At 38.4% G+C, this 123,458-nt stretch overlaps 4 protein-coding genes and 4 long non-coding RNA genes across 15 annotated transcripts; 3 read left to right on the top strand and 5 right to left on the bottom strand.

Annotated features, from left to right (window-relative positions):
* The first annotated feature begins 12,747 nt into the window (after window positions 1-12,747).
* Window positions 12,748-23,771, top strand: LOC135302897 (uncharacterized). 2 transcript variants are annotated; one of them, XR_010364449.1, is made up of 4 exons: window positions 12,748-16,094; window positions 16,263-16,534; window positions 18,809-18,890; window positions 22,881-23,771. It is a non-coding gene; the product is annotated as an uncharacterized LOC135302897 (long non-coding RNA). The 2 variants fall into 2 exon arrangements; XR_010364448.1 differs by having other exon boundaries at window positions 12,748-16,534.
* SEC23A (SEC23 homolog A, COPII coat complex component) lies at window positions 23,458-51,802 on the bottom strand. Its single transcript, XM_064423901.1, has 20 exons — window positions 51,667-51,802; window positions 47,990-48,229; window positions 46,144-46,201; window positions 45,799-45,885; window positions 44,422-44,658; window positions 44,243-44,322; window positions 43,203-43,347; window positions 42,703-42,861; window positions 41,814-41,929; window positions 40,300-40,423; window positions 39,150-39,230; window positions 37,365-37,454; window positions 36,020-36,126; window positions 34,879-35,032; window positions 34,080-34,157; window positions 32,952-33,113; window positions 31,419-31,505; window positions 29,808-29,963; window positions 29,141-29,206; window positions 23,458-24,906 (listed from the first exon to the last, which is right to left on the bottom strand). The coding sequence occupies exons 2-20, from the start codon at window positions 48,208-48,210 to the stop codon at window positions 24,817-24,819; spliced, it is 2,298 nt and encodes a 765-aa protein (XP_064279971.1). The 5' UTR covers window positions 48,211-48,229; window positions 51,667-51,802; the 3' UTR covers window positions 23,458-24,816.
* A 2,987-nt stretch (window positions 51,803-54,789) lies between these two features.
* On the top strand, window positions 54,790-62,858 carry GEMIN2 (gem nuclear organelle associated protein 2). Of its 2 annotated transcripts, XM_064423903.1 has the most exons (10): window positions 54,790-54,964; window positions 55,386-55,470; window positions 56,658-56,747; window positions 58,683-58,742; window positions 58,886-58,996; window positions 59,575-59,619; window positions 60,321-60,389; window positions 61,720-61,830; window positions 62,040-62,098; window positions 62,420-62,858. In XM_064423903.1, the coding sequence occupies exons 1-10, from the start codon at window positions 54,843-54,845 to the stop codon at window positions 62,457-62,459; spliced, it is 792 nt and encodes a 263-aa protein (XP_064279973.1). In that variant the 5' UTR covers window positions 54,790-54,842; the 3' UTR covers window positions 62,460-62,858. The 2 variants fall into 2 exon arrangements, with proteins under 2 accessions (XP_064279973.1, XP_064279974.1); XM_064423904.1 differs by lacking the exon at window positions 60,321-60,389.
* A 724-nt stretch (window positions 62,859-63,582) lies between these two features.
* Window positions 63,583-69,083, bottom strand: TRAPPC6B (trafficking protein particle complex subunit 6B). The gene is made up of 6 exons (XM_064423905.1): window positions 68,449-69,083; window positions 68,299-68,366; window positions 67,134-67,251; window positions 65,543-65,626; window positions 64,398-64,491; window positions 63,583-63,760 (listed from the first exon to the last, which is right to left on the bottom strand). The coding sequence occupies exons 1-6, from the start codon at window positions 68,527-68,529 to the stop codon at window positions 63,729-63,731; spliced, it is 477 nt and encodes a 158-aa protein (XP_064279975.1). The 5' UTR covers window positions 68,530-69,083; the 3' UTR covers window positions 63,583-63,728.
* A 310-nt stretch (window positions 69,084-69,393) lies between these two features.
* On the top strand, window positions 69,394-123,130 carry LOC135302890 (melanoma inhibitory activity protein 2-like). Of its 5 annotated transcripts, XM_064423895.1 has the most exons (38): window positions 69,395-69,574; window positions 69,836-69,907; window positions 70,538-70,606; window positions 72,014-72,086; window positions 72,170-72,264; window positions 74,164-74,245; window positions 75,856-76,011; window positions 76,094-76,232; window positions 77,238-77,384; window positions 86,539-86,601; window positions 88,083-88,216; window positions 89,481-89,567; window positions 89,886-91,050; window positions 94,186-94,401; window positions 94,557-94,657; window positions 97,603-97,734; window positions 100,378-100,399; window positions 100,517-100,605; window positions 101,008-101,079; window positions 101,758-101,868; window positions 102,202-102,273; window positions 102,681-102,785; window positions 106,257-106,379; window positions 106,913-107,036; window positions 107,848-107,894; window positions 108,077-108,167; window positions 109,367-109,505; window positions 111,106-111,207; window positions 112,795-112,855; window positions 113,171-113,206; window positions 114,132-114,199; window positions 114,883-114,965; window positions 115,319-115,450; window positions 116,954-117,106; window positions 118,457-118,588; window positions 121,098-121,174; window positions 121,542-121,776; window positions 122,566-123,130. In XM_064423895.1, the coding sequence occupies exons 1-38, from the start codon at window positions 69,462-69,464 to the stop codon at window positions 122,712-122,714; spliced, it is 5,067 nt and encodes a 1,688-aa protein (XP_064279965.1). In that variant the 5' UTR covers window positions 69,395-69,461; the 3' UTR covers window positions 122,715-123,130. The 5 variants fall into 5 exon arrangements, with proteins under 5 accessions (XP_064279967.1, XP_064279965.1, XP_064279966.1 ...); XM_064423897.1 differs by lacking the exon at window positions 115,319-115,450 and having other exon boundaries at window positions 69,394-69,574; XM_064423896.1 differs by lacking the exon at window positions 86,539-86,601.
* On the bottom strand, window positions 71,510-75,861 carry LOC135302896 (uncharacterized). The gene is made up of 3 exons (XR_010364447.1): window positions 72,127-75,861; window positions 71,880-72,014; window positions 71,510-71,706 (listed from the first exon to the last, which is right to left on the bottom strand). It is a non-coding gene; the product is annotated as an uncharacterized LOC135302896 (long non-coding RNA).
* On the bottom strand, window positions 83,712-95,971 carry LOC135302895 (uncharacterized). 2 transcript variants are annotated; one of them, XR_010364446.1, is made up of 3 exons: window positions 95,553-95,971; window positions 94,527-94,737; window positions 83,712-85,976 (listed from the first exon to the last, which is right to left on the bottom strand). It is a non-coding gene; the product is annotated as an uncharacterized LOC135302895 (long non-coding RNA). The 2 variants fall into 2 exon arrangements; XR_010364445.1 differs by lacking the exon at window positions 83,712-85,976 and having other exon boundaries at window positions 94,516-94,737.
* On the bottom strand, window positions 116,970-121,586 carry LOC135302898 (uncharacterized). The gene is made up of 2 exons (XR_010364450.1): window positions 121,469-121,586; window positions 116,970-120,227 (listed from the first exon to the last, which is right to left on the bottom strand). It is a non-coding gene; the product is annotated as an uncharacterized LOC135302898 (long non-coding RNA).
* Window positions 123,131-123,458: the final 328 nt, after the last annotated feature.

Genomic DNA, 123,458 nt, shown 5'->3' with positions numbered 1-123,458 from the left:
AGGCTCAGCTGCCTCCTCTGCCATTTACTACAGTAAGAAATTCATGACATAGCTATTATTATTACCTCAGCATGGGACAGCTAACCATAAGTCTTACTGCTTGCATTGCAGTAGGAGCACAGACTTTTTGTTGCCACTATGAAGTAGTGGGAACATCAGTGTTGCACTGTATGTTCTGATTCAAGGATGACAAGATTGATATTTAGAAGTACATGTTAGCCTAGAGACGCAACCCAGCTCTTCCATGTTTGGTACAGTGAAGTTTCCTGCAGTTGTAAGCTATTAAAGATTTGTGTAAAAGCTTCTTTTTAGCAAAATACTTTGAAGTCACTTGAAAAATGCCTGTGTTTTCCAGTAATTATTGCAACTATTAGTAAAACAGATATGAATTCCCACTTATCAGCTTTACGGCAGATGTTTTAGTCATTAAACTGCAAGTCAAATATTTCTCAACTGTTAAGCTACAAATCCTTGACATTTACCAGGGCCAACGAGGACTCTCTAGTCTTCTTCTACCAACCCTTAGGTTCTAGGAACACTTAAGTTTTTTCAATATATGGCCTTGGTTATAGGGAAGGCAGTCTAACCCTTAGGCTTTCTGAGTTGAGATCACTGGAAAGCATTCTTTCCACCACAAAATGGGCAGATATAATTCATTTTTAAAACACTTATTTAAGAAAAAATGGTACACATGCAGTCTGAGCAGGTTCTGAAGTTATCAGTTCAAACCAATATCAAGTCAAAACATCCTGTTTTAATGGTAAAATTTTCCATTCATTTCTCATCCCAAACCTTCATTTATTAACCTTTTAGAAGAAAAAGTGAATTTCAGGGAGATCTGAAAAAATAATATTAATTATTATATCCTGTAGTTGTTCAGCCTTGTAAACTAGAAGAAATCAGAATGACACAACCTGCCTTAACACAGCTAAACTCTTTGACAGATGAGTCACCACGTCATAAGAATGAAGAAATTCAAGTCATGCATTTACTAATCTTTCCAGAATTAAAGAATCAAATAGTGTGAAATAAAAAACTAAAGGTAAAATAATAAATCAAAATTCTTCTAGAATATTTGTTCCCAAATACCAAATACTATCACAGATATGGTGCAATTTCAGAAGTTCTGTTGTTTTCAGTTCCCATTACAATTTTGGGAAATTTCAGGGGGTTTTTTTAACTCTTTGGCTTAGCACATGATTTTCACCATAGGTATAACTGCACAACTTTGGAAATATGCAATCTCAGAGTTAGAAACCATCAAGTTTCATTCCCTCTTTAATATCTATACAAGTTTAGTTTTATTTTTAAAAAAATATCTTCCCTGAAGTGAAAGAAAATTGGGTAAGACACAGACACTTAAGGAAAAAAAAGTTGTAAGGAATCTAGACTAGAGAAATAATGATTTCCTAGTTTCATAGTTTCTAACTCATTCAGCAAGATTTTCAAACTTCTCACAGATCCCTGGGCAATGGAATCTTATGTTATGAATTTGAGACATGATCTTACAGACTGCTTACTCTCCTGGTCATCATATTAGACAAATTAATCTGGCCACACACACAAAACCCAACCACAGCTGTGAGTTCTAACCAATACAAAAAAGATAGGAGAGCCAAGCAGGATAGAGATCAGTTGTAAGTGGACATAAATAGCTTTTGGAAACTCGGGTTAGAGAACTGACACCTTCCCACCATGTTTTTAGAACACTTTACCTCAGATAGCAAATGCATCATGTTCACTACCTATTTGGATTTCTACCTAGGAAACATTGGCAGTGAATTCAGAACTCTTTTGATCCCAGGAAGGTCATAGGAGAGCTACCTGCTTATGAAACATTCCTGTAATAATAAATTCATTTAACATCTGTTGTAAGCTGAAACGCTCATGGTGCCTCATTGAGCCTCTTCTGCTTCGCTGCACTTTTGTTTATAATATGAGGCTATATTTTCAAGTTGCAGCTGTGTCTAGAAACTCCACACAAACTAAAAGGAAACCTAGCAATAGAGAACATTGATTTTTTTTCCCTTTTTTGCCTTTTTTTTTTTTTAAAGCTACCCGATTTCATGGGGAAATTATTTAGAAGAAAAACACTCTAATTTCATACCTGTCCTAGAAAAGATGAACAACAAGACTCAAAGTAACACATTTTTGCTATGGAGCATGCTATATATATATTTTGTAGTATTTGTACTGAATTTCTACAGACCAAAAACTAAATCATACCTGTGACGGGATGACCCTCTTATTGGCAGCTTAGATCAGTTTTCCAATTTTCCTTTTCTCAGCCAGTTGATATCTACTGATATTTTACCAGAACAATTTAATGTATGGCAAATGTTTGTTTCTATAAAGAAATACATACAAGCAACACTCCCAAAAACTGATCAAAGCTTGTATTTCTCATCACAGGCTTCGTTTTTCCAACAACCACTGAAAACTTCTGCAGCATTACACAGCTGCTTGAGACATCACAGCTGAGATAAATGCCTCAGGATCTGTGGAACCTTTCCAAAGGACTGAACTGTCCTTGCAGAGACGTTCTCAAGTGTGTTTCAGAAGCAGAGTTATGGAGTCCTGAAGAAGTGCATAGGACAAGTTCTTCTACAGGACTGCAGCTTGCTGTCAGCCAGGCACAATTCCGGCATATTGAAAGTGGTGTATTCTAGCAAAACTCACAAACACATCTCAGAGCTGACACATCAGTGCCAAGACCTACTCCCAGCTGGCAGTGTGGACAGGTTGCACTAGGTTTGGCTTCCTCCCATCCTCTAAGACTACCCCAGATATCTTTACACCCTAAAGCATACTTGCATGTTCTTGTGCCAGGCTCCAGGTTTTCATGCTACAAAGACATGCCATTTCACAGGTTCTAAATTCATCACTTCTACCCTGGATTATGTTTGAGTGGGACTGAGGCTCTGCATGGGGCTTGCAAGAGATTTATTGGAACTACAAGTATGCTGTGGTACTTGGCCTCAGTTCCCTAACACAGTTCCTGGCTCCATTTCACCTGGAACAGACAGAGGCTCAGATTTCTTCAGTCTTGTAAGAGAAAGGTAAGAAAATCAACAAGATGTCCTACTCTTTCACAGATGCTCCACTCACTCCCCACACCAACTTTCACCTACACCCTCAACTTTCATGGAGCACAATAGACTCTATGTTTTGCTGTCCCTCGTATTCCCTCCTTCTTCATCTGTGTTGTGAACTTGTCAGCTCTCAGGTGAACTGTTGTGGTTTTGCACTGACCAGTGCAATTGCCTTTACTGCAGTCATCAGCTCAGCTATTCATTCCCAAAAGGAACAAAGTTATAATTTTTTTTTGTCCTTTTCTCCATCGATTGGGTTTTTAGCTGTTGAAGCACTCCTAAAGCCACGTGTAACAAACTGAATTAATTCACCAAAGCCCTAAGGCTCAACCTCAGCATACAAAAGAAACCTGTCCATAAGAAAACAGATTCACCACCTGCAAAACAAGGAACAACAAAACAAAAGAATCTGTTGTACCAAAGAAAAAAAAACATAGAAAACTCCAGTTACATCCTTCTACTGAGATTAAGTATAGCCACTGGCAAACCAATATTTAAAATGCCAGCTTGAAAAGTGCATAAAATATTAGAATACTACTTTTAGTATGAGGTTTTAAGAGAAATGTTGTCCTTTTCCTTCTACCAGTATCTGATGTCCCAAAACAAAGAGGGGCAAAAGCTAAACACTCATGGTAAACAAAACATGCTGTCCATCTTAAAAAAAAAAAAAGTAATAATAATTAAGCTTGCAATTTAGAGAAAAATATGTTTGAGCAACATGGATTTAGACAAAAACCTCTTCACTGGTTAGCCTAGAATAGAAGTCTGAGAAGCTCTCCTGCACCCAGTACCAGCTAACAATGTAAGATTTCCTGGACTCCAGACAGATATCTCTGATTGGTCACAGGGGAAGTGGGGAAGATGTACTCACTCAACCACTTCCAGCACAGCGGACTGAACCTGACACAGCAGCATTACTGGGGCACTGACTAATTGAAACAAATTAATATTGATTTTATTCCATTTTTCACAGGTCCACTCAAGGTCTTGTTTCCCTAAGTTCTGCAAATACACAGTTCTGCTTTCTAAATGAATCAGTTTTATAACACTATGCCATATAATACAGGTTCTTAACACTGGTCTCTGTAAAAGGCAGAAGGAATAATCACAGAATCATTTAGATTGGAAAAGATGTCTATGATCATTGAGTCCGAACTACTTGATGGCACTAAGTGCCACATCCAGTCATTTCTTGAGCACCTCTGTGGATGGTGATTCCACCACCTGCCTGGCCAGTCCATTCCAATGTTTAACAATTCTTTCTGTGAAGGAATTCTTCCTGATTCCAAACTGTGCCTCCCCTGGAACAGCTTGAGGTTAAGTCCTCTCCTCCTGTCGCTAATGTGCAACTAAATGCAAGGAGAGGATTAGGGATGGCCAGAAAACCAATCCCAAGTCAGAGGGCAGGTGCTAAAGAACACAAATGGTGACCATATTTAATACCCCAGGAACTTGAAGCCCAGAGCTCCCCAGCAACAGCGCAGACACATCACTGCTGAGCAGGCAGAGCAGATAAGCCTACATGCTTGCTCTTACATGGTGCGAGTGAATGTGCAGCTACCTTTCCACTGGTGCTTTGACAGAAGAGACCTACCCTCGTGTGACACAAACTGCAGAGCACACAGCCACTGCCAAATGCTTGCTCAACATTATCAGCCTAGTTACGAACAGAAAGGTCGTTTCTGTTTAACAAAGATAAAACCAAAGCTGTCTTTTAAGCATAAGTGAAGGGAGAAGATGAAACAAACACTCTTCATGAAACCAGAAAAATAAAAGACATTTGTAACAACATGATTTATAGATCACTTTTCCTTGCTTTTCTCAGGAGATCAGAAATAGCCACAAATAGATTTATAGGCAGAAAAACCCATTTAAATGTTAAATGGCAATCTGGATGAGCTAGAACATTAGTGTCTGGCTTTCCTATCTGTTAACACCCCAATTAAAATGAAATTGCTATTCTGCTGGTGATATAGAAGGGAGATTGGGTGGGGGTTTTTTCTTATAACATTGGCCTGGGCATCCCTGAGGAATTAACTTTCCAGTGATCTGCCTCTTCCCTTTTCATGAAGAGTTTTGCTACAATTGCTGCTGAGGCTTGGATGAGCAGGTTTCATCAATTGCCTTGCATTGCTCAGGTGTCACATTCCAGTTCAGAAAGTCTCAAGGTCTTAAGGTAGGTATGCCCAATCAAGATACAATTCCAGGGAATGTCAGACCGCTCAACAGGTCTGTCTCTTGTGTATTGTTCACAACATCTCATAATACTTCTCCTCCAGGTACTTTGTACCCTCAGTTGCTTCTATGGGTCAAACCTTTCAAGCAGGCTCAGTCTCCTGTGATGCACCACAATGCACCGGAGCACACGGTGCTGCACAGGCGACAGCGCTCAAGGCTCATCACTCCAAGGGAGAACACAGATTAGTAAAGAACACAGGGACATATGTTACCGCTCCAGAGAAAAACTTTGGAATTTTGTGTTGTTAACCACTGCATTGCATCTATCCAGAGCTGGCAGTTGAATTCAACATATAATTTCAGATATTCCAGAGAAAAACTTAAATATTTCAGCGTGTCAATAACACAAAATTCCTTTACAGATCATCCCTGTACTAATTTTTGAAATTCCTTGCTAGCTAGTGGAGGTCAGGGAGGATAGATTGGATGTGTTTATCAGGGAGGGTGTAGCTTTCAGCACTGGCTTCCTTAGTAATCTATGCTGAAGCCTCAAATCTAACATTTAATAATGTCTGTAATGTTTAGACCACAAGTCATGAATCCTGGTGATGACATATGGAGATAAAAATTAGAAAATTTAATAAATAATGAGTATAGCATGTGAGCAAAAACCCCGTCACTATGAAGCCAAGAACCTGAGCACATTCCTTAATAGTTTGCTTAAGCAGTTTTGTCAAATGATCTTTTCTGCTTCCAAGGGCTGTACTAACTCAGCAATAAGCGGGGGTGCATTTAGATGTGATGAAAAACCTACTAGTAAGCCCTAAAATTATGCTCCAGTTTCTTCCCAACACCATCTGTATTGAGATGCAATTAGTAGATTTTTAAACATATTCCAGCCCACATTTCTTCATCAGTTCTCTTAGTTTTTCATATTAAACTTTCCTCCTGTGTTTCCTCTCAATGTTTAAGCACTCCCCTGCTGTCCTTCTGCTTGCTATTTTTCCTGGTGTCACCAGTCTATTAGAGGAAATCCTTCACTTGTGGAAATTCTTCTTTTATTAAGTCCCATACTGGTATTTCTCTTCCACCAAAAAACACCATAAAATACGGCTATGTTGCATCGATATTTTGCAGCTATCTTGGAAAATCATCTTTAAAGAGAGGCTATGCTAAAAAGTAAATAAAAATTAATTAAAATTAAAATATAAGTAATGTCATTTCAACATTTTTATATGAATAGACAGAAAAATGAAACACTTCCATTTGTTTTCCTTCAGTTCAAGAGATTTGTCTCTTCTTGTGCCAGCTGCATTAATTTGGAGTTATACTTGCACACAGAGATAATTTCTACTCTCTTTCCATTTCCCCCTTGGTTTTCACTGCTCCCAAAAATATTAATAAAACTTTGTATAGATAAATGCAAACACCTCTGGCAGGAAACAGAATCTGTAACTGTCCAGAAGGTTAATAAGCTAGAAATAAGACAGACACTTTGCATGGTTATGTGAATGAAATAAACATAGCATTCCATTTTCCATCTTAAAATGGCAAACAGACACCTACAGAATTAATGCTACCTGTGGTAAACATTCAGGGGTAGAGATGTGTTTCAAGTGACTTATCCCAAGTCACCATGAAAACAATGACTATTTTATTGCTCTGCAAATATATTTACTGTAACTACATGTGAAAGTTGCTGAGAGGGCTAATTCTAATAGAAGAAGGAAAGGTAAGAATTAAAAGGTCATTTTGCTTCTTAAGAGGAAGTACTGAAACTGGGGGCAGGAGTTAGGGGGGCAAGCAGGGAGAAACCAGTGATGCAGATAAGAAGGGCCAAGTGGCTTCCTTTGATGAGGTGGGTGAGGAAGTACTAATTTAAAAACCCAAGGTGAATGACAAAACATCTACAAATAAGTTCAAGATGCTGGAGGTGCCAAGTGTGACCTCAGCATCTGGAACTCTTCCAACTTCTGAATCAGTCCATGGGGGCCTGTTCAGAACCCTCCTAATGAGCATTCAACCATCAAAACACACAGATACCAGCTATATCATGAATACCATAGCTGCAAGGCTTGTTCTTTAGAAAGGCGTGTAATACTCTGTGTGTGCATACATTGAAAACCAATGGGAAAACAATGTGCCTTTTTGATTATTTAACTTGACACTCTGCTCCATTATATCTGAACCTAATTTATTAAAAGTCAATGAAATATTTATAAGCATCACAGAACACTTCCAAGAATAAAAAGTGTTTCTATTTCATTATTTGTGAATGTCCTTAACTAGCACCAGACAAAACATACCATTGTGTTAGCCAAAATGAAACTAATTGGAGAATTAAAATCCTTCCTGTTACTGGAACGGAATTCATTCTAATATACATCATTTGTAGATTAATCAGAATGGATAAGCCATCACTTACAACACCAATCTACTTGACAAAATTACTTCTGTAGTTCTGGAACTGTCACTGAGCCATCTCCCAACCATTGCAATTAGCTCCCAGTCAAATACACTGGCTTCCATTCAACAGCAAAGTTCAGAAATGTCTGACTGTTTACTTTGTTACTGAAAGCATGTTCCCATTTTTAAGGACACAAAGAAGGGCTGATAGAAAGAGGAAAAAGAGTGAAAAGAACATTATCAAAGCAGGTCAGTCAATATAGTAAACTTAAAAGTAACCTATTAAATCTCAGTCTGATCAGCACACAGGGAAAATTGCTGTCCTTTTTTCTTGTGTGAACTTGTACACGGGCAACTGCTACAGAAGAGCTATCTCCTAGGTCTTTCCTGGTAATGTTGTGTTACTGACAACATCTAGGAAATGAGATTTTCCCATATAACCCATGTGAGAGAATCAGTTCAAGCAACCAAGATGGCCAGAAATCTGTCCTGCGTAAGCCATCTGAAAGGAAAAAAACAAACAGTAACTTTTTCAGGGACTTGGCTGAAAAATGCAAGAATTACAAGGGCAGAAACAATAACTTACTTTTATTTCTTGTAAAAAGTTTATCCTAAATATAGATTAATTTTTATTAATAAAAATTCCATTTTTATAATGGAAGTTGCATAGTACTGCATTTACATGACAATTTTACGTGGTCATTAATATTTCCTATCTTTGTCACAGTTTATCGCACACAGGATGAGCTAATAAACAGGTCTGCTTCACCCACTAAAGCTTCAGACTGAAAATTCCACAAAACAGCTTATACAGCAGAAATGAGGTCACAAAACAGTTACTGTTCCTATTACAAGCAGTTTCAGAACTTACTTGAATGTTTTAGTCATAGCCAGAAGTTTGGTGTAAGATTTGGGAGTCATGCACAGATATCTATCCATATCTCATGTCATTGAAAACCCTTTCTGGATATTGAGCAGTAATAAAAATGTTAAATAGCAAATCAGCTAAGCCTGGGTAGGAAAATAATTGAGTCTCGTGAGTTTAAGAAAAGTGGGCTACATTAAAACCCAGTAATTACAGCCCTTCATTTTATCAGCATTAGTGAAATTCTTGCATACTACACCAAGAATAAGACTTTGGGAACACAGCAGCAAGAGAACGGTCCTTGCAGATTTGTTGGTATGAATGATAACACAGCTCACCTTATCTTATCTTTGACAGCTAGTGAAAGGAAAAGCTCAGGCTGAATCTCGGAATCAGTCAGGTTGGTATGGACCAGAGTGGGTCACCTGGTCCAGCCTCCCGACTCAAGGAATCCCTGCACAAGTTAAATCTCAGCATTATTTGAGCTAGCACCTGTAGATGGCATTCCAACTCAGGAGCCTTCCCCACAGGGCACAGTAACAAACTTGAACTTTCACTCTCATTCAGCAAAGATCATCTGGAAAGCTGAAATTCGTGTGCTGAAGATTGAAAGATGCTTGGATAGAAAATATGTTAATCTTAGAAGTAAGAGGTTAGAGGTAACTTATATCCCTATATTTGAAAGACTATTTTGTATCTTCTGTTGTACAGCTGTATTTGTAATGAATTCTTTTAAATAAACAATTTTGTTGATGCGTTTTGAAAGCTAACTTTTTCTATTTATCTGGTTTCTGTTCAAGGTCTTATGCTTCTCCAAGCATAAAAAAAATTCCAGCATAATGACTGAGTTGTTAAACACTATTTTTTTGCCATAACAGGAATACCTATACAGGTATGACACAGTATTTTCAAGCTCTAAGAGGAGTATGAAGATTTCACACATGACCAGTGCTATATATAGCACATTTCCAGTGCTATTTCAGTTTCTACATGGTTAAGAACCATTAAATCTAAACAATCATTGCATAACTAAATTTGTGACCCAGTTCACTGAAACAAGCCAGAAAACACTGGGTAAGAAACATGCACGTTGAGTAATTTTGCTACTGTAGTTGAGATAGTGGTCACCTCATCATAAACTGAATTGCAAGCGAATCAAAATTTTCTTTAAATTATTTTAGCAGTACAGACAAAAATTAGACAAGAAAAAGAGGAGCCAAAAATAAATTTAAATCTTGAGGCCTGATTTGACTAAATTATTATCATGAAAACTATTACCACAACATTATTTATGGCCTAGACAAAAGCTACAGACCCATTTTGAGAACAGACAAGGTTTAACTCTTTAAACCTTTATTCAGTTTTTAGTCAGTACACTGACACGATCTGAGGTAGACCCCTAAATGTAGTGGATGTGCTCTAGACTACCATTTCAAGAAGAAATAGAATTTAGTCCACTTTCCAAAAAGCATCAGAAGGCAACCTTAGTTACTGTGGGTCTGAGAAGAGTTGCGTAATAATCCTATTTAGCACTGAATTTAGACAGGAAGCTCTACAGAGAATGACAATCAGCTTTTGTTTTGTGTGTTTGAAGATCATTACTGCATTGACGTATGTTTCAGGCCAGAATACTGAGGTGTCACACTTTCCCTTTAAGAAGGTGGGGAGCATTCTCTTGGGATAAGATTACCTTCCTCTTGACATTAAAACTTTAGTGTTGGGGAAAATGAAGTGTACCAGTTCAGTTTGGTTTTCCTTCTACATGATACCCCATTAAGATAGCCAAAGACTGATAAAGATTTTGTTCCTCTTGTCAAGTCAAGCATAAAGATCATGCAATCATGCCAGAAATGCCCCAAGGAAAATTATTTGCCAGCATTAAGCGGCAGCTGCTCCAGTTTTTTTCCTGGCCTGTATCCACACACCATCCTTCTGTTGAATCAGGAAATATCTACAGTGGCACAGACAAAACTCTCCCTGCAGCCCACCATATCATACCATACTCAGAGGAATTTCTTAACAAACAGCTCTGCGCAACCAAGTTGGAGGCAACTTGTACAAAACACCTCTGGTGGATTTCTAACCACAGCTGAGAGTGTGGACTCTTCATTTTACATGAAAGATTATCAGTGTGGTAATTTTCCTTAATGAAAAAAGTTACACTATATTTCATTAGGCTATTTCTGTTTCTGCTGTCATCAGCATCATCTATCACTTGTTATTCCACTTTTTTAGCTTCTATGTAATATTGCTTCCCTTCCACACTATATATTTTTTTTACTTGAAAACTTTTCAAGATAGGTAAGGTTTAAATCTTACTTAAATATTGTGTGAAGAGGATTTCAACTAGAATAAAAATCCCTAAAAACTTTGAAACAGAGAAAGGCTGGGGCAAAGAACAAATGGGAATGGGAGTTGTGCAGGATGGCAAGAATTTCCCTAGCCATGAAAGTTTGGATTTGCAGCTGGACCACCAGAGGCTTATAATGACATTTCAGTCTGTTCTCTTGGAGGTTTGCTGTAAGTGCAACAAGGCTGAAAACACTCAGCACTGTTAACTGCAGGCTGTACACTGACATGAGCAAAGAAAATGTCTGAAGAGTTTCATGTTCACAGGGTCTTCGGTGCCTCTTTCAGCGTCAGAGTGGGGACAATTATTTCACTCACCCCACACATTATGAGTTGAATTTGGGCTATTTTCTGGACTCACGTGCATATCAGAAAACTCAAGAACTGAAGAGCAACTGTAACTCAGGGTACATAAAACATTTAAACAATAGCCCTTTTTGCCATTAAGGAGCCCTAGACTTCAGAGAGCAGCAAAAGATCAGATGTTTCAAAAAGTCAGAAAATTTCTCACACTCAAGAAATTTTAAGCCAGCCTCTGTTCTCTTACTCCATTTTCAAACTCTCTTGCTAATAGAGCAGCATCCATCTTCCATTCTACAAACATAAAGTTATTAAACACAACAGCAGTTAAGACAATTAGTCGCTAATGTTAAAATAAAGAGTTTCCTGATTCTAAACACTGAGGCTGTTCAAACTGACAAGTCTCCCAGCTTCCCTGGGTAGATGAAATTATTTGATACATTTCCCATATGTTCATGCATATTTCACTAGGTCCACAGACACTTTTGTTCTCTAGCTCCCTCAATCTCCTTCCTTGTTCTTGAAGTACTTCAACTGTGAACCTGCAGCTTTTGTTTTACTCTTTGATGGTAGAGGGGGAAAAATCTATTGTATTCAAATTCTGCAGAGTCATATTGGTTTTTTTCACCTCCCTCCATGTCTACAATATATATTAGAATAATAGTCACCAGATTTCTATAACATTCAGGCAGCAGTAAAGTAGGTAATGAGAAAACAGATTTGTTTTCCATCATTGATAGTTAAAGTTAGCATTGGTTTATCTTGCAACTCAAGGCAAAAGGGTTACCAAAAGGCTAGGATTCCTGTCTCCACCCCTGCTGCAAAAAAGCATTATGAAAAACAGATTATGACATAAAGGATAAAAGGAATTTCAAGTGTTATGGCCTACCTAGTAGTAACACCCAGGATGTGACTTGCCACCAAAACTCAGGCATACCTGTGTCTTCAGCTGTGTGTGTGTCCTGACAGTCTGATGTAGAAAAGCAATCCTTTTCCACATTGAAGTACAAACAGTCTTCAACCAGAGATGCATGCACAGTTAGAGCAACCAGGACTTTGCCACATCAGTCTCAGATATGAAACTCATTCTGAGATATTCTTAGTACTCAGCATCAAGACTGGCAGATCTTACAGGGCTGGGTGAATTCTAAATAACTGCGTTCACAGTCTTTATTCCTGCAGGAACTTTATTAGTCCTATGGAAGCCAGCAGAAAGTAGCAGCACAGATTTAGGGGAAAAATTTCTAGGTCATGCTGTATTCCAAAAGCCATGTACTGAATACATAAGGAAGGAGATGGGTTTGATTTTAATCAGTACTGCACTTCAAGCAGGCTGTCATCTAATCCCGTTTGAGGATGTAGTCACACTGAATAAGGGAGCTGCATTGAAGGAAGAACAATGCTGCACAAAAATCTGCTGTACAGATCAGGCCACAGTTGTGAGGTATTTCACAGCAGTACACAAACCACAAAGAAGTTAAGTCACTGGTACTTTAGAAAGCAAGAAACTCTCTCCAAATTATTTCCTTTCTTCCTTCTCAGGTTGCAGGATAATGTTGAAAACTACCCTTATTTCCAGCAAATAGCAAAATGAGCATTCTTTCCTGTAATGAAAAAAATCACTGTAAAGAGTGGAGTCGGGTTCTGTCTGGTGCTCGGGTGAATAACGGTGGCACCAACATAAGGGTGGCACCATATGCAGGCTGTACAGACGTGCTGTCTAACCTACCCCTCACTAGAAGGTCATGGGGCAGCTTTAAATAAATCCTTCTCTCAGGTCTTGCTGGCACATTGATGGGAGTCCCCAAGAATGTACAGCCATCCAGCACTTCCTCACGCAGGTGACATTCACCATGTCACCCTGCATGCAGCACCCAAGGCCTGGCAGACCATCTGGTGACCGCACTCCAGGGAGAAAACAGCTGTGCCAGGCCTTTCCCAGCATGGAACCCTGTGCCTGGAGATGTGCTCCTAGAGGGCACAAGACAGCACGTTTGGCCCTTGTCATGGCACCCCAACAGCTTTCCAGCAGGGAGAGTGTTTTCGTGCTTGAGGTGACCACAGTGACAGGAGCCTCACAGCAAGAGAGAAGCCTGCACTGGGTGTGCTGCAGAAATGGGATTTTCTGCACTTCCTTGGAGAATGAAGGGGCCAAATACCTCAATCTCTGACAGGATGCCCTGACAAATGCTCCTTCCACCGGAAACTGAAGCTAGAGCAGCCAGGCTGTGCTGCCTTCACAGGAGAGAGGGCACAGCCAGGCTGGGTGCAGAGCAGGCTCCTGATCCAGCACAGTAAGCAAAATGAGGTGTTGCACAAACCAAACGTCTTAGAGCCCTTTCCCACAGCTCTGTGGGTTCACAGCTCACTCCAAGAGATATTTCATGCTGTAAGTCAAGCCTGAGCCTCTACATCTGTAGCCACAGTTTGGGAAATCAGCTAATTCAATCACACAGTGAGAACTGCTGCTTCATGGTGCAGTGGCTCCTGTCTGCAGCCTAACCTTTGCATGTAACAGCTTCTTGGGAAGTGAAATCAAATCCTGCCCTTACCAAAGTCATTGTTGGATGATCCTGTAGTAGAAGGTAATTTTACATTGCCTGGTTCTGGGTAGGTTTTTTGTTATATCATTTTCTCTGTTTTGAATGAAAATAATATTTTTTTAAAGCTATATATTCAAGCTATTTCCAAAAACACAGGGTCAATATATTCTTACTACTAGTAATGAATCTGAAAATTCATTCCATGATCACAAGTTACCACTATCACCTTGTTCCTATAGATTTTCTTTTTACAGTCAAAATCACCTTTTTTTCATTGCTGAGCCCACTCTCCCTATTACTCATGGTATGAGGCAAGCCTTGACTTCTCACTACTGGATATGATGACCTTCAATGCCTCTTTTTCCCCATAGAAAAATCTACAATTCTGTCTGACATAGGAAGAATTTAGCAAGGCCTCCATAGTCCTCACATACATAAAAACCTTCTACCAAAATTGAGTTCTTCTGACCTGAGCCTTCCAAGCCAACAATAGAGGCTCTAATATTTGTGGAACAAAGATATTCTTTTCCCAATTTGTGTACCTTGAGTGTTGTGTTCAAAGATAAAAGCCTTGTTTTATCAAAAGCTGGGTCCACCAAAAGCCATGGCCTTATGCAATATGCATGTACAATAAACACATTCCGTGGTGTATGACATTAAAGACTTGGAGATATTGAAGAATGTATTAGCAATCTGAATAAAGATAGGTCACCTGGATCTGAGCTACATCTGCATCTTGCAAAGGTTACAAGTGAATGTCACCTTAACTACATCTGCATTGCATCAAAGTAAAAACTCCCAATTACTGAACAAAGGAACCGAAGGGAATCATTCAGATTTAAAGTGGCTCCTGCAGGGCAGGATTGTCATAAAAACTGGGTCACAAGATCTGTGAGTTGGCCAATGGCAGAATTTAGTCTAAAAATAATAAATGGATAGATGTACCAAAAAATACTCTTGAATTCTAATTACAGGCTAATTTTGTATACTACCAAAAACTTTGGCAAAAGGCCCAACTGACAAGGCAAGGAGCAGATAATGAATTAAAATTTAAAAATTCTCAAAAAGCAGGAACAAGGACAGGCAGCAAAGGAGGACTATAAAGTATTGCTTAGGCAGTCAGGGATGGTGTCAATAAAGACAGAGCCCAGTTTAAGCTCAGGCTGCCTGGGGCATAAAAGGTAAAAGGAAAAGAATCCTGTAAGCAGCCTAGTAGCAAACTGAGGTTCAAAGGAAATGTGAAACTAGTGTTTAACAGGGAAATATGGAAAGATTTTTTTGCCTCAGTCTTCAAAATATTTCCAGACCTCCATACACACCTGCAGTTTGAGGAATGAGGAAACACACAAGTGAGAGAATTAAGGACTATTTGGAGACACTGGGTATATTCATGGCTAGAGAGATAGATGGGACACAAAGAAGGATGATTAAAACCTTATGATATGATTGTCAAGCACATCATTATACGCACATGTGATCATCCAGAGAAGTCCTTGGAAAGGGGCTAAATATTGCAGTCATCTTTAAGAAGACTGCAGAAGATCTGAAGAACTACATGCTGTCCACTTTCAACTCAGTCCCTAGAAAGACCTGCAGCACAACTCTTGAGGATCCATTTCCAAACAACTGAAGGTCAAGTAGGCAGTGAGAAAAATGTGGATTTACAAAGGGCAGATCAGCGCTGATAATCTTTCTCTAATTAAATTACTTGCTATATGGACAAGGAGGCAGTAGTGAATAGGATGTGCACATCACAGTGACTTCATGCTTCAAAGCCACCAGTTTTACCACTGTAAGAACTTCTCCCATAATGTCTACAGGTCACAAGTACCATGCCTCAGCTGCAAAAATGCCTGTGGCTGCTCCAGCCCTCCACAATCATCGGCTTCTCTTTCCTGACCCTTTGAACCTCCTGTCTCAGGTTTGCCTGTTTTCACAGAATGATAAAATGGACAAGATTGGAAGGGAACACAGTAGGTCATCTGGTCCAATCTCCCTGGTCAAGCAGGGTCATCCTAGAGCACATAGCACAGGATTTGTGTCCACGGGGTTCCTGAATATCTCCAGTGAAGGAGACTCCACATCATGTCTGGGCAGTCTGTTACAGTGCTCACTCACCCACACAGTAAAGTTCTTCCTTGTGTTCAAGCGGAGCCTCCTGTACATCACATTCTGCCCGTTGCCTCCTGTCCTATTGCTCAGCACCACGAAGAGCCCGGATCCAACCTCTTGAGACTCTCCCAGGGGAATTGGCTGCTCCTCCCAACTTTGTGTCCTCAGTGCTCTTGCTGAGAAGGCATCTGCCCCTTCATTCAAGTTAAACAGTACAGGGTCCACTATTGAACCTTTTGGGATGCAAAGGTTAGTGACAGGTCTCCAGCTAGACTCTGGTTTTGCCTGTTTCATGCCATAGAACAGCACCCAGATGAGTCTTCTGTAGAGATGCTTCACTGTATAAGATGTAGAACAGTGATTAGGTGTGATGGTCCTCTTGCTCTATGAACTAATAATTCTTTATGTATTCCACAGGGTTTCGTTCCCAAAAATGAACCTGGAGTTATCAGAAGCATTCAATCAATCCTAAAAATCCTAACTTAAGAAGTGTTCTTCAGGTCATTTTACACCTTCTAGGTAATTGTTTTCTTATATTAGCTCCAGTTGTGTAAACATTTTGGGCAAGACTGTGACACAGCATGTAAAAGAGGAACAATCAAAGACACTCGATTACACCAGTAACTAACTGGAACAAGACTCAGACCAGAAGCTTCATGTATCTACTGCCGTCTGGAGGTTTGCTCAAGGTAACGCAGTGATGGAAATACTCCCACTCACTGGGAAGCTGCAAATCCATATTACTATTTTCTCTGCAGTTGGTCTGCTACTGCAATTCGACAAAAACATGAAATAGCAGCCAGAGTGCGGTGGAAAGGGCTTAGCTATTAGCATTAAGTACTGATACTCATCTAGAAGAGAACGTTTTCTTTTAACCAAAGCTCTGATTCTTCAGGAGATTAGCACACACATTTGATCCACAGAGCAAAGCAACCACTTATTCCATTGGGATCAAAGCTGGAAAATCAAATTATTCCATTCCTTTGTGAAACTGGAGGCAGAAGCTGCAAAAGTATTCTCTGCCTCTTGCAAGGACATGGGAACTGTCAATTGCAATAGGCAACACAGTATTTCAAATATTACATCTTTTTGAAATATAGTTCTATCAGCAAATGAAATGGTTGCATCTAAGATTAAGAAGATGCAGAAATCTGACTAAAACAGATGTCCTATTTGTTCTGTTCAACTTAATTCCAATTATTTCAAGCTCTGCTTTGAATGGAATTATATCATACATTGCCAAATATAGCAACTCCAAAAATAAATCCAGACTTATTTATATACATTACTTAACTAGGACAAAGTATAATTTTTCATACTGATGCAACTGGGCTACTCTGCAGACCTGTCATTTCATGTATTTAAGAATCTCACACATAGGGAACAATTTATTTTTTTGTTTAATCTGCTTTCAGTCTACTTATTAATATGGATTTGAAAGCGTCCTGCCCAAGTGTTTTGTTTTCAGTTAAAATAATCTTTAAAAAAATACTCCCTGTGTGTTTATACATGTAGTTTTGCACCATGCCAAAAAGAGCATAGGAAACAGAGAGATTTTGGTCCACCTCCTGCAGTTTGTGGGATATTTCCATTTGGGTTACAATTATGCTGGATAACAGGTGCCTGTGCCAGGACTTCAGTTTGTAAATTTTCAACTCCTTTTCAAGTCAAAAAGAGCTCTCGACACAAGATGCTGGGTAACCAGCTGCAGGTGGTCCTGCTTGGACAGGCTGGACAAGAGGTCCTTTCCACAGATCCTTCCAATCTTCACCTTCCTGTCATTCTGTGAAAAGTAGCACATACAGCAAAAGGATTCTACCCTGTAGGAGTTCACATGTAATTACCAAAATCATCCATTTTCTACAGTTACCGATCAGGGTTGTATTCTCCCTTTCTCAAGGAAAATTCTTTCATATCCCTTAGCCACAAAGAGGATATGAGGTTAGTAAGTCATTTAATCACTTCGATCTGGAAGCTGCAGCCATCATTTTGTTCACCTGTGATCAAAAGTATCCTGTCAACATGTGACTAACACATCTCATAAGTACAAAGTAAATCAATTTCAGGTATTCACAAAGGAAATTAAGTAACAGAAGAACATTTATGCACTAAAATTTCAGCATAGCCATCTATTTTATTGTAGTCAGCCAAATTATAAATATAGCAATCAGTGTACTTGGCTCAATTTGCTTTTGATGGGCCAAAAAACAGAAAACAGAATTAAGTAAAGAACTTTTTGCCATGAATATACTGTATAACCTATTTTGCAAGGGCTGCAGTAGTCTGCTCCAACACCCATTCATGGCACAGCTGTGCTTCTGAGGACTTTTTGCCTTCCTTGGAAACAGCCACTAACAACTGCTTGCTCTAGGATGCCAAACTGGTGCTCATAATCAAATGAAAGCTCCAGGGTGTCTTGCTAGCATTTCACATTAAATTAGCTTCCTGATTGGAACATAGCAAGGATTTTTCTGCTCTGGTTAGATTGGCAGGGACCTCCAAGGTACTTCATTTCACTTGGCTAACTTGTTCCATCACCTGGGCATATCACTTAAAATCCTTTGCTATTGCAGAGAATCCCAGACACTGTTACATGCCTTCAGTCTCAGCTGCTTTTTCTGCCATATCACAGAGCAAATTTTATCTTACATTTTTGTGTGATAAGTCAGGTTTTCAATAGATGGTAAAATATCTTTTGTGGCTGACATCTCATTCACAGAGGAAAGAGCAAAACATTGACCCAACTGAGCAAAGTCTCTGTTATGCAAGTACGGCTGTGAGGACTAAGTGGATGGCAATCTCTCTTTCCAGCCCCATCTCTACTCCAGTGAGAAAATGCTGGATGTTCTGCAGATGGTTTTAACTCCAAGGAGACTGTGATAAAACCCTCAGTTTCTAAATGACACAATATACATTCTTCAGAGTTCTGCAGTAAGTGAGCTTTCTCATTTCTGCTTTTACAGGGCCAAAAACAGAGAAGTTCCATTGTCTGATTCAATGCCATCATTTATGGGGCGTCACTCCATTTACCTCCTCCTCTAGCAGGTGAGCAGGAGCAAGTCTGAAATAAGAAGTTATATCCCCTCATGCTCAAGCACTGCTCACACCACATCTGGGCAATTTTCCCCCACAGTGCAGTGTGTAAACCCAGAGTGGAAGGAAACATCACAGCAACTTGTGCGGGAGGGTCATATTTTGATTTTGGCAGCATTGCCTGAAACCACAAGCCACAACAGCCCCAGCTTGGCCCTGGAGAGGCAGCTTGGCCAGCTGTTAGTACGTCCCCTTGCAGTTTGTCTCTCACATCTGCCCTTGGACAAACGAGTGTCAACAGCTGGGCTTCCATGCAGACAACAACTGAGGTAGCAAAAAGAGATCTGAGGGTGGTTCACTGCTCTTTTGGCTGTTTCACAGCACACCAGAAAAATAGAGCAAGTAGTGTTCTGCCCACCTATAAACTTCCTGTGAGTTTCCTAGAAAAGTTCAAGTCCTTTTAAAAAGGGCTAAGAAAAGTACACCCAAGGATGAATAAAGAGCAGCAGTGCTATAAACTCCTTATAAAAATACTTCATTAGCCAGGCGTGACAGATAGCTCAGTTTAAACTCTTCATGTTTCAATTAGTAATGCAAGCTAGCCTGTTATGCTGACACACCTAGCAGGAAGAAACACAGTAAGAAAAGAAAAAACAATCTGTCTCCTATGGAAGCACTTGCTTCAGGTCACACAGGATAGGGCCTTAAAATATTCACAATTCAGAGCCAAGACTCAACATATCTGCTGCTACAGAAAACAGCAAAATCCACACCAGGTCATGGTATGCAGCTAAAAAGGAGCTCATACTTGAATGCTAAAAACATAAAATCCTCTTCTTTGGTACTTATTAAATGCAAGGGCTACTTCGTACCAACCTAGTACCACCTAAGCTTTTCTGGGTCTCTGCCTCGCTTTAGTTCTTCACACATGGCTATGCTCCCTTGCTAAACTTTTACTAATAACCCTATAAAAGCAATCCAGTTCCACCTGCTATCTGTAGACTATGAACTCTGGTACGAGTCACTGGCATGCCTGCTGAGGTTGAAAGGTTGGTAACCACAAAGAGGTGAGTTCTAACCCACAAGGAAGTTCAGGGAGTTCAGAAGCTGTCCCAATTTTATTTTGACCCCACTTCAACATTTATATTATCAGGATAACTTACAACCATTATGGTTGTAAGTTATCCTGATCACGTAATTTATACACATGCTTTGAAAGTGGTAAGTCCCTTGAGCAGTTGTCTGTTCCCAGTATTCAGGAAGTGAGACTATGACAGGGCTGCCATGCCTGGACTTTGTAAGACACAGGCTCCCTTTCTAGTAAGGTATATTGCTATATTGGTCTTTGGCCATTCTCTAGCCAGACATTCCCTAAATGTGAACAGGTCCAATGCATTAAGCTGACTGTAGATCATGACATAATGTACATATTCCTCCCCAAGAAAGCAAAAGAACAGCCTATTGCTTGTTCCACACCCATAAGCCAGCAAGCAAAGTCTCACCCTGCTTCACGGCAAGTGTACCACACAGCTGGATACCTCCAGTCAGAAAAGGATGGAAGGAGACACAAAATGGATAATCTGTAGGAACTGGGGACAGGCTCCCTTATTAAAGTATGTGGGGATTATTTGGCTTAATTTTTTTCTAAAATCAATTTATGGACATTGATTAAATTGTTTATCTTTTAGCATCGCAATTCTTCCCTCAGACAAAAGCTTACACTATTAGGAACAATCTGCTATTTTAAACAAGATTTTAGATTAAATTCAGAGCAGAGCAACAGCTTCATTAATTTTTCCATCTGTTCTATTCAGGCTTGTTGGCTTTCATGTAACATTTAACTTTTGTATGAACACAAAATGCCAAAAGCTAAACTGAGCTCAATTTTATTCTGCTTCACAATCTGACAGAAGGTAATCTAATAATTTGTCTCAGATTTGGTTGAATAGGATAGGCTTCTCATCACTCACCAACTATTCTATTTAACCAAGGAGAAAAGGGAACATTGAGAAATGCAATTTCCCTAACATTGATGGCAGCCATAGGACCAGTCATTGATGTCACAGTTCCACACACCAAGATGTGAAGTTCTAGGAATTTAACAGGCAAATTACTCTAGGCAAATCCACATGCCTTTAAGCAACTTAACTTCAACTTTTGGCTGACCTTGTTAAATCTGTGTCTCAACCTGGGAGTTATCCCATCCAAGCAAGAGAAGACAGTCTACAGTTAATAATCCAGTACTTTTTCCTCAGGAAGAGGAAAGCAAATTATTAACAGTTGATATTAAAAAAAAAACCCAGAAAATACAAAACAGAGTTGCTAAAAAAAACCAATCCTAGACTCTCAAAAAAAAAATATCCTGAAGCTGTATTGCAATAGATTAAGTTACTGTCAAGTATTTCCAAAGGTTCTTAATCACTGCACCAGCCCTAGTCCTGCGAAGCAGGAGCAGCCAAAAGGCCAAGCCAGGGCATTTACCACAACAGCTCAGAGTCAGCAAGAAACCAAACAGCTGAGTCTTGATATCTTGCTAATGAAAGAACAGAGCACTGTCAAAGATGTTCTGACCTTCTTTCTAGCATACTTAAATATCTATATGGATGGCAACAATTCTCGTTTTGAGGTCCAGTCAGAAATATGTCAGAGTTTAAAGGTTTTTATACATATTAAATTATCACCCACATTTTAGATTATGGCCTCTATTGCTCTAAATGGCTTGTTTCAAAATAATTAACCACCATCCTGAACAAAGGGTAGCTCTCACACTTACAAGGTGTAGAAAACATTTACCTAATCTTTAAGACACTGACAAAAGGAGCTTTGTGTTGTGGGTTGATCTAAACACATGAATGGCATGCACATGCATATATATATATATATATATATATATATATATATATGTCATAGCCCATAATAAATGGATCCGACTTCAGGACTTAAAGGCACGGGAAACAGAAGAAAAATTTAGATGGTTATGTAGCATGTACAGCCTGTAAAGGTGTGCTTATAGACCATGCACTATGCAAGCACTGTCAATCAAATGTGCTTTTCTATATGTCCTAACACCAGACACAAGAACATCAAAGAACAGGAACAGCTGCTATATTGCTGTGAGCTCCATCTGATTTTATGATCCTGGCAAAAGTTTAACTTCCAAATCTCCCATGTTGCTCTTTGAGACAAATGTATTTCCCAGATGGCAATGCTTCAGTTTTATACATGTCAAGTGAGGAACTTCAGATCAAGAACAGATCTTGCACTGTTCTCAAACTCACAGCCTGCCTAACATGGAGAAAGCAGCACCTGGCTCCTTGTTCCCCTACCTCTGACTTGCCATGGCTGATTTTCAGTCTTTAACTTGCCAGTCCTTAACAGATCAGTCAGCACTGTTTTATCTCTTGCTCTGCAGAAGGTTAGCTCTTCCAAGTCTTTTTTCAAAAACATTTGACCAACTCTTCATCTGATTTCTGATCAGCCAAAATCATATGTTCAAAGGAATCATAAACAGATAATAATTTTGAGTGTCATGAATATTGCAGATTAGTAGAAATTCTTCACCAGGAAACCCAGTAATACAGACACTAGCAAGGACTTCAAATTGTAGCAATTTATCTTTTTTAAACCACTTTCTCCCATAGTGCAACCCTACAAACACATTAATTTTAAATGTTGATCAATTCTCAGGGAACAAATGGCTTCCTTCCCCTACTGTAGCTCACTTGACCTATGCCAATGTGCAAGAGGTATTGGATCAAGCAGATGAATGAGATGTTACAAGTTACCAGATTGGAGGGCCTTCACTAAGGAGTTCTAAAAGAAGAGAGACACAGAAGGGCAGACATGCCAGTGAACACTTGTAACTACCACTACAGGCAGTCCCTGTGCCAGACAACTGGCAAACCACTGCCCCTATCATTCTCATCCACAAAAAAGGCTGTTGAGGGAATCCTCTAAGTTACAAACTGATGAGCCTGATCTCATTCCCTGGTAAAATTGTAGAGCCTGCAGTAAGACTTATGAGCCTATGGATAGATATGAACATTTTGGAAAGAATCTACATGCTTCTAAAGAAGGAAGATCCTGTCTCACTAACCACAGAGTCTCTGAAGAGGTGAATAAGCAGGAGGAAAAAGGTGATATATCAGACATACCTGGGTTTCAAAAAAGTTTTCGGCAATGTTAAATACTTGATAAGCTAATGTTGCTAAGAAATTGGATTAAAAAGAACTATTAAAAGGTGAAAGCTAGTTAAAGGGTAGGAACTTTCGTTCCAGCACAAAAAACCCCATTCATTATCATGACTTGGTGATGAATCGATTTATTATGCAAACTACCTAACAAATAAACTGGACATATTTAGTGTTACAAAAAAAGTAGCTGAACTAGTATTTAACTTAGTTTAAATTTGCTAACTAGTTAAAATTAGTTAACTAATTTAACCACTGGAAGTTAAATTAGTTTGATACCAATTATTGCAAGAACAAAAATTGAAGTTATTCTAAATTTTATCACTACTACCTTTATTTCCACAGTTCATTTCAAGAACTGACAGAAACCAGCAGAATAAATAAAAAAGTGAGAGAAGAACATGTATTTTATTTGTTTTGAGACAAAAGGAGCTCATCTCATTTAGATCAAAGAAATGGAGAGCAAATGATTGAAACAAGTTTTTAAGAATTTACAGAAAACAGAAAAAACATCTTCATGTTTATCACACCAATACACAACTGAATTTCCTATGAACTCTCTATTCCTTTAGACTTGGCACATTTTTTTACCGCTCACTACCATACTTCACATCTTTGCTTGTCAAAATGTTATATTACCTATGTAAACATCTGTTTTATGTGTAAACTTCAACAAGTAAATGGGAAAGCCTACTAATTTATCCACCCGCCCAAAAAATCAAGTATGAACTAAATATCAAATTAATTACATCATATTCTATGTAATACTGTTTCAACAAGGACTATAGCCTGTTGAATTCATAACAAAAAGGATGCAGGAACAAAAAGCAGATGTGCAGTGTCATGCATTAGTGTAATAACATTATAAGGCAATAATAAAAAAGGTAAATTTTATTTTTAACTATACTCACCAAGACAAAAATCAAGCCTGTTCTCTTAGTTAAATTTGGTAGTGTAGGATCTCTTCTTAGCTCAAGCTGAGAGTGTTAACTTTTAGCATATTCACCTGTTACTGTGTTTGATAATAGATACTTTGGTCAAAATACATGTGGATTTAAATTTTATGCAATGGTGGAGTTTACATGTTTTTAGTTCAAATTCTTTATGTTGAAATAAAGAAACATTCTGTTCCCAAAGAAACAAATACAGCAAATGGGAAGAAATACTTGAAATTAAATACCCCTAAAATAAACAATTCATGAACAGTAATATCTCTGCTGGAAATAGAAGTTCATCAGCCTAAACCAAAAGACTGAGTTAATACTATTATACTATTATAGGCTTTTTGTTGTTGCTTTGTTCACTTCAGGCTCAGATTGAGTGAACAAAAGTAATCACATGGCAGTCTGGAAAACCAGATATATCAAAGATTTCCTTTATTGTTCAATGGGCCTTTGTACTGCAGAGCATAATCAACCCCAACCATTTTTAAACAAGAAACTGAAATCACATCTCAAAGTTGTTGCAAATGATCTCAAAGTAATTATAGTATCACAGTAATCAAAATGACTGTTCTTTTTCCTCTGCTTATAACTTAATCTACTACCTGTAATTTTTACAAACTGCAGTTTACATTAAAACATTTGCTGATAACAAAGCTTTTCTTTGAAAACAACACTGCTTTACATCTAGTCAGGCAGCTTGTGCATATCAGAGCATTCTGTCAAGAGAGACATGGGAAAGAGTAAAGGAGAAAAAAGCTGAAATATGGCTGCAGTTCATCTGTGTCTCCAATGCACTGCAGAATTTCAGGCAGCACTTGAGACAGCGAGTTTCTTCAGATGATCCATAAATACTTGTAAGCTGACATCATCAGTAAGAATGGGTGCTCCAGACTCCTATGAAATAAGGGAAAAAAAGAGAACTGATTATACACATTGTGAAGAAAAAGCATTTTAAGACACAATATGTTCCACTGAATAAACATTTTATAAATTTAGCAAGATCTTAGAAGCATATCATTGCTGAAATTCTAACAAAAAACCCAGCAGACTGTACATTTACATAAATTTTCATACATTTACATGAATTCAAGCATAAACCACAACTACATTCTCTTCCATTAACACACAGAGCAATGACTTGCTGTATAGCAAGATCTTTACATCAGCCACACAAAACTTTGGAGCTGCCAAATATCAACTTACAAACTTCTACATGTAAATAAAATTTCCATGGCACAGTTCCTGCATCATTCCTACCTCAGCAGAGCAAAAAGGAGAGAAACACTAATATGCAAATGACAAAACCAACAAATCAGCATCTGTAAATTAAGCTCAGACCTTTCAAAATGATGAAGAGGAAACAAATCCCCTAAGAGTCTGATTAGACCCCAAGCAAAGGTCATCCAGCTTCCCTAAAGAGAGGTGGTCCTATCCTCTCCAGTGGCTCTGCACTACCTCAGAGAAAGACTAAAAGCAGCTCAAAGTCATGAGCAATCAGATCACAAAAGAATTGAAAAAACCTTTTGAGTGGATTCTTGCAATTTCACAAATCCAACAAGTTCAAAATGGTCACATGTTAATTCCTATTTTTAAACAAATTTACCAAATTTAACAAAGTCAAAATAAACAAGCAGTTGGCAACTCTGCAAATATTACACAGTAACTCCCTTAAGTCTTTTGAGACCAGTCTACCACTATTTCCATTTACAGATACTGGAAGAATTCTTGAACAGCTCAACAATTAAACCTTTTTAAAGGTACTAAGCATCCATATTTCAAAATAAAACCAGAGCTGTCGGAACTCTTGTAAAGTCTTCCAAAACACAGACACAAAAGTCCTAATGAGGATGCTGAGAACTGGTGCTGGTTTTCTGAGACCTGGACAGAAACAGTTGTCAGTGAATGATCAAGAGACAAATGCAAGTGAGCAAGCTTTCTTGGATCACTACAACACACAGCCACTCTCAGGGAAGGCACACTAAATTAGCTATCAGCTATCTGATGGCAGCAAGATGAGATTACAGATGTTCTACTTCCAAGCCTGTAAAACGCTAAGTCTGAGCTCCCTTATATAAGAATCACAGAATCATTTATGTAGAAAAGACCTCTGAGGCCAGTGAGTCCAACCATTAACCCAGCACTGCTAAACCCACTGCTAAACCATGCCCCTAAATGCCACATCTACACAACTCCTAAATACCTCCAGGGACAGTGACTCTACCACTTCCCTGGGCAGCCCATTCCAATGCTTGACAACACTTCCTATGAAGAAATTTTTCCTAATATCCACACTAAAAAGTCCTCTGGCGTATTGAGACCATTTTTTCTTTTCGCATTGCTTGTCACCTGTGAGAAGAGACCAACTCCTACCTGGCTCCTTTCAGGTAGCTGTGGAGAGTGATACAGTCTCCCCTGAATCTCCTCTTTTCCAGACTAAGCACCCCCAGCTCCCTCAGCCACTCCTCACAGGACTTGTGCTCCAGAGCCCTCACCAGCTCCATTTCCCTTTCCTGGACACACTCCAGCACCTCAGTGTCCTCTTTGCAGTGAGGGGCTCAAAACTGTACACAGGACTCAAGGTGTGGACTCGCCAGTGCTGAGCACAGGAAGACAATCCCTTCCCTGGCCCTGCTGGACATAATATTCTTGATCCAAGCCAGAGTGCCATTGGCCTTCTTTGCCACCTGGGCACACACTGGCTCATGTTCAGCAACTGTTCATCAGCACTCACAGGTCCTTTTTGAAAATTTCAACTGCATCTTCAAACATCAACCACATAATAGAGACACACAAAAAGTTTATCATTATTTTCTGAAAATGCTTTCTATACTATTAAGGCACCTGCCTGATAAAGGTTAAAGAAAATCTTTATTTAGAATATTAAAAACCAAACTAGGCAATTCATCACCTCCTGAAACATATTTCAGTGGTGTGTGGGTGCCCTCTTCAGGTCAGTGTGGACTTTCAGTTGTGCAAAAAATAAAATATGAAACAATCCAGGAATGTCATGAGAAAAAAAGAGCAAGATGCAAATCAGTTTTAAATTTCTTCCAGATATAAAATTTCTCATTTCATAATTAGTACTTCAACTTTTTTTCACAAAAAACCTGCAAATGCTACCATATCAAGTACTAGCATACTACCTTGAGCACACACACTGCAGTGCCCCTGGGGAGGTTAATACACCATTTCTTATGTTACCCTAGAACTGAATTCTTTTCAGCATTAAAATGAACAGCTATCTTTTGCAAGATGTATCAGTCTCATCTGTCCAGCATGAAACATTATCTTACAGATCAGCTGAAGATTTTTTTTTAATTTACATTTGGAATACTGTTTCATTTGCTTATTAATTAAACAAACAGAAAACAATTGTCCTGTACTGCTGGAAAAGTGGAAACTTCAAAAAATTCCAGGTAATGTTTAAATTAAAAATAAGACCTTCCAAACTACAGCATTTGTGTGTATGTTGAGGGGAAACATGATGAAGAGAAGCACTAATGAACTTCTGGTAAGATTACCAACTTTGGAAGCAAAAGAATTGGGGATCTGTGTTCAAATTATGCTGGACCTGACTCAGTACAAAATTTTGAAGTATTTTCACTCTGGACCTCAGTGTTCTTCATTGCCTTCATTAGAATCAATTCATCCCTATGCAAACATAGCCTGATAAAACTTACTTGACAAAGTGACTGCCATGAAATTGCTATAGAACCTTCTCACTCATGACTTCAATACTGTACATCATTTAGCAAAATACTCTAAGAGCACAATTAATATGTACCTTCAAATGTCTGATGCCATTAGATTTGCATGAGAAGATGACACTGCATTAGCACTTACTATAGAAGGTAGATGTGGAAGGAGATCAGGGAACAGAAATGCACCATTCAAGAATACAAGCTGCTATAGAACATTTAACTTCTGAATAAAGCTTTCTGCCTAAAGACAAGATATGAAAACTGATTCCGGGTCAACTAGACCACAGAAATTCTGGAAAACATCAGTACATTGGCACTGGTGTATTTTCCAGTTCTTGCTTATAACTACCTTCAACACTTATCTCCCCTATCACAAAAATGTCCCTTGGACTTCCTGTGTGGAAAGTACTCTCATTGCCAGTATTTTGAAGGTAACGACAGCAATGAGCTCTAAAGCTCTATGATACAGGTGGACAGGAAGATAACACAAGGCTGCAACATGCTTACTTAAAGGGAAGGCCACCAGCCAAAGGTCAAGCCTCTCTAATGGCTCAGCCAGGCAGAAGAAGCAATACTGAAGTGTTACTGTTCTGTTCTGCCCTTGAGCAATTTTCATCCACAAGACAGCTCAGCCTGACTAAAGCTGGCTAAGCCCTCACCATCACTAATTTATGTATGAAAAAACACACCCACCAATATAAAAATTATAAAGTGGCTGCCCTTCTTACATCTTTCACAGCAGCAACAGGGAACATCCTATTTGACTACAGCAGGTATAAAATTATTCTAATTCCACCGTTGTGTAGACAAGAATAGGATTCTATCTTTCAGACAGGCTGATGTGTTTTCTCCTCTCTCCCTCCAAAGCAGAAACAGTGTTTGGTAAGACCTGCATCTCTGCTACTAAGCAGAATGAAACTAAACTTAATTACTGATGAAGTTAAGCTTAATGAATTATAAATGGTATATCTAGCTTAATCAATCATTGTCTAGCCTTAGAATATTTAGCACTAAGGCAGCAAGTGCACTTATCAGTGACTACTCCAAATCTTTTTATCTGTTGCCTCAACAAAATACCTGCTTTTGATTTTGCAAAACTGTTTCAGTGAAAGTCCTTGGAGGGGCTCTGTCAGGCAAATATCAAACCCATAGTCTTAAGACAATACTGTCTAAGAAAGTAGGATAGACAAGAAAGCAGCCTGACAGAAGCTTAAAATAGTAAAGCAGATCATTTGTGTATGAAGAAATAAATGCCATTTTTCTTAACTTTTGTAATTTTGGTCACATCAGATCAAAACTGTGTTTCTTTTTCAGTTTCAAAAACTTTGCATTATTACTTATATGTATATAATGTGCCACTTCACTTGCCATCTAAAATATGGGGGGAAAATCATGTATACAAGCTTCATCAGGAGATTCATACTCACCTGTCCCCACGCATACATATTGTTGTGAGTCTGAGAAGGATTTACTTTTGAAAGCAGGAAACGAGCCTTTAAAAAAATAAAACAAAGACAAGAAATTGATCTTCTCAAACAGTCTTTTCCTGCACTCAGAAAAAAATTGCATATGTATGAAATGTGTCATTTCTATTATCCAGAAATACAGACACTGCAAACAGCACCTCTGTAAATAAAGCCACTCGCTGATTCCACAGCTCTAATGAAGAACTGCTAACAACTTTCCAATGCAGCTGAAAGTAAGCATTTGTCTTTTTCCAGCACTAGCAAAGCAAATGTGAATATCAACAAGACATTATTTAATAAGTTTGGTTTTTTTTTAAATTACACAAATAGTAATTCTGTTATTGGTCCAGAGACCCAGACAAGTACTGTCTTTTCTGCCCTATGCCCCTTACACAAAGAATGTAAGAGTCTAAGTCAGTATGATTAAAATAATAACACATAGCAGGATTCACAAATTAGGAAGAAAGCTACTATTAAATATCTTGTTCTGTAAAACCTTTAAGAGTCAAAACATTGATTTGCCATTCATGTATATTTTAGCAGAGAACTGGATGTTTACTACCAAAGATATCTCACAGCATTACTAACATATCATTTCCAAGATTATATATTATACACTTCACCATACCTGGCTTCCTCCATGCTCTGTATCAATGTATCTAGGCATTGGAAATCTGGAATGGAGAATTTCTTGGGCATCATCTACTGGAGCTTGTAGCAAGTGGTGGAAATTTTCATATTCTGGCATATCTTGGTACCCCGACTTACGCCACTGTGCTATGGTCTGGGGACAGGGGAAAGAAAGAAGTTTAGAACTAATTCACCAAACTTTCTTAGAGAATACACAGGTCTTTTCAGAGGAGAATGTGCCATTGCTGGCCTCTTTTCTATCACTCATCCCTCTCTGCCCTACAGTATGCAAGTTAATTTTTAAAAGCCAAGACGTGCAAGTAACATGCTACTAGATTTTTTTTTCAAACTTTTAACGATTTGTGGTCCATTTATATTTCCTCTTTTTTTGTCATCTTTTACATGTCAAATATTTTGTTTGGAGGAGGTCAAAGATATTATTTACACTTTTCTAATATGCATGTCTATAAGAAATAAGTATTTATACTGATACCTTTCAGAGTCTGTAGCACAACCTCACCATCATCTAGGAGTGAAGCTGCTGCTCAAGGTCAGCTCACTGACACTGGCAGCTATCAGGAAAGCCCTCAGCAGGGGCTCCTCCCACCTCTGCTTGGCAGCTGCTTTTAAACCGAGGGTCTCATTCCTGGCTCCTGCCTGAGCTACATGCCTGGACCAGGCCTTGTACCTACTGATCTGAACCCCCCATTCAGGGACTCGACTTCATGGCCAGAACTTGGAGCTGCCTCATCCCCATCAACTTGTCTGGTCACCTGGACTGAAGGCTGAGTCTGCCTACAGCCCACAGCTGCTCTGCTTGCCTTGCTCAGGTACAGTGGGGACAGGTCCTCAGTGACAAGACCCTGCCTGCCTTGCAGTGATGCTCAGCCGCTGTTCCCCTTCCCTCAGGGAGAAGCCCACCACTTCTGCTCACTGATAGCACCTCACAAAAATGAGATAATATTTTGCTACTTAAAAAGTGTTGAAGCTTAGTAAATATTTTTATCAGTGCAGCTACAGGGACATGATCCAGAATAGTATTTTTCAAATTCTCAGCTATGAACCATTTACAGTTGCAAAGTAGTAAAAACCAGCAGCTCAGTTCCTGCAGGGAGGCAGAGCAGTAACAAGTCACAAGCACTTTAATTTTATTACTAAGGAATGTCTACCTACCAAACTGCCAGGAGCAGTTTCATTCCTCCAGGACAGTACAGACAAAGGGTAACTATAAACTTGGTCTTCTGACTACCCATCCCTGAAGAACCAATTTAAAGGTCTAAAATAAATGAGTGAAAAGTGGGGAGGAGGGGGAGGCAGGGTATAACACTCTCTAAAGTAGGAAAAATATTGATCTAAAAAAAATGCTCTGCATATTAAAGCTAATTCATCTCAAACTCGTCATAAGAAACAGGACAAAGGTCAAAATGCAGGAATCTGCATACGGACATTTTAAACTACCAAACTACAAACACAAACTAGGACTCAGCCATGCAGATAAGATGATGAAGCACTGGAGGTGCATGAGAACTGGAGCCTGACTTCCAGTGATTTCCACAATGTAGCACTCCTACAGAAAAAGAGTATTTGTGTAAGAAATGACAACTCTTACCTCTCCGTGATAAATAAGGATTTGGAAAAAGGTGTCCATAAGGAGAATGCGATCTGGTAAAATGCTGCTGCTATCCAGAAGAACAGGCTAAGATTTAAAAATAAATTTTAAAATTATCAAATGATGCAGAACTGAGCAATCATATGGCATTGCCAGATTTTTTAATCAATAACTTAGGAACTTTTTCAATCACTTCCTAAAGCTCCATATTTGCTCCTTTTCATGTTACACATCTGCAACCCGCACAATTTCATTCTGAAGTTATCCTGCCTGATTCTACAGCTGAAACTTCATGAAAGTAATAAAAATGTTCAAGAGCTGAGACCCCTTTCATTATTATGCACTTTACTAGTCTTTCATGTACGTCTGTATTTACCCATACACTGCTATTAATTTGAACTGTATTTCAATGCATAAGAATTCAGCAGTTCAAGTGTAAGATCTGGGGTTTGTGGGTTGTTTGGGCATTTTTTTAAGTCTTGTTCTTGCAGCATATTAGTACTGTGCATATATATCCCCAATACTATATCTAGTAAATACTCAAGTTTTATGAAATCTAATATAATATTTAAGGTTTTAAGTCACCTTTTTAAGGGTAGTGACACTGTATCAGTGCTATATGATTTAACTGAATCAGAATTACTAGAGATTAAAAAAATGTTAACTATTCCAAGAATCAAGAAAAAAATATTATTCATTCTACACTGAGACATCAGTTCCTGTTTAATCATATTTATCCTTCAATCACCAATGGAACTACTTGTTTTTCATACATGGAAGACTTGCAAGCTGCTCTTCACAAAACACCTTATTACTTTCATTTGAACTCCACTTCTAAAAGTCTTTTTTTAATATCCTCATGAATAATCTAAAAAAAAAATCCTAAAAAAAGTCAGAAATACATCCTGCCAAGATCCTTGACTACTATGTTTGTTTTCACTCCCTCACGCTGTTTTATGTAACAGACTACTTTTGTTATCTGCTGACACAAAGCAGTGTCTGACACTTCTTGCAGAAGCTTCTTGGAAGACCAGCTTTTTATTTTAAGTTTATACAGAATGTGCCATGGCAAGGTCAGCTGGAAGGTTCTGTACTAAATCTACACATAATGGGAATCATATTAAAATTAGAAGCTTTGGGTTAAGGCAATAAAATCAAGGAAATTTTGTACATTTAAAAAAACCTCAACTTTTCTTTCAGGCAACAGTGAAAGTACATTTTTAAATAAAATCGTTTTTGTTTATATTTACATTCTGGCTCCACAAAGCCAAAAAAAGCTCTCAAAAGCTAACAAAAAAATACCATCCTTAAGTTTAAAACATAACCTCTTTGCAAAGTAACTTTTATTCTCAAGACTGCTTCATCAAAATTCTGAGATATGCCTTGTTCATAGCTGCTTTCAATTAAATGAATGTTATTTCTCATACAATAAATTTTAACCAATAGATTTTAGAACATGTAACAGCGAAGACAGCAATCACCTCTTTCTCAACAAAGCACCTTTTAACCCACTATGAGTTACTTTACTGATACCTCTGGAGGTCCATTGAAAGAGTAGGCATAAAGAATTGGCTGAACCATGATAAGCGACTGGGTTAGATCTTGACGCATAAAATGATGACGATAGTAGGAGCTCTCGTCTGGACTGTTGTTAAAAACTTGTAAGAAAGGAGATCTTCTCAAGTGAAACATGAACTGCAAAACAAGAACCACTGTTTTGAACTTTGACAGATCAAAATGACAGTTGTACAAGGAGAGAAATATTTTCCACAAACTGCGTGAGACCAATGCCACAATAAAACTGAATTCCAGCTCCTTTAACATTTTGAATCTCTGTAGGCACCTTTGCCAGTTTTTACACTCCCATGACAGTAAGAGAGGTATCAGAATGGGTAAACCTACAAAGCAGCTTTGAAATGCATCCTTTACTGTAAATTCTACCATTCCTATGAGTGAGGTTGCTGTTCTACAACTAAGTTATAGCACATGAACAGAAAAAGGAACATTAACCACAGCAAAGTCAAACTTTGCTAGTAAAAGCATAGGCTTTCATTGCTGAAACAAATTCTCCACCTGCTGATTCAATCTCTACACAACACTTAACACCTACAGACAGATTAGTACATAACTGAAACAGAAATAGTATGGAAGTGTGTGAAGAGTCCAAAAGTGAAGTATCTGGAGCTATCAGAAGGGAGAAATTTATCTAGCAAATAAACTATTCAAAGTTTAATACAGTCAAGGTCAAGTTGACTTTACATAGAAGTCTCTCTTGTCTGGTCAGTATCATAAATCATATGGGAGAGAAACAATAAAGCAAATCCATTTATTTTCCTCATGTTTTCTGAATTTCTTCATTAGAGCAGCCCTTTTAGAAATGTCATTACATGAATTACAAATTCAGGTGAGACAACGATGTCATTGTAGGAGAAACAAAAAATAGACAGTTACACATTTAACTGCAAGGGTAGAGGAAAAAAGGGAATGCAAAAGCACAGACAACCAAAGTGATCTTGCTAATGTCCCGTGCCAGACAGTAGCTAGGGACAGGGTGCCTGTTCATCCTGATATGCCTTATTGTACTCAGTGCTACAAGGACTCTTTCTTCACTGAGCATTCCCTTCCATCCCTATAGACAAACCTTCCTATAGACAAACTCACCTGTGGATAAAGTGAAAATGTTTCTGAAAATCTGAAAGAGCTTGGATCATCCTTGTGATATTCTCCAAATTTCTGACACTGGAGTAAACAATAAAGAAAATCTATATTAAGAAATAAACTTCCATGGTCATGCCATTACTGTAAGTTTGGTTTTAACAGGCACATGACTTGTGGTGCTTGCAACTTTGAGAACAGACAAAAACCTAGCAAAAACACTGACACAAGTTCTCTTTTTAGCAAGCAGTGATTTTCTTGCATATGAAGCTTTAAGAACTTTGGTTGTTTTTCCCTCTAAAATCACTAAGCAGACTCAGATGATTAAACAGCCCAGAAGAAATTGTTTAAATTATTTATAACTAATTACTTACAAATAAAAATTAGAATACATTAAAAAGACCAGACAGAAAACTGAACTTTTGAAAATAAAAAAAAACCCGTATGGTTTGCCTCTTTTTCCTTTGCTAAAAATATTGATTCTACAATATCATTACAGAACAACAGAAAGTAGAAAGAAACTATAATTTCTGCTAATCACATGCTAAAATTTCTCTTAATTCCTAACAATTACAATATGTTGAGGAAACGAATGAAAATACATGAAAAATAAACTGAAAATACACCTGCTCTTTTTAAAATTTAAAATAGAAAATGTTTGTTAATTCTGTATAACCTCACGTGGAAGTTAAGCATTCAGTTCATTTTCTGCTTTTATTTTAAAAGAAACAATCACTGAACAGTAGTCACTTATGTGTCTGCAAACAAGAAACCCATGTGAGTCATTCAGTACAGCTCGTTTTACCAGTCGTATAAGCTGTCTGTCCAGCCACCTCAGCACATCAGGGCCCTCCTCTGTCTCTGCCCTGTACACTGCCAACCTGGCCATGAGAATTGCAGCAGCTTCCTGGTCAAAAGAGGCAGCAATGTTTTGAATCTGGGTCTGTGCATCTGCCCAGCTGCAAAATAAAAATACAGGGATTTGCATCACAGTGAAAGGAAAAAAATCCAACCTCAAAACATCCCTTCAAAGTTAAGGCAAAGAAACCTTAACAGTTAGCAGTTTAACAAACTCAAGCTGAAGTTTCAAAAAATCTACTAGGCAGATTAAATGAGCAGCCTCCCAGTTAACCATCCATTAATTAGAAATGTTCCTTATTCGTACAGATGCCACACAACCAGTGAAATAAAATATAATGCCACTAATAGAACAGGTACTGTATTTTTTTTAAATTAATTATTAAAGGTTGTTACAGAAAACACCATCCACTAATCTAATCACACACTCCCACATAAGCAATTTTCTTGTGCACTTTGCCAGATCTTTTTAATTTATAGAGTAAACTATTAATTAGACCTTTCATCAGTCACCAGAATTCTACTAATACAACTAATTAAGTTAACAACATAGTCTTTTCAACAAATAGGGCAATGCTTTTTTCAATAAACTGAATCTTCCATTTAATTAACCAGATAATGATCTCCTTCAGCTTAGAGTAAATAAATGTCACTGGACATTGAGAAATGTCTTCAAAATACTAAACATCATTTCCTAAAATTGTGAAGTATATTGAATCAAGGAAACTGCAGATAAAGGTTGTGGATGGAATACCAGATATTTACATCCCTCTGAACTGCAGTTAGCATTCTCCAGTTAAGTTATGAAGTGATTTTCACCATTCTCTAACTCCAAACATATCCTCAGTTTAGACCACAGAATTTCATTCAAAGCTTCCCCTTAGTCTAAAATGACTTGGCTTTCTTCAGAGCACTCCTACAACAACATTATACAGCCACTGTAACCTCTCAGAGAAAAAACAGTCCACAGAACAAGAGAGGAAACTGTCTCAAACGAGAGACTGCTTGTAAAATCTACAAAGTAGAAGGCTTATCTAGAGATATACACTCTGACTTTTCAAAAATTATTCACCACAAGTAAAACATACTTTCTGGCAACTGTGGTCACTCTGATACGTCTCTGTCCGCTGGAATGCTGGTACTGAGTCACAAACTGGATTGCACCACGTCCTCCTTGAGGAATGGGAGCATTGTGCTAAGTACAAAAGGAAAAGAAAATGAAAGAAAATCTCAAGATTTTACAGTATAATTTGAAAATGCATAACTAATTATCAGAAAATTGTAACATTCTTTCCAATAGGCAGCCCAAGTTATATTAATGCATTGTCTGGTGCTTTGTTATGTTGAGTACTTTACTACACACAGATAATCAACTTGGAGATTGTTCAAGGATGTTACAAGCAACTGCTGGCTTCACCAGATATCCTTAAAGCAACCAATGCTCCCTCCTTACACATGCCCCTAAAGATACTACATTTTCCAAGGGGCCTTCCAATTCCTGGTTTCACCACATTCTATTTGAACACCATATGACTCACTGGAATTAAAGGATAAGAAAACTGATACTAGTCTAAAATGTTGATCAGTGGATCTCCAATAGCACTGTCAAACAAAGACTGGAATCCAGGTGTAAACTGAAATTCAAAACACTGCTCAGTGAAAATACAGGTTTATATGCTATATATAAACGATTTGAAAGAGAAGAAGAGTTGAAATAAACTATTATACTAAATAATTAGGCCAGTTTTAGAGCTACTAATAAAATGAGCCAAACATAAATATACAATAAGTAAAATCAAAACCTGGCTAATATAAGTTCAAGTTTTCAAACCTTTGCATAGATAACAAACTATGAAATACAGCATACTAAATATATAGAAACTACAGTCAGCTCAGTTCCTGAGCTGCTTCTTGGAATAAGAAATGGTATGAGAATGAGTACCACACTTGTTCCTCATATTTTCATCCTCTTTTCCCTCAGGGAAAGAGGAAACCAGACTATTTGTCCTTCATGCATTTCAATGAAACCAATCTTTGCTTGCAAATACTGAGCAATAAATTAAAATGTAACACTATGTAGCAATTACAACATCAGAAAACTACTGAAAAGTACTTTTAAATACACAGATTACAGCATTTCCACATAATGTAATTAAAATACATTCAATAAGCAACACACTGAAATAAAAAATTTAAGAGATTATGAACTCAACCCAAAATTTGTAGAGTTCTTTAGTGCTTATTCTCACACACAAGAAGATTAGCCCATCATTAAGCAGTTACTGTCCACCTCTAACTTTGACAACACAAAATGGCAACATCATTTTTATCCCTGTTACTGTGCTTGGGGGAATCACATAAAAATACAAGCTATGACAGTCATATAAAGTAAGATTACTGTGTTTGGTAGACAAGTAGACAAATATTTATTACCTGGTTTACCACCTCAAAGTAAAGTGCAAGTGTTGTAGTAGGATTAAGACCACAAATCTTCCATTGACAAGTGCCTCCTGTTCCAATCTCCTGCAGAAAGATTTTGTAATACTTTTATAAACCACAAGTATTTCCTGGTTTGTGAAATACAGCATCTAGCCATTACAGGTCACTGTTTGCAACTACTCTCACAGGCTTTCTCCCTGCTCACTGTCACCTTCTCAGACAAATACTGCTGCAGAGCAACTGCAGTGCTGGATATAGGAATAATAATAATTTTTTTAAATATTATTGTTTTAAATAATTAATGCATTAGAAAGATCAGAAGCTGGCAGTGGAAAAAGACTGAAAAAGCAAGTCAGAAACAGGGAAATACCAGATTTCACTTAAGCAGAGGCAAAAAGTACATGCAAGTTGAATGATTATTCTAAGGTGCAGCAGTAAAACTTAAGTAATAGCTTACACACTCTATTTTACTTAGTTACACAGTTTCCAGTAACTAACAAGGTAACTGTACACAGATAGCAATGTATTTCAACTGACAATTCCTTTATGGCATCAAAGCAACATAAATATCCAGCAAAACCAATTAAAGTAATCCATCACCCAAAATGAACACAGGGAAACCAAATAAAACGTCTAAGGAAAACTATGCTGCAATACTATCACTGTGCCTACATTCACTTGAAAGCATTATGGCTAGAGGACTTGTCCAGTTATCACTGAAATGAGTCCAGGCACTCTCATTGTTTTCATAGTCAATTTTAATTCAGATAATTTCAGCAAAAAGGGGTTTGTAATAAAAATTAATCATGATATAATTGCAAAGCAACAGACAATCTCACAAATTAATTTCTATTACCTCCTGTGAAATAGACATGTAGCTCAAATAAGGATATGTACCTTTAATTTATTTTCGGGGTTTTTAACTTTTATTGCAATGTTTTCAAGGAAATTAGAAAAATCTGTACCAGATCACCAAGAAAAAAAAAATGGTTATATTGAATTTTTTATATTCACAAAGATGCAGTCATAAATACAAAGAAAATTTAAGGAATAAAAGTGCTTGATTAAAGCAGGCAATTGGCATATTTTCATAGTGGGAAGTGCTCTGCTATGCAGATTGTTAGGAACAGAAGTGAGACTTCTCAAATGTAAGACATTTTGGTCACATGCAGGAATTGGTTTTTTATTTGTAATCAGAAGTTAATAATATTATCTGATATGAAAATAAGTGATCATTTAAGTATAATATAATCTAAAGGTATTACTTTAGGAGCCTGCAATAGCTGGATCTTTCAATCAATTAAATCAGCATTTGGTGAAACAACTACAGAAATGGTAAGACAGAGTTCAGATAAAAGGGATGTTTACAGCCTTGTGTCCTCCTGTTCTGTCAATACTTCCTAAAAATGTATTTTTGTGGTTCACTTTGGATAAAAGGACACAGCTCTGATTTTAACAATAAAGCAGCTAACTCATTTTCTACTTGGCTTCTGCTACATCATCATATAATTTTTGTATAATAATTTTTAAAGCAACTAAATCTAAACATTCTAAACAGACAGACAAATCTAAACAAGCAACAAGGGATCTTCAAGGTCTAACACAATTGAATCTGACCTAGTAATGAATGTAAGCTTGCATGTATTTAATTTGAAATCCGTAAAAAGTGACCACTTTGTTCCATTTATGGAAGTTTCAGCCTCTCTTCAAATCCAGAAATCTTGAATCCTATTTTTTCATAGTAGGACATTACCTTTATTTTAAGCAAAGTTTACTTACATTTTCTGAGACACAAGGTCCCTTAGAGTTGAGAGAGACACAGGGTCCAATCGCTCCAGAAATCTTTACTTCTCTTGAAGTCTTCATATTTCAAATAAAAATATACATTAACATGTCACACTAAAGAATTCAGTCTCATTTTATTGTTAGATAATTAAAATCTCAAGACATACGACATTACTGATACCTTTGGGAAAGGTTATAATAATGCTTGATACATCTCAAGACACTTTTCTCGTGCTCAGTTTCTACACTTAATTATGTTTATTTGCTATACTAATTAGTATATCTTAACAGCATAAACATAAATTAAAATATGGAGAAAAGCTGCTAGATTTATAAACATAGGAGCCTGGAAAGCATAAGAAGTAATGTTTCCTTTCTAATGAAAAGATTAAAATATTCAAAGGTAAGATTAAAACTGTAGACTTGGTACTGTAAGATAAGCCTACACACACCTGATAAAGAATTTCTACTCTACATCCTAAAAATATTTAGCTAAATTAGTTATTTACATTTTTCCAATGTCATCTTCCTCTTTGAAGTGATCTGTATGTCCCTCTAGAACTGGGGATCCCTTTTTACATTTTCTGGGATCTTTCAATAAAATTCACATCAATATGTATATAAAAAAAAGAAGGCTCAACTATTTGTCCTATTAGTAAAAATTTAAAGAGAGTTTTACCAAAAAAAGAAAATAGTCTCATATTGTTCTACAATATGGGATTGGAATATTTTTCAAGAAACATCAGGGAAGGCAGCGCCTGAAGCTACAGCATATTCAGCTCTAAGCTTATCAAAATGATGGAGGCAAAAAACAAGATTGTTAAAATGCCAGAATGGATTCTGATAAGGATGAATAGTGAAAGAAAATTTGTACATAGAGAAACTGACTTACCTAAAACAAAGAAAGCACTGATACCAAAATCTAAACACTCACACTGAATGCAAGGTGAGAAGAACTACCATTATACCTAAGTCACATTTAAGGAACCCCAGAACTACACAAAGATAGCGAGGACTATGCACAGGCCAAACTTATTCTATCTGTTTAGCATGTTCCTAATAATTCCTTAAAAGGGCACAGAATCCAGTTTGTAGCCATCCTATTCCATTGTTTCACTAACAGACACCATTTTTGTATGCTTACCTTTATTTCTAATGTGCCACCAAATCCCATCTTAAATTGTCCTTGCATATCTTTAGTGAATACTCTCTGAAAAGTTTGTTTGAATAATGATGTATTGAAAGAATCTCCCATTACCATATAGCCTCTAGACAACAACAAAACAAACAAAACCCATGAGTTAAATTATTTATAGAGCTAATTTTTATTAAAGAATAAACTAAAGACATTTCACTGTGAGACATATTTTTACCTTATTAAAATAGACTAATGTTAAATTAGTATTTTGCTAGAATGCTAAGGATGAAAGTTTGAAGTGAGCTTCCTGCCCTATGCATCTTAAGGTCATTATAGTATGTAACAAAATCTTTCACTGGGAAAATACTGTGGACTTTGAAAACAAAGGATGTCTCAAGAACCTGCCATACAAAGTCTTTACTTCTGATAGTTATTATTCCATACTATAGTATTTTGTCTAGTTCATTCATTACTTCAGGGTTAAATCTATGCTCAAGAAGCATGATTTATTTTTATGCTTAGTGATGTTCTGTGGATGTAACTGCAACAGTTGCCACTTGTCCTAAAATATCATACCCCGCCTTTAGAAAATATTAATGGGAGATATTATTTTCAGTCATCAAAAAATGTTAATTAAAACACTTTAGTAAAATATGTCAATAGGTCAAACATTACACCCAAAAGAAGTTTCCATGTGGATACTAAAAAATAGAAGAAAATAAAAATGGATAGAATCAGAAATTCCTCCCTGTATGCAGGATGTAGCCAAAACCAAAACAGAAGAGCTGTAGGAGAAATAAACAAACTATACATTCAGGCTACAGAAATAAGGTGAGTCAGAGGAGCAGACAGAAAGAACAAAACAGTATAAACAAAAACACAACTCAAGTTTGATGCAGAAAAGGAACAGGTGTCAAATATGCAGGTAAAATCAAATTCAAACATAAATATCCTGATCAGTGAAAGCTCCTAAGCTAAGGCTATACACACAGCTCCGAAGAGATGCAGTGATTAGCACGGCCAAGCTGGCCTGAAACTCAGGAGCTGTACCTGATAGTCATCTAAACCACTAGCTGAACCTACAAACAGTATACAAAAGAATGGCACAAACAAGACAGAAAGAATAAAAGAACAACAGAGGGTTTTATACCACTCTGAAAAACAAGAAAAATACAAACAGGTCCTTATCTTTACTGAAACCTGCCACTTACACAGATACACACGGAAAAACAGAAACAGTGTATCTGATAAACTGCTTGTTTGAAAGATAACCATGTCATTCAAGCCTCAAAAATATCACATTAAAAGAAAGAAGCAAACCCGCTTCCGATTAAACCCAAAATTGTGGTGACAAATCTGCCAGAGGCCAAGATATTCTAAAATTCCAGTACAAATGCAGCCATCAGTTTGTCTGTTTATGCTTTTGGTTTTTTTAATAGCAGAATTGTTTGCAAGTGCTTCCTGTTTAACAATTTTAAACTGCATCTTTATATCCTACAAAAAACCAAACAGACACATACCCAGTGTAGTTGGGACAACACTTCATCTCCAGTAGACCAGTCTGATCCAATGCACATGCATAGATGTCAATAACATGACCATTTGTTGCAGCTCGATTAGCCAGGGCTTCAAAATGCTAAATACAAGATGAAAATACAGTTCATAGCAATTCACAAAGTGAACTCTCCTTGTCTTCATATTAAATCCTAAAGTCACAACATTTTTCTAAAACAACATTATCAGATTCTATTCACATAAAAATATATTTTTCCTAAAGTTAATAAGACTGGAATTTTCATCCTGGGGGGGTTTTCCTGATCAGCTGAGAGCTTGACTCCCACTAAAGAGAACAGTGGCTGCTATTTAAACTAGAAAATTAGTTTGATCATCTTCCTTTTAAACACTACATTTAGTGCTAGATCCAGAACAGAACTGATTTTACTGTTCTAATCTCAAGTGCCTGCAACTGAGCTAATTGTTTAAGCTCCCATTAAAATCAGTCAAGATGACTTCAACAGGTTTTGGATGCAGTTCACCAACCCAAATGTACATTTTAAATTATACTAGATATGACAAAATTCTACAGCCTAATCCTTCCCCAACTACACAGACAGTTTTGAGCACCTGTCTCAGAAGCATCAGCCCTACAACACAAGATATACCATTTGGTCACATAAATTTCTGAATTAAACCAAACAACTTTAATGTGAGCTATACAAGTCCTAGCTCAATATACTGTAATTTCTAAAGAAATTCTTGAGATATACCACAATTCAGAGCCTGGTGAACAAAATCACACAATTCCCACCTCTTTATACATTTGCTATTACTAAGAGCATTTTACAGTGCCCGCCAATTTAAATGTTTACTTACTAGGAATATATATGAGATCCCATGACCATCTCTTACCTTAGTACCCTTTTTAACATATTTTGCATTGTCTTTTTCGATGTCATGCCATGATCTTATGGGTAACTTCAGTTCATCCCCTACAACCATGCCAGGTCCCTGCGTCGCTGGTCCTCCAATGAACATCATTATGCGTGCACCAGTATTAGGGAAAGTGCACTGCAGGAAACAGAAGGCAAATAAAACCTTTGGGTTTTGCTACAAACTGAACAAAAGAATTAGATATGTGGGTATTTATCACACTGATAGGATTGTAACAATAACAGCATTTTTTCATTCCCAGAAGTTAAATCTGCCAGTAATTAAAAAGTCTCAATTTAGCCTTACTAATACGTAAATATCTATGAAATTCTAAGCATGTATGGGATGGTATCCACCATAATCATCCTACAAATCTAATACACATCAATTAATAAGGTTTTTACACATTGATTGTGGAAGCTTTTCTGCAAGAAAATTATCTAGCTGTAGCTTAGCATAGCTCTAGCTAAAGCTTTTACCTCAAGGAGCCCAACAGCTATAGACAGGGCCACTCCAGAAGAACGTAAGGGCCGTTTTCCTTGTGGAACTGGCCAAGGATCCCGTTGCAGTTCACCCAAAAGATCAGTAAGATTCATATCAATCTTCTGCACTGGTTGCAAAAATCTAGAAACAAATACATGGAAGTAGTTTAGATTTAAATTATTAAATAAAAATTTTATCAATTGCTCACTAGCAATATATTAGACATATATTTGCAAATGTCTAATTCTAGATTCTGGTCTGAATCCAGACCAGTGCCTCTGCTTCATCAAAATAAAGCAGTTTGCAATTACTACATACACACTCAGCTTAAGAAGTTGAGCAAAGAGCACACAAAACTGAAACTATCAGACTTACAGATACCACCACCATCCAGAAAGAGCCCTACCTAGTCAAAAGAACAGAGCAGGTGATGAGCTATGAATTTCAAAAAGAAACACGTTTCCCTACTTCAGTGACAATCAAAGACCAGGAGAAAAATTAACATAGTAAGATATCTTTCATGCTGCTGCAAGCAGTCTACATATGCAGCTAATTTTTAGAGGGCGGAGACAGCAAAACTGTCTTTCAATAATTTCATAAATTTCTTCTATATCACAGTGAAATACACAGGAAAATCAAACACCAGCCTGTGGTTTCCAAATGAAAGACCAAAGGGGAGGAACAGAAGAGGGGGGAAAAAAAGGAAGGTACAACTGGATATCTGCATAAGGGGCACTAAAGCATCTATTAACACCTTCCAGCACACCAATCAACAGAAAAATCATTATCATTATTATAAATGTATCTATAATGTGCCTCTCAGAGCACATCCAAAAATCATCCAGATAATATTACTATTACCCACTGAGTCAATTCTTCCCAGTACAAACTGTAGGAAAGAACAGTCTACTAGTAAATTTGTACCTGACCAAGAAGTCTGGCTGTCCGTTTATGGTTTTAATGGTCATAAAACCTAGATTTTCCAATACAAAAGTGGAGTCAAGGTACATGTTTTAAGATGTTTAAAGTAGATTACCTGTTAGAAGGTGGTGGCTGCTGCACCTGAGGACCCCGACCGACTTGTGCAACAGCTACTTTTGTAAGCCCCAGCATTTCCTGTAATCAAATAAATAAGATTTTATGACAAAATTTGTTTACAGACTATTTCACCATTAGCACCTTAATGATTTCTTTTTTTTTTCTTCTGTTCATTACCTGAAGCTGTTTTGCAGAGAGGTCCTTTGTTCCTCTGAAGACATAACTTTTGGAAATTCCTTCACAGCCAAGCTCATGAACTTGCACCATTCGGCCAAAGGTAATGAGACCTACTAATGCTGTTGGTGGCAGGAGACTGAGGGACATTTGCATGGATTCCTTCAGAGCTTGCAAGTCTTCATCTTCCATGCATGTATCCACAACATAAAGAAATATCAACGGCATCTGAGGACCACGCTTTGAGAAACAAAATTAGAATCATGTGAAAAACAAGTCATGCAATATTTAAAGGATCAAAAATGAACAAGTAAGGCACATCTTGTAAAAGTTTTAATTTTAGTCATACCAGTAATGTCAATGTTCCATCTAACTTAACTGCCTCTCAACTAGTAATCAGGATCCAGAAAAAAAACCCACCATAGTGAACTGTGTACAAAAATCAAATGCTTACAACAGAAGAAAAGAAAAAATCCTTTCAGGATATCAGGTAATTTTGAAGTATGAGCCAATTATATATGTCTTTTAAAATACAATGACCTTTTATTGCTCCAAGTGTTAACAGTCATAAAACTATTCACAATAATAAAGTATTCTAGCCTGATGACAGACCATGGCATTTCACCTCCTAATTTTACTCTAGAGATCATCTGTACTTTTTATTCTATCTAAACTAATTTTGCTGTACTGTCAGCAAACAATTCCATTTACTCTGCATTACAGGAGTTGGTAAAAAGTAGATTCTGTTCAGTATTCACTCTTTCTTAACTCAGATTATGATTTGCCTCACTGAGGTCTTACAAATTTTAATCCTCAAAAATTAATTTGGAAGTTGAAAATTTGAAATTGCAAATATTTGCAATTTAGAGGTTTAAGTCCATTTTTTATTTCTATTCAAGTAACCTCTATCCTGAAAAAGGTTGAATATTAAAATTCAAGCACCTGAAATATGTATTATCTGTTGTCTCTAAACCAGACAGCACTAGAACTAACTACTCATCATTCAAATGCAAAATTAAATTCAAATGATTAATGAGAGGTGAATGAACAGTCAAATCTGAACTGGAATTACTTCAGCAAGCAACAGAGGCAAGCAGCCTCCTGACACAAACACAAATTAAACTCATTGTAAAGAAACAGACCTAAGGGAAGTATCACCTTTAGAGGAGAACTCTTTTTCTTTTGAAATCAGTCTTATAAGCCATCCTAACACTCTTATAACATGCTTTACTTTTTCAAGTGATGGCATCAATGTTCAATCTACTAACAAGCACATAAATACTCACAGTCACTAAATAGAGTGGAGAAGCAAAATCAAAATTTATTCTTTTTGTATATTGCAAGGTGTTAGATGTTCAATATTCTATTTAATGATTTTACCTGTACTACATATTCAATGCTGGAGAACTGAGGTAAAAGTTCAGCTGGCTGATTCATTTCAGATATGCCAGCGTAAGTAGGAGGAAACTGCAAATAAAAACAAAGAAATTAAATGTAAATAAAAGATTGCAAATTCTACAAAGGAAAAAAAAACAGATGTTTTTTAAACAGATATTCACTATTGCTGTTATGGAAAAAAAAATCTCAATGCAATGTCTGAAGACACTATTGCACACTCCTGCTCTTGTTGTCAATTTCAGTTTGCAACTGTAATTTGGAAAATCAAGGTTTCTATTTCACCTTGTAAAAAATATTTTCTACATACTGAACATGTCATTTTCTTACCTGGTTTCTCTGGTAACAAAAGTTGCAAGCCCAGAGCTTCGCTCGATAATCCACTTGGCTAGAAAAATACAACAGGAAAAGTTTACATAGCATGAACAACTCATTTTCCTCCACTGTCCCTAGAATACATGTCCTTAAAACTTTAAAAAACACACTGACTTCAAAAAGGTTCTTTCAAATATACTTTCTCCTAAATACTCACATTACAAACAGAAAATAAGTGGAGCCTTATAGAGATGTATCAGGCAACTTATTGTGTTTAGGGAGAAAGAATGGTCTTCAGGAAAAAGATGCAACTAAGAAAATTAAAAATACAGACTCAGCACCTATATTAGAGCCTATCTTTTAAACTCTCCCTTCCTTTGAATTTTTCATCTTTTCCTGCCTCTATCTATTGGCTGTCAGAGTGTGGGACTAGCCTGAATATACTTTAGGCCCTAAAAAAACAGGTTCCAACATGACAGTAACAAAAACAACATTGCTTTCAAATTATGGGTCTACCTCCTTTTGTCTACATGTTATTAGTATTCAGATAGGTAAAATAAAAAATTCAAATTCTATCTTCACCCCACAGAGATGTCTTAAAGTCCTAATCACTTCTTAAGGGAAAGTCACCTTAATAGTTCTCAATGTACACTTCTTGCTATTACATCTTCTCTGCCTACAAGAGCAAAAACATTTTTAAATATCATTGAATCTTCAGGTAAGTCCCAGCATGCTGTAAACAAAACACAGATCTATTGCTCTCTAATTATCTTCACCAGTTACAGAGGCTGCAAATTACCTAGCCCAAAGTGCCACAAAGGCTTCTAAAGTCTCCTCAGATTGAGCCTCTAACCACCCTCCCAGGAGAAAAAAAATCCAGTCATTACTAGCACATACAACACAGGAAAAATGTACACAGTTCACTGTAATGTCAGTATCTGTCTGACCTTTTACAACTTTATCTTGTCATTGTTTTTCTTCCAACCCTCAATAAAAGATAATACTTCTGAAAAAGTTTACTTCAACTAAGTATGACTCCCAGTATAACCAGCCACTGCGGCTGCTTAATACTGAAACACAATTTTACATCTGCTTTGAAGCTGTCTTTTCTCCCAAGCAGGGACAAGTCATTCATAACATTAAATTTGTTCTACATGTTCTCTGACATCATGTCTAATCTCTATCAATCAGGACCCTTCCCCTGCCCATCAAACTCCAACCTAGAAATCATTCTGCTTCTTTTCCATACTTCTATGACAAGAATGACATAAGAAACACTTCTCTGCTTGCAACCCAAACTTACCCATGACTAGTCCACAATCATTTGAGCTTGTGCCAACATTACCCTTAAGCTTAAACAGCTTTCTAGCCTCTTTCATACCTACTTCTGATGTTCTATATCCATCATCTGCTTTGGTTAACTAAAACAGATAACCTGCTTGGGTCCACAGATGAACTAATGCCAGTAATAAATGTAGTTTATTTCACATGGAAATTAAATTATATCAGGGTCCAACAGTTCAAAAGATACAGTATTGTAACTTTTTACCCAAGTCACTTTCTAGAGGCAAAATACTAAATCCCAAGATGTACAGCTGCAGAAAAGCAACATACCTAATCAATACTAAGTACATTGAAATGACTCATTAAATGAAAGCTATGTTTTCAGTAAATAAGTTACATATGCAAATCTATGTGCAGAACCTTCTAAGTCTCATAAGTCTAAATGATGTGAGGAGTAAATATAATGATGTGAGGAGTACTTGCACTTCCACACACCAGATCTTGCACACAGTTCAGCTAGCACTGCTCTCAAGATTCTCAGGCAAAGAACTGGAACAATAACATGCTTTAAGTTTACCATAAGGGATTCAGAACAGCTCGGCACGTGGTCCTGCTGCACAACACTGGCTCATACTGAATGGGAGGCAAGTCCGGCCGCTCTTTCAGGGGCGTGAAGAGGGCAGCCACCGGCACTACCATTCTTGTAGCTTCAAGACGACTCGAAGGCCAAACATTCCAGCTGAATCTAACTCCATCTCTGTCCTCATTCTGCTGGATAAATTCCAGGAAGGTTGTCATGGTCAACTTCTCTCTGACACTAAAATAAAAAGATACCTGTCAGCAGAATGTTGACATGCAAAGACTTTTAGCTACTAAATGCTGTATGCACGTAATAACAGTCACACATTCAAATACTGTAACTTACAGTCAATAAAACACTGAGTAGAGCTTCTTAAATCCTAAAAGCAATGCAGAGAATTCTAAGGGGAAAGAAAACACTGCTGTATAAAATTTTTTAAGAGTTTTAACCATATTTCTGGTATCTCATGATGCAGCCTACATGCAAAAAGGAATAACAACATGACATTCCACAAGAGTACATTCCCACAACAATGCTAGAAAGTAACTTTGTAAGAAATACAAGTGCCATATTCCAATATATTATGTACCAAGAAGCACTTTTCAACAATTCTTTGAATTCAAATTTACCATTTTGGCCATTGACTTAAGGCTTTCAAAATGTTCTGCTATGATTACTCAGAAGCTGGAGAACTGGGGAGCACAGACAATCTGAAAAGCTCAACAGGTACCTATGGATATCTGGTAAAGTCACCAAAGAGCACTCCCACCTCCAATCCCAAACTCTCTCAGCTACATACACACTGTTCCAGAGTATCTGCTGCATGCTACACAGCACCTTTTAGAGAACATATAGCACAGGCTTTTCCAGGAACTACGATATCTAAACTCACACTCCCTAATAATTAAGGATTTCCTGTAAAAGCCCACATGAACCACCTAAAGGGAAGCAGGTCCTAGGTCTCAATTTATACTGTAACAAGTTAATGAACAGCTATTATAAATGCTGGAACCCTCCTGAATTGGAATTTAAATCAGGAGTTCTCCCAAGCACACTGACATTCTTAGTTCTGACCTTACATACATTACAGCAGACTCACAGAAACTCTCAGTTTATCAAAACCTACTTCTATCTATCAAAATTATAAGGCCATCGCACCCTTAGTTTCTATGACAGCTAAAAACTTTTCAAGTTATTTTAAATAACAGCCTAAATTAACACTTTTATTCTAATTGTAACTTTTAAGAAAACAGATTAATACAATACATAAAGCAAAGGGAAGTGCTGCATTTCACAGTTAATATCCTTAAGAAATAATCAAGTGCCAATATTTTAATGGGCACGTCTTAGTGATATTGGGAGCAATTCTGCTCCTATCTAAACACATCATGGCAATTACAACACAGGGAGCATGAGGGACTTTGTGCATAAGAGCATTTCCACCACTGCTTTTCCTCAAATTTCTGCAAAGCAGGGGAACAAAACTGAGCAAAAGACAGAGTATCTGGAAGTTGTAATTACTACAGAAAAATCAGAGACAGAAATTAACTCAGCTAAGAGAGGAAAGAACAGCCTGGCATTTGAAGAGGACATATAATTTAAGAAATTTCTCTCCTAATAAATCAAAATCCATCCACGTTCTGTAAAAAAGTTGAAAAATGGGGTATTACTACAAGAATCTGCACAATGCAACTATCTCCACTATAACCACAAATTGAATAATCTCTCCATTTAAAAATTATTTCCTGAGAAGACAGAGAAAATTGCAACTGAAGGCTATTTCAGCCATTCACTGGCTGCAACTAGAGACTCACAAAATCCAGCTCCAAATACTGCAACGTGTCACACTTTCTGTCCTGGACTTCAAAGAGTTTTCTCCTCATTTTGCTCTAGCTGTGTTTGAAATGGCTGTACATGGATATTACTTTTACCACCCAGTTATTGCTCCTTAAAGGGCAATGTACAAACACCAGTGTGCAATGACTAATCACATGCACATAGATACAAAAAAAACTTGTTGGATTTACTGAGTTACATACTCTTATTTCTATGAAGTATGGAATTCCTATTCAGAAGGCAAAAGCAGCTAATAAGTTCTCCTCCACCTTTTCTTCTATCCTTTTCTTCCTGTTCAAGAGCCAAAAATGCTTATCTATTTCATCATTCATCAAATATGGAACTCTTGGTCTGACAAGTTACATTCAGTGCCATTGTTACAGATATGCAGACACATTTTCTGCGATAGGTGCACAGATGTATTGCATTATACAAGAACAGCAAACCCTCCTGGCCTACAGGCTACACACCAAATTTCGGACACCTAAATGCCAAAAAATACACACTGCCCTCCCCAGAAAACTTCAGAGAAGGGATTTTCAGAACAACTGAACAGCAACAGCTCCCACTTTGTAGCGTCACTGCTTTACCTTTGCTGCAGATTAGGATATCCAGAAAAAAACAGAAGCCCTTTCTGGTTTGCCTCCTCCCTCGCACTGCTATGACTGAATGTACCTCGCAACTCTACACCATGACAATCTCAACTGTGTGTCACAAAAGAAGCCACATTTGAACTGCATTGAGAGTCACAGGTTGAATATCAGCGTCTTTAAATGTTTACACACCACAGATAAATATGTTCCAATATAAAATATCCCCAAAATAATATCCACTAATCCCTGCACACACATACAAAATCAAAACATTTTTCTCTACAGCACTGTAAGAGTTCCAGCATAGATAGATCAAAGTCCCTCATAGCACTCTGTATTTAACTACCACTAAATGAGTACAGTTCACTGCACACTTTTCTTACAACACACCTATTCTCTCAGTTTATTAGGCACTAACAACCTGGTAAAAGAGATTAATAATAAACCCTTAATTAATTTTTTATGCTCAAATTACATACCAGACACAAATACATTTCAGTTCCAAGAAGGAACAAAAATCAATGAGCAGAATGGTTTAAATAGTTATCTAAAGCAAATTGCTGACATTTTCATCACTCAAACGCAGTCATCCTCCAAATCTGCTCCCCCAGACCTCTCACTGAAAACTTTTTTTTTAAACAACCACGGTATGTGATAGCCCACCTAAATTATAAAAAAACAATATATAATCAAATGCAGCAGGGCCTGTATTTCTTGTAGTTTTAGCTACGCTGGAAGGCACCCTCGTCAGCGGCACGGCTACGTCCTCGTAGCTACAGCGGAGCTCCGGGACAGGGCACACAGGCGCTGCCGGAGAGTGCCGCCCTTTAGCCCCGGCCGTGGAAGGCCGTGCCCCGCCGGCCCCACCGAGCGCCGGCAGCCGCGGCCGAGCTGGGGGCTGCTGGGGCCGCTCGCCCAGCCCGGCCCGGCGGGCGCTCCCCGCCGCACGGGAGGCCGCGGGCAGTGCCGATCAGCGGCCGGCGGTAGCCCCGGACCCTCAGGCCGCCGGGCGCCCCGAGAGCAGTTTCGGGCAGCCGGAGATCCCCCGCTGCCACGGAGGGGACGCGGGGAGCTCCCGCCACGCTCGCTCCAGGTCCGGCAGCCGTGCGGGGCCCCGCGGCCCGCGGTGCCCCCCGTGCCTCCCAGGGCAGGGAGAGGGACTGCCGCCTCTGCTCCCCGCCAGCTCCGCCGGCTCGGGCTCCCCGCGCCCTGCGCTGCCCCCTCAGCGCTGCCGTGCCCGCTCACCCGCGTCCCGGCCGCCGCCGCCGCCGCTCCGGCTGTGCTCGCTCTCCGCGCCCGCCCGCTCGCAGCCGCCCCGGCGCTGCCGACGCATCAACATGGCTGATGGGAGAGTCCGCGCCACGTCAAGGGGCAGAGAGCGGGGGCGGGCTGAGCTCCGCCGCTCCCCCGCCCCCGGGCAGCCCGCCGGCCTGCCCGGCCTGCCCGGCCGCCGCAGCGGGGCTGCCCTCAGCCGTCCCGGCCTCAGCCGTACCACAGCTGCGGCTGTCGCTTCGCCGCCGTGACAGCCCTGCTCGCGGCCGTGTGTGCTCGCTGCTCTGTTCGGCGTTCTTCTGAAGGTCGGTCGTCTGCATCTCGAACCCAAATCCATTCAGGAAAAAAGGCATCCCGAGCACCGGGGGCAGTTTTGCCGTCTCGGCTCCGCCGTGCTGCGCCTGTGCCCGCGGTAGCGGGGCTGCCTGCGGCCCGGCGGTGGCTGCGCTGCTCTGCTGCTCTGGCCGGCACGGAATTCCCCGGAGCGGAACAGCCGCGCTTCCCGCAGTCCTTGAGCTCACCCTGCTTGTTCCCATCTTCCACCGTGTGTACTTACGGCACCTTGTGTACTTATGGTTGTTAGTGCCAGTCTGGAAGATTGCTTACATGTTTCTTCTGAGTGCCTAGGGGGAAAAAAAAAATTGAAATTATATTCCTGGGGGTTTTAGCCTGAAACAATCCTTTATCTTGTTAGTGTGGTCAGCTTTTTATCCCCACACTCAAGTTACAGGGACTGTTCAGTTTCAGGAATTGTTTTTAACAGGCCTGTCATGAAAGGCCAGAACAGTAACCTCTGTCTTTCCTGAGATGTCTTAGTGCAATTAATCCACACATGGAAGAGGACTGAGAAACATTCTGCTGACTGACTGCCATATCCTCCCTCCTTCATTGCAACTCGGAAAACATTCTGGGACCACCAAGCAAATACAAATTACTAGAACAACCTTATCCTCTTTTCTTATATGTCAAATGTAATTATGATAGAATTTCTTAGCCATTACTATCTCCAGTAAGGCTACGGATACCAATCCTCTTCAGACTAAAAACATGAACAGTTAAGCAACAGCAGAATTTACACAGGAGGGATTTTAAATTTTCTTGTTCACAAATCTCATTGCCATTTGTGGGAGTATTAACCAAGAGCTTGCCAATGACATGAACCATCCTCATCTGAACTCAAAAGAAAAAAAGGAAAAAAAGACCAACCCCCAAACGGCACAATACATCGAACTTCAAACAGATGCACAGAAAGTGACTCAGTGTAGTAATTTCAAAAGCATTCAAATACCTTGTGAAACATTTTCAGAAAATTACCTAAAAAACAGGCAAGTCCTGAAGTCTAAACTGCAGGATGAACTCTGAAAATAGGAGAAAAAGAGGCAGCTGACGTTTAAAGATACTCAAAGGGCAAGAAGGGAAAACAGCAAAGTATACTACTCTGAAAGTTCAGTACAACTAAAATATATTCAGTATTTTTAGTTAATCTTCAGCACAATTAAATTTCATTCCAAAATAACTCAATCCAATGCTCTAAACTTAAAGAAAAGTCATGCAGCTGTTATGATGGTGCAAACCACAGAGAAAATCAAGGGGAAAGAAAAGAAATAGAAAACAGATATAAACTCATTTGCTCATTATAGGAAAATATTTTGTTAGGTCCCCATATTCATATCTAGAATGTAGATTTGAGAGCATTTTAATTTTTCCTAACGCAGAATTCATGTTACTTTGTTTTAGTTTGGTTTAGTTTTTTAGCCAATGGGACATGTCCATTAATGCAGCTCACCCTTTCTTGGGAAAAGTACTCTTCCTTAATGCCTAAGCAGTTGAGAAGAAATATATACATTTCCAGTTTCATTTTCCTCTTTCTCCACTGAGTCATATTTGCTAGCCATTGCATCAGCATTGTTGATAAGACATGTTAGGAATAATTTTATTACGTGTGAAAGACTATCTGCAATAATTAAAAATATGTTGCTTTGCTTAACAAGTATCAATAGTAAGTTCCAGAAAAAGTAATCTAAAGACAGAAAGTATATTTAAAGTGTATTTATATCTGTGGATTCTCTTTCTGTTCATAGTTCTGGACTTTACAACGAACAGGAAAAATAAGTTCTGAATATTACTAAAGTATTAGAAAAGAACTTTATATAGCTGGACTCACCAAAGTTTTTGTCTTGATCATCAGTCAACCTTCCCAGAATTATCAGTGTAGGCTTAAGTAGACAGGTTTTATTTCTCGTGCGACTGCAATTGTTGCATACTCAACTAGGACATTAGATCCGGGTTCAGAAAAAAAAAACCTCCCTGGTACACGTAGGTGCTTTTGGAAACACCTTAAAACAAACAAAAGCCATTGGAGAGGAGGAGTTAAGGTAGATGTTTATTTAGAAGTACTGAAATACAGACTTGCAGGGAATTTTTTAAAAATTTTGATTTTTTTTTTTAACTTACATCAGAAGTATCTAAAACTACTCTGAAATATGAGATCTAAATAGACTTTGCATGCAGAACTATATACTGATGGACATTTTGTATAACAGGAATTTCATAATACACTATGTAAATGATTACAACATCATCCTTCTGCTCCTTATTTCACCTGGGAAACAATGCCCCCTTGTGCAATCGCTGCCTTGCTCTCTGCCATGCGGATGCTCCCACATTATAGTCTTCAGAAAAACTGACACAGCAACAACTCAGCATTGACCCTTCCAGAATGGGAACTCTGTGTAAATTTATAATCAACTTCTAAGTGACTTTGACCACAGACCTCAAAGCATTTCAAAAAAAGGACAAATATTGTGAATTCTAGGTGTTCACAGGTAAACTAAGAGCGTACTAATGGGTGAGCTTTAAAGAACCTCTGACAAAAACTTCAGTGTATTAGAATAATGGCACAGGGCCTAATGAAAGAAGTTGTTAATGGTTTACACCTGTCCATCACAAAAGCAGGCCTAGTTTGAGGGGGGTGAAGTGGCAGACCCTTTCTGCCGCTGCTCTTTGCTGTGTTTCCTTTATTCCCACTCCGGTGGTTTCAGGGTAACCGAGCAGACCGCCCCCCGCGCGGGGCCGGGGCTCGCGCCCGCCGCTCTCGCGAGAGCAGCGGCAGGCGGGCGGGCGGGCCATGGAGCCGGGCCGGCGCGGCCATGGAGCCGGGCCTGGAGGAGCTGATGCCGCGGCTGCTGCCCGTGGACGACTGTGACCTGGCCGAGGACTTCGATCCCACCGTGCCTCCCAGGACGCCGCAGGAGTATCTGAGGCGCGTCCAGTGAGTGGCGGGGCGGACGGGCCGGGCTCGCGGCAGCCGGCGCTGCCCGGGCCGCGGTGGGTGCTGCCCTTCACACCTGCGGGACGGGCGGGTACCGCTCTCTTCCCTCTCGTGACCGGCGACACGGCTCGAGGAAACGACACGGAGCCGTGTCAAGGGAGGTTTAGGCTGGATATCAGGAAAAGGTTCTTCACCCACAGGTGGCTGGGCGCTGGAACAGGCTGCCCAGGGCAGCGGTCACAGAACCAGGCGTGACAGAGCTCGAGAAACACTTGGACATTCTGGGCTGTCCTGTGCGAGGAGTTGGACTCAATGATCTTCACTGGTCCCTCCATGGTTTTATGAGTATTTCAGACATACGGTATATATCGACCTGTTACAGGAAAGAAAAAAATGCAGCCCACTTGATTCTGTTTTGTAGGATTGAAGCAGCTCGATGTCCTGACGTGGTCGTGGCACAAATAGATCCCAGAAAATTGAAGAAGAAGCCGACAGTAAACATTTCAGTAAGTTTGAGAGCTTTTACACGTTTTGAGACCAAAAAAAAAGGGGGGGAAGATGTTACTATAATGATGTTTGTATTAATTTGGGGAGTCATTGGCATAATTTAGTAGCATTGCTAGATTCGAAAAGCATCTACAGAATTAAATATCTGTGTGTGAAGAAACCCCTACTCAACTGCTGGGTAACACTAGTTTTTAGTTTGAAAGACTGCTTTTAGTCAGTTTGATTAAATTGATAATCCCCATACTATTTGATATGCAGCAGACTATTTTACTGTCTGAGGAAATCCAGTGTTGCATTAAATCTTACAATTATTTAATCATAAAACCCGCATAAATTTTAGAAGAAAAACATATCCATACCTGTCTTTGGGTTTAAGACTATATCTAACATAAGGGTAGTAAGTGCAGCTAAGCTTTCCTAAAGATAGATGAAATTCTAGCACCACTTCTTTCCTTTTGGAAAGAATCTGTTATTGGAACTTCTCCTTACTGTTGAAGCAGATTTTTCTGTTGTTGCATTGCCCTGCCAGCTTGGTTTTTAATCTACTTTCAAATAGTTTGCCTTTTTCCAATGACAGTGATGTAATCTGAGATTTCACTACTAGATTTCTCAAAGAAAGTTTCTAATATTGATATGACTTTATAACTTGTAGCCATTCTCTTCATGTGTCTCATCTGTAGTGACATCCTTAAACACTTGTAGGAAGATTTTGTTTAATAACCCTTTCATGCTAATCTTTAAAGTGGTTATATCTACTTAACTATCAAACGTACTTTTCTAGATGGTTTTGTGGTCTTCTGTCTTCCTCAGCCTACTGTCTTGACAGGTAGAATGCCTAAGATTGATAGTATCTGTCCCAGATAAGGAAACAGCATCCTGCTTTTTATGAGCAGGAAGATTAAAGCAGAACAATTGCTGAAAGGGAGACCTTAAGTAATTCTCTGACAATGTACTTTGAACACTTAGTTTTCCTTCTTATGTACATATGGAAAGAGTTAAACAAAAAAATTTTTTCTGAACCAAAATCTTAATTCAGCCTTGGATATGGTCATGAATTTAGCTTTCTTACATGAAGATTTCAAGGATATTATTTACCTGACAGTAAACATTTACTGATTCTGTTGTTCTTAAGGTTTGTTCTTATAAAGCTCTCTTTACATTATAATTATTGCCAGTGTTTTCTCAGATTTCTGGATGTCAGCCTGCTCCTGAAGGATACTCTCCGACGCTCAAGTGGCAGCAGCAGCAAGTGGCCAATTTCTCAGCTGTTCGTCAGGTACAAGATGGTCTGTGAGGGGTCTTGCACAGTCTGGATAGAACATATCTATGCTTTACAGGGGATAACTTTATATCTACCATAGAAGTGTTGTGATTTTTTGTAGAAGGATAGATGTTTATTGGTATGGGTTTTAAGTTCTTGAAAGCTAGTTGAGCATATACGGTGTGGCTTTTAAACCTCTGATAAAACTCTTGAGAGTCACGTTTAAGAAATTCTCCTTCAACAAAAATATGTCCATATTTAGATTAAACTATATTATGTAGTTGAGAAAGGACAAAAAGCCCAATGATGTTATGCAGTTACATTAAAACACAGTGCTAGCAAGAACTCAACGTGAACTAAGAACCAAGTGGATTCTAACCCATCAGGAGATTCATAAATTCCATTCATACAGTCCATTTAGGAACCTGTAGACAGAGGTGGCAGCCCATTATGAGGAAACATGCTGATTTGGTAAAATGTATTTGTAAGGTTATAGAGTTAGCACAGACTTTAATCTTTCCTGATACATTTGCACCCTGCTTGAAGTAACACAAGAAGAACAGAAAATTAAGCAGTCTCAAAGGGTAAAGGTTCTAAGTTCAGCTAAGCTTTACTAAAGTTTTAAACTGAAGGATGGTCGATTTAGATTAGATATAAGGAAGAATTTTTTTACAATGAGGGTGGTGAAACACCAGCACAGGTTGCCCAGAGAAGGATGCCCCATCCCTTAAAACACTGAAGGTCAGATTGGATGGGGTTCTGAGCCTGATCTAGTTAAAGAGATGTCCCTGCCCATGGAAGAGGGTTTGACTAGGTGGCCTGTGAAGGTCCCTTCCAACCCAAATCTATGATTCTTCTATTCTCTATGCACAGTTCAAACAGGTTAAATGGAAAATATAATAAAAATGTAGGTAGAGGTCATTTGTGACTCCAGTGCTGCAGACAGCATGTTCACAGTGCATGATGCTGCATTGTAGGGGTACCTCAAGTACTGAGGTGTGACCAGCTAGGAGCTGCTCTAGCACTGAACTCTGTGTGAGCTCATGTACCATGTTTTTTTCAGGGAGGAAAATTTAGTGAAGGAGGATACTACTGCATCTACATTGTAAACAGTAACTGAGCTGTTTCTGCAAGGGATCACATTGCATCCTGTTTATTAGGCATAGTCTGAGGTTATAGCAGAACTATGGAGACTGACGTCTAAAGCCTTATTCACTGAATAGGTATTTCTTTTATGCTCAAATCAATTGTCTTATCTGTGCCAGAATTAACACTGTGAAATATGAGACTATCCTAAAAAGTATTTAAAACAAAAAAAAAAGCATCAGAATTCACTTGTTCAGCCACTGCATCAGTTGCTGTAACTTTGAGCATTTTTAGTGGTCGTTTATACAGCTACAGGAGCAACCAGAGTGGGAGACAAATTCCTTCTGCTGCAGAACATTTACAGCTCTCTACAAGTAACTGTTAAGCAGGCCAGTTTGTCTAGACAGGATTCCTGCCAGGTGGAAGAAACGTGCTAAGAAAGCACTTGTCTTCTTTCATACAATTCTGTAGACTTCTGATACAGATACAGACCACTGTTGGAAACAGGATATTGGCTTTATGTGTGCTTTTGGATTAAATCAAAGTAGGCTTTTTCTTAAGACAGCTTTAACAGTCTTCTAGACTTGTTAGAACATACTACCTCAGCTTAACCTTATGTAATAGACTTCAAAATGCCTTCAGCTTTTAACATTACTTCCAAAATCCCAGCATGAGATTCTTAATTAAATTTCTGCTAAGAGGCATGGAAATTATTTAGTCAGTTGTGCTGGCTATATATCAACTGATTTATAGAAAGTCATAAAATATACTTTTCATACATTTTAAGAATAATGAAGATCCCTTGTGGCAAGGATAAAACATCTGCAGAGTTAACTGGGATTTGCCTTTGTTTTAATTACTCAGAGCCTGAACAAGCACAGGAATCACTGGCGGTCACAACATTTGGACAGCAATGTTACTATGGTGAGTAGAATTTGTAACAGTGCTCTGTGGTTTGTTTTCCCAGTTATTGAATCCACAGTTAATCTTGCTTTATACTTGCACTTTTCTCCAGTGTCTTCAAGACACAATATTACACAGTTTTCATTTATTTTTATTTACTTCAGCCAAAATCAGAGGATGAAGAAGGATGGAAGAAGTTCTGCCTTGGGGAAAGAGTATACTCAGAAATGGATGCACTATCTGATAATGAAGATTTCGGAATTGATTACTTGAAGGTGAGTATAGGACTTCTAGTTAGTTTTCAGCATCTATTTTCTAGACTAACTGCCAGAAACAATCCTACTGTTTATTACCACTTTGTGCCAAATAGAAAGTAGGCTCTTGTGAGCCCAGAAAGTCCCAGTGTAGATTCTTTTTATGCAGAAACCAAGTGAAACAGGAATTAAGTCCATGTCTCCTGTCAAAATTTGAAGAGTTCCTTCATCTCTTATCAGCTAAAGTCATTATTTTGTTCTCACTGAACAGAATGGAAGCTTTCTTCATAGTCTGCTTTAGTGTTTTGTTGCATAGTGATATGTGATTAGCCTCCTCATATGTGATACCCTACAATCATGTTCTTCACTACATCACTTAGAAAAACCAAAACTTTAACAAGTAACAATAGAAGCAGGGTGCTCTGATACTGAACCTTCAACTTTCTTGAAGATACTTTTTAAATAAATTTTAAAGCTTAGAACAGACTTTTAAATCACTACAAGTGTCTGAACATCAAATTAAAATCTTAGTATGATCTAAATTAGAACAAAGATATTTGTGATAATGTTTACATTTTCCAACTTGTTTTTTTTTTCAGGTGGGCTTTCCCCCTTTGCTAAGTATTGTAAGCAGGATGAATCAGGTAAGCCTACCTCTTAGAATCATATAGTGACATTGCCTAAATCATTATTTCTCAAGTTCTGTTGCAGAAGGCTTACCTATTTTTCTTTGCATGGAAAGTTGTTCATTACAAATTCTATTAACTATACACTCAGAAGGAAAATACGTATTTGTATCTCACATTCAGCTACAAATAACTTTACAAGCAAAGATTTTTCATTTCAAGACTAGTTCTGAAAGTATTTTGTTATTGTAGTTTCTCTATAGCACATTTAATGTTTGAATTTTTGCTGAATACCCCAATAGGTGCTTTACAATGTTTCTAAATTTCTCATTTAGTGTTTTAAGTGCAGTCCTTCCATTTGATTGTGAACTTCTATGTACATTGCAAGGCTAGAAAAATCACTGTTATCTTTCCTACTTTTCCCACTTGCCATCATTATACAGAACCAACCAACCAACCAATCAGTGTGATGGTTCTTTCCTAATCTGTAGCTACTTATCCAAAACTTTTCATTAACACAGACAATTAATTCATTTAATACAAAGTTCTTTCCAAAATGTGGTACTTTAACACTTACTTTACCCTTACATGTAACTTCAAACTGAAATAAATACTGTGGAGTAGAAATAGTTTTTATATAATAAAATCCTTCAGGGAGAAGAGCAGCAAAAGAAAACACTGCAGATACAATATTGTCTCTTTCTGTTCCTCTTTTGAAGGCAACAGTAACCAGTGTCTTAGAATACCTGATAAGCTGGTTTGGAGAGAAAAAATTTACTCCAGAACTGGTAATTTTTAATTTATTCTAACTACTTGCACATTAATACATTAAGCAAATAATAAATTGTTTTCTATTAAATTATTTTAATTTTCTAAATAGTTTTCTAGATGGTTGTATCATATTGTTACCTTCAAAACTTTCTGGATTAGATACTAAAATGAGTATTCGCATTTGTTTTTGGCAGGCTGAAATTATAACACTTAACAGACACAGACATAAGAAGTACTACCCCAACTCCCTTTGTATCACTCCTTTTGTATCACTTGCCCCACTAACTTCAGCCACAAGGCTTGCTGAGTATCAGGGTTTAGGAGAGGAGAGATCACAGCAGCTTTGGTTCTGTCAGGGTGCTGCACATTATTTACCAATACCTCCAGTTTAATTTGGAGGCACATTACAGTGTGCTGGCAGAGACACATTTAATCTTTCCACATGAAGCACAGAGCAGAAAGCTTAGCTGCATTCATGTGGTGACAAATCAAACCTGCTAAGAACTCCTGATTGACAGGCTACATTGGCATGGAGTTTGGCCACAACTAGATTGATCAGCTGTGTAAGAGCACCTTATCTACAGAAGACCTTGGTGGATGCTTCTCATCTCCTTCAGTAGCACAAAGCAAAAGGCATGATGCTTATCATAGTTTCACTGGTTTTTTTCAGTCACTTAAAGACCTTTCATGTTCTGTCCTTTCCTGTAGAAGACTGTTCTCTTTTTAACCAGTACAGATGTTGCAGAGAATGTGCACAATGACTTTTAGGTTAGGTCCCAGAATGAAGGCCACTAGACACTGTGATTAAATTATTAAGTTAGACTGGTACCAAAAATTAGGTTTGTAAGAATGCAGTAGCATTCAGAGATAGCAGAGGTAGCATTTCAGAAAAACTCTAAAAAAAGGACATATTTTCACAGTGGTGCAAATCTTAAAGCAGATCTAAACACTAATTCCATAAAGATCTGAGTTCATGCATTCAGTCTTCAGGAATGTTTTTTCACAGATTGTGAAGTTAAACATTAATAGCCAAGTAATAATGTTTAGATATCACTAAAATAATCCTTCCTTCAGACTATAATAGCATCAGTTGTAATAATTTATATCTTGGCCAGCATTCAAAAAAATGCCAGGAAACTCAGTAGTGCTCACAAGAATCTTATCTAGAGACACAGAACTCTACCATGGAGTGTCTAATGTGGTTTTGAAAATTTAATTATTGCATATTGCACTTGAATGCAGTTTTGTTTTGAGTCCTACACTTCAGTCCTGCTCTATATAACACAAATTGCTTGAATCTTCAAGGAAATGCTCAGAATTAAAACTTTGTTATTTGAACCTTCACAGGGTAGATGGCTTTATGCACTTTTGGCATGCCTTGAAAAACCTTTGCTACCTGAAGCTCACTCCCTTATTCGACAGCTGGCAAGACGATGTTCAGAAGTCAGGGCACTGGAGGTAAGATTTAATATAACTGTGCACAGGGCTTGGTGAATTGAGCAGGTAAGGAGAATCATTTTTCAGAAGTCCTAATAATTAATTTTTCATGTCTCAAGTTTGCTTGAGAATGAAGGGAAGGCTACAAATACACATCACTTGGCTTGTAACAGCTTCTCTATTTGACACAGGTAACAAAAGAATTGCTGTAATATTTCTCTCTTTTCCAGGAGAACAAGAATGAAGAACAAATATCAGCTCTGAACTTGATAATCTGCTTAGTTAGTAGGTAATGCAACTTATACACCTTAACCAGTAATGTAAGTCCAGCATAAATGTGTGATTATTTGTACTAACCTAAATCCTTTTAGAAGTGAAAGTCAATAAAAATACCCTGGGCCAATGCAGCAAATATACTTAGCTGAAAGGATTTGAGATATACCTAAGAGTAAAGTATGCTTATTCCTGTCTTCAGATGAGCCCCCTGAACCATGAAACCATAGTTATGACAGAAACACTAAAAGATGAGCTAGAAAGCATGGGTTGGACAACTTGAAGTAAGGAACATGTTGCATTGAAGGTTTCTTACCATATTCCACTTCCTTCCTAGGTACTTTGATCAACGTGACCTGGCTGACGAGCCTTCCTAGGCTGTTTTGAGAACATCCAGTATTTTGCATTGCCACAGTACAAACAGCATTATCAGAGTTAACAGCAAGACACTGCACTGTTCAGACCTGAAGACTACACAATCCCTTCAGAACACCCTCACACAAATGCATTTGGGACAGCTGTGAATAACTTCAGCTGAGTTGTCAGTGTCTCCAATACCATCATCACCATCATTGTAAAGTGGTAACTGAAGTGTCCAGCATCACCTCTCAAGCTCCTGTCTTTGTAAACTACTCCTTGGTTAGAAATTTCTACAATCTGAGTAATCTATGGACACTGCTATGAGGTGAAGTCTGAGGTTACACTGCAAATTATTATTCTTTTTCTAACAGACTTACTGAGGTATTTTTTAATAAAACTAAAGGATTTTAAAAGACTATTCTTAAACATTGTGGGTTTTCTTACTCTATATTATTTAACGGCAGCCTTCCTATAAAAATCTAGAGTTAGGGCTGAATGTGTTTTTCCAAGTTTTGGTGCCTCAACTCTAGCACTGCTTAGCAGTTCATCTATAGCCAGCATGTTACTGAAACAACTGTTTCAGTAAAACATAAATATTACTACTTTTTGAGTAGTACATTACAGAAGTAAACCATAGCTAGCAATTAAAAACAATTACATTGAGCTTATGCACAGCAAGATAGAATAAATTTCCTTCTTTGGCCAGTATAGACGACCTTAGGCATAAAATCATTCTGACACAAGGAACAGTTGCTAATTTTAGGGATGCACTATGTAAAATAAGTTTTCTTCTACTGCCCCAAACTACAATCCTACAAAGGTCTCCACCTAATATCTTTAATGATGTGTAAGCTGTTAGGTCACATGTTAGCAGGCTCAATCAAAGAAATACATAAGCAATCACTGCCTCCCAGTTCAGAGTGAGTGGGGAAAGGTAGCAGTTGGGCATTCAACAACAGGCATTTGCTTCTTATTCAAATTTAGTCTTGGTCAGGATTTTTCTCTGTTCTCAAACTGTCTCTGGTCTTCCAGGATCTTTTGGAAATTGAAATGTTTTGCTGAATATGTAGAGTACACGGTTTTTACCATGTATAAATTATTACTTTAGTATAGAATAAATTTCATACCAAGACACAAGCATAGTGTTATTTCAATTAGCATTTATTATATATTTTTTAATTGTGCTGCACACTGCTATAATTTACATGTTATATACAAGACTGAGCTAAGATAATGAATCCACATACAAAGCCTTTTTAGAGTAGATACCCAGATTTGAATGTGCTCTACATCTTCTGTATCATCACCTGAAATTTACCTGCAGGAAAAGCAGAGTTTGATCACATTATTACCATTAGAATTATTTCTCCAAATAATTATTTTCTTGTAATTTTTTTAAAGAAATAGTAAGGAGCATTTCAGTCTTACAATTTAATTGTAAGCAGTTGAGCCATTATTTAAATTTAGCATTTAAATTTTAATTCCACACTGAACAGCTTTCCTCTTTTCTTTTTTTCTGTAAGTTGACCATGTCCCACATCACAGAAGTTTTGTCAGCTAAACCTAATTTGTGCTAACTCTGTGGAAACTTTTAATTGAGCAGCTTATGTAGTTACAATGGTCTTCACTTACTAACATCCTTAATGGCTCCTATAGAGAAAGAGCTTCATTTGTGCAAATAACCTTTTGGACACACATCCTTTCACATTTGATGCTTCTAAATGTAAATACAACTTTTTGGTTTTGATTTCCACTCAACATCATGGAGGCTTATCCTCTGTCAGTATTTTCTAAATACTAAAGGATATAGTAGCAAGCCATATCCTGAAGTTCCCATGGACTCCTATGGCCCAGCAGCTTCAAACAAATCCCACCTTGAAAAAAGCTTATAACAGCAACACAGTCAGAAAAGTTACCAAGTGAGCTAATAATTGAATACTTCAAGTACTACTTACATGCAGGCATTGATGAAACTTCAGCTGTTACAATACTCTTTATTCCCAGATTTGATAAGCCTCCTCTGATTAGTCCACAGGTGAATGCTAAATACTAAATAAAAAGTTGCACTTCAAATGAGTATCAACAGTGAACCTTACTGATAAAGATTGAAAATAAGTACTCAAGAACACAACTTAATACTTGGACATCAGAAAACCATGGAGGTTTTGAGAGACTTTGTTAGATCTCTGATAGATGAAAGCTCCGATATTTGGTAGAGTGGAGTTCACTACATAGATTCTTCTCATTAGAGGAAGTATTTTGAGTCACCTTCTCTTTCCATTAAACCTGTAGGAACTTAATATCCTTAAAAGAATTATTCCCAAGACTTGGCTGAAATTAGCAACTGGTATTGAAATCAACAAAGGAGAAACAGTCCAAGAGAGCATTCTTGTGCAGGCCATACCTTAGAATACAAACACCTGCAGATATTTAAAATGTATATGGCAGAATAGAATAAACATTTCACCAAACACACACACACAAAAAAATCCCATGGACAGCAGCCAAATGGGAGGACTAAGATCAAGAACTTAGAAACCATAAAATAGAAGTGAATGTCCCATTTTTTTAATCCACCTGAACCAAAGTGCTCTATGATAGGTTCTGCAGAGGGACTGATTTTATCTGACCTATTACCATAACTCAGCATCTGCACTCAGAACTATTTTTAATTGGTGGAAGATCCTTCTGAACATTCACATAATCTCAGAAGCTTGTTTTATGTAACAAATAGCATCTTCCAAATGTGTTCTGGGAATTTTAAAGAAAGTTTCTGAACACACATGCTTCCCAAAGAGAAATATTCTGTGTGACAGTGGCAGGTAGTGGCAGAGAAGAACTTGCACCATGAAGTAACTCAAATGTCACAGCAGCAAGTTTCACAATAACCAAGACCATTTTTTTTGAACTATAAATTAAATCCACTGTTCTAAAACAGGGTGCCTTTCTAAAAAGCACACAAGTTCTGAAGGCATATCTTAAGGTGCCGTTCAGAAGAGTTTGTATCTTCTTAATTAAAAAAAAAATATAAAGTTATTAATAGATCAAGGTAGTTAAAATGAAACTGGTAGACCCTCCCCCACACAGAATCAAAGGGTACCTTTGGTGCATGTTCTAAATACTGCTTTCCTGCAGACATTTGTGTCAAGAGACGGAATTTATTGTCTTGAAGAACATAAATACCCTGTTTAAAAAGAAAAAATTGAGAGCTTTAGTTAAATGTGCAGTAATATAAAACCCACATTTTCAGTGAATGGATTTGATTTGTAGATAAAATATATATGATCTCAGGCTGAAAAATAAAATTTTAGACAAAGGTATGTGTGATTTAAGTTGTATTATTTACTTACAAGGAATATCAAAAGGAAATATTCTTAATTGTGAGTATACAAAAAAAAAAAAAAAACAACTAGATAATAATATCACCAGTTAACCCCAAAAACTGTTTATGTACATTTCTTCTTGGAAGAGTCCTTCCAGTGATTAGAAAAAATAGTTCCACACTAGAAAGTCTTTGGTAATATATCAAATGCATACTGATTTTTACATTCAAATCTCTATCTTCATTGGGTTTTGCACATCTCTGTTCTTATTCTCAAAGTCAGTGGGAATTATTTTTCTTAATGGCAGTACAGGCAACAACACCCAGAAGACAATCAACGTAAAAGTCTGGTGTTTTCTACAATACAACTTAGTGTAACAGTATGCATGTTAATAAATTAAGTATAAACACAGTATAGCTTTAGCTACACCTACCATGGTAATTTCCTTGCTACTGACTGTGCTACTTAAGAATTTCATAAGACTTGAGCTTAAATTAAGGCTGATATACAATTAAGACTTTAAGCTCAATATTGCAGCTTTTTGCAATCAAAACCCCAGATTTCTAAAGTAATAATTATCTCTTATTACTTGATAAGTCACTGAAAAATAAAACCTATTTTATTTGGCACAATCCTTATACAAATTCTTTCTTTCTGTAAAATTTTCTACAAATTTTACACAACAGGGAAATGGCCATAAGAAAACCAAGTGATTCAATTAGGAAAAAGATTTTTTACTCTAGTAAAATGGCTCCTTAAGTTATTTTGATCTGGCTTTAAGAACTGTGGCTGCTGATGTAGGAAAGCGCATGGATACAGTGCAATGTCATCAGCACACAAATCTGAGAAGTTTCTCTGCTGTTTCTTATACAAATATTTTCAATAAATTACAGCTGTCTCAACTGCTGAAAATTCTTAACATTCTTCACAGTACAAAAATCACTTCACTGCAGCCATTCTATTTAAATAGATGTTAAGACAGTATTGTCACTTTTTCACTGGTTTTTTACTAACATTTATTAATTTATTTTTTTAAGAGACAGATTAAAAAGTTCTTGTTTAAATGTTAACCAACTGTAATCATTACTGTCCTTTCTGTAATGCTGCTACAGTACATATGAAATTAAAAGCATTTAGTCTTTTCAAACAGGATGGCAATAAAGACATCATAGGCAATTATTAAATTATATTCTAAAGCTACATGGAATATGAATATTGAAAAACACGCTTTCTAAACAAAACAAATATGGAACATTTTGGGTTTCTTATCTGGTAATTAATTCTAGACCAAGAAAAACAAAAAATGCACTAGCAACTCAAAACTCTCACCACCTTTCTAAGTTAAATCTTAATCTATAGCATCAGTACCTGGTGATTAGTCCTTAGGTTATCTATTTGTTTTTTGAATACCGTTGTCCAAAAATCTTTGCAAATGAACTTCATAATATCTAATTCATCCTTGAACCTGGCAGTGTCTTTTGTAAACCTACGAGAAAAGTGAGAAATATATCAATAATGACAGTACACATAACCTGACCAATTAAACAGAGAAATAACTTATAATGGTACTATACAACATCATTTTTGAGGTTATTATAGAAATTAGTTTTCCAGCCTCATGCAGTAGATCATACAGTATCATTCTACCTCATTGTCCATTCATCAAGTACTTTAACTTAAGAGCAACAGAGTGTTACCTTAGTATCTGCAATATGATAGCAGAATAAATTGTTTTAATTCCATTATTATCAAACATAGTTGATATACAGAAAGGTGGAAAGTGCTCCATCAGTTTTATCTTTTAAAAAGTATCTAAATAGAAGATAAACAAAATGCTCACACCTATAATACTTCTTGGAAGGAGTCCTTCAATTAAGCAAAAGAGTTCTAACATAGGAACAAGCATATAAAACTTGTTCCCATTTTTCAGGAGAGACTTCTTTCTCTTGCTTATTTCACATTCTCTCCGTTTATCCTCATTGAGGGTCTTTATCTGGCACTAAAGGACCACTTTATTCAACAAAAGCATGACTTCAGAGACTCAGGAGGCTCCACACGGCCTCGGATCGAGGGCTCTGAGTCGCATCCCCGGTCCCCACAGGGCCCGAGCTGCTCAGTCGCGGAGTCGCAAGGGCTGAGAGCACTTTACAGAAATGAAACAGAGTAAGAGCCGATCATAAAATTATGCTCAAGAAGTAAATCGGCAAAAGAATGAAGTCACAAAACGTACCAGAAGCAGGAAACATGCAAAACTCTACACAAAGTAGAATTAGAGATAATTGTAATTATTAAAAGTAACTAGGTACCCTGACTCGGTTTTCACGACGGGAAGCACTAGGAAAACAACACGCTCCAAAACTGTCCCGTGACACACAAACACAGGTCCCCCCAAGAACGAGATACGGAAAGAGGAGATGCCGGAACAACTGGCGGCCACAGGAACGCGCTCCCCGCCCGGCCAAACCCGGCGCTTTGCCCGGTCAGCTGTGCTTTACCGAGCAGGAGCAGCGGCTGCCGGGCCCGCGGGACTCACCTCTCGATGAGCCCCTGCCCCACGCGGAAGCCCATGCTCTCCAGCTTGGTGGTGCAGCGCCCGTTCTCCTGCAAGACACAAGGCACGGCAGCATCAGCCGCAGCGCCGGCCGCAGCAGGCCGGCCCCGGGGCGGCCCCGGCCCCACTCACCCCTTCGCCCTGCTCGGCGGCGCGGTACAGCCCCGCCACCATCTCGCTGTGCAGCAGCAGGAACAGCGCCTCGTCCGCCATCGCCGGGGCCGCCGCCCCTTCCGGGCGGGCCGCACACCCGCGGGAGCTCCCGGCCGAGGCGGGGCGGCCCCGCCGGGGAGCTCTGGGAAAGGGGCTCTCGCCTTAGGGCTCCGCAGAGCCCGCGCACTCGGGCGCTGCCGGCAGCGCAGGGTCCCGAGCGAGGGCCGGAGCCGGGGATCAAACGCGCGGCGCCTGCGGAGCTGCGCCGCCCACCCTAGCGCTGGAGCCGGGCGGGGCGCGCGTTTGTCGCTGCCCTCAAGAGAGCGCCCGCCTTGCCCCGCCCGCCGCGGGGAGCCACAGAGCGGCGCGGTTTACGGGCTCGCCGCCGCCCCGCGCGCCGTGACGGAGGCGCGGTGCGGAGCTCCCCCGCCGCGCCGCTCCGGCCGCGATGGGAGCGCAGGAGCGGCCCCGGCACGCGCAGCCAAGTAACGGCCCCGTCTATTGGCTGGCCGGGCACAGGCCCTCTGGTAGCTCAGCGGTGATTGGCCCGAGTCCCGCGCGTGCCGGCTCCGCGGCCCCATTGAGAGTGGGCAAGCAGGATGCGTCCTGGGCGGGTGGGAACAAGCGGGCTCGACGTGGTTTTCTGATTGGGCTACAAGGAAATGACGTGTGAGTTCTCATTAGCTCTGTGTCATGTCACTCGGGCGGCCCCCTTCATTGATTCGTCGAGCTGGCAGGCAGAGCCTTCCGCTCATTGGGCAGCCGGGATGCCAGTCTAGGCTGGGCTCTGTGATTGGTGACCGCTTTTGGCGAGCCGCCCTGGCGGGCGTGCCCCTTCCTCTGGTGCCCGGTGATTGGCGGTCAGAGGGGGCCAGCGGGGCGCGATTGGCTGCGCCGGCGGGGCCCGCGGCCGCCGGGGTGGGCGGGGCCTGTTCCCCCCGTTTCCCAGCGCTGCCTCGCGCGGGGCCCGGCCAGGCCGCGCGGCGGGCGGGATGGCGGTGGCGGTGCGCGCGCTGCAGGAGCAGCTGGAGAAAGCCAAGGAAAGCCTCAAGCACGTGGACGAAAATATCCGCAAGCTCACGGGCCGGGACCCCAACGATGTGAGGTGAGGCGGGGAGCGCCCGGCGCGCCGCCGTCCCGCGAAGGAAGGGCCGGGCGGCGGGGGGGCCGCGTCGGGCCTGCAGGGCGGAGCTGGCCGCGGGTCCCCGCGTCCCCGTGCGGGCCGGGCCCGCTCCGCTCCGCCGGTGCGGCCGTGGGGGAGCTGTGCCCCGCGGGGGTGGGGCACGGCCGCGGAGCGCGGGACGGAGCGGCCGCAGGCCCCTGGGGCCGGGCGGGCACCGCCAACAGCGCTCACCGTCTCTTGCAGGCCCCCTCAGAACAGGCTGTTGGCCCTCGCAGGCCCCGGTGGAGGTAGAGGGCGTGGGAGCTTACTGCTAAGGTAAGGAGGCGCGGGGCGGACAGCGGAGTTCATCCATCCTTTCCCTGGCTCGGGTCCGTGCCTTTGCCCTGAGTGTCGCGCGTCCCTCGTTCGCCTGCGGTACTCTTTGAGTGAGCGCCAGAGCTGCCCTACGGGCCCTTGGGGGTTAAGTTTTTTAAGCGCTTTTTCATTTCAAACTGCAGCAAGTCCAAATGGGTGGTTTCCCCCGAGCTTCTCAGCTGTTAGGCTGAAAAATAAGGGGAGACGTCAAAAAAGGCAGGTATTGTGTGGTGGCTGGGACCTTGGCTTTGAAATCGTTCAAAACTGGTAGGTGCTCTTGGAGGGATTTAAAAATACGTGTGGATAAAACCACATCCTGAAAACTATTGCAGATAAGATTATTTGAACACAATGGGATGCTTGTTTCAATGTAGCTACTCAGTTAAATAAGTGCAGAAATTCAAGGTGAAATTAGATGGTTCACAAGCAATGTGTTTGAACATTTCACTGCAGTACTAACAGTAAATGGTGATAGAGCTGAGTAAAATTTATGTTTAATCGTGACTGTAAAGCAAAATTATAGTTCAGTCCCTGAAGTGGTCCAGGGATTAGCCTAACTTTGTTCTAAGACCATGTGAGTTTTGTTTTTAGGCGTGGATTCTCGGATAGTGGAGGAGGACCCCCAGCCAAACAGAGGGATCTTGAAGGTGCATCCAGTAGGTGAGTGTAAAAACTTGTGGTGATCACACATCCTCTGAGCAGAGGGAGACAAAGCTCTCCCAGGATTTTCCTGGGAAGCTGTGAGAAAGCTCAGAGAAGGAATTAAAGCAATTATTATCTCAGTCTCTGCACCTGGCAGGCAATCTCTGTTTGTCAAAGATGTTTACAAGGAGGACTTTTCCCTTCTTGACCAGTAAGTGAGAGAAGATTCCTAAGGGCCAATCAGGTCTTAAGTCCACCATTGTTTCTATAAGAACTGTGGATTTCTAATAATAAAGTGTATTTTCATGCCTTCTGATGATGGGTTCTCTGTATCACCTTTGTCTGTCCCCAATGCCCCTTCAGTGATAAAAACTAATGCAGCCAACTTGCTTTTCTGAATGGGAATTTGTAACAATAAACCAAAAACTGGTAATAACTGGGGACTGTCACTGTCTTGTTAGGAGATTACTTACTGAAGACTTGTTGGGAATAATTTGGGTAATAGCAAATCACTCAGTGAAATCTTTTCATACCTTAGAGCAACATTAGCAATAATATAAAGATCTAGCAATGCAAAGATATTTGGAATTTTTTGGTTTTATATTACATTTTTCTTAGTTGTGACATTTGTTTGCAGTGAACACAAATTGAATTATGACTGAGACCTGTTCAATAAATTGAATACAGGCAATGTGACAATGGATTCAGGTTTTGAGCTTTCACATCTGGTTGCAAATCCATCAGATGTGACTGATAATGGTGAGCTTAAGTGCTGTGGGCACTTAATGTGCACTGGTAGTTCTTGATCAAAGCAAAGCTTACTTTGGAATTTTTGAGTTAGCAGAAAATGAAACTGGGAAACAAGACAGTGCTCTGCCACAAAACTGAAAAAAACTTCAATTTAATTATTTTAGGATTTATTTTATTGTTTAAGTTGTTCTTTGTTCAAGCTTTAGTTCATCCATGTCTCAAGTGGTAAGCCCTCTGCCTCTCTCCCATAGGTACTTGGTAGGTAATTTGAACAGCGTTTCTTGTCTAAGAAATTATACCAGTCTACCATGTCAGTGCATTTACATCTGTCCAGTGACAGATTATACCAGTAGCCATTTTAGTGGTTTCTGGAAAAGCACAAACATTTAAAAGAATAAATTCCAAATGTATTTTTAAAAGACAAGTATTGTATTTGGGGATTCTTCTGGTTTTATTACTCTGTAATGTGTATTAAAATTTAAACTGTTCTGTCCCATTGATTTTCACCAACAGTAGATTCTGTCTATAAAATGTTACTTACTGGTTGTTGGAACAGTGGGAAGATTTTCCCCGAAGTGTTGGTTCTTCTGACTAGACATGCTTGTATTTTCCCCTGCTAGAAGAGATTCTCTCCTAAATTCAGGTTCTCTAATGACCGCTGTCTTTCTTCCTCAGGCTGGGTGGAGAACGTCGGACAAGAAGAGAATCACGCCAAGAAAGCGACGCAGAGGATGATGATATTAAAAAGGTAACGTATAGGAAATGGAGCTGTGCAAGAAGAAACCTACCTGCAGCAGGATAAACAAAGTATTTTGTTTTTCTTTCTTGTAGCCAGCGTTGCCATCTTCTGTTGTTGCTACCTCCAAAGAGCGAACACGTCGAGACCTTATACAAGATCAGAATATGGATGAGAAAGGAAAACAAAGGTATGCAGAAATCTCTTCTACTAACCTGATACTTTTGACTTCTGCCATAGAAAGTAGCTTTAGATTTAAAAGATACTGCACATAAGCTGTTGTGTATCAAAGATTATGTAGAACAGTTACGATTATGATACAAAATTGAATTTAAAAAGTTGTCTCTGAAAATACTTCACAAGCAGCAACATGTGCATTGTCCACATAACTGACATGGATTCTACTTTTCAGGCCACCTACAGGAACAGGTTTGCTAGTGCTGTTTTAATGTCGTTTGAGTAAGACAGAAATATCTGTAGCTTCATTGGTTGCTTCATGTCTTGGATTATTACAGCTGTCTTGGCTCATCATTTATTTTGTTGGTTGAAGTAGGGTTTTGAATATGGTTCCTCACTCCCTCTGCCTCTTTTTTTAAATGAAATAGTTCTACCATGTTTCTTTTCTCATACTACTTTGATTTCGTGTTGTGTGTACAGTCTTGCCTTCATTTCACCTGTTGCTCTTTAGATTCCTCCTATGTATGTCTCCTTTTCCCCATCTTTTACTTTTCTCAGGGCTATTAAAATTCTAACTGAAATACAGCTCTATTGGTAAGAGGTATTTGAAAATCAAGTTTGCAGCTGTGTTTGACCTCTTGGATTCTGTCTACTTCAGACTGCAAGTCGCCTGATGCAGTGATAGTTATACCCCAAATAAACAGAAGAATTAGAACTGGAATAAGGAACTGTAGAAATCTTCTCTAAGTCCCCACAGATCAACTGTCACAGAAAACTGGCACTTTACTTGCTTCTTTTAGTTATGACCCCACTTGGAGTCTTCTGTTACTAGGTTCTAATTGCTTCCCTCACAGGGAGACTTCCAAAATCCTTACTGAACTTCCTACAGCTTCAGACTAAAAGCTTGTTCCCTCAGACTTGTAGTTTAACTGCTTTTCAGTTCAGTAATCTCTAGGGAGATGAGGAAACCAGTGTTAGTGCCTATGAATTGTGGTGGAGGGAGGCTCTTTAAGAGGACAGCATCCCCTGAACTCCTGATTTTGCTCTGTGTCTTCTGGTATGTTATTCATGTACAAATGCACTTTCAGTTTTTGATTTTTATCTGTTCCTGTTCCTATTATTTGATATACTTTTGCCTTTCCATGTGAGGTTTGTGCCACTGTAGTAGAGTAGTACTTGGAGAAGACAGTAGCATTTCCTTTCTCACTTTATCAGGTTGAAGGCAAATAAGAAAGTCTTTACAACCTGATGCAGACTTTAATTTGGGATTGAATGAAAATAAATTGAAGGTTAAAGTCAAGAAACAAGTTCTTGCTCAGAAGAAGGGAATTTGTTGAAGGATTTTACTTATTTTTCTCAGAACAACACCTAATCGAATGAGAGCAGTTCTCTTTTCATCCCACAGTGCAGTGTCTCATTGTTGGGCAACTCTGATAGATAAGCTTTCACTCCCCTGTGGCTCCATTTCTCCTTAACAGTCTAAGCAGATTGTGGACAGGGAAGTGCATGATTTTTAGAAAACCCAGTTTGCTACCTTATTGATAGCTCATGCTGTATTTGACTTTCTTCTTCAGTACTCTCTGCTTTAAGATTTTTTAAAATATTTCCTTACTGTTATTATTTATAGATGAAAAATGTGCAGGCTGCCAGTTTTGCCAGTGCTAGCTGTTCTGTGTTACGCATAAGAGCTGTGGCTTACTCATAAGCAAAATGATATGTCACTGTAAATTATATCCTGGACTGTTGGCACAGTCAGTATGTCTGCTATTCCTAATGGCCTTGGGTACTACTGGGCCTTTAAAAATAAGTATCCTTGAGGTGGAAAGTTTATCTGATTATTTATATAAATAAAAAAGTTAGTACTTGAACTGAATCTCAAATTTCTTTTTGTTGTGGGTTTGTTTTTTTTCAGGAATCGACGTATATTTGGCTTGTTGATGGGCACTCTCCAAAAATTTAAACAGGAGTCCACAGTTGCTATTGCTACTGAGAGGGTACTTACTTTAAATTCTATCAGATTGTAAATAATAAAGCAAAATTGTTTGGTTAAGTTATTTCAAGTAAGAATAAAAGTTCCCTACAGTGTAGGTTGCAGGTGCAGCAAATTGGTGAGAGTGCGTGTAGGTTTTTGGTTTTGTTTGTCTTAATTCAGGGGAATGAGGGTGGGAGGCAGAAAATGTGTTCTTACTATGTCTTTGTAACCCTGTTTCTGATCTTTGTGGAAACAGAAAGGCAATGTTAAATGGATTTTAATCAGGTAACTATTTAAGAGGTCATAGGCTATTTCTGGAAATAATAGTGATGTGGTATTGATGAAGTAGTGCCTACTTCATGTATGTTCCAGGTGTTTAAATTATAACCAAGTATACAGAAATCTATGCTTGGTTATGCCATCTGTCTAAAAATGTATTTTCTGTTCCAGTACAGATAACCAGAATTTCTGATTTTAATTAATGAGTGTGTGATTGTACTGAAGCAAAGGCTTTGCATAGCTTAGTGATTACTTTAAAAAACTTGTATATGGGATGGTGGTAACTTTATTCCCTTTTAATTTGTAAAGGCTAGTATTTGTTTACTGTTCACTAAATGGGTAATTCAGTTAACACTAATAACCTTTAGAATTAAAAATACTGTTTTAAAGTTCGAATTTCAGCAGTCCAGTTGAAGCACATAGAAAGATTTAAATTTAAAACATTTTCTGTATAGTGTCAGCAGAGCTGACTCACAGTGCTGGTATTGATTACTTTCAGATGCAGTATTTGGGTGGTTTACCTAACTTGTCATGTGGCACATAAGAACAAAGTTCACTTTTGCCTGCTTGCATTAGAGCAAAAAGCTGTTTATCAGGATGGTCTAGAAACATGGAGTCTCTGTCTAATTTATAGCAATACATGTTTGCACAGAGAGGCTTTGCAAAATTTTTCTGAGAATACCTATGGAGATTTTTTTTTCTTCATACTTATACACTTTGATTTATTGCAATTTATTGCTATAAATCAAAGTTGAGGCCCGAGGAGTTTTACAACACAGATATTTTGTTGTTCAGGCAGTAAATTCTCATTTTTATTGACAATTATTGTACAATCTGATCACATGGCAGTCTAGGGCATACAAACAGCATTCCTGGATAGTAGTAGTATCTATAGTTAGCCATTAATATACTGGAAGTGTTCACAGTCTAATTTTTGTTGGTCGCAAACACCAGTCTGCAGTCCCTCATTTGTTTTTGGAGGAGTTTAGTTCTTTCTCTCCCAAGTGGGAAATTTACCTGATTTCCCTGATACCTCAAATACATTCCTTTTGTTTTTCTGCCACTGGGGGGGAAAAAACCCAACTTATTGAAGCTTATATTGAAAATTTAAATCCAAACTGAAAGATAGTAAAGCACACAGAAATTCATATAACTATATAGTTAAACCAACAAAATATTGGGTGCCAGCAAGCAGTGACACTCTTTTCTTTAGCTGTAGTTTAGGAGGTATTTCCTAATGTGTTTATAGGAATACCTTTAATGATGTAAATAGTTGAAGATTATTGTGTCTGAAACTAGAACACTTTCTCTTGATGTAGAAAAAAAATTATGATTGTATTTCATTTATTTTAGCAAAAGAGACGACAAGAAATTGAACAGAAACTTGAAGTGCAGGCAGAAGAAGAGAGAAAGCAAGTTGAAAATGAGAGGCGAGAACTGTTTGAAGAAAGACGTGCTAAACAGACAGAGCTGCGGTTATTGGAGCAAAAGGTTGAGCTTGCTCAGTTGGTGAGTTTTTGTTTTGTTCTTGATCTTTCTCTTGTTTAAACTATTCTTGTGTATCTCAGGATTATTTTCTTTCATTTCTCAGCAAGAAGAATGGAATGAACACAATGCTAAAATAATTAAATACATAAGAACAAAGACAAAACCTCACTTATTCTACATACCTGGCAGAATGTGTCCTGCTACGCAGAAGCTGATGGACGAGTCACAGAAAAAGATGAATGGTAAGTGGTCTTTGTGATACAAAGCTCCTTGTTCTTCCCTCCCTTTGTTTGCCATACAAATTTATTTTAAGTCTCTGCTTAAATACATGAATTTCATGCTTAGGACATTCTAACATGGGTGTTCATCATAATTGGAAATTACTCTTTCAGTGACTTATTTTTATACTGAATGGGATTTGATTCTCTTACAAGAAGTCAAAAGATGCATATGCATAATTTCAGAGGTATGTCTTTGAAACAGTCCTTTATATTAGCTTTAGTACCCAGATGTATCCAAGTGCAACAACTTCATTTTTGAAAAGGCAGATTCTGTGAAGACACAAGGAACTGCAGGTGTTTACAAAGCATTTGAGAAGCATTTTCTTAAGCATACCATTAGAAATTTGATAATTTTTTTACTTCAATGTGTATTCATTTCTGTTTCACAGGATGACTATATTTTTCTTTTGGAGAACAATTTAAAATGCTCCAATTGATGGTAGTCTTACTGTTCTTTTTTTATTAAACTAAGAATGTATTGGTTTGGTTTTTTCTTAGGCAATTTTCTTTATTTTGTAGGGCTGGGGGGTAAGAGGATAGCTCACCTGTCTGTATAGCCCACAGTAACTAAGCTTTCTTAATACCTAGCTAGCTTTTCGCTTTTTTTAACTGTCTTTTGTTTGTCTTAGGAAGTATAACCTTAATAGGTAAATACCAGGAAATTAAGGTATTGTTTCTATATACTGTTGGTTGGTTTGATTTTAATGAAGTCAAAAAGTTTTTGTTAGCTTAGATTTAGAGCTTTACTGTTTGAATATTCAGCTGAGCTTACTCTCCCCATTACTTTGTTTTCTTAAGGTAACTAGCATTCTTTTTCATTGTGCATGAATGGCTTGCTACTTCAGAAAGGACAAGGTTGCAGTATTTATAAGTTGAACAATTCGATAACTTACTAGCTCACAGTTAAAAGAGTAAGTAGACTTCAGTGTCTGTAGATTGACTATTATTTATGCATTTATTCCCTAGCGCTCTTTGAAAGCAGGAGAAATGAATTTGCAGAGCAGATTAACAAAATGGAGGCCAAACCCAGAAGACAATCTGTGAAGGAAAAAGAACATCAGGAGGTGCAGAATGAAGAAAAGAAGGAAGAACAGAACAAGGAGCAGGAAGAGGGTAAGGTGGCTCAGCAGGTGGAAGAGATGGAGACAGGTAATCAGCATAATGATGTAGAAATGGAGGAGGTAGGGGAGGAAAAGGGAAAAATAGGTTCAGGTTCAGGGCATAGTGATGCAGAAAAAGAACAGGAAGAGGATGAGCAGAAACATGACATAGAGATGAAAGTAGAAGAGCCTACTGAGGTGAGGGAGAATGACAAGCAACAGGATGATCAGCATGAGGAGGTCACAGTTGTAAAAGAGGAGAGTGAAAACATTCAGCCTGTGGATAATGAGCAGGATGTGGCTGAAATGAATGAGGCAGATGGTGTGGAACTTGTAGAAAATGAAAATGGCAAAGAAATAGAACCAGAAACAGAGTGTGATGCTCAGCCAGAAAAAGTGTGTAATGTTCCTTCTCCCAAGAAGGAGAAAGGTATCAAAACAGAAAATAATGCTGAACTGGAAGAAACACAGGAGAAAACACCTGAAGCTCAGACAGAATCTGTGGCTGAGGCTCTATCTCAGCCACAGTGTGTGCCACTAGCACAATCACCTCAGTTGTCTCAGTCCACTCAGGATACAGAGCCCCAGACAGACAAGGATGAAAATGCTGTGGTGTCTGTAAAGGTGGTTGAAGCCCAGGCAGAGCAGAATCAGACAGCAAGTGCAGAAAGTAAGAGTAAGACTAGGAGTAGAAGCAGGGGTAGGGCAGGGAACAAAACTGGTCATACCCGTAGCAGCAGCAGTAGTAGCAGTAGCACTTCAAGCAGTACTACCAGTGCAAGTAGTTCCAGTACTGGCAGCAGTTCCAGTCGGAGCAGTTCCACCAGCAGCAGCACTACAAGTGGCAGTACGAGCAGGGACAGCAGCAGCAGCAGCTCTAGCAGCAGTGAGAGTAGAAGTCGAAGCCGAGGCAGAGGGCATAACAGAGATAGAAAGCGCAGAAGGAGCACAGACAGGAAGCGAAGGGATGCTTCAGGAGTAGATAGAAGTCACAAGTCCTCAAAAGGTGGTAGTAGAGATGCTAAAAGCTCAAAGGATAAAAGTTCGAGGTCTGACAGAAAGAGATCTATATCAGAAAGTAGTCGGTCAGGCAAGAGAACTTCACGGAGTGAAAGAGACCGTAAATCAGACAGGAAAGACAAAAGGCGTTAACAGAAGAGACCAAGCTTCCTTAGCCTAATCTTTGCAGCAGAAGATTTATTTGAGTGAAAGGATTCCTTGTAAGGAGGAAGAGAAGGCTGCCTTAAGAATTGCATGCTGTAAAAAATCTTTTGGAAAAATGCAGACTGTTTACCAGGCATTCTTGTACTTTTTACATAATTTTGTAAAAGGTTACTTACCAAAATTATGTGAAGTTCCTGAAAATGTAAAAATAAAAGATTAACACTCCTTTGCATCTTTTTTTTTTAAATATCCTGTACTCATTAAGATCCTCTGTATATTTTAATAGGTAAACCTTTAAAGTAGATGTGATCATTTCTTCTGTATCATACACTTTTTTTTTTGTAGAAATAAATGTGCATTTTAAATAAATTGTTTGAGATGTCCTGTTGACAATTAAATTCCCCTTTTAGATTATACGTAGGAAGGCAGCATTGCAGGAAATATAAAATTTTGCCTTTCCCCTCTATTCCTTGCAAGAATGAGAATTTTAAGACCTAGTAAAGCAAATAATCTCTCCAGTGCTGGGTAGGAAGGCAAAGTAATTGATTTTAATCTATACTTTTTTTTTTTTCTTCTGTAACTGCAAGCTCTTAGTCAATTCTGTCTGTCTTTCAGTTTTATAAAAGTTTCCTGTCCATAGGCAAGCAGTAATTAAATGGCAATGTTAACACTGGCCAAGGTAGCTCAAGTCAGTCTGGAAAACCACTCTTACCTGCTTTCTGCAGGTGCTTTGGTAGTATTTTAATCTATGTTCTAGATATAGGTAATCTCTTCAGTGATGATCCTTGTTTTGGTGGCCAGTGGAAGAAAGGCTCCAGCTTGCTTCTCAACCAGGATTCCTTTTGTTTTAGTTGCAGACTAATCTTTGATCCCTTCATACCACTAGGAATAATTACATTGCAGTGTTGGAGTTACCTGGGACTAATGTTGTGTGCGTGCAAGAATGCTTTCTGAATGTATTTAATAAACCTAAGGTGGTATAGTGTTATCTATGAAGGTGAATACTGTTTTTATATAATTTTGTATGGAAAACAATAACAGCTGTTGCTTTGTTCTGTACATGTGCAAATAAATGTGGCTTTGTAGACTACTTACTTTCTCATTGCCTATTATCTTTTCTATTAACAAGTGTATTATCTTAATCTTTCTACATTTAAAATATGAATTGTAATTGCAGGTGGCTGTACCTTACAAGCTTTATATCCAAAGTTATTCTTAAGGCTTTTAATTGTCTATTAACTGGCTATGAAACTGTAATGCTATAATCTATGCTGTCTTGACAGGAAGAGAATTGTGTTATCTGATATGCCAAATCACAGACCAGGAAATCCTAGAAAGATTTTAGTATGGAAGGACACATAAGCTTGGTTTAGTGTACAAAATGCCATACACCCCATTTTTCTGGAAGGTAGTTGCCACGTTCTAGCTTGGAGTGTGTCAGTTTTCATCTCAACAGTAGTGACAGATTTATGTGTTCTGAAATGCTCAATGTCATGACTTCAAGAAATGTGTCTGGTAAGGGATGGAGTGCAGCACAAATAGGCAGTGGGAAAACACAGGCCTCTGCTTTCTCAAGGAGTTCAGATTCCTCAGTCCATTTGCTTCTTCAATATCATATCTGTCTCTTTACAACAGAGTAATGTTTGTTCTTGTCAGTATTTTCCAACAATGTTTCCTTCCCTTCAGGGAATCTTGTGGTTTAACGTGGTGTCTTTTTTGAAGGACAAACAAAAGTTCAAATGCCTTACTGAAGATGTTAAACAATGTTCTACCAAAAAAAACTTAATACTGAGTAACAGTAAATGTTACTGGTCTACATGTTTTGACTAATTTCAGGTTTCAGATTGCCTTTGGAAGCCATGATCATTTTTTCAATAAATTGCACTTTTTTGTAATGTTGAATAATTTTAACATTTTTTATTTTGAGCTTGTGTGATTCACTGCTGTAGTGCATTAACAGTTTTAAATGGCTGGTACTGAGTCAGTTGTGTAAATCTTCTGACCTCTGTTTCAGAGCATCACATTAACAGGGTTTATGAAAACAGTAAGATGATGGGTCTGGTTGCTGAACTAAGGACTGGATTGATCACATTGTTTCAGGTTAGATTCCCAGCTGCAATGTATTTTTGACTTTGAAAATACCGGAGCTTTGTTGCTGCGTACGAAGCTGATGATGTAATTGATAATTTAATATTTGTTAGAAGAAACTTACTACCATTGTTAAGCAGTGCCATTAGCATTCCTAGATCTAAGCAGGTCAGTGTAACACTGAACGTCAGTATGTGATAACTTTGAAGTTTTCTAAAAGCTAAATATTCCAATCAATATTCCACTACAGAAGTAGTGTGTACTATTATCACCATAAAGCAGTAGTGTGTCTGGTAATTGTTACATTTTCCTTCAAGGTCTCTTCCTCTTGTCCTGAAATTATATCAGAGCTGTGGATAGGAATGAAAATAACTGACAACTTCAAGACATAATTTGATGGAACAGTTTGTGTTTTCTATGTATTTAGTTCAGGTAGCATAGAGGTAGGAAATGATTGAAACATTTTCTTATCCTTTCTTCACAATGGTGAGTGGAGATCAAAGGAAAAACACCTTGTTCACTTTTCACTCAAATTGGACAAAGGAACAATAGTTTTTCCCCTTTTCTAAGAATGAAGTAGAGATGCTTTATGTGAGCAGGGAATATACCATGTATGCTCTATACCTGTCTTTTGAAGTGTTTCCATCACGTGGTCCCTTCTAGCTTTCAGTATAGTTTAAGAAGGCAGTTGGTGGTTTGGTTGTTTTAGAACCTCTACACTATGCACTGACTGTACCATTACTTGCTGCTTTTTTCTTCAGTCCTGATGCACAGATAAACTGGAATTCTCCAGGAATGTGTTTTTCCACAATGCTCCACTTGGAGTGCTTGTCAGAGTAGATGTTACATAGATTGTTCATTGAATATAAGCTGAAACATGACTTTGGATAAAAGGCATACTTCTTCAAATTCCTCTTCTTTAGGGTGATATCTTTGTGCTTGGAACAGCTCCTTCATATTTTATTCAAAGGAAACATGCACATAATTTTTCTGCAGACAGTCGGCATTAAAGAACTGAACAACCCCCTTCCAACAAAATTAATTTCAAAACCAGTAAATTTGCACATAGATTTCTGGAACATGTTTGATTTCTCAGGAAAGTAATGGTCTTGTGATTAGGCCCCAGGTATAAGATTCAGGTTCAGCTGCTGATTTTATGGCAATTACTGTGGTACAACAGGGTAAACAGATTCATTTCCATTTTATGTTAAAGATCTTCTAAATGAGTTTGTCTGGTCAAAGAAGAATTTCTCTTGAGAGTACATGATGAGAGTATTTATGATGTGATCAAATGCTGCAGCAGAGGTGCATTTGTAATGTATAGAGATCTGTGTTATGGAGGATGTTCACTCTTGGGGTTTTTTTCTCCTGGTTCAGGCAGTTTTTCTTACATGACAGCATTCTATAATATGGCAAAATGTGAGGTGTTCAAAGCTTGGAAATGTGTTCTCAAGATTCAAAGTAATAAAAGTCACAATTTCCATTATTTTTTTGAAATGCACTGTCAGTTGTCATGTTTGTAACTGTCTTTGTAATAGAGAAGCAACAGTGGCTTTTTCTTGCTACTTGTTATTCTAGTTAAGAAAGTTGGTTTAGGTCTGGGTGATGAATGACTGTTACCTGCTTAGATTTGTCTAACTGAAAGAGTGAATTAGTGTTACTTCCTTTTACATACTTCTTAAAACTTACTTGTTTAAAGAAACAACATTTTGCTGACATGACATTTTATTAAATATAAAAGTCAATTTGTATTTTCATTCAAATATCCAAAATCAAGAGAACTATATTGTTAAAAGTGCTTTACCCATGGACTATAATCTTCCACATATTGTGCAATATTCTACACTGTGAAACTCTGCATTCTGTGTGGAGCCCTTTAGTGCTACCAAAACAGTATAGCTAAAGCTGTATATTCTGTTCTCAGTATGAAATAGATATTAGGATAATTTCTACCAACTTCTGATATGCTTTGATCTTTATTATCAATGCAGATACTGCAGAGTCTAGGAAATGTAGCATCTTTGCTTCTACAAAGCCATGTCTTGAAAGAGCCATCCAGTGTGCCATACTACTCAGATTATTTCAATTCCTCCATTAATTCTGATCCTTCTTTGAATTCCAGTATGCTTTAAGAGATGTCTGCCTTTCTACTTCACTAGTTACAGTTACTAAGGTGTCATTGCAAATAAAAATAGTTCCATTCTAATGAAAATTATTGGAAATAGATATTTTTCATTTTTGTTTTTTGTCTTTGCATGTGCAATAATACATTCATTACTTCAGTTCTCCAGAACAGAAATTAACTGAAGTCTCACTCAATCTACTATAAAGCTTTCAACTTTGTCCTTTGGAATCTAGCTATAATAAACTCCATGAATCTTTGACTTCAGTTCAAAGGTGATTAGAAGTCATGCTTGATAGCCTATGCTATGTATAGGATTTGCACCCAAAAGATTTACTAGTGAACTTACTAGAGGAATAAATAACGTAGAACAGAGATCAGAGCAGTGTTTGTCAGCACTTAAGCCTTGAGGAATGCTTGTGGAGACTAAGCAACACAAGGAGCAGTGCCCAGAATAACTTGAAAATTTCAAATGTAGTTTTAACTGAGTAGCTGAGATTTTTACCTCCATGTAAATATTTGGACTAAGTTTGGCATCTATATGAAACTGAAGTCAGTGCCATTTTCAGAGGTATTTTCACAAATACAATAATGTATAAACCTCACGGTGTGGGTCTGATTGATCTCTCCCAAAAACCTACTTAGGTACATAAATTTAGATGTCAGAATACCTCACTTTTCCGTTTTTAGGTGAATGGGATCCATGTTGCCAGGCTTGAAAAGGGACTGTTAACCTTTCTAGGCCCATTGTTGGGGTTTGTCCCATGTTCTATGGTTGGTGTGCAACACTATGAAAGACTTTTGATCAGTTTGATTAAAATGTCCTTTTTTTCTTTTTTTTTTTTTTTTTGATTTGTACAACACTAAGTACACAGAAAGTCCTTCCAATATAAATTACCTGTATATTCTTTCTCACCAGTCTGTTTTGCAGAGACTTGGGAATGAAAAAAATGGGGCAGCATTAAAGTTAGTCAGGAGTGACCTGGGGGTGCTGATCTGCAGGGTATTCCTTGGTGCTCTGTAGTGGATTACCTAACAGCAGAGACAGCTGGTGTGACAGGTCATAGGATAGGCTGCCTGACTATCAGCTCATGTGGCAAAGTAAGGGGCCAAAGTGTTAGATTGCAAGCTGGGGACATGTAGTTTCTGCAAAGTTTCTGTTTGCAGACCACTGCTGGTTAAGGTGACCCTGGCTCACTTTGTGCCCTTTTTTGCTAGCTCTGTAGATCAGGCTAAGCACCAGTGTCTGGCTTTGAGAGACCACCAGGTTTGAGGTGTGGAGCAGAAGGAAACTGTGCTGCAAGTAGGATACAGCTTAGGTTTGTGGAAGGAGAATACAGTGACCTCTGCATGAGTAATACTCAGGACTGAAGGAGGGGCAGGTTTACTAGGAGCCTGCAATATATGACTGCAAAGACCAGGTTGGGAAGTAATGCAGATGCTTGGGGTGCTATCAAAAAGGTAGAGAGAAGAGGCTCCCTCATGCAGGACAATGGGAAAGAAAAAGTGAATTTTTTTTGATAGGTTAATAAGATACTGTCTTTAGGTCACCAAAGTCTGGGACAATGATATGAAAGCTTTGAAGCAAAGCCTGCTTCTGATGCAAATAAAGAAGGTGGAGACTTTTTTTACAAGTAGTCACATGTAAAAGATAATGAGTACAAAATTCAGGGGAGATTCTGATTAGACAGAAGAGGAAAATATTTTACAGTGAGAGCAATTGGTCATGGGAACAATCTCCCCATAAAGTGGTGGATACCCAAATGTTTTGACATTTCTAAGATTCATGTAGACCATTTTGCTTATACCATGCTTTTACGAAGAAAAGTTGGACCAGATAAACCTTAAGACGCCCTCCCAACCTGGTATTCTGATTCTCTACAGGTTTCCATTTATAGCAAAACTTCATGCCTTTATAACTATTGTACATCTCCCTGCGTAATTAAAGTATAACAAATTTGAGAAAAAATATTTATAACTACATATTGGATAATAGGTTGCTAAGAAACAGAGTATTCTTTAAAAAGCAGGGCTTGTCATTTCTTAGCTTTGCTGTATTGCTCTGTGATATATGATGCAGAGATAGCATATGGATTTTCTACTTGTCTTACAAGCCTGAAAACTGCCAGGCACCTTTGAGACTTTGGAGCCAAGTAAGCATTCCCCATGCTAAAGGATGGACTGTACTTAGATGTAGTGCATGAGAAAGCTCCAAAAGAATATGTGGAAAACATTGCTGTTCTAAGTTCCCAATAACAAGCTATAAATTGTCTAAAACATATCAGTGAACAGGAGAAAAATAGTTTATTATACAAACAAACAAACAAACAAAAAAGCTAGAAGACTGTCAGTAGCTAGGTTAGTATTAATGCAAATCAATATAAGCATAAAATTGATAGTCCATCTATCATGTTAATGATATAGAAATTGACAGAAAATAATGACCCCTGCATTCCAGCTGGACCTTAGAGATCAGAGAGTCTAAATGTGGCTGGGCTTGATTCATTATTATAATCAATTTGGCACTATAGGTCTGGTGGTGTTCAATAAGAACTTTCACAAGCCCAGATTCACAAATAGTGCCATTCACCAATCCAAAACTGCAGGTCAAACTGTGCATAATAAGAACCTTCACTGTCCCAGATTCACACATAGCATACAGAGTTTGGTTTACTGAAACAACAGAAGCACAGACTTGGAATTGCTGTTGATAAACAGCACTAGATGTGACAGAGCTCTAACAATAACAATAATATTGTGTTAGCCTGGGTAATAACTATAGTCCTATGCAGAAGCTTACCAAGCAGGCATCTCTGTTTGTGAAGAGAGGAGAGTAACCCACCAACTGACTCCAAGATATTTCGGGTCTTTCACTAAGTACACGAAAATTCTATCCAGCTTACATACAGCCCCGTCTTATTCTCCTCCTCCTTCTTTACGTGTAGCGTAATCCAGGTGGAGGATTGAGTAGTATAGTCATGTATGTGGTAGCATGTACTTCAATAATCTTATTAGCATACTCAGGCGTGTGTGCTTTAATATTTAAATATGTAAACACTTACTGAGGCAGGAGTTACTTTTTTGGCCATGGTGTCCTTCAAAGCTCCAGTCATATGATTTTTTTCTTTTCTGTTCAGTCCTTCAGAGCCAAAACAGGACCATCCTATCTCTACGTGGCCTCCTCCTTTGGCCCACTCATCCTTTCTCGACGTCAGCTATGCAGAAATCCATCTGCAAAGATAAAGTAGAAGGAATGTGGTGTAGGCTGTAGATAGTAGGCTGTCTTAGACCTTACCAGGCTTCTTGGTCATCACACTACACCATTTTAAAATCAGATGAATGAGGTACATTAAAAATGCATTCATAATCCAGAAATAATCCTAATACAACTGCTGTTGAATTTCCCCCAGCACAATCTTGTACAAACTCAGTACAGAAGACTCTGTCTGATAGAAGCTAAATTTTGATTTGAGCAGAACTACTTTCTTTGTATTCAAAAGATCAGCCTAGCTATCAGAACATAGTTAATTATTAATGCATGTGTATAATCAGGACACCTGACTCTGCAGATTCTTAGCAGGTTAGCATAGTGTACGTCTGTTTAAGCAGATCAGAGAAGGAAAACAGGATTGAAAGTTTACTGGCAGTGTTTTGTTAGGCTAAGAAAAATGTAGAATATTCTTGCTAACTGCACATCAATGCAGTTTCCACAGTTTCAGTGCATTCTGGATTTAATCTAAAATGTCAAGGATCTTGGATCAGAGAATTCTGTTGTTAGTAATTTCATTTTCAGCAAGCGTGCAGAGTACAAAGGTACTTTCAAAATGGAAGAAGTGTGGTGATCCGGAATGTGAGAGTAAGTAAAACTTTGGCTTTTTCAAAGGGAGTCTGTGGTGTACATGCAATTATTAGGAATCATAATGTCGAAATTACCAATGAAGCAGACTGAGAATGAGTAGACATAACAAATGTTTGTGGTTAAGTTTAAGAGCAATAGGCTTAAAATATTAAAACAAAAAGAGAAAATAAAGACTTGCTGGATTGTTGTGTAAGGTTATACAGATCAAAGTTCACTAAAAATATTTTTGAATAGCTAGTTTTCTTCAGGTGTCCCCAAAACAGGCAGTATAAAACAGCTTTAAAGTATGTTTAACTCATTGTTTATAGGTACAAAATGAAATAAAATATAAATAAAATTTAAATGCTAGGTTATAAACTGAGAAAGATGACCCTTTATCATATGTTTATAGTACATTCATAGCCCATGCTGCAGAAATCTTTTTCACCAGCAAACTGGTTTGGGATTTCTTTTGTAATCCTTCTTACAAAATACTCTGTTAATATTTCCTCTTTATTTATTTTTTATTCTTTAACATGAAGTAAGTGCTGTAACTATTTATTGTGGTTCTCAGAGAGTAAATAACTCTGCAGGAGGCAGAGCCACTGAAGCACAAGTGGACAAATAATGTCCTGTTTACTATCCACTGACTACCATTGTGAAACCTGTCATAATCATAGTTGAAGCTGTTTCTAAGCTGCTTCCATTGGTTTAGCAGACTTAAGTGTTGTATTTTCAATGTATTTTCAATCTTCCATTTCCCCTGAAGTGGGAGAGACCTTAGATATCCTCTGATGATGGATTTCTATTTTTCTGTGGAGCCATACCAACTTCAGTAGGTTTTGGATGTTCAGAGATGTCTATCTTTGTGGAACAGCATGTGAAAGGGGCTCCAAACTGGCCAGAGAACATCAGTAGTGGTTTCTGTGGGGTGACTGGGGTGAAGACAAAGAAAACTTAAAATAATTCAAACTGAATTGGAAACTTTGAATTTAACAACATGTTTAAGGTTTATATTCCTAAAATCAATATATTTTCATCATAAGATAAATGAATTCAAAAAAGAGGACAAAATCCCTGAAATAATTACTAGATCAAAATTAGAATTTCTAAAATATAAAAATAAATATGCCTGGGAAATACTTTTTAGCTCTTTAGATCTACTTTAGTAATTGAATTTGCTAATCCTGCATACATCCCTTCAATTTAAGTTAAGCATTGAAACCTTGGCTAAAGAAGCACTGAAAAATGTCCATATAGGACAAGAGCTTTTCCCCTTGATGTCTGCAGTACATGGGAAAGAAAACAGCACAGGGCTGCTTTTTGCATTGGTTGATTTCCATGTGATTAGATAAATGGATTAGTATTGTAACAAAGCACATACATAAAAATTTTTTCTACTGCAATTCATCAGTATTTGGTATATATCAGATTTCTTCAGTAACGTGACATCACAAAAAATGGATGCTGTATTTATTTTTTTCCACATATTATTCCAGAGGCAATGAGCCGAGTTCAAGCCACTACCGACTACTTAGGGCCTGATTGCCGGTACCTTAACTTCACAGCAGGGGAGGAGATCATCGTATACTCCAAACTTGCAAGGGAAAATGAAAACTTGTGGACAGGAAGTGTAAGTACTTCAATCTGAAAGACTTTACCCATAAATATTTTAGACAAAGTAATAGCATAACAACTGCAGTCGGCTTGCTTCTAAGGATCTTGTATCTCTTTTGGAATATTGACCAGTCATGGGTGAATATAGTATTTGGGAGATGGTCATTGTTACCATCCTTATACAGAAAGAGAAAATCAAATCTTGGCAAAGACCACTCACAGAGAAAGAAAGTCAAGATCCAAATACAAGTTTTCTGTTTCCTTCATCTTATCATTTGGCCGTAATTATTTAATCTGGTTCCCCTGAAAACATTCATATCTATCAGGTCAGGTTCCTACCTACAGGTCTGTGGGTAAGACATCCAGTACTGGGACCTGACTTCACAGTTCAGTGCTTAAGGGAAGCTCCCAGAGAAGTTATCATGCATATTTAATGACTTGGAACAAGTGTCAATGAAATGAGAACAGTCATTTAAGAAGGAATGGATGCATTGATCCAAATCAAGTTTTACTGCTAGTAAAACCGTGTAACTGCTTCAAAACTACAAGACATTAGTACATTTGGGTTTTTTCTGTAAATAATCTGTCAAATCTATTGTTTAACAGTGAAATTCTGTCTTCCTTTTTTTTTCATCCAAGAGTATCTTTGCAGGTACCTCACTATTCCTTGCTTTCCAAGATGTATCCCTCCATTAAAGGCTACATGTAATGGTTTGATGTAAAGACAGAAGTGCTTTTTTGGCCAGAGAGACCTGATTCTTCTGGGCCCTATAATTAACTTATTTTCTGTAGTGTTGCCATCTTCTTCGTAATTTTTCTTGAGCTGCAGTTAGTCTCATATCTGAATCATATCCTACTTTTCTTGCAACTTAATATGGGTCATTAGTTGTAAGGCATGGCATTTTTCCCATCTGAGACAATGGGAAATTTACAGCCAATTTTAGTAGGAGCTGGCTGTGACCATCAGCGCACACAGCACTGTCTTCAGCTGAAGCAGCTTTAAGACAACTGCTCTGGTACTGCACAAACACATGTTCATAAAAAAAATACAGAATATAATAGCATGGAATAATATACTTCCTTTCGCTTTCTGAAATGGCAAAGGGAACACTTCTGTGAAGGAAAAATAAACCAATCTTTTGACAAAACAGAATTAAGGAGATAGGGGGCTGTTCTATAAGCTTATTGTTCATCCATACTTTTCCAGCACATATGCAAGTACCTAACATATATATCACTGAAGCTTAAATGCTCTTATTAGTTTTATATTTTTTTTACAGAAAGGAAAGGATTTTGGGTATTTCCCAAGAGATGCTGTGAAGGTTGAAGAAGTTTTAATTGGAGAAGAAGTTGAAGTGCTCACCAAGGTAAAGCAACATCACTAGATTTTTCACTGTAGTTTACGACAATTGAAAATCTAACATCCAGTTAGAAATTCAACTGTTGATGGATATTTTATTTCAGATTATTCAAAACGTGTTTTTATAATTGTTCCATTTGTGTGTTTATTGTACTCTAAAATAATTTCTATAGATACAGATATATGTGTATCTAGGTATAGAACATTTAGGAATAATGTAATTAATTACAGTTCTTTGTGTAAAGTTATAACAGAAAGAACAACGATGTATGTTGCTGTAGAATTGCACATTAGAACCTTCTAAAAGTTAATATTATTCTTTTAGGAAACTGATTTCCTTTGTCTTCATGAAGATAAGTACACTTTTGAAAATGAAGATAACTCATTACATGATCACAACAAAGAAAGTGAATATTCATTGTCTGATGCAGAATCAAAGCTGCATGAAAACAAACTCTTAAAATATACAAAGGAGCCCATACAAAATGAAGTAAGAACTGAATCAGTTTCTGAAAATGACTCAGAGGAATCTCACATTCAGGAGTCTGTAAACAAAAAGTTGGTTAGAAAAGATGATACTGAAGAGCCACAAATGCAAAACAGTCTCCCAGTGGAATCTGTTCAAACTCAGTCTAGTTGGATTTCAGGATGGTTCACCACAGAAAGTGAAAATGATGAAGAGCCCTTGAAAGTTGTTACTGAATCTTCAGAAGCAAATAATTATCAAGGCAGAATAACAGAGGCAGCAGCTGAAAATTACAGCTTCACAGATTTACAGGAGTCAAAGGAGGATAAGGAGGAACAAGATAAGGAGGAACAAGAACCCCCTGCATCTGGTTGGTTTCAAGGTGGACTGACAAGCTTTCTGTATTTTGGTGAAAAGAATGAAGATGTTGATTTGGCATCAGAAAAAAATGATCCACAAAACTATGATGTCTCTGGTGTGCCTGAGCATTCTAGTACTGAACAGGAAACAACAGTCACTGAGATACTGCCAGAAGAAGAAAAGAGTGGAAGCCAAGAATCCAAATCAAATTGGTTTAATTTGGGTTTAAGTGATGTTCTTAATTTTGGCCAGGCTGAGGAAGCTACAATTGCTACAGAGGACCAGAGAAGCAGAGAAACAACAGATCAAGCAAAGAAGGAGGAAGAGCAGACTTTAGACCAGAAAGAATTACATATGGGCAAAGAATCAAAGGAAATAGTTAATGCAGTGACAGATGAAGATGAGAATGATGCACAAGAAATAACAGATTCAAACAGTAACAGGCCAAATCCTGGGGAGATACCAGCATGTGCACATACTCCCAATGACACCAAAAACACCTCAGGTAGCACAGAATCATCTTTTGATACACTTACACGTGACAAAGAGAAGCCAATGGAACTTTATGATTCAGAAGAAGACTTGGTATCAGAAAGCCAACTGCTGAGAAATACTGAAGTTGAAAAGAAAAATCAGGAGTCAGAAAGCAGACGTGGCCAATCAGGTTGGTATACAAATATCTATAACAGTTTTATTAGTTATAATATGGGCAAACATGAAAATCAACAGGAACATGAATCAATTGCATCAAATGTCTTGTTTTCATGAGGCCCTCCTAATTGTGATCTCTCAGACATAAAAAATACAGGAGAAAAGCCTGAAATATCTGAAGAACAAAGACATTACTTCTCTTTTAGTCATTTTGAGGACATACTGAAGTTTCCGAGTTCAACAGCCAAAGAAGGGCAAGTGCAGCATTATGGGGAACTACCAGGAACTGCAAATACTCATCTGGGCATCAAGAAGACCTCATGTGACAGTGAACTGAGTCTTAGTCTGAAAACATCCAAGAAAGACAAACTAGTCAAAGCTTATGGTGCACAAAAATTCAGCATCCAAAAGCCATTTCAAAATAGATAATACTGTAAAATATGAAATTCACAAATCAGAGAATAAAAGTGTCTCACAGGGTTTTTATGAAAACAAGATCAAATATTTCAGGCACGACATTTTTAACGATGAACATCATCAGAAATCTGGGGGGTCCCAAGAACTGACTCCAGACCAACCTTTCTCTCCTCACCTCTCATCAAATGGCCTCAGTTTAACAGGTACCAAAACTTCCAAAGACACTGGCCATTTGGAAAAATACAAAGGTTCAGAATGGAAGGTAAAAACTGCTAGCTGAGAAGAACTAAGCTTTCATAATAAAGACAGACTTTGGTAAGCCTTGATGAAATACCACAGGGCAAAGAAACTGAAGGCACTTCAAATCAGAAGGTTAAACAGCATATCAGGTAACAGTAACACAAATACCTCCACAGAGAATGATCTTTCCTCTTCAGCTGGCAGTGTGAAGTAACAATCAGGGCAGTGGAGAAAAAACTTCAACAAAATCTACCAAATTAGCAGAAGATTGGACAACTCTTGATGATTTTGCTAATAGTTTGTCAGAGAGAAGCAATAAACAGAACAAATTCCTATAAATGTGCAACATCACCAGGAAGGTGGAGGAGAACTAAAATGGGAAGATTCATGTTCCCAGCATGAGCTTCTGGTACCAGAGAATGGATAGTCTTAATCTAGATCTCAGGAAGAAATATAAAAATTACCTGTGATATAGTAAAACAAAATATTAATCTGCATCCTCAGATTTAGGCCAGTCAATTCAAAGCACCATGACATTGCAAGATACAAAAACATACAAAATTAATCTGAGTTTTGAAAGGCATACTACCTCAAAAGACAAAGTAATACCAGTCTTCAGCTGAATTAATGCCCAAAAAAGTATTTATAAAGAAAATTTATTGAGAATAAAAGCAACAGTCATGTGATTAAGTCTGACCAAGTGTAAACTTTTACCCTTGGAGCTCTCTAAATAGAAGACATTTTTAAAGAAAAAAAAATAGACAGGTGGTGTCTTCTAAAGCCATTTAACTAGAAAGACAGACTGCTATTAAAAAAAAAACTTTTAAACGGGATTAATTAAATCCTGGAACCTGGGATTGCTCATAAACCTGGCTGATAGAGTAGATATTGAAAAAGAAGATGCTGTTGCAACTGAAAGGATGAGTAATGTTGAACAAAAAATTGCTGCTACTAAAACTAGTGAGGAGAAGGAAAAAAGAAGGATTCTGAAAATAAGAGTCAAAATCCAGAAATACAAATAATAGCAATTATATTCTAACAAAAAGGATTTCAGTAGTATTTTTACTAGACATTCAGGGTTCTTTGCAAACATATTTAGTAAAACTAACAATTAACCCTGTCAAAAAAAGTCTAAGCATATATGTTTGGTCAAAAAACCCAAATGAGAATAGAAGTGACATTAGGACTAGTACACTTGAATACTGCACAGAAGAATGAGAGGAAGTTGAAAGGAATCTGACCTATGTATCTCTATTAAATATAGAGAAGGTGCAGACAAAAAAAAAACAACAAAACAGGCAAATAGTGTATGATAAACAGATTTACCAAACCCATTAATTATATTTCAACAATTTTATTTAAATTAAAACAAGACATTAAGCAACCCTTAGAGTATCTCTGTGATGGAAGCAAATTGCTGCAGCAGCACCAGCAATTTGAGAAGATTCATAGTGAAATAACAGCTTACTCAACTAAAGATAATGCTATGTGGAGGGAACAGGTCATTGTGTCTGCACAAAAGGGGCACAATTTGGACACTGAGCAGGAAAAACATGCAGAAAAAAGAGGAATGTTCTTCTAGAGCTGCCAGAACTTTTGTCTGCTATAACAATTAAGTGTGCTGCCCAAACTGCATCTAAAGTTACTAGAGTAATGTTTCACTAACAGTGATTTAGCAAGAACAAAATATCCTTTGTTGGCAAAAATAAAACCACAACAGATGGAACACTGTCTCCTGGTGATTTAAAATGAAGAGGTAGTGAGCCTAACTCATACCAGTTATGGACTGATTTACGATATTTCAGGGATCTGATAAAACAAGTTGAGTTAATGGTAACAGTTTCAGAGCAAATTACTTATCTTGAACTACTGGACTACTGATGTGTCTCTTTGGCCAGTATGGTCTTGCAGCATATGACTAAATTAAACAATCTGTAACTTTTTTTCTTTGTGGGTAAGCATGGTGTGGGGTTTTTTTGCAAGCAGTATTTTATTGGCTTCAGGCAATTTACTCCAAGTCACTAAAACTGAAGCAGCCAGGTGCCTTCAGTCATACTTCTACATGAACATGCCTGTGGTTTCTTGTATTTTGCAGGGAAGCTTGGTATCTTGGAATTTGTTAATCTTTAATCCGGCATAGTATTTTTAACTGTTCTCGCTCTAAAGCTTACCCCACTTGTATTTGGATACAAAAAAGAGACCTACTAATCCTGACCAGGATTAAACCAAACATATTTTTTTCCCGAACACTTATTTTTTAATTACTTTACTACAATGTAAGTTTTGCTTGAAGCTCTATCCTTCAAATTCTGAGATCATTATTTGTATAGTGTTTCTTAAGTCATACATCTGTAGCCCATTTCCTCTAGTGTTGGGCTTTAAGTTGAGGAAAATAAAAACCAAAATAAAATTTCTGTAGAGGTTAATCGCTTATAGGAGTAAGTTGAATCCTCTAAAAGTAACCATTATTTCCCTTCGTAATTATGTGCAGGAGTAGGCAGAAGAAAGCTACTAGAAGAAACACCAGAGAAGGAGCATGAAATGTATGCAGCTGTAGACAGTGGACATGACAGTGACCAAGACTCAAAAGCAACAGCCGTGGTTTCAGTAAATTCTGAAACAAAAATGGACAGTTCAGCACCTGACCCTGAAGCTGATGTCAAAACATCTTTCTCTGATGCCATCCAGAACTATGTTCCAAATAATGGTAAGTGCTAAGTTTCTTAATTTTAAGGAAAATAAATTTGCAATCTTAAGAAAAAAAGTCAAAACAAAACAAAAAAAAATTAATCCAGTTGGAATTATATGAAGTTGACAATGGTAATGTAAAACCTCTTGTTTTATTCCTTATGCTCAAACCAGAAGGAGGCTGGATACAGCAGATACTTCTGTGCTTGAATGCTCTTGAGTTCAGAGAAACAATAAAATCTGCATCCTCAGCAGTGGTGATCATCATCGAAATGGTAAGAATACTTTCCGTGATATAACATTGACATTAGTGCAAATTTAAGCCAGCTACAAGTTACGTTCTGCAGGAAAAATCCTGGAAAAAAAAAAGAAAAAGAAAATCCTTTTAAATAAACCCTCTGTAGTTCCCTGCTTCCAGGGTTATCTGATGCCAAATGAGACAGAGCACAAGAAAATGTTAGGTCAGCTGCTCATCATCTGCCCCTTTGCAGTGCAGAATCTGATGAACTTAGGGTGTGAGGATTTGGGGTTTTGTTTTGTGGGCTTTTTTAACAGCCAGGAAACACCTGAGTGGCGTTTTTAATTTTCTGTTTGGTTTTGTTTCTTTTTTTTTTTTATGAAACTAATAGCTCCCTCTAGTTCTCAGAACAGTACTCATTAAATTTGCTTGGACTTAAAAAACTTGGTTTATGATGAGTAAAATAACCAGGCAAGTTCCCTTGTTTTTAAGGAGTATTTTCAAAGCCTTGATTCACAAATCCTCCCCTCTTTTGTAATTGCCTGAAAGATACGTTTCTACACAAAATATATATATATATAAAATAGGAAATGGGGTTATTATTGCTATGGGGGTGTCTTAAACATGAAAACGTAATGCAGAGTGAAGGTGAACCTTAAGGGGCACAGCTGCACAAGAAACAACGCTCCCAGAGCGCCGTGAGAAGAGGCAGCTCTTGCTGCACGGTCTCCCCTGAATAAAGGAGTGCTGAAGGGTGAAGTGTCATTTGGTAAACTTCACTTCGCTGCTTCGGTTGAACTCCGTTTAGACGGGGTAATTGAAGTTTAAAACCACATAAATTTATTTCTGATTTCCAGTGTACATATACAGAATATGGTTAAAATGCAATTTAGGATGAGGAAAACTGAGGGGCTTTGTGCCTCGTGACTGACCGCAACTCACTGACGGGTTCCCTGCTACGGCCAAACTCCTTCTTGTGCTGTTTGACACAGCTAAAAAAAGCTAAAAAAAGGCACTTCCACCTTCCACCGATCCTGGTCCCTGAGGTGCTTTGCAGTCTAGTCACTCCTTGCGTTGTGAAAGTCGTTAGCACAGGGGGGTTTTATTGTTGTTGTTTTGTTTTGTTTTGGGGGTTTTTTTGGGGTTTTTTTTTTGTTTGTTTTGGGGTTTTTTTGGGGGGGGTGTTTGTTTTTGTTTTTGTTTTGTTTTGTTGTTGTTGTTTGGGGGTTTTTTTTTGTTTGTTTGGCTTTTTTAAAGTAGTTACAAACCAAACCCCAAATCAAATCCTTGGCTATGCGGCACTGCACCTTCCCTCACATCTGGCATCAGCAGCCGGGCAGGGTCACGCTCAGCGCAGGCACTCGGCGGAGCTCGGCCCGCCCAGCCCTGCGCAGCCGGGACCCACCTGCGGCCGGCCCGCCCCCCGCCCCGCCGGGCACCGCCGGGCACCGCCGGCCGGGCCGGGACACGCGCGGCGGGCGGCCCGCGGGAGCCAGGCCTGCCCGGGAGCTCCACTGCCGTGCCACCCGCGCGGGCATGGGGGCGGCCAGCGCCGCCCGGGAGGTGGGTGTCTCTGAGCGTAACTTCAGGGGGGAACAGGAGCAGGTTCCGCGGGGACACGCCCGTGCCGGAGGACGGGGGCGGGACGGTGGGCGCACGCCCAGGGCACTGCCGGTCCCTCCGGCCGGCGGCCCCCGTGCCAGGGCCGGCTCTGCCGGCAGCGCGGGGAGCCGAGAGCCGGGCCGCGGCTGCCAACGTGCCGCGCGCCCCCGTCACCCGCGCTGCAGTGGTTCGGCCCCCGCCCCCCCGGCGGGCAGTGGTACGGGCCGGTTGTCAGGCGGCGGGCCGGAAGGGGCGCGCGCCGCCCGCGGGAAGATGGCGGCGGGCGGGCGCGGGGGGCCCGGGGCCGGCACCGGCACGGCCGGGCTGTGGCCGGGGCTGCGGGACAGCGCCCGCCGCTACTGCGGGCTGGCCGCGGAGGGGCTGCGCTGGGTGAGTGGCGGAGTGCGCGGGGCTCGGCGCGGCCCCCGCGAGGGCCGGGGTCCTGGGCAGCGCTGCTGCCGAGGGGCTCGGGCAGGGGAGAAACTGAAATTAAGGCTCAGCTGCGCAGTGCCGTGTCCTTAGGCACGGGTCACGTTGTAGTAAATTTGAGCCACATGGAGCGCGTCGTATCTTTGAGCAAATAGATCAGTTTACAAATGAAACGTGAGTTATCGAGGTGTTTAAAATGTGTTAAATCACCGGTGTGTTCAGTATGTTATTCTAGCATGAGGTTGGTTGAACAGGTTTTTCAACCAAGTAAGTTTTCTACCAGACGATTAAGAAGTACTTACTAATGTTGATTCTTCCAGCAGTGAAATGTGTAAGAGCACTTAAAGGAGAATTTTCCACAGTCAGTTCTTAGTACCTCAAGAGGCCAACACAAAGGCTGGAGAGGCACTTTTTACAAGGGCACGTAGTGACAGGATGGGGGGGGATGGCTTTAAACTGGGGAGGATGAGTTCAGGTTAGGCAAGAGAAGGAAATTCCTTACTGTGGGGGTGATGCAGTTCTCCAGAGAAGCTGTGGATGCTCCATCTCTTGAAGTGTTCGTGGGCAGGCTGGATGGGGCTTTGGGGAAGTAGGTCCAGTGGAAAGTGTTCTTGCCAATGGCAGAGGGATTGAAACTAGATGATCTTTTAGATCCCTTTCAACCCAAATCATTCTGTGCTTCTGTGATAATTGATAGTCTCAGAAAGAAAAGGTTTCAGAGCTTTACCTGTTGATTTTCATATCTTGTTGGAATTGCTTTCTTTTTTTTTTCTTCACTTGGTAAATTTATCATTTAAAAATCAGATGCTTCTGTTAACTATTTTATCAGAGTTTTGAAAAAAAATAGATACACAAATCTTGGAGGTAAGCGATGTCAACATGTCATGTCTATTTATGTGGATAATATTAATCTCTTTTCCTTTAGGTAAAGCTTTTTACTTTACTTTTCAGGCTGTGGCTTCACTGCCTGAAGACATGAGACCTGGGCCTGATCTGTATGGTTTCCCGTGGGAAATAGTGATTTGTGCTGGCGTTGTTGGAGCCTTGACAATTCTCTTGTTCCTGTACAGAAGCTATCAATCAGTAAGTGTTGTGGTCTGACAGCAGCCAAGCACCACACAGCCTCTCTTGCTCCCTGTCACGTTGGAAAGAGGGAGACAATCAGAGGACTAAAAGCTAGAAAACTCGTGGGTTGAGATGAGGATAGTTTAATAGGAAAAGCAAAAGCAGTGCATGCAACAAAGCAAAACAGGGAATTGATTCACTGCTTCCCATGGGCAGGCAGGTGTTCAGCTGTCTCCAGAAAGCAGAGCTCTATCACATGCTGCAGTTACTCTAGAAGACAAACTCCATGACTCCAAACACCCCCGTTCCTCCTCCCTCCCCTCAGCTTCATGTGCTGAGCATGATGTCAGTGTGGTGTGGGTTATCCCTCTGGTCAGTCGAGGTCAGCTGTCCTGTGTCCCCTCCCAGCTTCTTGTGAACGTGCAGCCTCTTTGTGGGTGAGGTGGCGTGAGAAGCAGAAGAGGTCTTGACTCTGTGTGAGCACTGCTCAGCAATACTAAAACATCCATGTATTTGCAGTGCTTTTCAGCACAGGTCCACAATATAGTCCCATACCAGCTACTGTGAAGAAAATTAACTCTGTTCCAGACAAAACCAGTGCAGAAAGTGTTCAAGTTACTTGCAGATACATAGAGTGCATTTTTAGTTTGCATTGAAGTTGTTGTTCTTCCTGTTCAAGATAGATAATGCTTCAGAGTTTTAAATCTATTGTGGTTGAATTTAGAATCTCACTAAAAGAGAAGTTGAAAAGTCTGTCAAGATAATAAGTGTTTGGATATGTAGTGAGTGACTGTTATAAGAGGAAATGCAATGAAACTCGCTGTAGTAAGGCTTCCTCTTTTCTTTTTAATTTCTGCACCAGATTTTCAAAGTCAGTCCTTAAATTATTTTCTCAGGATAGAGATTTCTTCCCTAGGGTGTATGTATTGCTGTGTGTTTTGATATTTCTGTGTGTATTGATATCTCTGGCTAGCCTGGCCATAGCCAGAACAGCTCAGGTCTTTCAAGCAAAATCAATCCATATGGTTTCCTGTCCAGGGAGGCATTTTAAAACTCTTTGGACAGTGACACCTGGATTCTGTTCATTGCAGCACTGGAACACTGAACCAATTTAACTGCATGCTCTTTGTGAGACCAATTTAACTGCGTACTCTAATCTGATGACTTTGAGAATTGCAGTACTGAAACCTTTCAATGCACAAATCAGATTATATTTTTGAGGTAATACCTATCTTCTCTTGAGAGTAAATAAAGATCTGAGTAATAGAAGTTGCTGACCACACTACGGAAATTGAGTCAGGATCTGTAATTCAGTATTCTAAATTTCTTCCCATTTTTCATATACTCTCATACAGTCAGTGTGATTTTGATAGTAGGTGTAATGATGCTCATGTTTTAAGACTGGTTCCATAGCTGTTTAGTTTTTTAGATATGAGCAACTACATTTTTAGGGTTTTAGCATGAACTGACCTTCTCTGTAAGGGGATCAGTGTTTGTGTAAGTTAATGTAGCTATAATTTGGTCATACCTTTTATTCTCTGGAGGCATCCCTCTAGGTGGTACAAAAGGCATCTGAGCTGAAATCATGCAAGCAGCTAACCTGGTATTGTTTTCCTCCTGTACATGCCACTTAAGGCAGGAGATATTACAGAATTTATTGATAGCTTTTTCAGTCATCCATACTTAGAACTGCACTGACTGCTCCATGAAGAATTGATGGTTACTGAAAAGTAATGGAGTAACTAAGCATCCATTGGGGATGATAGAATAAAAGCATACTTACAACTTCCTTACACTTTTTTTCTTTATTTCGACTCCTTGGCTTTAAATTAGGAGGAACCAGGGAAGACCTGAGGGCCCCACTGTTACCTTAGGCACATGACCCAGGCCCAGCTGTCAGAGAAATGCTGTGTTGTAACAGTTCTGTGGGTTCAGCCAAGTTCTGCATCTCTTGTGCCGGCCATTTGGACAGGTTTTGCCCTGCAGTTTGTTAGATTTTGACTCTAGAGCACTAGACCCCACGTGGCAGCTGCTCACTTGGCACTTGAAGGATGCCCATCAGGTAGTGCCTTACTGCAGCTTTAGCTGTTGTGAGTTGTAATGTGTGGGAGATCTTTCCCAACAGGAAATCTGAGCTTATGTGTGGAGCTTCTTCCCTTCCCTTCCCTTCCCTTCCCTTCCCTTCCCTTCCCTTCCCTTCCCTTCCCTTCCCTTCCCTTCCCTTCCCTTCCCTTCCCTTCCCTTCCCTTCCCTTCCCTTCCCTTCCCTTCCCTTCCCTTCCCTTCCCTTCCCTTCCCTTCCCTTCCCTTCCCTTCCCTTCCCTTCCCTTCCCTTCCCTTCTGACTGTGTGTCAGTCAGGCAGTCGTGCTTATGTGATGAATATACAGAGGTGGGTTCTTGAAGTGATGCAGGTGAAAACTAATCTCCTTTCCCCTCTTTTGTCTGGTAAGAGTGGGAGAAGGATGGGGCGAACTCCCAGACATGGAGGGGGTGAGAGCAGAGGATAGGATTGCCTGTTTTTAATAGGAGCCATATTTATATTCCTTTTTTAAGTTTCATGGTTAAACTCGGCATGGAATCACAGCTTAAAAGATTAGTTTTCAGATACTATGTGAGAGTAATTGATCAGACATTTTCAATGTTTATTCTCTTTTTTCCTAGGTTAGAAGTCGACTTTATGTAGGTATGTTTATTTTTGATACTTCATTTTTCATATTTCTTTGGAGTATGACTTTATTTTTTCTTTTTTTACCTTTAATTATTTGGATGATGCAACATTTGCTTGTCTTTCACTTTTTAGGAAGGGAAAAGCAGCTTGCCAATAAAATTGCTGAACTAGTTGAAGAAAAATGCAAAATTCTTGAAAAACTCAGCCTCTGCAAAAAAGAGGTAACAGTCCTCATTTATTGCTTTCAGATGTGTTGTAGAAAATGATTCTTGATTCTATCAAGTAAAGTATTAACTTTTCTAAAAGTAAGATGTTTTAAAGCTTTTAAAGGGATTCTTTGAATGCTTTTTTCTGTCAGTGCCTTTAAGAGCAATTAAGGTGTTAGCAAGTTCTGACTTCAAATTCTCAATACAATATATTTCACTGGAAGCAACTTCCAAATGTCTTTTTTTTGTTTACATCACTGGGATAGTGCAGTAGGGTTAAGGCTTTCCTGATTTCCAGCAAGGTGCATTTGTGAACAGGTAGGTGATGTCTGTGTTTCAGACTAGAGCATTGCTAATTAATACTAGTATTTAATAAATTATTTACCTATATTCTGACATAAAGTAATTCCTTTTCAGTTTGAAGATTTACAGTTGTCTCTGAATGGTGGTAACACTACGAAAGAATCCACAGACACATCTTCTTTGGAGGTAAAAAGATTAATGGAAATTGTTACTTCTACAGTATAAGGCAGTATTTTAGGAAACACATGGCCCATATTAAAAAACACCCAAACAAAGTAAAAACAACAGCAAAAAAAGTCAGACAAACCCAAAAACTCCAGTGCACTAGTTTTAATTGGGTTACTGAAAATGACTTAAAATCAAAGCATTTAAATTAAGAAAAGCCTTTTTTAACAATTGCATTGAGGATGAGTAATAGTAGAACAAATGGCATATTGGACAATATTTAAGAAGTAAATTGTTCCCATTTCTAGGAGACAGGGTAATGCATTAATTATTTTTTTTCTCACATCTTATCTAATTCAAATAATTTCCACAGTCTACAGGTGCACAGTTTTAAAGAAAAATTCCCACTACATTGTTTTTATCCCCCAAACTGAGAATATATCTGTAAAAGAGTTCTGGATAAGTGATTCAAATACCTAATAAGCTCTATAAAATTCATGTTAAAAAAAGCAAGTAGGTTTATTTCATTTTGCACCTCAGGTCCTAGAGACCTAATTCTTACAGCTTTTGTTCATGCAGGAATTTCTAGAGTATTTGAGTGAAACATACTTTGCCATCATATTTAAAATATACTTGTTGTCATCTTCATATGTAATTAATATCAAATGTTTTATTAACTTACAAACCACCTTGATTTAGGAAATGCATGAAAAACTGAACAAGTCAAACTTGAAACTCAACGAGGAAATAGAGACTCTAGAAAAAGAACTGGAAGAAGAAAAATTGAAGCAGTCAGAAAATGATACCTTGGTAAGAATAAATAGAATCCTGTCTTTGTTTCTGTTAATTTTTAAAAAATTCTCACAGAAAAAAAAATCTCTGCAGATAAGACAAACTATTTTCTTTGTGTGTTCTGAAATAAAAACTACATTTTCCGTTTTGTCTTTCCTGTAACATTAGAAAAATGATAAAGGAAAATACTCAAAAGAAAAGCTGGTTTTGTTGCAACATATTTTTACACACATTTTTACTGACTTAGCAGTAGAACTTTCTCAGTTTGAAAATAAAAACAGTTTTATCAATTGCCTAGACATTGTCAGTCAGATATGTGAAAGAAGCTGTATGACAACTAATAATTTTCAGGTGGCTGAAATTCAAGAGAAAGTGGAGTCTTTAGAGAATGAAGAAAAATCTATCCAGTCACAAATTGATGAGGTATGTCTAACCTTTATAGTTTCTGTTTTCAAATCTTTGCATTTTCTCTATTCCTCATGCTGTTACTGCTTTAATATTTTTTTCTGTTAAGGGTGCAGAGGTCATATGCTGTGTAAACCAAAAGAGTTTGTAAAGCTTAATTTTGGTGTGGCTTGATTGAGCAACTTTTCATATAGTGATTGGCATTTATTGAGAAGTAGTTACCTTGTCTTTTCTTCGCTTTTTTTACTCCTCAGTGATACATAGTATTGCAAAACTACAGTCAGCAAAACCTGTTGAAATTGTAGAGAAAATGTGAGAATGTGTGTATAGCACAGCCAGAAAACCCGAGTCCAGTAATACCATCATGACTCCACCTATACCTTCACCAATACCGTTTAAACAACAGACTTTTAAATTTCACTTAGGCCAAGTCCACCCTAAAAGTGTACCAGATTAATACTGAGAGACTCAAGACATCTGTTCAAGATGCAGTAGATGAAAACAGCCATCTCCAGGAAAGTGAGAAACAGGTAGGTTCTTCCTAGGTATCCTTAGAAATACTGTATTTTCCTGTGATACTGAAAAATATGATTTCTCCAAAGAGCTCATCCTCAACAAGTTTTCTTATAGCTCTTGTGTGTTTTAGTAAATGGAATGAGGAAGAGGACATGGTTTTTAAAACAATTTTACGTTTGTCTAAAATAATTCTGCTTTAAAAGAAATGCAGTAGTTACAGTTTGTGGGGAGCTCAGTGGAAGGAGAGCATGTGGTAATGTAAGTCTAATAAGAACTTTGCTGAGACCTGTTGGAAAGCAGAAATACCTGAACAAGTCCACTGCTAGGATTCGCTACAGAGGCAGAAAGAAAATTCTTTTTCTTGATCTAGAAAAGCAAGGAAATTGAGGAATTGCACAGTATTCAGAAGGTGGGAAAAAATGTGCACTAGTACCACTGTACATCTATTAATTGAAAGTCAGGTATGTAACAGAGAGGAATAAAAAAGATTGTTACATCCCAAATTTTAATAGTCTGTTTTCCTTAGTGCTGTAGCCAGATCACAAAGAACACTGAATATTTTAAAATATTTAGCACGTGCAATAGTTGTCCTGTGCAATAGCTTGCTTTACAGTGAAGCTATTTCTTTTTTTCTTACAAATAGATATTTTCTATGAACTTTTAATGTTCTGTGTAATGTTGGTTGAGGTGGTTTGTTGTGGTTTTAATGGATATGTGCTTATTTTCCTGACTGATTGATGATCTCCCTGTTGTCTGAGGAATAACCTGATAGATATTTGCATGGGGGAAGGAGTAGTGGTGGGAGTGGAAGTACAGCCCTGTTGCTTTTTAGCAGTCTTATAAAAGCTGGGGAATGCTTTAGTCTTCTCTGTCAAAACATGGTATATGTCAAACTTAGTGGTTCAGGAAAAAAAGGAAGGGATACTGGAAATAATTTTTTTTTTGCAGGAGGAATATTTCAGTTCTGCACAACTCTGTTAGTAAAACTTGATCTTTTTCTCTAATTCTAGAAGGAGTCTATGTTTGTGATTGCCAAAAAAGGAAGACAGTTTTATTAAGAGCTGTGGGTGAAGAATCAGTGGATTTGACTGCTATCATTGTGCGATTAAGTTGCTTGAGAATTATTTTCTTTCAAGAGTCTTTTTTTTTTAAATCTCTACATCCTCTTCATTTTTGTGAGGAGGAAGGGTCTGGTCTCAGTGCTTTGTTTTAAATGTGACAGTATTCTTATGTAATAAATTCTGAGAAGCAATATATAAATTTTTAAAAGAGAGGAATTTTCTTTTTCCCCCCCCCGGTGGTCATTTCTTGGGTTCAAATAGAAATAATCCAATTATTTGTGTGTGTGACAAAAATCTTCACTTTCCTTCCTTTTTAATAAAGTAAATAAATAGTACTTAGAGAAACATGATACAAAGTGCTGGCAAATGTCTGTATTTCTTAGGCCATCATTTTATATCAAGGAAAACCCAGGGAAAAAATCAATAAAAACAATTTCCAGTGTTGGATTGCCGTGTTCCTAGATGAAAAAAAGTTCTTTTGCATTCCTTCCAGATAAAACAACCAGGGTATAAGTATTTCCTTAACCACATTATTTAGGATTATTTGCTACACTTTGTTGTTAGCTGAGGCTTGTTACAGTTTTCAGTGGAGAACATTTGTGCATATTGTAATTTGCTGTGCTTTTTAGTAGATAAATAACCTAATGTTAGTTGTTGCTGGAACCTGATAAGTAGAAAGTGTCTCCTTTGTTTTTTGTGTTCTCATTTCTGAGATGCTTTCTAATTGTGAGAGTTAGTTTACTATATCAGAATATCCATATCCTACTTTGTTTTTCTTTCTTGCTTTTTTTTTTGAAGATGGAATTTCACATATGTTCAAAAGGTAACAAAGGTGTTATTTGTTCACAGAAACTAGAGTCCTTTCTTCCTCTTGTTCATTTGCATAAATGGGTCATAATCTTCTGGCACATCATAGCTTAAACTTTATAAGAGATGTGCTCTTTCAGGTTTGTGACGTGTCAGAGAGAGGATTGGGCCTTGTAGGTTGAACAAGGAACTGTTAATGAACTTCTGTGCTATGCTGGTTTTTTGGTTTGGTTTTTTTTTTTCTTCAGGAACATTAGAAATATATATTGCTTTAGCTCATTACACATCCTTGCTGTTTCTCTTTACTATAATTCTTACAGGTGTATAAAGTCATGTAAATTTATTTTCTCTTTGGCTTCATGAAGAAGGAATCTCTTAAAAGTCATCTTTTGATGATGACAATTAATGATTACAATAGTTGTCTGTATCTCTTGTAATCCCTTGTTGTTTGCACGATGCTGTGAATTCATACGTGGCTTTTATGGCTTGGAAGGTGCAATTGTCTGCCAAGGGACAAGTAATTAAATTCTAGTCCCATACCTTTTGTTCTGTGCTGTCTAGTTTATCTTTGATAAGTAGTGTTCAGGCTTGCTTGTCTATTTGCATGGCAGTTTCCCTGTTTAATTACCGTTTTCTGGTTGTATTTTTAGTATAACTGCCTGTTATGTTCTTATTGCTCAACTTAGTTATTCTTTTCTGTACATTTACTGCTCTTAAATTGATTGCCTGTTGTGCAACTTCAAGCAGTATTTTTTGACAGACTCTTAAGACAATTTGGTTGTACTTTACCCCATGTTGTGGTAGGGCATTTTGTCTTAACAGAAATTTGCATCTGTTCAGTTTTGTTCTCACAAAGTCATTAGTTAATATGTTGCAGTGGTTATTTTTAATAGGTGGTGATGAGGTGTTCTAATCCCTTTACTCTGTAAAATATATTTTTGTGAAATAAGATTTTATTAGGGAATGTCTGTAAAATGTAACCTTGGAACCTACCTATCATTTTAGTTAAGCACAGTCAGTTGCAGAGATACATACTAGTAGGTGTTGATTACTCACAGCTGTGACTTTCATTAATCGGGAAGCTTTTTTAAAATAAAGTTTTAAAGTTTTAAAATAAAGTTTTAAAACTACTTCAAGTATGGAGGAGGAGAAGTAATAGAGTTTTGCAAGTCACATGAATATAAATAACTGCCTAAAAGCTTCCCGTTTTCTCTTCTTTGCTTCTAAATTGAAAAGACACAGACACCATTTCAGAAATGTGTGTTCATATTGAGGTGTGTTTTCCATCCATTCCCCAGTGTATGTCATTGTTAAATAAATCATCACTATTTTATATTCATTGCTATTGTCACATCAAGGTTTTTAAACTTGAATGGAATAAACTGAACACTTCTATAAATGCTTATAGCAGCTAAAGCAACTGAACTAAACACAGAAGTCTTAGTTAGCCAAAGAGTTGAAAATTTTCTTGTAGTCTTATCTCTGTTAATTCTTACTGGTGGGTGAGAGGTTTTAATCCCACTTATGTGTAGACAGTACACGTAACAGGCTCAGTACTATTCATCCTTGATTCTTGGTTTGTAGACAATCACACTAATCTGGTATTTCCCTTTTTAGCTTTTACAAGAAGCTGAAGGATGGGGTGAACGACTTAGTGAACTAAATGAACAAACAAAGATGTTTGAGTCTTCTAAAACAGATGTAGAAGAAGTTTTGAAAAATAAAGAGAGCCAAATCAAGGTAAATTATGACATTTAGGATTGATTCAAATTATTCAGACTGATGCTAATCATAGAGTTCCAAGAAACCTGACAACCTCTCCTTGTAGCCTTATGCCATTTTGGGGTTTTGTTTGCTGTGTCTGTTCTCTAATGTAATGTTTCTGGCTGAGCAAAAAAAAGGTGTCTGATAAAGACAACTAAGGAAAAACTCTTTTAGTTCTGATAGAGTATTGACTTTCCCCCCGTCCCCAGTTTGTAGTGTGGAACTTGGGTGTATATTCTTATAGTTGTGTACCTTACATACACAAGCCACACTAAAAACATGCATGCTTAGAGCTGTCTGAAAATTCTTCACAAGGATGTGTCTGTTGACCTGCAGATACTTTTTCTATCAAAGCACGTATTATCAGACATCTAGGATCTTTGTGTGAGGCTGACTTAATCTACTAAGGGAACTAATTAAAGGACAGAAATCTTAGAAAGTAATTATAATGATAGCTACATTTTCATTGCTTGTATTTGTTTGTGAGGTTTTTGTGTGCTTTTTCTTAGTCGCTGACACAGTATATACTGAACATGAAAGACTGGAGTGCAGCAATACAAGAAGATGCTGACACTGAAGACAACCACTGGGACACAGATATAAAGGGGGAAACAGACAACGGAGAGCACTTAGGTATGGTTTACCTTTTTAAATAGTTTACAGATGTTTTAGAAGTACAGAACTGATTAACTGCCAAGAAAGTTGCAAGATTAACTTTATAGAAGTCAGATTTTTAAATCTCACCTGATATCATTCATGTTGGACAGTTGACTGATACTTGGACATCTCTGGAATAGCAGCTTATCCTCCTGTTCAGCATTGTGTGGCACAGAGACTGTCATAGAGCAATGTAAAGACTCAGTGGTCTGTCTCTTGCAGAATTCTGCAGTATGTGTCTGTATATTAAGCAGTGACTTTGTGACATTTCTCGGTAGAAATCTTGCTTTATTTCTTCTTCAAGCTCCTCCCAGCAGTAGTACTGAGGGTTCTTAGAGCCTAGTTTTTGCTTCCTTGTCCTTACAGAGGTGTTACTTGTTGCAGGCAGTGTGGTAGCAGTGTCATCTAATGGGTGTAGATGTGAGTCCCCTTAAACAGCAACAAAGAAAAGCCCTTCTTCCTCCTCTTTCTTGCTGCAGCTTCTTTTAGTGCTGGTGCTCATGATACCCTAGGGCAATGCCTGACAGCATGTATTCAGGATCTCACTTTTAGCATGACCAGTCTGAGTTGTGATTGACTGGCAAACAAAGCACTACAATACTGGCATATCTTCTACTCACACCCCTGCTTTTTTTTTTCTCCTTTATCTTCCAAGTATGCTGTGCCTATTGTTGTTTGCATACTATATTGTATGTTGGCATTGCTCTTGTATAAAAACCAAATAATAGCTCTGCCACAAACCCATTCATGCTTTTTACATGACTTATTGTTCTGTTCCTTCAAGCAGATGATGAACAAAAACGAACTGTGAAGAAACTGATCTATGCTGCAAAGGTACGTGATTTTAAGAAACTTGTGGGTAGAAGAGGGGAAACTAATATGTAATTATTCTGGTAATACCAGTATCAGAGTTCAGCATATTTTAATGTTTAATTATATATCTGTATGTGCAAACACTTTCTTAGTCTTGTAATCTTATAATGTTCTCCTTTTTTTTTTTTCAATTCTGATTGTAGTTAAATGCTTGTTTAAAGACCATGGAAGCAGAAAGAGACCAAATGTATTCAAAACTGTCTGATGAAGATAAAGCTAAAGGAGAACTTATGGGTAATTAAATCTTGTTTTGCCTTTAATAAGATGCTGCTTTGGTAAAATGGTGTTGCAGGCTGCAAGTATTAATTCCAGTAAAAACTGAGTTAAGTTTACGGCAATAACTACTTGATCTTTTAAATTAATTTTTAAGTTGCTTAGCTTATTTAAATACATGATTTAGATGCGGAGCAATCGAAGTTGCAACTTGGTTGAACTATTGGAATATTCTGTAACTATAAAGTTAGCTTTAGAATCTTAAAATACAAGAGCAAAGTGATGTTAAGAAATACGTAATACCTCCTTTACATAATTTCTGGACATAAAACAGTGGAGTTTCAATCTAAATTTTAAAAACATCTATTAAAAGGGTAGCTTAATTATAGTTAGTTTGTAGTAGGTGCAAGCTCAATCCTTAAAGTACTGCATTTAAAGAATTGAACTTAAAAACATCTTGCTCTGTTTCTTTTCTTCTGTTGTATAGGACACACTGAATTAAACCTTATGAAATGAAAACAACTCAAGTTCAAATTAAAACCCGTAATTAGCTATTGCTTTCATAATCATAGCTGGCAGAGTAGCCATCACTTGGGATTATATGGGCTTTGTTATTTGGGTGGTGAAATGCTCTGTCAGACTGTATTTTTCAGTTTTTTAACAGTCCTTTAAACATATTCCTTGTGCTTATGACTTCTCCAAATTGACTGTAGCTCTGTCCCATGAAGATGTTCAAACTTACTTAAAGCTTTGTTATATTTCTTGAAAAGAGGCACAGGAATAGTAAATAGGAAAAGAAACATGACTTTTAATTCAGTTTGGAAAGATAAAGGTACTTTGACAAATCTGAGTTACCCATTGAGGCTATTGAGGAAGACATTGTGGGTAAATGTGCAAGAGCATATGGTGGTGCTAGTTGTACTCCTTTGGTCAAATAATTACAGTAGTAAGAGCCCTAAATGAAAATTTAGATTCTGAATTACAAAACTGAATTGTTTTCAAAGAAGTTACGTGGTTTGGAGCAAAGGCCTGATACAAGTGCAGGGCTGCACTTCGTGACAGGTAGGGAGTGTAGTTGCTGGTTTTTCATTTTGTATCACATATTGAAATAAGTTAACTTTATATCTTATGTTACTAAGTCAACATAGATTTACAGATTTTTTGTGTACTAAAATATTGCCAATGTGTTATCCCAATATAATTATCTCTGAATTTGACAGAGCGCATAGAAAACCTTCAAAGCCAGCAAGCTTCCTTGCAGTCTGAAAATGAACGTTTTGAAAGCGAAGTTCAAAAGCTTCAGCAGAAACTTAAAGTAATGACTGAGCTTTATCAAGAAAATGAAATGAAACTACACAGGTGCTGGTTCCTCTTCTTCTCTTCAATGCTTGCTTGCTGTTTGATTTGAATGTAACTCTGATTTGGGGGGCTGAAAATTATTGAAAGTTTGAGTACTGCTTTCCAGAATTTTCTGAATTGTGAAGACAATTTATTATGCTTTCATGTACATTTGTGTTTACAGTAGTTTATAGAAACTATTTGCATGAAACAATTCATTTTAGGACTTTACCACAGCAAGTACAGAAACAAAGAAGTAACAGATTTTTAATCTTTGAAATAAAGCAATTAAAGTAGGACAGCTTACTTTTTTTTTCTTTAATTGAATTATTATATGATGTAATACATGTGTCAAAGTTGCTGGAAGAAAAGCAGAAGGTGCTTTAACTGTGATATATATTTTATATAATAAAGAGAGCAAGGAATGTCAGAGGAATGTCGATATATATATAAAACTAAACTTAAAACATAGGCAAGCTCTTGTTGGTAAGCAACATAGAACCCTTGTGAATCAGGCTTTCCTCACCAAGAAAACCAGAATATAAAGGCTGTAATATCTGCCTCACAGTCAGAGTGTTAGTAGGGATTATGACCTAGTAATTGAAATCAGAAATATGTTTAGGACTAGAAATTGAAGTTGATTGGTCCAGGGCATGTAGTAGCCTTCTGGAGCGTGTGTGTGTGTGTGGGGCAGCAGGGCACATCACTTTTGGGCATGATGTAAAATTACAGTTTTCCTGATCAGAAATTATTTCTTCAAAGAGCAGGCATAATCTTGAAGCAGCAAGAGAATCAGCACAAGACTAGATCCTGTTCTGAGCAGTGTGCAGGACCTTTTTGAAGTATTACTTTCAGTAATCTGCTCTGTAGCATGTATATTTGTGTAGATATTTGGCATCTTTGTAGAAGCAATAAATCCTAGAAATCACTGCATTAGCATTTTGATTTTTAAAAAAGAGCAGGGAGGGAGTGGGAAGGAACTTGTTAAAAAGAAGATACAATAAGCAGACTGTGTGGATGTTATTTAAAACTAACCTCGCTAAAACTCAGCAAATGTACACTGCTTAACAAAGAATTTTAGAAATGCCAAAAAGGAGTGGGGAGAAACAAGTGGGGTGATGTAGCAGCACAAAAAAACCTTAGAATTGATTAAGGCAACTTTTGAAAACTGAGTCTGTTCAAACAGGGAAAATGAAACAGTAGGAAATAAAGATTGAGTAGCAAAGAAATTTAAATCATGTTTGCAAGATCCATGATTTAGACAGTTTGCTAAGAGCTGCTGTTCACAGGAAGATGACCAGTTAATCCATTCAGGGCTGTACACAGCAGTGGTATCCATGTGTGCTCTGCAGAACTACCTTGTGCATAATCTGTGGAGTGGAGGATAAGGTGTTTTGTTTCTGTAATGCCCAATAAGGCATAAAAAAGGAGGACCTGGAAAGACTTTTTTTTTTTTTTTCCTAGTAACAATCTTCTAGAAAATTATTTTTAGAAAATACCAGAACAAATCACTGACCATTAGTGTAGTTTGGATTTTAGTTTGTTTGAGATGATTTGTGGCTGCTTTCAAAATTGTTGACTTGAAATAAAATTAACCATAGTTTTTGACTTTTGTTTAAAGGAAGTTGACAGTAGAAGAGAGGGAACGTCTACAAAAGGAAGAAAAGCTTTCTAAAGTAGATGAAAAAATTATTCATGCTGCTGAAGAACTTAACAGCTACAGGTAATTGCAGATTTTAGTTGTTGTAATCACTTGTTCCAAAGTGAAGAAAGAGCAACAGAGAATTTTAAAGAAAAACACAGCATAAGCAAATGTATTTTCTTCCAGTTTCTTTATGGTGTATGTGTGTTAGACACTAGTTTGTGAGTAATAATACAGACTAAGGGTGGTTTTACTTTTAAAATAAGTTAAAATGTTAAACATTTAGGTATTGATTATGGCAACTGCTCTTCCATTAGAATCCTAATTGTACTGTTACATTAGCTTTAATGGTGTGGTAGAAGGGGGTCTCTAACCTCGTTCCCCTTAGTGAACAAAGCTAAAAATATAAAGTTAAGAGAACGTTGTGAAATAAATTGAATGCTCTGTTTCCCTGCAGAGCTAACATTTATGCTGTATAGTTACAGTATTCTGTTTCTCAGAGCTTTTCAGATAATTCTGTTGCTTAGAAATTATTTACTAAAATATTGTCATGGGTGAGTATTTGCTGTAGCTGTTTCTTAACTGCTTGGCTCTGGTTTTTGTTACACCAGCTGTGTGCTTCTGGGTTTTTCCCTGCATTTCCTCTAACTGTGACATAATTTTTCAATATGTAATGTGTATTTGCCATTTAACTTCAGTGTTTATGGGGGTATTAGGCCTAAGTGAGCAACAGTGATCAATACTTCTTCTTTGTGGACATTCTTCAGTATTCATACAGGAGGACAGAATTCACTCTTCCTGATTTATCCAGAACATGGATTTTGTAGCCATCCTAATTTTAAAGAGAATATTAGTATTGCAAATTGAGTATAACCATTGCATGGCTGTGTCTTTGGCCCACCTGCTGAGAAGGTGTAGAACCTAGAGAGGCTGTGCACAGGGCAGCTGGCAGCAAAGGTGGCATCACACATGAGGTCTTGAAGTAACTTCAGCACAGGTTCCTGTCCCTCAGGCCTGACTGTGACAGTGTGGTGCTCCAGCCACATCAGTTCCTGTGCTGAGCTGAGTGAGCCTGGCTGGTAGGGCATGTGAGGAAGAGAACAGCCTTGATGTTGGAAACATCACAAATCACTGAAAACTTGGGGCTGTGTTGGGCTTTGGGTTCTGTTCTCTGGTTTACATCCCTGTTTGCCTAGAATATAAGGTCTAGAATGTCCACTGTTAATATAATTTTTTGTATTCCATGGGCCTAAGTGACAATTCTGGTTCTTAGATTTTAAAAAAAAATCTTAATTGCACCTTGTTTATGGTGAATTTATTGTATTCAAAACTTTCCTGCACGTTTTATTACAATATTGTCACTATAGGACACGAAAAAACACGATGCGAACATGCTGCTGTTCTCAAGTAAAAAGGGGAAGTTTATTTTCTAGTTTTAACATTTATAGGTGACAGTGGATTGGAGGGTGAAAGTGCCACCTCTCCAATGACACTGGACAAACCAACAGTCTATCACATTTCTCCTTCTCCATAAAAGAATGCGAACCAATAAATTATTTACAGAAAGTGTGTGAGAAAGTTTGCTACAAGAATGTGAACATCAGAAGGCTTAGAAAATCTTAAAAAAATCAGGGCAACACAATAGCATAAATTCTCATTTTGTTACAGAGAGAGAGCAAAGGACCTGGAAGAAGAGCTGGAGAGAACCATTCGTTCTTATGAGAATCAGGTATTTTGTGCTCTGTGACAACATCTGTGTAGGAGGGATTTACTGCAACTGCAATGCCCCTTGCTGTTAGCTTGTGAACTGTATTTGGCTTAGCTTTGTTGGGTGTCTGATTTTGCCTCCCCCTCCCTCTTCTTAATGTCATCTGGTTTTGACTGACAAAATTTCATAGCAGAGATCACCAGATAACTTTATTGAAAAGTTGAGTTTTCAGTTTAGGCATCTCATTATAAGTTACCCACAAACATTAAATTATAAAACAGAGCATATACTCATAAGCTTTGGGGTTTAGATGAATAATGAATCTCTCTTTCACAGATTACTTCACATGAGAAAAAAGCTCATGATAATTGGGTAAGTTCCAAGTGCTGAATTTTCTGTGTTTTCTGCATCTTCATTTTTCATTATTTGAAAAGTTTGCTTTATCACCCTCTGATTCATACTAAAACCAGATCATCAAAATTATTTCTAACCTTTCACTTTTAAACATATTTTTTTCAGAAATACACAAAAGCATGTTAAAAACACTTCTATTATATAATATAGTTGGAAAAATTAAACTGGATACTTATGAGCACAGTAGAATGATAATCTTATATCATTTGTTATAGCAATAAATCTGCTGGAAGAACAGACACCATATAACAAATGTGTGACATTTTGCTAATAATGAAAGCTTTTGGCCTTGTTTCAATGCCATTTTGATAATTTCTTTGGGTGTACTTCACTTCTTTTATCTACAAGTAGAACACATTATGTCCTGTGAGAACAGTATGTTCCATTGACAACTTTCTAAGAATGTTTCTACAAAATCCATTTTTGCCTTCTTTTTTCCAAACAGGAAAATTTAAAATATCTCCTGACTAATACATTCTTCACTTTCACAGAATATCTGAGATAAAATCCTGCTAAAAGCTGTGGTGCTTTGTGGCCATAATTCCAGAGATTTTATCTATCTGATTTTAAAATACAACAATCTTACATAGAATTTGAAACTTCAGATCTTCTGTAGATGCTTCAAAGCAGGTATAACCAAAGAATTCAATTTCTGAGGTTTTAAGAAACTGCAGGAAAGCCTTATCATTCCTCCAAAATTTGGGGTTTAGAGCTGCTAATACCATTTGCTGACATATGTGAGGCTCCATACATGAGTCATATCTTGTGAATGCAGTCTATACACTTCACATAGAATGTCTTGGACCTAGGAATTGTCATATTTATGAAGCATTTAATCAAAAAATAGCAATATCTAAGCATCTGGTTTTGTTCTTTTCCAAAGCTGACAGCCCGAGCAGCTGAAAGACACCTCAATGATATAAAAAAAGAAAATGCACATAACAGACAAAAGTAAGTGCAGTTCTTATCTACTCCTAAACAAATGCAGTCTCACATGTGTTGGATTTAGGCAGTTTGATGTTTTCTGTCAATGTATTGTGGCCCAAACACAGCAGAGTGATCACAGTGCCTGAGTTCTGGAAGAAGGGAAGTCACTTGAGCTTTCCTGTAATAATCACACGCAAGAAAATAAGAACTTAGGAACTATGTGAAGTATTGAAATACCTCAGGAAGGAAGCAGAATATAGTACTAGAACACAAATGTTCGGGGGCAGGGGGTATTATTTGTTTGTTTAAGTAAGTAAGTATGTATCAACCAGATATTGTGGTTACCTTATGATTTCACAGCTTATCTCAGAAGTTAATGCTGAACTAACAGTTGGTGGTAATTAAGAGGAACTTTCAGATGTGAGGTTAACTAATACTTGGAGGGCAATTAGAGTGACGTCATACTAGGAATGTGACACTATAAATGCAACTTCAGCTTCTGAATTACAGTGCAAACACAGCAACATGGAGAAACACTTCCAGGCATTTTTAAGTTCAGAGTACTGTGACATCCTTTGTCTTATTTATTTAGGGAATAAAATACCCTGCTTCATTAACCAGTTAGATAGAAAGCCTGGCAGTAAACAGTGTAGTCTGGTAAAGCTTTTGCATTTCTTGGTCACTTACTACTTATTGTCTCTTTGCAGATTAACTGAAGCAGAATTTAAACTTGAACTTTTAGAAAAAGACCCTTATGCTCTTGATATTCCAATGAGACCATTTGGCAGAGGTACAGTATTGAATTGTAAAATAGAGCCTAATTCTTTTGGTTTATGGTTTTGTTTCCCAAGACCACACATATTTAATTGTTTGAAAACTATCTTGGCCATGTGTATGTACAAATACCAGTCATTTAAAAAAAATAATTGGGTCATAAGTGGCTCTAGGTCACATCAAGTATTTTGTTGAAACTAAGAGCATTTGTAGTATTGATGAGAGTAGGGAATATGTTGCACGTGGTAATGAGAGCACAGTTTTCGTTTTAGCTACACAGTTTAGTTTTTAACTTCACCTGAGAAGTTATTTATACAGTTTGTTAAACTAAGTATTGTGAACTTGAGTATTTTGTTTTAACTGTTCCAGAGCATTCCCCATATGGACCCTCACCAATGGGCCGGCCTTCATCTGAAACAAGAGCTTTTCTTTCCCCTCCAACTTTATTGGAGGGTCCCTTAAGGCTTTCACCTATGCTTCCAGGTGGAGGAGGAGGAAGAGGTACAATTCTTAAACTTGAAAATGTATCTATTCTGGATTTCTCTCTCCTCTCCTATAAACGTGTCACACCTTTTCCTCTTGTTAGTGGCAAAAAGCATTAAAACAACCAATTCAACATCAACAGTTAATTGGACAAACTCTTCCTGTTTTACAGCTTACTTCTAAAGCTTTTTAATGTGTAACAATGCAATTGGAAATCTAGTTTTTATTGGTAGGTTGGTCAGTGGATTCATTTTAGAAGCATAAATTAAGAAAAGTAAAAAGCCAGACTTATCTGTTGTCTTTTCTTTCTTGGACAGATGGGGTTCTGCTGAAATAAATATGATTTTAAAGTAAAAGGGAGGAAATTATTTTTCTGAAGAAAGAATACTGCCCCATCTATCTCATTGGTCTACATTCCATGAGAAAACATTGTCAAAACATGAGGCAGTTTTATTGGAGGTTGTGGTACTAGAAAGTTACTGGTTCAGTAAATTGTTTCCCTTCTCTTTGTTCTAAATTTGAAGCAGCCATCATGCATGGAGAGTGTTTCTTCCCTGCTGATAGAAGGGACCAGGAAGTTTTGTGTGTAAGGAGTACAGTTCAGAGATCCCAGAGTAGGTGAAAGTAAGCTGTGGTGGTGTGGGTTGTAAGGGAAGAAAAATACCCTCCATTCATATTTCTTATGCTGATGGAAGCAGTGTAGGTAAATGCTAAAGTGAAGTTCAGCATCTGTTACAAGTAATAAATAAGCTACTCTTTATTGTATTTTAACCATTGCACCCATTGAAGCCTCTACTTAATTAGTGGGAAATATGTCCAAATTTCTATTCCATAAGGATTTCAGCAAGTGCAATTGCTGGTGCAATCTCAGAGTGCACAAAACACACAATGGCTTCAAGTTTTAGGTTGAATTATAGCATGGAGAATTAGAGAATGATAGCAGAATTCAGTATTTCTGTAATTTTTCAGACCCAGTCTGTTTTACAGGAAGCTTGCAATCTAAAATCACTCATTTTTATGGTTTTTATTGCACTTGGTTATGTGTTGACCTCATTTTGGAGGGGTTTTTTTGTTTGATTTGGATTTTTTGGTTTGGTTTTTTCCTTCTCCTTGAATAAAGAATTAGAACCAGAAGAGTGTTGAATGCTGATGGGTGTTTTATGATACCTGTATTAACTCTCAGCATGCTAATTGTTAGTTTGATTAGCAGCAGGTTTTTATCACTGAGAAGATTATTTATCGTGAAGCTACCGGTTTCTGGTTCAAATTAACTGAAACTTGTAAAATGATTAGTTTTTTCAAAAGCATTGCAGGTCCTCTAAGTTGAGCTGTTACTGAGCTCAGAGTTTTCACTGCACGCCTTGGAACCCTTCCCGTGGCCGGAGCAAACACCGAGCGCTCCTGTGTCCTGGCAGTGGTGGTGTTCCATGAGCTGTTCCACTCTCTCCACACTGAATGAGGAAAGCCACAGCAGAGGATTTAAAGCACAAGGGTGAATAACTACTCCATTTCTTCAATTAGGATCCAGAGGACCAACTGCCATGTATGAAGCTGGAAGTGAGAGAGGAGAGCTGAATTCTGACAGACTCACTGATGCCCACAGACCACCATCAGATACTGGATCCCTGTCTCCTCCTTGGGAAAGGGAACACAGGATACTTCTGCCTCCACCAGGTAAAAACTCTGCTTAGCTACTGTATCCATGGCAAAGAGGAGTTACTGACTTGCAGTCTATATATTTAACTATTTTGGGGTTAAAATATTAAATGTTTTCTTGGACCTGCACATGTAACTGAACTGGTATTTTTTAATAGTATTTTTTCCTCTTTTCAAACACTGTAATTCACTTGCACTTCTCTGCTATCTTTTAAGTACATATTGTTATTATCAAGGGACAGTCAACTGGTTTCATAATTTTACTGGGAGCTTGTTTAGTATATTAAGAGACCTGTCTGGGCTGGATAGTTAATAAGAGATTTAAGAATTAAAAAGTTCTAATTTATTTAAATTTAAAAAAAAAGAAAAAAGAAGACATGTTGAAAAATATTATTTAAAAAAAAAAAGTTTATATTAATAGTACAGGAGTACCATGGTACATTCATCCTGTCTGGCACATGTTTTCCTATTGTTACTGTCTCTTCAGTGATTAACAGCAGCAAAATCAGTCTTCACTCTCACTTCTTCAGCTAAACATCTGTATTGTGCTTGACCACTCAGGGAAGGCAGAGATTAGTTAAGAGGATTCTGCTGGTATTTCTCAAGTAAAAACTTGGGGGTATGGACAACTTTCCTGGATACCTGTAATAAAGAAGAAAAAATGTTACAAGTTTAGAAAAAAAAAATAGGTAACACACAGATTAAGGTACCTCAGTTATTACTGCAGCAAGCAATACACATCTGTGTGAAAGCCTGGTGGTAGAACTCAAGCTCCTCTCAGGATGTAATTTCTCATCTGGCAGGTGTGGTCTGTTGACAGGATACTGCAGAGAGGTAGTTTGGTTTCCTTGGCCTTTCCTTCTTGTTCTTAGCCCACCTTTGCCCTAGGATCTCACTGATACAGTTTGTCTTGTAGCTGCATGACAGATTACTAGATCTGATGCCAGCAAGTTGGTGGAAACATATTACAGCACTGTGAAACTCAATGGAAAACAGTATTCTTACCTAAGAATGGCTTAAAACATATAGTACCTTGTTTTGTCTTCCATCTTCTTTGCTAGGCTGAACCTTTGTTTCAGGGCCCCACTGTTTATGACTTAGGCAATCACAACTTTCAAAATTCTGCTGTATGTTAAACCAGAAATCAATTAACTTTTTCTTTTGCAGCTCTTTAGAAACATTACCAATTGAATGTACTTGGTGGGATTCCTCTGGGTTATTTAAGATCTGTTTGCTCACTCTGATTGATAGACACTTTGTATATTTACAAGAGCTTAAGATACCCGGAGAACCTTTCTGGTCTAAGATTGTGTGGAATGAAGGAATAAATCTTCACAGACCTGTTTTTTGTGATTTCTTCAATGTTAGGTGAGCCTTATGCTGATCCAGCTCTTCCTGTGCGAAGACAAGAGAGATTTTTCCCTAATCCTCCAAATACTGGAAGACTTTCTGGACCAGCAGAACTACGAACTTACAATGTTCAGTCTTTTGATAAAACAGGTGGGAGTTGCTTTCATGATACTCTAGAATGGAAAATCCCAGTATAAGCTGGCTGTGCGTGGTAAGCTGTGGCAAGAGGACAGGTTTTTAGCTACCACAAACCTGAAGTTCCATTGTGTAAGAAACATTTGAACACCTGCTGGCCTTGATGCAGCCATTCCCTGTTGGAGCAATAGCCCTCCCTGCTGTCAGGTGGACAGGATTCTGTGAATAGCAGTCATCAGGTATTTTTGTGGTCTGCCCTCACTGTTCTGTATGTTAGCCACTCGTAATTGATTGAGAGTCTGTTTTGGTCCCTCCCATGAGGCTCATCACAGCATTAAAACATCACAAAGCCATACTTGCATTGCTGTGCCACATTTGGTAAAGTTAGAAAGGGTTAGACTTACAGAGAGTGAAACAGAAACAGCCAAATGTTCAGGTGTCCACTGGCTTGGTGCATGGAGGTAGAAGGCCTCTTCCTTCAGACTATGGACCATAGTGGCAGGTTTTTGTAGTTCTCAGTGAATTGCCCCCATTTTAATCACACCTTTCACTGACCCACTCATTTTGAATTGGCTGATTATGTACATTTTCGTTTGTGACACTTGCCAACTGCCAGAAGCTCATAGGCAAAATTTTGGTCACAGAGACCTTATCACTGACAGCTTAAGAACTTAATACTTACTAAGCATTTTTCATCTTTATGTAATGCCTTGCTAAGTCACATGTGTCTGATTCATCAGCAAAGTGAAGCCATTAAATTCCCAGCAGAAACTTCACCACCCAGGACTCAGTTCCTGACAGGATTAGTAGGAAGTTGCCATCTCCCTTGCACCATTTCTGGCTAGAGGAGAGAGAAGCTTTGCTACTCAGTGTCACAGTGTGTGAGAACTGGGAATGCTGAATTCAGTTTCAAGTTGAAGGTTCAGGTTTCAAAGTGAATTGCTCTTTACAGGAAGACAGTTCTGTCCCTGTGCAGCTACTGACCTTCCCTCTTTCCCAAGCCTCTCTCAGTTTCACTTCTGCTTTCTCACTTCTGCCTCTAATACTTCATGTTCCACTGAGCTCTTTCCTCTAGCACCTGGCTGCTGACTGAAGGACAGGAGACAGTGTCTTTGCACTTACTAATGCATCTTTTTTTCACCCCTTTCTTCGGTCACTACCAAGCAACAATTTATTTTTTTTTAAACGTTGTAGTCAGTTCCTGGGCAATTTAGAGCTGCTTGAATGGAAACAGGGTTTTGGATAACCTTGTTGCCAGCATTTAACAGGTCATTAAGAATGTGTCACTGTTGCTTTTTAGAGACACATAATTTCACTGGAGTTGACTGAGTATTTGTAAAAAAACCCAAAACCCAAAAAAAGCCCTTCAATTAAAAACCAATCACCAAAAAACAGCCCTTCCAGCACATCTGACTTCAGAACAGCAGAGTGTCTCACAGTACTGACATCAAGGCTCCTACTCATTAGAGTTAACAAGTTACATTTCTTAGGAAGAAAATCAAAATATTATTTAAAATGAACAAAATAATACGTATTTTCCTAAGATTGGGTGGCAAACTATGAAAATTTTTCACTTGAGAAGGTACCTGGAGGAGGAAACTTCTTGTCAGGAAGAGTTAAAGGTTGACAGAGTTTGTAAGGAACTTCTAAGGACCTAAAATGGAAAGTGTTGTGCAACATAAATATCAAGGCATGAATATTCTCTATGTCTGTGTGACACAGCAGTTGAAATGTTTTAGATTAAGTAACAATATCATCAGCAAGGCAGGGCCTGCTTGAAATGACAAGTAATTTAGAGTTTTTTAAAAGACCTGTCTTTTCATTGAGAAAGAAAGGTTTGTTTGCTTTCAAAGAGTAGAAATACAACATACACATAAAAATTCTGTCACTAGTTAGAAGTCTTGTTTTGGTTTGTTGTTTTTAAGTATAATCATCTCTATTCAAGCTGAAGCATTAAGAAAGCAATATTTTTCAATTCCCAGATTTGGGAGGTTGTTTGTTTGTTTAAAGAAAGTTTATTTAGTGTATGTTATATATTTAGTATATTTTTATCCAGTCAGATTCTACTTTCTGACAATTCCCTTTAATAGTTTTCTGTAGTTGTTATTGAAAATACTATTTCCCAGCAAAGTTTAAAAGTAAAAAGACTGAAGTTTGTATTTATCTCTTATAAAATAAATAAGGCAAATGAGAGGAAGAGGAGGATGATTATTATTATTTCTGACTACTCATCCAAAAATTATGTAGTTCTGGAAGTTTCCTTGATATTTGTCAGCCAAGGAGGGAACTGGTTTTTGTCATACTTGAATAGGATTGGTGTGAAGCTCTGTGCCAAAAGCATATCATAGCCCAGCCATTCCCAGCATGGAGCGTACCAAAGAAATAAACTATTAGTTGGAGGGAGGAGGGAAATGGAACTGCTGCTTGCTGTTGGTTTTGTTGCTATTTTTTCAGAAAAAAATACTGAAATCAGTGGAGAGAAACAGATCAGCACTGAATAACTTATTGTAACTTCTGCATACAGATGGACAGACATCTTCAGAACACAGTCCACGAACAGAACCAAGTGGAGATGGGATGAAAGATCATTCTAACCTTACTGTAAGTAGCTAAAGAGAGGCTTGATTTAAAGAAGCTTTAATTTTCTGCAAAAAACATAGAAACATTTGTCTGTAGTCCATTGGTCACATTATATTGCACTCTTCAGTGCAAATTATAAAATTATATGTATACATTGCCACAACACTTACTGTCTTATGAATTACTTTGATGTATTACTAATATAATCCCTTTTGAAAATTAATTATATGGTCAGTACACATAGACAGCCTTGCTCAGGATTGTGCTGCAGCTGAGGCAGAGTTGGAACTAGCTCTTAGCTAGTGTCACACCTACCTGAAAGTGGGCCTGATGGGCCTGGAGATGTTCCCTTTCCCTCACTACCTTCCCTGCTTTCCTTGTGTTGCAGAACTCGCTCCCTGATCAGTCGCTGGCACCTGAAAGTGAAGCTGTCGCTTCAGGGTTTGCACCCCCACCTTTCCCTCCTGTCAGACCTCCACTGATGCCTGTGGACCCTCGAGCACCACCAGTACCTTTCATGAGACGAGGCCCTCCTTTTCCTCCCCCTCCTCCTGCTGGCATCTATGGGCCACGGGAATGCTTTCCAGTACGAGACTTCAGGCCTCCGCGCCCGCCGCTGCCAAGTACGTGGCTTTAGGCAGCCTTTGTTTCAAGCTGATGAACGAGTGCTTTGTGCAGGTAGTGAGTTACCACAGGGGGTAGAGGTGTACATATTTGCACAACTGCTTCTCAATTCAGCTAACGGGGCATCTTTTCTGATTAAGGTTCGTTGTGTTGTACACTTATTTTTTCACAACAGCTCTTCTTGATCTTTTTACAAATACTAGCTCTGGCTGGAAAAGACCCCTACATGTACTGTTCAGCATTTAAAGGATTTGTTTTGAGGGGTAGGAAGGCAAGTAGGTGGTTATCTTAGTCCTTTTCATCCTATGAAATTGCATAAATGTTAAGTTTCATCCTCTGGCTCTGAAGTGTGCTGGTGTCCTGCAAAGGGACAGTCCCAAAACCACTGTTTTCCCTTGGATTCTGCAAGACTGGAGCAAGGTGCAAGTATCAGAGTGCAGGACTTCTTTCTGATTCTTGCTGTTCTCCAAATACGTGTGAAGAACTAAGCCATTTATCTGCCAAAATATCTGTAAGGTGTGGCACGTAAGGGTTGCTGTGGCAGTCTGAAGGGGCAGCAGCCCAGGAGCTGGCAGTGGCTGGCTGCTGCTTTGAGGCTGTTGTGGGTAACTACTGAGAAAAGTGATGGTTTTGTTTTGCCCTCCTCTTTCCTGGCATCTCTGTCTCCTTGGATCCTGACATGTGACTTCTAGTCGGATAGGCCTAGCTGAGTAAACCAGCAAGAGGAGCAGGTGTGCATGTTTACTGTTGTGATTGATATTAACTGCATTACTCTGATTCTCTCACAGTAAGAAATCCATTTCCAATGAGACCTTATCCTCACTATCCACCTCAACGACCTGGATTTTTGCCTCCACCACCTCCTCCTGAAAATAGAGTTGAACCATCTCAGTCAAATCCATCAGCTGTAGAACCAGAACCACAGCAGGAGACTTGACAGTCATCTGGGGAATGTCCTGAACCAGTTTTGTGCTCTCCTACTGGCATTTTTCCTTAAGTTAAGTAACCGTTGTTACTTAGGTCTATACAAACTACTTCGCTCAAATTGAAGCTTAATAGGGAAAATTCTCAGGATAGTATTTTGTAAATAAAGAATTAAATACCTATGAATATTGTGAATAAGTGATTTCCACTGTACAATAGTCATTTTAAATTACGCATTTCTAACTTGAGTAGTCTCTTCAGAGGTGTATAAAATTAAATCATGTGAACCTTGTTGTAAAAGTCCAGCTGCTTTGTGCTGGTTGAGCTGTACAGGGAGTCTCTCTGCATGCCAGAAGTGATGCTTGCTGCTTTCTGAATAGGATGTGAAAACAAATGGAAAGAGTTAATAAAAATCTACAGAAAATGAAAGCAATGTCACTGGTACCATGGTATAATAGGTAAAGATGAATAACCATGATTCTCCACTTGAGTCCCCTCTGTTAGTGGCCTCATGGGTGATCTTTCAGCTCTCAAGCTCTACAGTGTGGCAGTGCTCCTGCCATGACACTGAGAGGGAAGAGGCAGCAGAAAAGCCGAGCAACTCTCCCATCCCTCTTCAAAAGCTGGAGTGGGGTAGTGTTTATTGAAGATGTGTACAGGGGCTTTTTATGACCTGGGAGGAAGGAGTCACAGCTAGGATATGCTCCAGCACAGCCCAGCCCGTGCCTTTGAAGACTTATGTCTGCAGCAAACCAAT

This window comes from Passer domesticus, chromosome 6 (genome assembly GCF_036417665.1).
Source record: "Passer domesticus isolate bPasDom1 chromosome 6, bPasDom1.hap1, whole genome shotgun sequence".
NCBI classification, from domain to species: Eukaryota; Metazoa; Chordata; class Aves; order Passeriformes; family Passeridae; genus Passer; species Passer domesticus.
This window is presented reverse-complemented; position numbering and strand designations above follow the sequence as displayed.

Bases quoted from the DNA above. Each gene is read 5' to 3' on its own strand.
- TRAPPC6B (XM_064423905.1), bottom strand. From the start codon at position 68,529: ATGGCGGACGAGGCGCTGTTCCTGCTGCTGCACAGCGAGATGGTGGCG. The intron at 68,367-68,448 runs GTGAGTGGGGCC...TGTGTCTTGCAG, and splicing joins CCGCCGAGCAGGGCGAAGGG to GAGAACGGGCGCTGCACCAC. The intron at 65,627-67,133 runs GTACTGATGCTA...CTTTTTAAACAG, and splicing joins ACCTAAGGACTAATCACCAG to GGTATTTATGTTCTTCAAGA.
- SEC23A (XM_064423901.1), bottom strand. From the start codon at position 48,210: ATGACAACCTTCCTGGAATTTATCCAGCAGAATGAGGACAGAGATGGA. The intron at 41,930-42,702 runs GTAAGAGATGGT...TCTTGTATTTAG, and splicing joins ATGTTAAAAAGGGTACTAAG to CATTTTGAAGCCCTGGCTAA. The intron at 36,127-37,364 runs GTAATAAATATT...TTTTGTACTTAG, and splicing joins ACTTTGAGGTGGTAAACCAG to CACAATGCTCCCATTCCTCA.
- LOC135302890 (XM_064423895.1), top strand. From the start codon at position 69,462: ATGGCGGTGGCGGTGCGCGCGCTGCAGGAGCAGCTGGAGAAAGCCAAG. The intron at 101,869-102,201 runs GTAAGAATAAAT...AATAATTTTCAG, and splicing joins AGTCAGAAAATGATACCTTG to GTGGCTGAAATTCAAGAGAA. The intron at 109,506-111,105 runs GTGCTGGTTCCT...TTTTGTTTAAAG, and splicing joins AATGAAATGAAACTACACAG to GAAGTTGACAGTAGAAGAGA.
- GEMIN2 (XM_064423903.1), top strand. From the start codon at position 54,843: ATGGAGCCGGGCCTGGAGGAGCTGATGCCGCGGCTGCTGCCCGTGGAC. The intron at 60,390-61,719 runs GTAATTTTTAAT...GAACCTTCACAG, and splicing joins AAAAATTTACTCCAGAACTG to GGTAGATGGCTTTATGCACT. The intron at 61,831-62,039 runs GTAAGATTTAAT...TCTCTTTTCCAG, and splicing joins CAGAAGTCAGGGCACTGGAG to GAGAACAAGAATGAAGAACA.